This window comes from Trichomycterus rosablanca, chromosome 19, assembly GCF_030014385.1.
Source record: "Trichomycterus rosablanca isolate fTriRos1 chromosome 19, fTriRos1.hap1, whole genome shotgun sequence".
Lineage (NCBI taxonomy): Eukaryota > Metazoa > Chordata > Actinopteri > Siluriformes > Trichomycteridae > Trichomycterus > Trichomycterus rosablanca.
Genome location: NC_086006.1, coordinates 27787912 through 27931469, shown reverse-complemented (window position 1 = coordinate 27931469; position 143558 = coordinate 27787912). Strand labels below are relative to the sequence as shown.

General features: G+C 43.5%; 7 protein-coding genes across 12 annotated transcripts in view; 4 read left to right on the top strand and 3 right to left on the bottom strand.

Annotated features, from left to right (window-relative positions):
• Positions 1-6948, bottom strand: part of si:ch73-181d5.4 (death-inducer obliterator 1) — a 28643-nt gene extending 21695 nt beyond the window's left edge. Inside the window, exons 1-4 of the mRNA XM_063016108.1 lie at positions 6898-6948; positions 3898-4603; positions 2271-2580; positions 1293-1556 (exon numbers count right to left, since the gene is read on the bottom strand). Of these exons, the coding sequence (XP_062872178.1) occupies positions 1293-1556; positions 2271-2580; positions 3898-4586 (1263 nt within the window). The 5' untranslated portion in view covers positions 4587-4603; positions 6898-6948. The remainder of the gene's footprint in view (positions 1-1292; positions 1557-2270; positions 2581-3897; positions 4604-6897) is intronic.
• A 1782-nt stretch (positions 6949-8730) lies between these two features.
• Positions 8731-13604, top strand: LOC134333211 (zinc finger protein 774-like). Of its 2 annotated transcripts, none has more exons than XM_063015087.1 (8): positions 8731-9018; positions 9603-9674; positions 9989-10049; positions 10123-10192; positions 10362-10416; positions 11361-11544; positions 11746-12449; positions 12585-13604. In XM_063015087.1, exons 1-8 carry the CDS (start codon positions 8783-8785, stop codon positions 13351-13353), a joined length of 2151 nt encoding a protein of 716 aa, XP_062871157.1. In that variant the 5' UTR covers positions 8731-8782; the 3' UTR covers positions 13354-13604. The 2 variants fall into 2 exon arrangements, with proteins under 2 accessions (XP_062871157.1, XP_062871156.1); XM_063015086.1 differs by having other exon boundaries at positions 11358-11544.
• A 13596-nt stretch (positions 13605-27200) lies between these two features.
• Positions 27201-45853, top strand: hmga1a (high mobility group AT-hook 1a). Of its 2 annotated transcripts, none has more exons than XM_063015857.1 (5): positions 27201-27278; positions 33042-33140; positions 35470-35556; positions 39417-39476; positions 42836-45853. In XM_063015857.1, the coding sequence occupies exons 2-5, from the start codon at positions 33051-33053 to the stop codon at positions 42899-42901; spliced, it is 303 nt and encodes a 100-aa protein (XP_062871927.1). In that variant the 5' UTR covers positions 27201-27278; positions 33042-33050; the 3' UTR covers positions 42902-45853. The 2 variants fall into 2 exon arrangements, with proteins under 2 accessions (XP_062871927.1, XP_062871925.1); XM_063015855.1 differs by lacking the exon at positions 27201-27278 and adding an exon at positions 28444-28490.
• Positions 45854-48927: 3074 nt separating this feature from the next.
• smim29 (small integral membrane protein 29) lies at positions 48928-53405 on the bottom strand. The gene is made up of 6 exons (XM_063015881.1): positions 53377-53405; positions 53210-53263; positions 51435-51713; positions 51116-51141; positions 49728-49833; positions 48928-49337 (listed from the first exon to the last, which is right to left on the bottom strand). The coding sequence occupies exons 3-6, from the start codon at positions 51540-51542 to the stop codon at positions 49278-49280; spliced, it is 300 nt and encodes a 99-aa protein (XP_062871951.1). The 5' UTR covers positions 51543-51713; positions 53210-53263; positions 53377-53405; the 3' UTR covers positions 48928-49277.
• Positions 53406-61033: 7628 nt separating this feature from the next.
• On the bottom strand, positions 61034-69438 carry LOC134333337 (suppressor of cytokine signaling 2-like). 2 transcript variants are annotated; one of them, XM_063015289.1, is made up of 3 exons: positions 69062-69438; positions 62772-63025; positions 61034-62068 (listed from the first exon to the last, which is right to left on the bottom strand). In XM_063015289.1, exons 2-3 carry the CDS (start codon positions 63016-63018, stop codon positions 61587-61589), a joined length of 729 nt encoding a protein of 242 aa, XP_062871359.1. In that variant the 5' UTR covers positions 63019-63025; positions 69062-69438; the 3' UTR covers positions 61034-61586. The 2 variants fall into 2 exon arrangements, with proteins under 2 accessions (XP_062871359.1, XP_062871360.1); XM_063015290.1 differs by lacking the exon at positions 69062-69438 and adding an exon at positions 63523-63654.
• A 3359-nt stretch (positions 69439-72797) lies between these two features.
• Positions 72798-97261, top strand: LOC134333168 (structural maintenance of chromosomes protein 1A). The gene is made up of 26 exons (XM_063015026.1): positions 72798-73128; positions 74389-74577; positions 75217-75329; positions 75543-75746; positions 76386-76624; positions 78995-79253; positions 79340-79480; positions 79560-79642; positions 82366-82465; positions 82565-82672; positions 83425-83610; positions 85156-85335; positions 88790-88936; positions 89390-89527; positions 90191-90307; positions 90641-90747; positions 91493-91634; positions 92048-92193; positions 92280-92433; positions 93036-93146; positions 93375-93531; positions 93692-93846; positions 95435-95586; positions 95691-95760; positions 95909-96019; positions 96110-97261. Exons 1-26 carry the CDS (start codon positions 73020-73022, stop codon positions 96188-96190), a joined length of 3699 nt encoding a protein of 1232 aa, XP_062871096.1. The 5' UTR covers positions 72798-73019; the 3' UTR covers positions 96191-97261.
• Positions 97262-100121: 2860 nt separating this feature from the next.
• LOC134333997 (6-phosphofructo-2-kinase/fructose-2,6-bisphosphatase 1-like) lies at positions 100122-113557 on the top strand. 3 transcript variants are annotated; one of them, XM_063016183.1, is made up of 15 exons: positions 100122-100192; positions 103577-103702; positions 105936-106032; positions 106129-106195; positions 106756-106830; positions 107005-107061; positions 107926-108047; positions 108137-108344; positions 109186-109332; positions 110195-110299; positions 110385-110514; positions 110950-111012; positions 111644-111708; positions 112635-112766; positions 113249-113557. In XM_063016183.1, the coding sequence occupies exons 1-15, from the start codon at positions 100141-100143 to the stop codon at positions 113306-113308; spliced, it is 1506 nt and encodes a 501-aa protein (XP_062872253.1). In that variant the 5' UTR covers positions 100122-100140; the 3' UTR covers positions 113309-113557. The 3 variants fall into 3 exon arrangements, with proteins under 3 accessions (XP_062872253.1, XP_062872252.1, XP_062872251.1); XM_063016182.1 differs by lacking the exon at positions 100122-100192 and adding an exon at positions 102703-102884 and having other exon boundaries at positions 112638-112766; XM_063016181.1 differs by lacking the exon at positions 100122-100192 and adding an exon at positions 102703-102884.
• The last annotated feature ends 30001 nt before the right edge of the window (positions 113558-143558 follow it).

Genomic DNA, 143558 nt, shown 5'->3' with positions numbered 1-143558 from the left:
GTTTAGGAGTGTGTTTATGGGAATTTTTGACCGTTCTTCCAGAAGCGCATTTGTGAGGCCAGACACTGATGTTGGACGAGAAGGCCCGGCTCACAGTCTCCGCTCTAATTCATCCCAAAGGTGTTCTATCTATCGGGTTGAGGCCAGTCAAGTTCTTCCACATCAGACTGGCTCGTCCACGTCTTTATGGAGCTCGTGCTTCGTGCACTGGTGCGCAGTCATGTTGGAACAGGAAGGGGCCATCCCCAAACTGTTCCCACAAAGTTGGGAGCATGAAATTGTCCAAAATCTCTTGGTACGCTGAAGCATTAAGAGTTCCTTTCACTGGAACTCCTGAAAAACACCCCCACACCATAATCCCCCCTCCACCACACTTTACACTCGGCACAATACAGTCAGACAGGTACCGTTCTCCTGGCAACCGCCAAACCCAGACGGAGAGGCGTGATCCGTCACTCCAGAGAACACGTCTGCACCGCTCTAGAGTCCGGTGGCGGCGTGCTTTACACCACTGCATCCGACGCTTTGCATTGCGCTCGGTGATGTGAGGCTTGGATGCAGCTACTCGACCATGGAAACCCGTTCCATGAAGCTCTACACACTGTTCTTCAGCTCATCTGAAGGCCACATGGAGTTTGGAGGTCTGTAGCGATCGACTCTGCAGGAAGTTGGCATCCGCTGACAGCTGATCTGTTCCGATCGTGAATTCCACGTGCTCAGACACACCAGGTTTATGTTTCACTGTGATGCGTTTGTTTCTTCTCATGATTTTACTGCAGTTTAATTTCTTGCTTTTGGGTAAAAAACAGTGGGTAAACAATGCTACTATGGTAAAGCTTGGAACCCCCACCGGCTGCTTGCACTGGACCTCCCAATCGTCTGCTTGCATCACAGGTTCGCTGGTTTCAGACCAGCAAGATTATGGGACCAGAATGACACCGACCTGTAATTTTTCGGTGTAAAAGCGCCAAACCATTATGGATTTTGGCACTAGCGCCGACATACCAGTGGAAAAGACCCATTCTGTATTGGTGAGCCCAGCCTGGGATTCGAACCCCCGGAACTAAGGCACACAAAGACGGGAAACAAAACTGAAATACTGAATTCTCTCTCTAAAGAGCAGATGAGGCTCTGCTTTAACCTTTATCTAGCACAATTAAAATAACATTCATTTCTAAATCAGCGTCTAACAAGTTCACATTCCTTTATCACTGTACACAGACGTAGCTTTCATCCCCATACCTCTAGGAACAGAGAACGTGTTAAAGTTGAAGCAGCTCATGTTGATTTACCTTAAGCACAGGTTTAGCAGCAGGTCTGGCTTTAATCTCAGGCTGAGGTTTGGGTTCAGACAAAGACTGCATGGCTACGGCGGCGTGGCGGATGATGCACTGATGGCCACAGTAAACCGATTCGGGCAGAGCATCGTTACTGCAGCCCGGACCGATACACTTAGGACCGGCGGCCCTCTCTTTCACCTTCTCCACCGTCACTGCGTCCTCGGTCGGTTTGTGATCCTTCAACCCCAGCTCCACCGCTTCTGATACAACCTCCACCTGAGACAAAACTCAAGAGCTCAGCTCAACACCAGAGAAATAAACAAACATGATGCTATAAGACACAGTATGAGATCTTAATCCTATTGGTCACATATTTAGATTGTGTTTACTAATCTATACTGGTCAATACGGATGATCCAAAGTGCTTCAGGGGGCACAAATATCAGAACCGTTGTCGAAAAGACTTTTGATCGAGCACAAAAGGACAAGGGCACAGTCAAAATCTCTTAAAGAGGCCTGGCATAATCATAATCTCTCTTTTTTATTCTATTTAATTTCCCCTTATCCAAATCTCCAGTTGTTCCAAGTTTCAGCCTGACCTCTTCACCTGCCAGAGTCAGGGTCTCACTGAGAGCAGTATCACGTACAGAGTCATGCACTACTTGTTTATGATTTAACCATCTCTCATGCAGGCATCTAGACCAGCCAGCAGAGGTCGCAATTGCATCAGTAATGAGGGAACACGTTTGACCATCCCCATGCCCCCTCTGACCTCTCGTCAGGGTGTTTTTCTTATATCATTTAAGATCCTTCCCAGTATCATTTAATTTAGCTCCTTATATTTAAAATAATTGTTAAATTTGAATCAGGTCTGATGATAACATCAGCTTACTGGGTGAAACTGAAGGATCTGACCTGGTCGAGCCTCTAAAACAAATTAAGACACATCGATTGAAACCGATGACCCAGACCCAAACAAAGGCGTTTTACCGGCTGGAAGAACTTGATTTTCCTCTTAGAGCTGTGACTGCTGGCCTTCCTGATCTTCCCTTTAATGGCCTCGTCCTCGCTGGGTCTCTCCTCTCCGGCCGAGGAGGAGAACAGGCTCTCGGACGAGGAGCTCAGAGCAGCCTTGCACAGCGCCGGCTGCGTCACGAAGCCGACGGGACTCGGGCAGGGAGAGCACGCGGGACAGATGTAATCCTCTCCGTTCTTCTCCAGGAGAAGTCCACGCGCCTCACTGATCCCCACACAGTCACCGTGGAACCATTCCTGACATCGATCACAGCAGATCATGAACCTACAGAGATAAAAAAAGACCTCATATAGATTTTGAGTAACTGTGAGGGTGTAGAATTCAATATCCTACAAGAACGTTAGTAGTTTTTTGAGGGGGATGGTTTTTCCTATCACTTATTCAATTGATACCAAAATAATGTACATTTACATTTACAGGACTGTGACACTGTATATTGTCTAAGCTACTGAAAGTTAAGGGCCTTGCTCAAGGGCCCAACAGTGGCAACCTGGCAGTGGTGGCAGTGGTCAGTTTTCCATTTTCTATTACAATTATTTTAAATACTCCTCCTATAAGTGTGATACAAAGGTGAAATATGTAATATATTATTAGTATATTAGTTACATGTATATACACCGATCAGCCATAACATTAAAACCACCTCCTTGTTTCTACACTCACTGTCCACTTACCATATAGAAGCACTTTGTAGTTCTACAATTACTGACTGTAGTCCATCTTCAATGCTCCGGACCACCACAGAGCAGGTATTATTTAGGTGGTGGATCATTCTCAGCACCGCAGTGACACCGACATGGTGGTGGTGTGTTAGTGTGTGTTGTGCTGGTATGAGTGGATCGGACACAGCAGCGCTGCTGGAGTTTTTAAACACCGTGTCCACTCACTGTCCACTCTATCAGACACTCCTACCTAGTCGGTCCACCTTGTAGATGTAAAGTCAGAGACGATCGCTCATCTATTGCTGCTGTTTGAGTCGCTCATCTTCTAGACCTTCATCAGCGGGCACGGGACGCTGTCGGCTGGATGTTTTTGGTCGGTGGACGATTCTCAGTCCAGCAGTGACAGTGAGGTGTTTAAAAACTCCAGCAGCGCTGCTGTGTCTGATCCACTCGTACCAGCACAACACACACTAACACACCACCACCATGTCAGTGTCAGTGCAGTGCTGAGAATCATCCACCACCTAAATAATACCTGCTCTGTGAGGGTCCTGAGCATTGAAGATGGACTACAGTCAGTAATTGTAGAACTACAAAGTGCTTCTATATGGTAAGTGGACAGTGAGTGTAGAAACAAGGAGGTGGTTTTAATGTTATGGCTGATCGGTGTATATTAACTGCATTTTTTTGTTGAGTAGCTCTTAAGTCCGTCTCTTTTTTTTACCACCCTTCTCTTGTACTGCTGTAACAAGTAAATTTACCCAAGGGGATCAATAAAGCCTTATTTTATCTTTAAAAAACCAACAACAACAAAGCAGCAACACAATACAGAGCCAGTTCTGACTGAAGCTCTTGTGATCTCAGCATGATTCAGCAATAAAAGCGTTCTGCTTCAGTAACCCGACCTAAATATACTCGCCTCTTATTATGAGCCTGTCTGCAGATGCAGTAGACCGCGTTGGGGTCGCTGTCTTCGCCAAAATCTGAACCTGCATCATCTTCATCTTCCTCCTCCCTCATCTTTCGTGCTGATGTTCGGTCCTTGGTTAGCACCGCTGAACTCTTGCTGGCTGTGTGTGTGGGGTGTGATGAGGACATGGACGCCCCTTCCTGCAGTTTAAGTTCCTCAGAAAGCAGCTCAGCCTCCTGGTTAGCTTTACTTACGACGTCGGGGTTTAAATCTGATGCAGATCTACCCCCCGCACTGTTCGCCTGCAGCCTCCGTTGCTTCCAGACTCGTTCCTGTAGCTCCCTGAGCGTCAGTTCATCGCTGTCGGACGCTTCGACGTCCGATTTGGTTCTCTGCAGCAGGTGAGGCTGAAGTGGAGCACAGAAAACCTCGGAATGAAGCTCCGTGCTCGGACCGGAGTCATCTGGGCCAGCTCTTCTGCGTCCTCGTCCTCTTCTCGAGGCAGCAGGCAGACCCTCGCCGGCCTGTTTGCCCCTCGCTCGTCCTCTACCCCTGCCACGAGGCTGCTGTGCAACTCTGCGCGGCACTAAAGTGTCACGGTCGAGGTTTCCGATTTCCTCCATGAATTCTCGTCTGGCTAGGGTGCTTCTGCGGAAGCCCCACCTTTTGGGGGCTTCGTTTGAGGCGGAATCCTCCATCTCGCTAAATTAGGATGCTGCACGGAAGACAAATGGAAGTAAAAGATTTATATCTATGTTTAACAAATCAGATTTGTATTTGTGCAAAACATGTAGGTGCAGTACAGACAAATAATCATTAAAAATACTTAGTTTACATGTTTACTAATTAAATACAATGCAGAATTCTTAAAAACGTCACTTTTTTATAAATGTGTAAACAGCAACGACTAAAATGAGCAAGTCTGTCTAATGACACATCATATTTGATATGAAACATCTAATCAAAGCACACTTTGGTGGAATCTCAGTGGTGCTATCGGCGCGCCGGGCGTCTACACAGACATGAGCGCTTATGTTTTTGGCTGACCGAAGCCCTGCGATAGATCTGTGATAGATCTGTTTTCTTCTTACCCTTTACATATATCATGGCAATGAATAATATCAATTTAAAGAACAGTGGTAGCTTAGTGGTAAAGGCATTTAACTAATGATCAAAAGGTTGATAGTTCAAGTCCCACCACCACCACCAAAATGCCATTGTTGGCCCCTGTGCAAGGCACTTAAATTAACCCTTAACCGCTTGCATCGTATTAACTCACAACTGTAAGGGCTTTGGATAAAAGCATCCGCTAAATGCCATCATTTATTTATTTATTTATTTATTAGAACTTTAACGTCATGTTTTACACACTTTATTTACATTCATGACAGGAACGGTAGTTAATTAAAAAAAATATCTTGGACTGTGGGAGGAAACCCACACAGACACGGGGAGAGCATGCAAACTCCACACAGAAAGCTGGGAATCGAACCCAGGACCTTCTTGCTGTGAGGTAACAGTGCTACCCATAGGATTTTTTGGCTCCTCCTTGTCTGTTGTTTTCTTCTTACATAGAACATTACCACAGAAAATATCGATTTACAGGTCAGTGAAAGCTTATTGGTTAAGGCACCAAACTAATGATCGAAAGGTTGATGGTTTAAGCCCCACCAACACCACCAAAATGCCATTATTGGCCCAATGAATAAATGAATAAATGAAGGCACTTAACCCTTAATGTAAGGTTTGTTTGTTTTGATTTTAATGGCAGAAAACGTAGTCACTCATTACACAAGGTTCATATATCGAACATGGACAATTTAGTATCTCCAATTAACCTCACTTGCAGGTATTTGGACTGTCGGAGGAAACCGGAGCAGCCGGAGGAAACCCACACAGACACGGGGAGAACATGCAAACTCCACACAGAAAGGACCCGGACCGTCCCACCTGTGGATCGAACCCAGGACCTTCTTGCCGTGAGGCGACAGTGCTACCCACCGAGCCACCGTGCCGCCCTATCAACCCTTTAGAAACACAAGTGTCACATCAAATTGTACCGAATAAACTAATGCTTTTATTTTTATACTGAATTCCCAACTCAATCACCAGGTTTTCTTATCAATGTAGCAGCAATTGTGATGGTTGGCGTGTGTTTAAATCGTGTTGTTACGTCTGTTTTAATGATCTTAAATGTACCAACAGGGGGCTGTATAAGTACTATATACTTTCAACAGTTACTGGTGTAGTTCCATAATTCGATCTAGTGACAGTGTGGAGCAGTTGTCGCCTAGCGGTTCATGTTCTGGACTAATAATCTGAAGGTTGCCGGTTCAAGCCCCACCTCTACCAGGTTGCCACTGTTGGGCCCTTGAGCAAGGCCCTTAACCTTCAATTGCTTAGACTGTATACTATCACAGCACTGTAAGTCGCTTTGGATAAAAGTGTCTGGTGGATGCAGAAAATGCAAATGTAAACAATTGGCAGGCTTGGTGTGTGTGTGTGTGTGTGTGTGTGTGTGTGTGTGTGTGTGTGTGTTGCCATGCAAACTTGGCACCCCGACCAAGAGTCGTCACCTGTCATTTCACACCACCTACCTTAAGTAATTCGGTGTTTCTGTATTTTTAAACATGTTGTTTTTTTTGTACAGCAGTAGATCGTGTATGTGAGTGTTATATAAGTGTAAATAAACTGTCCTTCAGGGCTCAAACACGCACTAATCATCTACTGAGTGATGCACGGAACACTGTGAAGCACTTATAGTGTACAGGAATGTCTGCGTAACATTAAAATCACGTTTAATGTCATTGCAACACGCTGCATAACATGTGCAGACCTATATAACGTGTATATTAGGTGCGCGCGCGCCACTGTGCTCACAGGTAACAGTGCGCGAGCCACAACGCATTAGCACGCGGCCTCATCACGTTAAAAACAACCCGCTCTCTTATCTGTAGAAACGCGCATAATAATAAAAACAACATATAATCACTGCATACATGTACTTACAATAACTCACGTAAACGAGGCTGCAGAACTCCGACACAAACTAACTTAAACACCTTCCATCTTAATACCCGACACAGAGGGGCGTGGCGAACGTAGGGCTTAATGGGCGCCGACACACCGAACATCGCCACCAACTGGCCTGGAGTGAAGCTGCACCATTCTGATAGGAAACTGAGCTCAAGATACCAAGAGAGGGCAGCACACACTCACAGCATTTCAAAAATTTATCAAGTATTCGTCAACTACCTACAAAGGGAGCTTTACTGGTATTTTTATGTGGACAATAACTGGACATTCGTATTGCCAAAGCTTAGTTACAGATTCAGGAAACAGAATAAAAAAGAAAATAATAACATGAATAATAATACAATAAATGAAAATAGTTACACATATATTAAAAAAAAAAAAGCTAGATCAGAATCAGGATCAGCTTAATTTGCCAAGTATGTTTACACACACGAGGAATTCGTTTCCTGCTGTTGGTAGCTCTCTACAATATACAAACATTACTATATACAGACAAAACAACATACAGACGAAACAATATACAGACTAAACAATATACAGACGAAGTATACAGACGAAACAATATACAGACGAAGTATACAGATGAAACAATATACAGACGAAGTATACAGACTAAACAATATACAGACGAAGTATACAGACGAAACAATATACAGACGAAAAATACAGACAAAACAATATACAGACGAAAAATACAGACAAAACAATATACAGACTAAACAATATACAGACAAAATATAGAGGCGAAACAATATACAGACGAAAAATACAGACAAAACAATATACAGACTAAACAATATACAGACAAAATATAGAGGCGAAACAATATACAGACGAAAAATACAGACAAAACAATATACAGACTAAACAATATACAGACGAAGTATACAGACGAAACAATATACAGACGAAAAATACAGACAAAACAATATACAGACAAAATATAGAGGCGAAACAATATACAGACTAAAAAATATACAGACGAAACAATATACAGACGAAACAATATACAGACAAAATATACAGGCGAAACAATATACAGACAAAAAATATAGACAAAACAATATACAGACGAAACAATATACAGACAAAATATACAGATGCAACAATGTTAAGACGAAATACACAGACGAAAAAATATACAGACGAAACAATATACAGATTAAACTATACATCGATTAAACTATATACAGACTAAACAATATTTGGGCTATCAACCGGAAGATTGGCGGTTCAAATCCAGGCTCAGCTTTGCAGCTTCTGTTGGGTCCTTGAGCAAGGCCCTTAACCCTGTCTGCTCCAGACCCCAGCTTCCAAACAAGCTGGGATATGCAAAGAAAAAATGTTATTGTACTGTACACCTGTATATGTGTATATCACAAATAAAGTCTATCTTCTTCTACATACAGAAAAAAACTATATACAGACAAAACAATATAGAAATATGAACAATAAGATTTCAATATAGACAGACAGACAGATAGATAGATAAACAGATAGACAGACAGACAGATAGATAAACAGATAGACAGACAGACAGATAGATAAACAGATAGATGCAGTGCTGGCACTTCTTCAGCCCCAGACTCTCACCCACCATGTGCTTTCTGAAAGCACAGATATGGTCTATAATCTATAAGATTACTTGCATGTAAACACACTTGATTGGAATAAAAAAAATCGGACCGGTGAGCGGATATTTGGACTCTGTTATTTATATTTCTGAGATGAGAATCTGTGTGCTGTAGGATTTAATGAACTTTTATTCTAAAATATTTGACTCCAGTCGCAGTGATGAGAGAGGCGTTACTGGTGCTGGCTTCACACAGATGCAGGTCCTGCACAGACAGCGTGAATAATGGAGAAAACACCAGCACCACCATCACCACCATCACCGGTATCTTCTCCCAGCTCAGCCGAGCAGAGTGTGAGGAAACCCCGCAGCGTGGAGAGTCTGCAGGCCGAGAGACGGAGGGACAGAAGCCGGAGCAAGTCCAGGATTAATCTCGGCCAGGCCTTCACGAGGTGGAGAGAACTGCGCCGATCTAAAGACTTCAAGTCTGATCCTGAGTTCGCTTCATTCTTACTGGACCGGTAAGATCTGCACATTAGACCAAAAGTATATAGACACCTGACCAGAAACTTGCTGCTGGTGTTGTTCCAGAGTTGCACACGGAACCACTGTTCTGGAAAGGCTTCACAAGATTCTGGAGTGTGTGTGTGGGGATTTGTGCCTATCCACACACACACACACACACACACACACACATTCTCTACACACACATACTCTCATTGTTACAGTAATGGTCTTTGATTTAAGCCAAGTGGGTTAAGGTGCTGGACTAGTAATCAAAAGGTTGCTGGTTCAAGCCCCACTACATTTACATTTTCAGCATTTAGTGGACGTTTTTATCCAAAGCGACTTACAGTACTGTGACAGTATATTATCTAAGCAATTCAGGGTTAAGGGCCTTGCTCAAGGGCCCAACAGTGGCAACCTGACAGTGGTAGGGTTTGAACCAGCGAACTTTTGATTACTAGTCCAGTACCTTAACCACTAGGCTACAACTGCCCACTACTGCCAGGTTGCCACTGTTGGGTCCTTAAGCAAGGCCCTTAACATTCAATTGCTTATATAATACAGTCACAGTACTGTAAGTCGTTTTCATGTCTTGTAGCTACCAGGGAATTAAGCACGTCTCAAGAGTCCACAGGAGGACCCGTCTAATGCCCGATGCACCGTCTGATGGGTGAGTAGCAAACAGTAAACACCCCAGTACCAAAAGAGTTGGGACATCCATGTGAAATCCAAATAAGACACAAAAGCAATTATTTGCACGTTTTCTTTGACGTGTATTGTTCCAATACTTCACTTATTTAGTCGCATAAATGCATAAATGTAAATACAGACACTACTGTGATGAACTAATTGTATGTTAACCTTTAACTTGTACTTGTTTACTTAATTAACACGTAAAATCATCATTAGCTGCAGCCCTAATCGTATTCCTAAAGCTTGTAGCTTGATTAACGAGCTTGCGTTCGTCTTCTTGTTCCTTCACAGTGAGATAGATTCGTCCAATGATGCCGACGCAAAGCAGCCAGCAGAGATTGAGATAAATCTGGTAAGTGTGGCTCTTTATTTTAAATAAATAACATTTCATTCAAATTTAATTCCACAGTATCATCTTTATACAGGGATTAACGAGAAGCGTGAGGGAGAAAACGTCTGTGGGTTCACAAGAAAGACGCAAATCATACAGCGAAGGTGAGAAAGCTTCCTGCTCTCATTAGAGACGGACCGATCAGGGCTCTGTAAGGTGGTGCTGTGGTCAATTCTGAAACGTCGGGCATTTGTAAACGTCCGACTACAGTAAAGCTCTGGATTCAGTAATATGTGTGTCAGAAGTGCTTGATGTTCTTTACTGTTTTCTCAGCTGTGCAAAGCAGGCTGTCAGCGTCAGATGAAGAAGAAAGCTGCAGCTTATCAGGGTATGTCAGTGTACGATACAGTCACAAATTTTGAAACTGGACGTCAGTCGGTTCTGGGAGCGGCGTCGAGTTTTAAAGACGTTGAGTTTCGAGATATTTGTCCCTATAAGGATGTTTGGGAAACCTGTTAATGCGTCCATGGTCCCGTGGAGCTGCAGATATTTTATTATTGTGTAAAATAATGAGGTTGTTTTTGACACTTATACACTGAAAATAACACAAATATAATATAAACACACTGAAATACAATTACAAACAGTTACACACTCCATAGGAAACAATCATGTCATGTGAATGCGCCCTAATGCCTACCCATCTGTTTCCGGTTGGCACAGTGGCTCAGTGGATATCACTGTCGCCTCACAGCAAGAAGGTCCTGGTGTCAGTTCCTAGGTGGAGCGTTCCGGGTCCTTTCTGGGTGGAGTTTGCATGTTCTCCCCGTGGCTGTGTGGGTTTCCTCCGGGAGCGCCGGTTTCCTCCCACAGTCCAAAGACATTAAAAACCCGAACTGATGAATCTTGTGTAAGCAGTAACTACCTGTCCTGTCATGAATGTAACCAAAGTGTAAAACATGATGTTAAAATCCTAATGAATAAATAAATGATCCGCATATGAACCCGCCTCGTGCAGGTGCAAGTCTTGCTCACCTCAATCAGAAGTGGGGTTCAGCATCAGTAGAGAGGAAGCATAACACAATCAGGTACTTGGATACAACTAGATTGGGGGGAAAAAAGCAAAAAAAACATGACTCCATGAACATGATCGGCTAATGTCTGAGGAGGGCGCTCTCAGTGCAGGTCCCAAGCCCTGATAGAAACAGGAGGGTTGCATCAGAAGGGGGTCCGGAGTAAACACTGGTATGCAGACCATGTTATGTACTGTTTGCACTTTTCTAGGTTCTGGATAAATGATTGTGTGTGTGTGTTTGTTTTCCTTTACAGCAGTAATCACGTCGTCCTGACCAAGGAGGTCTTGGTGCTGCTGATGTACCGGTGTTTGGAATGCTCCGGTCCGTGCCGTATTTGGGGGTTAGGTAAAGGAGGGAGTCTTTCGTTCGGACAGGAGTGTGTGAAATGTTCTCACTACAGGGTGTGGACCTCCCATCCGGCTGTGCAACCGACGCAGAAGGTGTGTATCTCAAGAGTCCAGATCGTTCTCAGTCTAGTAACTCATTTCTGTTGTTTGGTCTGAGTAATAGTATAGAATTATAGCTGATTATGTTGTTATGCAAATGCTATAAAGTGGCCCTAATGTATGGCGCTGTATAAGTGCACATGGATGGAACGACGGCATCATTTCTGTTTATTTATTTATTTCTCTTTTAATCAGGTGGCAGATAAATCACAGTCACACGACCATGAAAGTCGGAGACGCCGGATCGAAGCTTGTGTGAACACGGACGCTCGGGACGTCTCACGTTTTGCGGTGAAAGAGGAGCCTGATGAAGACGAGAGAACGAAAGAGGAACACGTACCACCTCTCCTGCTGGAGGCACACGAGGATGACGATCCTTCAGCACTCAACGAAAATCGCGACGAGGACGCGGACGGGTCCGATCTCAGAGACGGGCCGCCGAATACACAGGAAGAACCGATTAACGATCAGAACAGAAGCGTAAACGATGACGGAGACGCGCCTTCAGACGAGGAGTACGAGGATCCTAGCTCGTCTTGCGAGGCCACAGAGAATGAAGAATTATCGGAGTCCGAATGCGACCGCAAGCTGAAGCCATTTCAGAACACGATCAAACCCATCATCTGGTGCACAGACTGCCAATGTGTCGCCAAAATGGTGTGTACGATCCGGAGGCACCTGAAGATCTTCGGCTGCCGGGAGTGCGGCGTGGTGGACGACGCTGACCGGGGCACCGGAGACGCTCCTGACGACGACGTCGAGAAAAAGCAAAAACGGATGAATTTCTCGGTTTATTTCGGCGACGTCGTGAGCTTTCATAAGCACGCCATGAGCACGCACGGCGCCAAGGAGAACCCGGTGGAACAGCGGGTCTGCCAGGACTGCAATAAGATCATCAGGTGTGGTGGAGAAATCCTTAATGACATACATGAATTTTGGAATAGAACTACTGGCAATTATGCCTTATGCATATCTACATTTTCTAAGTAGTAATTGATTGTGTTAAAAATTATGAACATTTTTCTCTCACACAGGGTGAAGAAAAAAGTCCACGTGTGTGAGTACAAGATCAAACCCTTCTTCTGCCCCCTCTGTCCCAAACGCTTCTTCACGGAGAACGGCCGGAAGGTGCACGTCCGCCGGCTGCACGGAGACTACACGCACTTCTGCAAGTTCTGCATGACGCCGTTCGCCACCAAGGCCTCCAAGCTGGAGCACGAGCGGCGGCACGGCGACGGCGACCTCCTGCCCTTCTCCTGCCCCGACTGTCCGGAGAAATTCAAAGATTTCATAACGCGCAACCAGCACATGAGAGGCCACACGGGCCAGAACAGGTTCATCTGCGACGCGTGTTACCGCACCCTCCCCACGCTCACCAGCTACGAGAGGCACATGCGCATCCACTCGGGGGAGAAGCCGTACTCCTGCGGGGTCTGCGAGCGCTCCTTCAATCAGGCCGGCCACCTCAAGTCCCACATGCGGCTCCACACGGGCGAGAGGCCGTTCATGTGCGAGCAGTGCGGCGAGTGTTTCAACCACAACGTCAGCCTGAAGAACCACCTGCAGAAGCGCCACGCCGGCCTCGCGGCATCGGGGGAGGACGGTTCCTCCGAGACGCCGAGCACAGGACGCGGGAGGAAGCGAGACAGGACGAGCTCTGACGATCCTGCTGAGAAGATGGAAACGGAGGAGGGATATAGATCGCAGAGTGAACCGTCCGACGATGACGAGTGCCCGAAAAGAGGCAGAAAGACGAAAGTCAGGACCAAAAGACGTGCAAAGAATAATATAGATGAAAAATAATAGAAACGGATGCTTATCTTCGTGAAGCGTTATTTCCTGAGCCTGTGTGGCCTGACACACATATCACACAGTACGGTCATTTTGAGAATTTGGGTTTCTCATGTAACTGTAGTGATTTGATCTCAGATGAATGTGTTTGGCATTTTATCTGCTGCGTCTTCTGTCTGTCAGAGACTAAACGACTTCTGTCTAAGAACTGTAGATTCTGGACTATGTATCAGTAATAACTAATTGAACAACCGGGCCAAAATAAAAGAAAAAATAAGATTCTAATTTATGCAAGAGTTTTATTTTTCCAAATCATTGAAAATTGTAAACTGCTAAAAAATATTTATTGATTGATTTACTTTATTGAATCCTGAAGGGAAATTGCAGTGTTACAGCAGCACTTTACAATTATCACATGCATCACACAACAACATGACCATGTAGTACAGGAAGGAATACAAATTAAAAGTAATGTGATGCAAAAATAAGATATAAAAATCTAAAATATAATAATATATAAAACTCTATAGAGTTGCATTTCCTGAAGAAAATGCGAGTGTGATTGCTGTGCAGCGGGCGGGCGGGTGCGCGTATGCCCATGCTGTATCCAAGTCGGGGTGTCATCAGTGGGCCGAACGAGTTAGAGTTGGAATGGTGTTGATATTTCGAAATATTAAAAAAACGGGCGTGGCAGGCGTGTGTACGCTCATGCTGTATCAAAGTCGGGGTGTCATCAGTGGCCCGAACGAGTTAGAGTTGGAACGGCGTTGATATCTCAAAATATTTAAAAAACGGGTGTGGCTGGGGCTGCGTATCCCCATGCTGGATCCAAGTTGGGGTGTCATTGATGGCTCAAAATTTCCAAAAAATGAATGGAAGTGAATGGGACAAAAAAAATGGGCGTGGCGGGCGAACGGGCAGGTGGATCCAAAAGCTGTAAACAAGCTTTGTTGTCATTAATGGGCCGGACGATTTAGAGTTGGAACTGTGTCGATATGTCGAAAATTGTAGACAAAAAAAGTCTTTTTGGCCAAAAAAGGGTAAACAGCGGGCGAACAGGCGGCCGGATCCTAAAGCTTTCTTCAAGAAGTGGTGTCGTTAACGGGACGGACGATTTAGAGTTGGAACGGCGTCTGGGAATTATTTTTTTTGAAAAACGGGCGTGGCGGGCAAACGGGCGGACGGATCCGAAAGCCTTATTCAAGCAGTCTATTCCCGAATGGGCCGGACGATTTGGCGCTGAAACGGGGTCGATATCTCGAAAACTGCGGACGAAGAAAGCCGGACAAAAAGCGGTGGAATAATAATAATAATATGACTAACGGATAACAATAGTGTGATTGTGCAATAATAAGAATATAAGCCATCTAACACAGAACACAATCTACAGTGGGTGAGCCTACAGGTGCAGTTATAGACATTATGTGTACAATTTACACTGTGCAAGTAAAACAGTACCGTGTGCAAATCTGCCCATCAAATAGCACCTTCTGCCAGATTTATTGTCTTTTGTGGGCACTATGAGCTCTGCGTCCTCTTGCACCAGTGAGAGTCGTTAAAGATCGCCCAGTAATGAATAGATAATATACACCGATCAGCCATTACATTAAAACCACCTCCTTGTTTCTACTCTCACTGTCCATGTTATCAGCTCCACTTACCGTATAGAAACACTTTGTAGTTCTACAATTACTGACTGTAGTCCATCTGTTTCTCTATATGCTCAAAGCTGAATCAAAAATGAATCGGTTCATTAAATCTTTGAATCATTTAAATACACGGTTCTCTTACTCCCCCTGCTGGGAGATCTCATTCAATGAAAATGAGAATAAATGATCTTAATCTTGGTCTTAATCATTGAAAGTGGTTTTAAATTCTTGGTCTTTTGGAATTATTTTATAAAAGTCTTGGTTTTAATCATTTTGTTTGTTTGTTTGTTAGGATTATAACGTCATGTTTTACACTTTGGTTACATTCATGACAGGAACGGTAGTTACTCATTACACACAAGATTCATCATCTCACAAGGTTTTATATCAAACACAGTCATGGACAATTTTGTATCTCCAGTTCACCTCACTTGCACATCTTTGGACTGTGGGAGGAAACCGGAGCTCCCGGAGGAAACCCACACAGATACGGGGAGAACATGCAAACCCCACACAGGAAGGACCCAGACCGCCCCACTTGGGGATCGAACCCAGGACCTGCTTGCTGTGAGGTGACAGTGGTACCCACCGTGCCGCCTGGTTTTAATCATGTAATGTCTTTGTTTTAACCATTGAAAGTCTTGGTCTTGTGGTCGTAACTAATAAAACCCATGGGTCTTGTCTTGGCCTCAACAATAAAAGTTTTGACCTTGACTTTTAATCTTGGTCTCAACCATTGAGTGTCTCTTTATGGTCGTGATGTTGTCTTGGTCTTAACCAATAAAATTCTTTAGAATTTAGAAAGTTTTGATTTAATCGGAGGTCAGGGTGGGTCTGGTCTGGAATGAGTTCCAGCACAGTTTGGTGACGTGAGTCTCGACTTGAACATCACGGCGGCTTCCTCGTGTTTATGGAGGGGTTCACATACTTTTCATCCTGGACTGTAGCTGAGGATGAATGAATGAGTGACTGAATGAGGTGCAGCTTTAATGTGAGCAGCGTGAGATTAATGGATGAGAGTGATGAGAGTGAACTCAGGTACTTTCCACCTCCTTCATCTCCTCATCCATGATGACATGAGTCACCTGCCGCTACATTCCTGCAGCTCCACGGCCGTGAGTCACAGAGAGCAGAGAGGGAGGAGAAGCATGCCTCATCATCCTCATCTATAATCAACATGTGCTATTAATTACCATCCGGATAATCTGGTGGTGTTTACACTGCTCCCTGGGGTCAGGGCTGCAGGGGGTCAGGTGCCACCGGGATGAGACTAGTGGACAGTTTGTACAGGATACCACACACTCCCTCTCTCACTCACTCTCTCATCCATTCACTCCCTCACTCACTCCCTCATCCGTTCACTTATTCACTCACTCATCGTCTCAATCCCTCATTTACTTACTCACTCACCCTCTCAGTTACCCTCTTACTCCCTCTCTCATTCACTCCCTCTCTCATTCACTCCCTCTCTCACTCACTCCCTCATCCATTCACTTATTCACTCACTCATCGTCTCAATCCCTCATTTACCCTCTCACTCCCTTATTTACCCTCTCACTCCCTTATTTACCCTCTCACTCCCTCATTTACCTTCTCACTCCCTTATTTACCCTCTCACTCCCTTATTTACCCTCTCACTCCCTCATTTACCTTCTCACTCCCTTATTTACCCTCTCATTCCCTCATTTACCCTCTCACTTCCTCATTTACCCTCTCACGCCCTCATTTACCCTCTCACTCCCTCGTTTACCCTCTCTCCCTCATTTACTCCCACATTCTCTCATTTACTCCCACATTCCCTCGTTTACCCTCTCACTCCCTTATTTACCCTCTCACTCCCTCATTTACTCACACATTCCCTCATTTACACTCCCACATTCCCTCGTTTACCCTCTCACTCCCTCATTTACTCCCACATTCCCTCATTTACCCTCTCACTCCCTCATTTACTCCCACATTCCCTCATTTACCCTCTCACTCCCTCATTTACTCCCACATTCCCTCGTTTACCCTCTCACTCCCTCATTTACTCCCACATTCCCTCATTTACCCTCTCACTCCCTCATTTACCCTCTCACTCCCTCATTTACTCCCACATTCCCTTATTTACTCCCACATTCTCTCATTTACTCCCACATTCCCTCGTTTACCCTCTCACTCCCTTATTTACCCTCTCACTCCCTTGTTTACCCTCTCACTCCCTCATTTACCCTCTCACTCCCTAATTTACCCTCTCACTCCCTCGTTTACCCTCTCACTCCCTCATTTACCCTCTCACTCCCTCATTTACTCCCACATTCCCTCATTTACCCTCACACTCCCTCATTTACCCTCTCACTCCCTCATTTACTCCCACATTCCCTCATTTACCCTCTCACTTCCTCATTTACCCTCTCACTCCCTCATTTACTCCCACATTCCCTTATTTACTCCCACATTCTCTCATTTACTCCCACATTCCCTCGTTTACCCTCTCACTCCCTTATTTACCCTCTCACTCCCTCATTTACCCTCTCACTCCCTAATTTACCCTCTCACTCCCTCATTTACCCTCTCACTCCCTTATTTACCCTCTCACTCCCTCATTTACTCCCACATTCCCTCGTTTACCCTCTCACTCCCTCATTTACCCTCTCACTCCCTCATTTACTCCCACATTCCCTCATTTACCCTCTCACTCCCTTATTTACCCTCTCCCTCCCTCATTTACTCCCACATTCCCTCATTTACCCTCTCACTCCCTCGTTTACCCTCTCACTCCCTTATTTACCCTCTCACTCCCTCATTTACTCACACATTTGCTCATTTACTCACACATTTGCTCATTTACCCTCTCACTCCCTCATTTACCCTCTCACTCCCTCATTTACCCTCTCACTCCCTCATTTACTCCCACATTCCCTCATTTACCCTCTCACTCCCTTGTTTACCCTCTCACTCCCTAATTTACCCTCTCACTCCCTCGTTTACCCTCTCACTCCCTCATTTACTCCCACATTCCCTCATTTACCCTCTCACTCCCTTATTTACCCTCTCACTCCCTCGTTTACCCTCTCACTCCCTTATTTACCCTCTCACTCCCTCGTTTACCCTCTCACTCCCTTATTTACCCTCTCACTCCCTCATTTACTCACACATTCCCTCATTTACCCTCTCACTCCCTTATGTACCCCCTCACTCCCTCATTTACCCTCTCATTCCCTTATTTACTCTCTCACTCTCTCATTTACTCCCACATTCCCTCGTTTACCCTCTCACTCCCTAATTTACCCTCTGACTCCCTCATTTACCCTCTCATTCCCTTATTTACCCTCTCACTCCCTAATTTACCCTCTCACTTCCTCATTTACTCCCACATTCCCTCATTCACCCTCTCACTCCCTAATTTACCCTCTCACTCCCTTATTTACCCTCTCACTCCCTCATTTACTCCCACATTCCCTCGTTTACCCTCTCACTTCCTTATTTACCCTCTCACTCCCTCATTTACCCTCTCACTCTTTCATTTACCCTCTCACTCCCTTAATTACCCTCTCACTCCCTCATTTACCCTCTCACTCTCTCATTTACCCTCTCACTCCCTCATTTACTCCCACATTCCCTCGTTTACCCTCTCACTCCCTCATTTACCCTCTCACTCCCTCATTTACTCCCACATTCCCTCATTTACCCTCTCACTTCCTCATTTACCCTCTCACTCCCTCATTTACTCCCACATTCCCTCATTTACCCTCTCACTTCCTCATTTACCCTCTCACTCCCTCATTTACTCCCACATTCCCTCATTTACCCTCACACTCCCTCATTTACTCCCACATTCCCTCATTTACCCTCTCACTCCCTCATTTACCCTCTCACTCCCTCATTTACCCTCTCACTCCCTCATTTACTCCCACATTTCTTTTGTTTACCATCTCACTCCCTCATTTACTCCCACATTTCTTTTGTTTACCCTCTCACTCCCTCATTTACTCCCACATTCCCTCATTTACCCTCTCACTTCCTCATTTACCCTCTCACTCCCTCATTTACTCCCACATTCCCTTATTTACTCCCACATTCTCTCATTTACTCCCACATTCCCTCGTTTACCCTCTCACTCCCTTATTTACCCTCTCACTCCCTCATTTACCCTCTCACTCCCTAATTTACCCTCTCACTCCCTCATTTACCCTCTCACTCCCTTATTTACCCTCTCACTCCCTCATTTACTCCCACATTCCCTCGTTTACCCTCTCACTCCCTCATTTACCCTCTCACTCCCTCATTTACTCCCACATTCCCTCATTTACCCTCTCACTCCCTTATTTACCCTCTCCCTCCCTCATTTACTCCCACATTCCCTCATTTACCCTCTCACTCCCTCGTTTACCCTCTCACTCCCTTATTTACCCTCTCACTCCCTCATTTACTCACACATTTGCTCATTTACTCACACATTTGCTCATTTACCCTCTCACTCCCTCATTTACCCTCTCACTCCCTCATTTACCCTCTCACTCCCTCATTTACTCCCACATTCCCTCATTTACCCTCTCACTCCCTTGTTTACCCTCTCACTCCCTAATTTACCCTCTCACTCCCTCGTTTACCCTCTCACTCCCTCATTTACTCCCACATTCCCTCATTTACCCTCTCACTCCCTTATTTACCCTCTCACTCCCTCGTTTACCCTCTCACTCCCTTATTTACCCTCTCACTCCCTCGTTTACCCTCTCACTCCCTTATTTACCCTCTCACTCCCTCATTTACTCACACATTCCCTCATTTACCCTCTCACTCCCTTATGTACCCCCTCACTCCCTCATTTACCCTCTCATTCCCTTATTTACTCTCTCACTCTCTCATTTACTCCCACATTCCCTCGTTTACCCTCTCACTCCCTAATTTACCCTCTGACTCCCTCATTTACCCTCTCATTCCCTTATTTACCCTCTCACTCCCTAATTTACCCTCTCACTTCCTCATTTACTCCCACATTCCCTCATTCACCCTCTCACTCCCTAATTTACCCTCTCACTCCCTTATTTACCCTCTCACTCCCTCATTTACTCCCACATTCCCTCGTTTACCCTCTCACTTCCTTATTTACCCTCTCACTCCCTCATTTACCCTCTCACTCTTTCATTTACCCTCTCACTCCCTTAATTACCCTCTCACTCCCTCATTTACCCTCTCACTCTCTCATTTACCCTCTCACTCTCTCATTTACCCTCTCACTCCCTCATTTACTCCCACATTCCCTCGTTTACCCTCTCACTCCCTCATTTACCCTCTCACTCCCTCATTTACTCCCACATTCCCTCATTTACCCTCTCACTTCCTCATTTACCCTCTCACTCCCTCATTTACTCCCACATTCCCTCATTTACCCTCTCACTTCCTCATTTACCCTCTCACTCCCTCATTTACTCCCACATTCCCTCATTTACCCTCACACTCCCTCATTTACTCCCACATTCCCTCATTTACCCTCTCACTCCCTCATTTACCCTCTCACTCCCTCATTTACCCTCTCACTCCCTCATTTACTCCCACATTTCTTTTGTTTACCATCTCACTCCCTCATTTACTCCCACATTTCTTTTGTTTACCATCTCACTCCCTCATTTACTCCCACATTTCTTTTGTTTACCCTCTCACTCCCTCATTTACTCCCACATTCCCTCGTTTACCCTCTCACTCCCTTATTTACCCTCTCACTCCCTCATTTACCCTCTCACTCCCTCATTTACTCCCACATTTCTTTTGTTTACCCTCTCACTCCCTCATTTACTCCCACATTCCCTCGTTTACCCTCTCACTCCCTCATTTACTCCCACATTCCCTCGTTTACCCTCTCACTCCCTCATTTACTCCTTCATTTACTCCCTTACTCCCTTATTTACCCTCTCACTCACTCACCATTTTACTCACTTACTCTCTAACTCACTCACACTCTTACTCATTTACTCACTCGCTCCCTCACTCACCTTTTTACTCATTCATTCATTCCCTCACTCATACCCTCTCACTCACTCATGCTGTGGACCTGGGTTTGATCCTCACCTCCTCACAATTTCTTCCAACTCTTTAAAAACAGATCATGCAGAAGGTGTATTGAGTGAGAGAATGAATGAATGAATGAATGAATGAATAGGTGAGTGTGAGTTGCCCTGTGATGGACTGGCACCCTGTCATCAGGTATGTACTCCCTGCACTTCTGGGTGACACCGGACACACCACGACACTACCCAGGATAAAGCGGCTAGTGAATGCGAATAAAACAATGAATGAATGACTTTTCTGCTCTGGTGTAAAACCAGACATGACTTGGTTGACTGCCTATATTTGGCGTACGGGGCGTCCTGTGCAGATTTTTGGGCAGGGCACGTGTTTCCTCGGGCCGTGATGCATCAGACAGAAATGAGAGCTCTGATATTTATTTACGTATTTTATTGAAGCATGTGGCTGCTTGTGTGAAGTGTGAGCGGTGCTCACCACTTCCTGTGTCCACTGTTTCCTCTCCGTTTCCTGTGAGTCAGAGTCGACTCACGGCTACTGAGTCAGAGCAGGTCCTCCTCTTCCTCCTCCTCCTCCTCCTCCTCCTCCTACATTTAAACACAGAGAGGAAACGGAGCCCCCGGCTTTCAACCCCCTCACACACGGCATGCTCCACTTCTTCCTTCTGTTGTGTTTATGTGTGTGTGTGTGTGTGTGTGTGTGTGTGTGTGTGGGTGTGAGTGTGTGTCTGAGTCACTTCCAGGTCTCGCACGAGCCAGAAATGCCAGAAACGGCTCGGGGGAAACCCACACTGTGTGTGTGTGTGTGTGTGTGTGTGTGTGTTTGAACAGTCAGTTTGACAGCGCAGCTTTGTGGATTGTACTTGGCCTCATGAAGAGTGTGTGTGTGTGTGTGTGTGTGTGTGTGTGTGTGTGTGTGTGTGTGTGTGTGTGTGTGTGTGTGTGTGTGAATGTGAATGAGTTTGTATGTATTGTGTGTGTGTTAATGTGTAGGTATGTCCACAGTGTGTATGCTGATGGTGTGTATGTAGTGTGTGTGTATGTGTGTGTGCTTATGGTGTGTATGTAGTGTGTGTGTAGTTAGTCTGAACATGGGAGTATGTCCACGATGTGTATGCTGATGGTGTGTATGTAGTGTGTTTGTGTGTGTGTGTGTGTGTGAACGTGTGATTAGGTCCACAATGTGCATGGTGTTTTTATAGTGTGTGTATATCATGGACATAGTATGTCCACAGTGTGTATGTAGCGTGTGTGTGTGTGTGTAGTTTGTCTGAACATGGGAGTTTGTCCACAGTGTGTATGCTCATTGTGTGTGTGTGTGTGTGTGTGTGTGTGTGTGAGAGAGAGAGAGTTTGTATGTATTGTGTGTGTGTGAATGTGTGATAATGTCCACAGTGTGTATGCTCATGGTGTGTATGCAGTTTGTGTGTGTGTGTGTGTGTGTGTGTGTGTTTTTGTGAGTTTGTATGTATATGTGTGAATGTGTATGTCCACAGTGTGTGTATGTGTGCATTTAACACATTGACCTTAGCCTCATCTCATGGTGTGTGTGTGTGTGTGTGTGTGTGTGTGTGTGTGCATGATAAAGCCAGTCTCACAGTCATTGTGAGGTAAATGAGGTGAGGACGACCGTCTCCTCGCTGTGTGGAGATCAGCAGACGAAGCCTCTTCACACTTTGTGACTGAAAACAATGATGATCCAGCCAAACACAGTGTGTGTGTGTGTGTGTGTGTGTGTGTGTGTGTGTGTGTGTTTGTACAGCTTAATACATTTACACATCAACCAAATTAATAACATAAATAAATTTCACTTTATCAACTGCTTCATCCTGACCAGGGTCTCGGTGGCTCCCCGGGAAACACTGAGTGCAGAGCAATAATGGTCTAATGGATTACTCATGTAGGACTTTCCTATTATCATATACACTATATGTACAAAAGTATTGGCACAGCCCTTCTAATAACTGAATTCATTATTCAAGTCTGTAAAGGAACTTTGCAGCAACAGTTTAGGGAAGGCCCTTTCCTTTTGCACAAAGCGAGCTCTATAAAGACATGAAGAGCCCTGACCTCAGTCCCAACCAACAGCTCTGGAATGAACCGGAACACCAACATCAGTGCACAACCATACAAACGCTGCCATCTTTTGACTGAATGGGCACAAATTCCCACAGTCATACCCCAAAGTTTTGTGAGAAGCTTCTCAGAAGAGCTGTGATTGTTCTAGCTAAAAAGATCACACAGAGGGTCACTTTGTTTTAATATCATTTGAAATGAAAAGGAAAAGCTCAGAGGTTAAGATACTTGCCTAGTAATCAGAAGGTTGCCGCTTCAAGCCCCACCGCTGCTGAGTAGCTACTGTTGGGCCCCTGAGCAAGGCCCTTAACCCTCAATTGCTCAAAATGTGTTCAGTCATAACTATAAGTTGCTTTAGATTGATGTTTGCCTCTGTTTAGGAGCTGTGTAATGCTAGACCATATATATACAGTATATATTTATTTATCTATTATTTGTATATAAATAGGAAACACCCGGACATCTCACCAGTCCAACAGGGCGCACACACACACACACACACACACACACACACAGTCAGAGCAATTTCTTATGGGACTTGTGGGAGTAAACTGGAGCTCCCAAAAGAAACTCAGGGACAACACAGGGAGAACATGCAAACACAGAAAGAACCCTGGCCGTGGTAAATCAATACATTTAAAAATCTTTCTTTTGGCTGCTGTATGTAGGGGTCCACATAAATTTTATTCTATTATACATCATTTTTATTCTGCCAAGTGCCCCAACATATCGAGTCATGTCTGTGTAGATGCCTAACTGCTGAGATTCGAACCTGGATCTCCGGATCTCAACGGTAGCCCTTTCACAAATGTAAATAATGCAGATTTATAGATCAGACAGATAAACAATGTAATAATCTCTTAAAGTAAACACCGCTGTACTGCGTAGCTTAATAATGATCACATGTCCATGCAAAATCTGGAATAGTTTTACACTAGATGACAGGAGACGTCCTAAAACGACCCTCTGGAGTAAGTTCTACAGAGCAGAACGGGTGTTGGCTGGCAGCGTGTAATACTTACCTTCCGAAAGGCATGCGAAAGGTGGATTGGTTGCTCTGCACTCTGTGTAGGTTTAATGAGTGAGTTAGTGTATGACTGTGGTTGTGTGAAATGAACTGACACACAAAACAGAATGTATTCCTGCATCTGGAATTCCTGGAAACTCGGAGAACATACAAAACTCCACAAAAACAAAGGTTACCGGGCCCTTGGTCCTGTGCTTTGTTACCACCGAGCCATCCTATTTTGCTAGATTGTTTACTTTAAAATAAAAGCGTACAGAATTAAAGCAGATATATGAATGATGTGTGTGTGTGTGTGTGTGTGTAAGTATGTGTGTGTGTGTGTGTGTGTGTGTTCATGGATTAGATAATCTGCAGGTAATAAAATTAAATAAGCAAACTTTCCACCTTCTCAGCTGATCAGCGACGTTTAAGGTCAGGGGCGAGAAAGCCTCATAATTAAGAAAATAAAAATGCGAGCCTGGCGCTGATTTCCTGCCCTTCAGCGTGACGTGCAGAGTAAAAAGCCTCAGGTGTGACACCCCTCACCTCTCAGTGTGTAAAGTGATGTGCCTGCAGGGGGTGAAGTTCCATCCTCATTTGCAACACAATCCAGAGGTGCGAACTGCGTCTGAGCTGCCGATGGCTCTGAAATGCCACCTTTACCCCCCACTGTGGGCTTCTTTCAAAAGAAACTTCAACAAAAGGAAGAAAGTTGAAACAGCTCAGAGCATTCAGTCTGAAAATGTACATTATATGACCAAAATGTTTTAGCCACACACACTGCAGTGTATAAAATATAAAGCACTTTTTGAGCTGTTTTTAGACCAAATGGGCACAAATTCCCACAGACACCAGCAAAAGTGAAAGCTGTTATAGCTACAACCTTATTTTTCCCAACTGTGCTCAGGTGTCCATGTACTTTTGATAATATAGAGTATGTTTTAATAGCTTTTGCGATTGCAGTTTGATTTTCATGTATTTCAGAATCAGCAGTTGGTGGTTCAGCCTAGCAGTTAAGGTACTGGACTAGTGATCGAAAGGTCGCAGGTTCAAGCCCCACCGCTGCCAGGCTGCCACTGTTGGGCCCTTAAGCAAGGCCCTTAACCTTCAATTGCTTAGACAGTATACTGTCACTGTACCGTAAGTCGCTTTGAATAAAACCGTCTGATAAATGTCGAAAATATAAATGAATCTTTATTTATTTGCCAGGTACCAGGTGTACAAGATGGAGTAACATTTAGATGTAGTAAAATAATATAGAAAGGTTGTATTATATACACATAGACATTTATCTAAGCATAAATACAGTACACTAACAAACTAAGTAACAAAAAAGCAATAAAATGGAAATATAAAAGTAAACTATCAAAACTTTAAGTAGAAAACTGTACGTTGTAGAAATTGAAGTGATTATTTTCAGTAGTAGTGAATTATGGCATGTTTGAATCCAATAATACTTATATATAAATAATTAACTAGTGTTTAAAGCTATATTTGATATATTTCTGTCTTTATAGACTGTAGTTTTCTAGCAACAGTTGAAGCATGGAAATATGGGAACATGCTTCTGTAAGAGCCCTAAAACGTTCCTATTGTGCTGTAAATTCATTTTACTGTGAGTGATTAAACAGCGGTGGTTTAGAGGTTTGAGAACTGCTCGTCCAGCCTTACGGAGCACTGATGGACCCCTGAGCAAGTCTTCCAAACCCTAATTGCTTGAACTGTATCCTAAACCAGTTGTAATTCAATTTAGATGAGCATGTAACTAACGTTCCAGTCTGATCCGGTGGATCATGGAATGATTAAGAATGACAAAAGCTTTAAAAAGACACAGAAATACTAGTTAGATAAACAATTCAATGAAACTAAGTTTATACGTCGTCCCTCTGGGTAATTATGTGCAGACTGATAGATAAAAATGACAAGTATAATCGTAAAAAATTATATCCACGACACAAAAAGTCAATGTGTCTAAACAATATCTAAATACAGTGTATGTTTTCTATATGGCAGTAAGTTGCACAATTATTATTTTATATGAATCCAGGGTTCGAGTCCCCAGCAGTGCTATCGGCTGGTCAGGGTGTCTGTTATGATTCCGAAGAAGCCTGACACACCACAACCCTGACCAGGATAAAGCGAAGGTTAATCTTTCCATTTAATGAAGGTAAACCGAACCTTAACGGTGCAGTAAGTGAATGTAAATAATGCTGAGTTTTGTATTGTAAATTTACACCCCATGGGCAAAAGTATCGGGACGCCCCTTCTAATTTTTGAATTCGTGTGTTTCAGCCCAATCAGTTGCTACCAGGTGGAATAAATGATATACAGGAAATCATATGCATCCAACTTTGCAGCAACAGTTTAGGGAAGGTCTTTTCCTGTTTCGGCATGCATCAAGCTCTATTAAGACATAAAGAAAAGCACCACTTAACAGCTCTGGAATGAACCTGAACACCAAGTGCCAAGTCATACAAACGCTGTCATCTTTTTGACTGAATGGGCACAAATTCCCACAGACACGCTTCAACATTCTAAGTCTTGGAAGAAGCTTCTCAGAAGAGCGACTGTTGTTCTAGCTGAAAAGTGGTCACTCGATTTTAATGTCATTTGTTTTTGTATCTGGGAGGTTAATCAGAAGGTTGTTGGTTTAAGCCCCACCACTACCAAGTAGCTACTTACTAAGTAAGCAAAGCCCTTAACCCACAATTGCTCAAAATGAGTTTAAGTTGCTTTTACATTTGCAGCATTTGGCAGACACCTTTATCCAAAGCAGCTTAGAGTTATGACTGAAAAGATCACATAGAGGGGTCACTCTGGTTTAATACAATTTGGAACAGGACGTCCAATAAGGTCATGGTCAGGTGTCCAAATACTTTTGGCCATAAAGTGTACACAGTGGAACATCTGGGCCAATCCGACTTTATTGTGAATGAAGAATGAATGTGTAGCACCCCCCCCCCCCCCCCCCCCCCCCCAAAAAAAAACCCTACCCCCAAAACAGAAGGTCTGTTTTCTTCTGTTGTTCCTCCTCCCTGTCCCCTCCCTCATACCCTGTTCCCTCCCCTAAAGTGCGCGCTCTCACTCGGAAGCCCTTTAAAGTGGCCCGAAGCGCCTTCACCCCTCATTCACTGCTCCCTGCACCCTGTGCGCGCTTCTACCCAAAACAAGTGCACTGGATTCAGCGCTGCCCGCCGAACACAGGTACTCTCCTTTCTCTATGTCTGATTCTGGGGTTTTGTTTGCTTAGGTTTCGGTGCATGACCATGATTATTTTTAAAAGGCTGGAGGACTCCGTGCGCACATTTTCAGTTTCATTTCTGCGGATCAAGGTTCATTTTCATCTGAGGGATGAAAGAGAAAAATGCGCACGTTAAATGTGCGTCAGGAATCGAGCGTAATTTGCGCAGTAGCTTGTAATTGATGTGAAACCCTGCAGTCGGAAGAGCTTCCCCAGCTTCCTGTGTGTGAGAGAGAGAGAGAGAGTGTGTGTGTGTGTGTTTTGGGGCTATTGTTTGCTGGAGCATGCTGCTGCCACTCGTGTGTTTCCATTATTCTCACCCAACAATCCATTCCAGTTGCGCCTTGTTATTAAAGTTGCTTTAATACTTTTGGGCAACAATTGAGAAGCAAAGCTGATGTAAAGCTTCATTTTCTTTAAAGATTACCAACAAATAGTGGATATGGTAATAGAATAGAATAGAAATGAGAAGAAGTTTCATTGTTCGGATGCTGCTCATTTTGCCCGCATATTTGGAAACGCGTTCTTTTGCATTGTGATTAAACTTTGCTTGAATTTTAAGTCCCAAGTCCAACTTATTATCATGTATTTAGATTCCCCATGTGTGCTGGATGTTTTAAAGTGCATGGTAGAATTAAACTTGGGGTGTTTTTTTTTAAGTAACTGGTGCATTGTGTATTGATTGCGCACAATAATCGGCAATATTTGTGTTCAAAACACACTGTTTCAAATATTTAAGTGTTATAAAATTAAACTTTTTTAATATTTGAAATAGCCAAAGTAAAGTAAATACTGATTAAATATAATATGTATTATTTTTGAGTGATTTAGACTAATGTGTAAGGAATTATCCAGTCCTCAGATGCTCGGATTGTATTTTGCACAAAAACTGCACATTAAAAGTGCTCTTCTATGCTTTTTAATTACTCTTTACATTAGAAATAAATGGTATTTTGGTCTATAAGTCCTATAAATCAGTGGGTGCGGGGTTTTGGGGTGCAGTTGTTGTATTGTTCTTTGTTTGCGCGCCAGTTTTTGTGCGCACATGTTGCGCCCGCTGTGCTCGTATTTCCGTCTCGCGTTTCTCCCCTCTAAGCGTGTGTGTGTGAGATTTGAGCACACGGGGCTTCCGTAGTAACGGTGAGCTACAGCTTTAGCCGAAGCGGAGCTCTGAGGTATTTAACTCTGTATTATTTTGTATTATTTTGTATTATTTGTTTTAATTATCTCCGGGTTGTTGTTTATCTTCGATACAGATGTGCATGTGTTTGTCTTTTGGAAATAATTCGGCCGCTTCGGGAGGTTTTGAACCCTGTGTAAACAAACACTTGCTTATTCAAAACCGGCTAATGCTAAAAGCTAAAGCTAACTTCTCTCATTCGCCTTCGACCGTTCAACCTGTGCTAGTGTGGATCATATACTGTATTATTTATATATATTATTACACCACCAAATTAATCATTAAATCCGCTTAATATGTAGAATAAAGTACCAAAAAGTCTTAAGTTACCACAAGTACAAATGCTTCTGTTGATGTTTCGCTTATTTTAATACAGTGTTGCAGTTGTAGCCTAGTGGTGAAGGTACTGTACTAGTCAGCAGAAGGTTGCTGGTTCAAGCCCCACTACTGCCACGTTGCCACTGTTGGGGGGCCCTTGAGCAAGGACCTTAACCATCAATTGCTTAGACTGTATACTGTAAAGTTTCTTAGACATTTAGAATTTGACCACCTGATTAGAAGCTAGTATAATGTATAAATAAATTGGCGTTATGTTGTTATATTATATTATACATGTGGACCAGCTTCAGGTCTAATTAGGAATTCTTCAAAAGTGGTGCAAAAATGCAATATTGTGCAAAGATGCAAGTAATACAATCACTAAGTAGTTGTATGTGTTGGAGTTGTCAGAGTCCAGGGAACAAGACTGTTTGTGTGTGTGTGTGTGTGTGTGTGCAAGTTTGTGTGTGTGTATGTATGTGTGCAAGTGTGTGTGTGTGTGTGTGCATGTAAGTTTGTGTGTGTGTATGTATGTGTGCAAGTTTGTGTGTGTGTATGTGCATGTAAGTTTGTGTGTGTGTGTATGTGCATGTAAGTTTGTGTGTGTGTGTGTATGTATGTGTGCAAGTTTGTGTGTGTGTATGTGCATGTAAGTTTGTGTGTATATATGTGTGCAAGTGTGTATGTGTGCAAGTTCGTGTGTGTGTGTATGAGCATGTAAGTTTGTGTGTGTGTGCATGTAAGTTTGTGTATGTATGTGTGCAAGTTCGTGTGTGTGCATGTAAGTTTGTGTGTATATACAGTGTATCACAAAAGTGAGTACACCCCTCACATTTCTGCAAATATTTCATTATATCTTTTCATGGGACAACACTATAGACATGAAACTTGGATATAACTTAGAGTAGTCAGTGTACAGCTTGTAAAGCAGTGTAGATTTACTGTCTTCTGAAAATAACTCAACACACAGCCATTAATGTCTAAATAGCTGCAACATAAGTGAGTACACCCCACAGTGAACATGTCCAAATTGTGCCCAAATGTGTCGTTGTCCCTCCCTGGTGTTGTGTGTCAAGGTCCCAGGTGTAAATGGGGAGCAGGGCTGTTAAATTTGGTGTTTTGGGTACAATTCTCTCATACTGGCCACTGGATATTCAACATGGCACCTCATGGCAAATAACTCTCTGAGGATGTGAGAAATAGAATTGTTGCTCTCCACAAAGATGGCCTGGGCTATAAGAAGATTGCTAACACCCTGAAACTGAACTACAGCATGGTGGCCAAGGTCATACAGCGGTTTTCCAGGACAGGTTCCACTCGGAACAGGCTTCGCCAGGGTCGACCAAAGAAGTTGAGTCCACGTGTTCATCGTCATATCCAGAGGTTGGCTTTAAAAAATAGACACATGAGTGCTGCCAGCATTGCTGCAGAGGTTGAAGACGTGGGAGGTCAGCCTGTCAGTGCTCAGACCATACGCCGCACACTGCATCAACTCGGTCTGCATGGTCGTCATCCCAGAAGGAAGCTGACGCACAAGAAAGCCAGCAAACAGTTTGCTGAAGACAAGCAGTCCAAGAACATGGATTACTGGAATGCCCTGTGGTCTGACGAGACCAAGATAAACTTGTTTGGCTCAGATGGTGTCCAGCATGTGTGGCGGCGCCCTGGTGAGAAGTACCAAGACAACTGTATCTTGCCTACAGTCAAGCATGGTGGTGGTAGCATCATGGTCTTGGGCTGCATGAGTGTTGCTGGCACTGGGAAGCTGCAGTTCATTGAGGGAAACATGAATTCCAACATGTACTGTGACATTCTGAAACAGAGCATGATCCCCTCCCTTCGAAAACTGGGCCTCATGGCAGTTTTCCAGCAGGATAACGACCCCAAACACAACCTCCAAGATGACAACTGCCTTGCTGAGGAAGCTGAAGGTAAAGGTGATGGACTAAACCCAATTGAGCACCTGTGGCGCATCCTCAAGTGGAAGGTGGAGGAGTTCAAGGTGTCTAACATCCACTAGCTCCGTGATGTCATCATGGAGGAGTGGAAGAGGATTCCAGTTGCAACCTGTGCAGCTCTGGTGAATTCCATGCCCAGGAGGGTTAAGGCAGTGATAATAATGGTGGTCACACAAAATATTGACACTTTGGGTACAATTTGGACATGTTCACTGTGGGGTGTACTCACTTATGTTGCAGCTATTTAGACATTAATGGCTGTGTGTTGAGTTATTTTCAGAAGACAGTAAATCTACACTGCTATACAAGCTGTACACTGACTACTCTAAGTTATATCCAAGTTTCATGTCTATAGTGTTGTCCCATGAAAAGATATAATAAAATATTTGCAGAAATGTGAGGGGTGTACTCACTTTTGTGATACACTGTATGTGTGCAAGTTTGTGTGTGTGTGTGCAAGTGTGTGTATGTATGCGTGCAAGTTCGTGTGTGTGTGCATGTAAGTTTGTGTGTATATATGTGTGCAAGTTTGTGTGTGTGTGTGTGTGCAAGTGTGTGTATGTATGCGTGCAAGTTCGTGTGTGTGTGCATGTAAGTTTGTGTGTATATATGTGTGCAAGTTTGTGTGTGTGCATGCAAGTGTGTGTATGTATGCGTGCAAGTTCGTGTGTGTGTGCATGTAAGTTTGTGTGTATATATGTGTGCAAGTTTGTGTGTGTGTGTGCATGCAAGTGTGTATGTGTGCAAGTTCGTGTGTGTGTGTATGAGCATGTAAGTTTGTGTGTATGAGCATGTAAGTTTGTGTGTGTGCATGTAAGTTTGTGTGTGTGCATGCAAGTGTGTGTATGTATGTGTGCAAGTTCGTGTGTGTGTGCATGCAAGTGTGTGTGTGTGTGTGTGTATGAGCATGTAAGTTTGTGTGTGTATGTGTGCAAGTTCGTGTGTGTATGAGCATGTAAGTTTGTGTGTGTGTATATGTATATATGTGAGTAATTATGCGTCACAGTGTAGGTATGTGAGTGTATGTGGGTTAGTGTGTGTGTGTGTGTGTGTGTGTGTGTGTGTATGAGCATGTAAGTTTGTGTGTGTATGTGTGCAAGTTCGTGTGTGTATGAGCATGTAAGTTTGTGTGTGTGTATATGTATATATGTGAGTAATTATGCGTCACAGTGTAGGTATGTGAGTGTATGTGGGTTAGTGTGTGTGTGTGTGTGTGTGTGTGTGTGTGTGTGTGTGTGTGTGTGTGTGTGTGTGTGTGTGTGAGTAAGCATAATTGTGTGTTAGTTTGTGTATATGTGCAAGTGTGTGTGGATTTATGTATGTGTCTGCTTGTGAGAGTGTGTGTTAGTGTATGAGCATGTAAGTTTGTGTGTGTGTATATGTATATATGTGAGTAATTATGTGTCACAGTGTAGGTATGTGAGTGTATGTGGGTTAGTGTGTGAGCGTGTGTGTGAGTAAGCATAATTGTGTGTTAGTTTGTGTATATGTGCAAGTGTGTGTGGATTTAGGCGTAGGTAAGAGTTAAGAAATCAAAAAGCAAAAAATGACCCAAGAAGCAGATATTCCTATAGGTCTGTGTGTGTGTGTGTGTGTGTGTGTGTGTGTGTGTGTGTATATATGTGTATGTGTATACTGGTATGATTTTCTATGTCCCCTTAAGGCCAACTCTGGGTCATTTATGTCCAAACCATGACCTGACAGACCCACCACCCGAACCCCATACATAAACCCCATACATAAACCCCATACGTAAATTCTTTACCCCTTCTACACGGACACGGACACAGAATGTCCTGAAACCACTTCTTAGAAAATCTAAATGAGGCAAAGCGACCGGCACGGGTACCGACAAGCAAATATTTCACAGTCAGTGGTTAATCCAGGCTCGGGGTTCAGGGCTGTATAAGGGTTTGAATAAGGGGCGACTGCATCCGCATGCTTGGATGTTTTCCAAGAACCACCACAATCAGAAAAACTGTGGTGTGTTTGACGTTTACATTTGTATAGAGGCTGTTGAGCAAGAAAAGCTCCTGTTTACGCGTGATCGATGCATGTGATCGATGCATGTAATGCTCTGGTTTGTAGAGTCATTATTTTCTATATAACATTTAGCTGATCACTGCATATAAGCCTAAATTAATAGTAACAACAGTAGAGTCATATTCTATTTTCCCTAAGTTCACATCATAAGGGCAGTGATCAAGAATCAATGACTTGCTATTTGTTTATTAATTTCTTATTCTGTGCTGATTTCTGTGCTCTAATAGCAGTACAACATGAGTGACACTGGCAAAGACACCGTCTCTACTAAAGAGAAGGACGGAGCAGAAAAGAGAGGAAGAGGGAGACCCAGGAAACACCCACAGGTATGATTTAGTCTTCCGAGAGCTCCAACACCTTCATATACACAGTCTTAATCTGTAAATACGGAAATAAAATGCTCCCTTAAACACGTGGCCCATTTGCTGCCGCCCGAAAGTGCCGTGTTCCCTTGGGGAGACACGCTAAGCTCCATATGACCCTCCCCACAAACTTGCACAGGCGTCTAGACCAGTTCTATAGATTGCATAGAACCGAGACGGTGTGAAGAGACCCCGAGGGAGGGAAGGGAACGTCCAACCAGGTCGGTGGTTCCGCTGAGACTCGAACCCGAGACTCAGATATGGCTCGGCGGGTAGCACGGTCTCCTCACGGCAAGAAGGTCCCCAGGCGGAGCGGTTCAGGTCCTTTCTGTCTGGAGTTTGCATGTTCTCCCCGTGTCTGTGTGGGTTAATTAAGTGAGGTAAATTAAAGATGCGAAATTGTCCATGACTGACTGTGTTTGATATTAAACTTGAACTGATGAATCTTGTGTAAGCAGTAGCTCCTGTCATGAATGGAACCAAAGTGAGTAAAACATGACGTTAAAATCCCGATAAAATAAAAATAAGCCCAGGTGGCGCAGCGGGATGTTCTGTGTTGCCACCGGTCGGCTGGGCGGCATGTAGCGGGCATAATTGGCAGTGCCTGCCTCTGTGTGCGCGGGTGGATATTCATACGCTGTGTAAGGACCCTGATCGGCGACGGAGACGCCTGTGCGGAATGCAGGGGCGAGAAGAGGAGGGCTGTGCACGTGTCGGAAGAGGAAAAAAAAGATAAATAAATAACCGGGTCCATGCAGATTGGAGTTTTTGGATGGTTGCTGATCTGTTTACTGAGGAAGCTCTTCTGTACGTCACTCGGCTAATCCGGCTGCTTTAAGAAAATGCAGTTTCCCTTTGATTTTTATATTTATGATGTTTTACTGTGACTCAGCACGGCTCTCGACCTGTATCGTGTTAATTAGCCGTGTTAGCGGATAAAAGCGCCCTCCCGAATTCCCTTCTGATTCAGAGTGATTACTCATCACTCATAGCGAGCTCTTCCTGTCTTGTGTGCTCGCCCGCGTGTCGGTGCAAGTTCTCCCGCTTCTGGTATGCATTTAAGTGGCGTGCTGCAGAATGTCTGAACTGTTATTTACACGAGTGTGACGTTTAGCCCGTGCTTGACTTGCTTGACCTGACCTGACCTGACCTGGGCTCAGACTCGTGCAGTAAACGCCCCCCGGCTCGTTCGAGACCCGAATATCGGTCACTTCCCCGAGCGCTCCTTCCTTCCGTCGGTCGGACCCGGCTGACCTCCGCGGGCGTCCGACGCACTCGGTGGAACTCGGCAGCTGGGAGCTCGGCGCCACCTGTCGGTCCTAGAGTAGCCGCCCACGTCAGTTGGCGCCGACCTTGAACACTGCTTACTTTGTGCCTCCGCTTGAGAAGCTGCGTACAGAAATGCAAACACCCGGCTGCCAGGCAAACAACGCTCAGGCCGGATAGGCTCTGCAAGGTCAGGGTTCTGTATTCCAGAGGCTTTATTGTCATTTCAGCTCTATACAGGTACATATCGATGCGAAACCTTCCTCCGGGACCAGGGGGCGAAACGATACGATATACACAGTGCAGATAATAACTGAGGGGGGGTGAGACCAAAGACGGGAGTAGTGTTGGCCTGTACATGGTACCGAGTAGATATTAAAGAGTAAGGTGCATAAATTGCAATACTGTGCAAAGATGCAAGTAATCTAGTCACTAGGTGTAGGTGTATTGACTGACCATTAGAAATGAGATGCTCTGTGTCAAAGAGCCTCCACCCCTAAATATTTAGCAATTTTGTGTTTGATCCTTTTTTTTTTCTAACCCAGGATTGTCAGCATTATTGAGGCCTGATAATCATCTCATCACCGTACGTAAGATCATTATACTGTAGTTCTGTTATGTTTTGGTTGGCTGGTTGTCGCCCGACCTCAGGCGCGTGTCTTTGGGTATTTAAAAATTGCGTGCACCTTGTGAAACTGGAGACATGAAAGCGTGCCACTTTATCGGTGAATCATGAGCCCGGCGGTTTGGTGGCTTGCTCATGCGTGTCACGCTCGTACACACCGGCTTCCTGTTTACTCTGGAATCCTTTATGTATTATCACTCACCGTGCAACAAGTGTAACCATAATAACAGCGTATTTTCGGGCAATGACGAGCTGGTGAGGTGAAATAAACATCATGCTATATCATGGGATGAACCGCGGGTCTTTGACCTGTTCATCGCGTCGCTTTGAAGTCGTTTTTATGGTATGTCTATAATGTTAACGCGGTATAGACTTGAATGACTTGGGGTCTTCCTCCGACAGGAGGCCAGCGGTTCCCCGACACCGAAGAGGCCCAGGGGTCGACCAAAGGGCAGCAAGAACAAGTCGAGCTCCACATCCAAGGGCAAAGTGAGTATTCGTGATCATAACCCGAACTTTCTCGGATTTATTAATATTTAATCAGCGTTTATCTTGGCGATTCTGAGCGCTGTTCATAATGAAGGTGACGCAGCAGGTGTATTAAAGCTCTTCCTGACCTCATTAATGAGCTTATTAGACCATGATGCCAAATATCCACATCGTTTTAGTACCATAACACTAATTTACACTCCGTACTGACAGCATGCAGCAATCGATCAGGATTCTGATGAGGATCTGTTGGGATCTGTAGCTTTGATCTCAGGATCCCATAAGGTTGCTAGTTTAAGCCCCAACATCACCACTGTTTGGGGCCCCTGAGCAAGGCCCTTAAATCTCAGTTGCTTAAACTGTATTCAGTCATAGTTGTAAGTCGCTTTGGATAAAAGCTTCTGCTAAATATCGACATTTATTATAGTTGCATAATTACGTTTTGCTCAGGGGTCCAACAGTGGCAGCTTGTCAGTGATGTGGCTTGAACGATAGACCATAATAATCTACAGAACGTTCCAGACGAGGGTTTAAACCGGTCGGCCGTCCTACTGTCGTGGTGCGTCCCGTCTCTTTTTTTTTTTTTTGGGGCCCGATCTGCAGCACCGCCGTGAAGCCGAAAACATCGAAGCGAAACCAGGACGGTCCCCACTTCCTGTCTCACCGTGGCTTCCTGTGGCATTTTGCATGATGCAGGTGCACGAGATAGAGGCGCCGTCGCCACGGCAACGTCCTCCACCTCGAACCCGAACGCACGCACATGGAGTTTACGCTCGTCCATGCGTGTTGGCATGACGACGGCCCCCCAATACTCTGCACGTTCACATACATGTACACCCTCGCTCTCGTGTGTGTGTGTGTGTGTGTGTGTGTGTGTGTGTGTGTGTGTGTTGGTCCTGCCAGCTGTCTCAGAGCTTCAGACCAGGTGGCCAGTGAACTAGACTGACCTTCATGTCCATTTCTAATATAGTGGACGGTGAACCTGTTGCCCTCTGGATGTGTGCCCACATTCAGGAACCCCCTCTAGTGGTCAGACTTTCTCTTTCTCTCATTCTCACACACACACACACACACACACACACACACACACACAGCCTGCACTACTGTGCATACAGCCTTGCTTTCAGTTCTGTGGGAAGGACTTTCGATGGCCTGAAGCCAGGTCTTATTCATCACCAAATATCCTGAATAAGTGCCGGTGGGTAGCATTGTCGCCTCACAGCAAAAAGGTCCTGGGTCCTCTCTGCCCGTGTCTGTGTGGGTTTTCATCCGGGAGCTCCGGTTTCCTCCTACAGTACAAAGACGTGCAAGTGAGGTGAAGTGGAGATACAAAATAGTGTAAGCAGTAACTAACCAGTAAACTGTCCTGTCATGTATTGAACCAAAGTGTAAAACATGACGTTAAAACCCTAATAAAAGAAATAAGACTACATATGGCCTATACATTCAAGGAAATACAGAAATAATCCTCCTTAATGGTATAAGACCCCTAAAATGTCAGTCAATTTATTTATAAAGCACGTTTAAAACAACAACTGTTGTACAAAGTGCTGTACAATCTACAGTAAAATAACCATTACAGGCAACAAAGAACAGTAAAACAATAAATAATATACAATGAGACCACATTGATACAAACACACACTCTCATACTGTGTTAAAAGCCAAAGAATAAAGACTTATAAACGGTGAGCGTAGGGGCCGTCTTAACATGTAAAGGAAGTTCATTCCAGAGTTTGGGGGCAAAAGTACAAAAAGCACGATCGCCCCTACATTTCAATCTGGATTTTGGTACGATCAGCAGAAACTGGTCAGCTGATCTAAGTGACCTAGATGGAATATATGGTCGCAGGAGGTCTGAAATATATGCAGGGGCAGAGCCATTCAGTGCTTTAAAGGTAAACGAGGATTTTGAGAGGCAAGGATTGGAGTGATGTGTTCACGCTTACGAGACTTGGGTCAAAAGATGCGCAGCGGCATTCTGGACCGCCTGAAGACGTGAGAAAGGACCAGCCTGACTAACACCAACATACGGAGCATTGCAATAATCGAGTCTGGAAGAGATGAATGCATGTATAACCCTCTCAAAGTCCGTGTTAGATAAAAATGGCTTCACCTAAAACTAACACAGATTTCTGCCATGAATATCACAGGTGATAATATAGCATCATAAAAAACAAACAACCCATCACCAATGCTCACACACCCTGGTCTGAAGCGTTTAGACACCTGACCATGGGCATTGTTGGACATCCAAAGCTAATGCTATTAAAATAGAGTGAATTATGTGATTTATACTTCGAAGTATGACTGTGAGAATTTGTGCTCATTCAGCCAAAAGATGACAACATGCATTTGTACGGCTGGGCGCTGATGTTAACGTTCCGGTTCATTCCAGAGATGTTGAGTGAGGCTGAGGTCAGGGCTCTGTGCAGGACACTGGAGCTTCTTGTTTTTTAAACCGAGCTTTTCTTCATGTTTCATGCTGGAACAGGACAGGGCCTTCCCTAAACCTTTGCTGCAACGTCGGAAGCATATTGTTTTCTTCTTAAACCCCCCCCAACATGTGAAAGATGCCAAACACGGCTCACAATAAAGCATGTTCTGATCGAATGCCCCAAATACACCAGAGAGAGAAAAGCTACACACACTAAGTGGGTAGCACTGTCGCCTCACGGCAAGAAGGTCTCGGGTTCGACCCCCAGGTGGGGCGCTCCGGGTCCTTTCTGTGTAGAGTTTGCATGTTCTCCCCGTGTCCGTGTGGGTTTACTCCGGGTGCTCCGGTTTCCTCCTACAGTACAAAAACGTGCAAGTGAGGTGAACTGGAGATACAAAATTGTCCAAGACCGTGTCCTTGTGAACCGATGAACCGTGTGTGTGTGAGTAACTAACGTTCCTGTCATGAATGTAGCCAAAAGTGTAAAACATGACTTTAAAATCCTAATAAACAAACAAACACACACCTGAACTGTTCAAGAAACCCTCAACCAAGAAAACACAAGAGCGACCCTAAACTTCCTGGCAGGAACAAATGAAAAGAAAAATATAAACGGACAAATGAGGACAAGTAACATATCGCGGATCATGCTATAAAATACAGAAGCATGTGTATGAAGCGGTAAAGTACGCTAGCGCACCGGAGTCGGGGTCTCGAACACATCGTATCGAATCTCAGCTCTGCCTTTCCGACTGGTCCGGGCGGCAGCATGAACAACGATCGGCTCTCGTTCAGGTTTAGAGGCTAAAAAGTCGGATCATAGGTCCTCATAACTGGTGCGACTGCGACCCCCTGCACAGGGCTGAGGAATAATGCTGATGGGGGTGTGGCCCTCCGTACACAGTGCCCGACTGAAGGTGCGCATGTCAGTCGAGAGGCGTCCTCAGTCGGCGGTGAAGGGTCGAATCAGTATAGAGGACGCAATCAGGGTAATTAGACACGACTAGATTAGGGGAGAAAATTTGGGGGGGGGGAAGTGGAATTATTAAAATAAAAAATATAAAAATAAATAAATACAGTTTTCTTTATATCATTTATTTATTACACCTGTTTGCAACTGATGTGGCTGAAATCCATGATTTTTTATGATGTGTGTATGTATGAGCGTCTCTTCCATTGGCTGCACACCCAGTCTGGTCCAGCAGCTTCTTAATCTAATTTTATTGCTTCCCTGACCTGTAACCACTTACAATTCTACCTAACGCACCAAAAAAAGCTTGACCAGGTGAACAACGGTGGTTTTGCAGATCATCACTGATTATATTTGCTGTGCGGATAGCGAGCGAAACACAGACCGAAACGGATCGTGTCTATTTTACCACGTTTTCAGTTTTTTTTTTCCCTTCTTCTGTTTTGTTTTCAGAAAGCAGCTGCTGCGTCAGCATCTGCAGGGACCAAGCGCAGAGGAAGACCCAAGAAAGCGGTTAGTACTGGTTTATCGATGTGAACTTCCTCCTCTGTCTGCAGTGTCGGAAACCACACGTCTGTTTACGTTTCACTCGGGGCGGTTAGGTGTCGTGGGTGATCTGCAGTGCGTGTTGGAGAATCTGGCCACCCTTGGGGGTTATTTTTATTTTAATTAGTTACCTGGACGGACTGGCGTCAGGTAACGATGGTCCAAGCCCACCTGGACCTGGACCTGGACCTGAACCTGGGCTTGTTATGTTCAGTTCCAAACCCTTGGACCATGTCTGTGGGGAATTAGTGCACAGCCACTCTTTGTAAGGTCAGGGCAGGTGTACCCTAGTGGTTAAGGTACTGGACTAGTCATCGAATGGTCGCTGGTTCAAGCCCCACCACTACCAGGTTGTCACTGTTGGGCCCTTGAGCAAGGCCCTTAACCCTCATATGCTCAAACAGTATCCTGTCACAGTACTGTAAGTCCTTTTGCACTGATGTTAGACAAGGAGCCTTGGCTCACAGTCAACCTTCCAATTCATCCGAGGTGTTGAGTGCAGTGCACATGGGTCATACAAGGGCAGTTGTAGCCTAGCAGTTAAGGTACTGGACTAGTAATCAGACGTCCTGATTTATGCTCCTTGATGCCGTCTGGCACCATTTTTAGAAAGGGCAGCGACTAAGAGCTCGTCACGTTAGCTCGCTTCCTTTACGATCCGGGGTCCGAATCCTCAGTTTTGCTGTCGGCACCTGTTTATAGACATGATTGGCTGTGTTTGAGAGGGTGGCCAAGGCCAAGGTGTGTCCACATCCACCATGAGTGCATTAGGTGTCCCTTCTCTTTTCGGCGTTTAGCAGACGCCTTTATCCAAAGCGACTTGCAGAACTGTGACAGTATACTGTCTAAGCAATTGAGGGTTAAGGGCCTTGCTCAAGGGCCCAACAGTGGCAACCTGGCAGTGATGCGGCTTGAACCAGCGACCTTTTGGTTACTAGTCCGGTACCCTAACCACTCGGCTACACGTTTAAATGAGTCGATTTGGAACGGGGCCTGAACTCTTAACTTTTGCTGCATTTCCAAATTGGTGATTTTTATTTTCTCCTCCGTGTCGGGTCTGTTACTCCTCGTCTCACACTCGATGGGTGTCTGATCCGTCGGGACAGAATGTTCTCAACCTGTGAGAGGATCTTGTTCTAAATTTCAGGCCCCATTAAGACTCTCTCTCTCTCTCTCTCTTTCTCTCTCTCTCTCTCTCTCTCTCTCTCTCTCTCTCTCTCTCAGCAGTGTGGTTTCTCCACCATTTATTTAGTAACTGTCATCTCACCCCACCTCCTCCTCCAGCTCACCCTTTTGTCACTGCTTCCCTTTTCTTCTCCGTACATTCCTCTCGCATGAGGAATCGCCCCGGCTGGCACGGCGGTTCGGGCCCCGTTCCAGGTCGACTCATTTAAAACGTGGCCCCAGAAGTCCACACGTCTGAGTCACGCACGGCTATTTAGATCTGGAGTCGGACGGCTCTAATTAACCGACGTCTCCCCTCGAACGCCCGGCTGCTGATTCACAAACTCTGTTGAGTAACGACTGCACGCTGGATGGATTCCATTTTCATTAACGGCTTCATCCTGGTCCCTCGGACAGGGTTTTTCATCCATGGCAGGACAAGGCGTGCTCACAATCTGTTTTATTTTAAGGATGTAGCAGGGAACCGACGTGCCTGAGGAAAGCCCACACAAATAGGAGCTTGCGCATTTCTATGAGTGTATAAGATTCTATTCTTACTGCTTACAGCTGTGTCAGTTTGGAATCGGATGCAGTTGCATGCTCTTATGACTGATTTAGGGTCTGTCCGAAAACCTAGCGCTCTCTCTACACTCCCGAGAAGAGGACGTGTCTAAATTCTTAGATCCTTTAAAATGGTCCTACTGAGGCGCCTTAATTCTGAGTGAAATATGAACCTGACTGAATGAATGACGAGGGAGCGTCCCCTAATTTTCTCCCCTAATCTAGCCTCTCAACTGACATATGCCACGTACAGTCAGTACAGACTGTTTTTCACCCGCACGAGTCGAGATCATACCCTGACGGGCACCGTGTACGGAGGACCACACCCCCATCAGCATTATTCCTCAGCCCTGTGCAGGCGCCATCAGTCGGCCAGCAGGGGCCGCAGTCGCACCAGTTATGAGGACCTATGATCCGACTTTCTTACCCTCTAACCCTGAACGAGAGCCGATCGTTGTTCATGCAGCCGCCCGGCCCAGTCGGAAGGCAGAGCTGAGATTCGATACGATGTGTTCGAGACCCCAACTCTGGTGTGCTAGCGTACTTTACCGCTGCGCCACCTGAGCGACCCTGATTTTTTTTTAAACAAAAGGAAATTGAAGACACATTATGACACTTTTCTTTTATTATTTCTCTTAATAATATAATAAAATGCTGTATTTGTTCATCTTTTATTTATCTAAATAATGAATGTCCTTTTATTTTTGAGACAGGTACAAACTATGCAAAACAATGCTGCACATTTCCCTTTTTATGTTAAAAAAAAACAAACAAAAAAACCTGAAATTCAATTTTAAAATAAATAAAGGAATAATACAAATAAAGAATCCTCACATAAAGAAAATTTGACTGGAAAATTCCGAACCTGGCAACCCTGTAGTGCCGTCGACCAGGCGTGGTGAATAGCGCTGGCGCCCTCTGCTGTTTAAAGTGAACATCGATTCATTGTACATGTACAGGAGGTCCTCGACTTACGTCGGAGAGCCGTTCCTACGGACACGACGTAACGCGATTTTCGGCGTAAGTCGGAGCACGCCTACATAAGCACCTACGTGACTCACATGGAGCACATACAACGCCGTCTTCCTCGTATAGCGCCGCGTGACGACGTATTCGTCCGCTCCGCTGGCCAACTAGTTCCCGTGCGAACTTTGTTTTTATGTCGCAAACGCCGTACGTCGGAATGACGGAACAAGACTTTCTTAATAAATGTATGGGAGATGGCGACGTAACCACGAAACGCCGTATGTCAAGTTTGCCGTAACCCGAGGACTTACTGTAAACCGATTTGAATCGTTACACGTGTGAATCGATTTTTAACTGGCTTGGGTGCATCGTTACATCCCTATTTATTTGTAAATGGGGGCGTCAGGGACAGTTTAAGCATTTTCGGTACACAGAGGGAGACGTTAGCTGGTGTGACGCAATCGGTGTAATCTCTGTAAAGTAGAGCGTCTAAATAATCTGCCTTATGAGCTCCATGTCTTATTTAGAGGCAGCTGATCAGGTAGAACGTAGGGAGCAGGGCGGGTCACCAGGTTTACAGACAGACCCCTAGTATCAGGAATGATTATTCATTCCGATTCTTTTTATGCTTCCAGGAGAAAGAGGAGCAGGCATCCAAGTCTTCCGAGGAGGAGGAGGAGGAGGAAGAGGAGGAACAGTAGATCTGCAATCAGTGCTACCTCGCTACTCGTTATCATCACTTCCCGTTCAACCAGAGCTGGACTAAAACCTGCAAAACAAACAAATCGACAAAGCGTGCCACTCTCGCTCTCATCCTCCGTCAGCTCAGCACACTACAACAGTGTCTGTTCTCTGTTCTGTCTTTACCACCACTGGAAATGGACTGACTCTCGAATACTGTACGTGTGTGTGTGTGTGTGTGTGTGTGTGAGACTGTGTGTGTGTGTGTGTTTGCTTGCCTGTACATCAAACGCTCCGTGCATATTTCGTTTTGGTTTTGCATTATACTGGACAAAGATTTGCTCTGATGGTCGTCTTAAAGTCTTCATGCAGTTTCAGACGTTTTAAAGAATCCGATTCGAGGTCGTGTGCTGGACAAAGGTGAATCAACCGACTTTTATCGTTTCTGTGTGGGTAGGAGGGGGCAACCGGGCTTTTCCTTCATTATTATTTTATTTTTTTATTTTTTAGCCGTGGTGGTGGAAAGGTTGGGGGGTTAAACGTGTGTGTTTTGTGTGTCGATGGAACGGATACCAGATTAAACTCGTCTTCACCTCGTTTACTGTTGAATCGCCCCGGTGTGTTTCCTGATCGCCTGATCTGGAGACGTTCCAGGTTCACGTTGGGATTTTTTCATCTGTTGTTGAGGAGCAGGAGGAGGAGGTTTGACTCGGTTCTCCTGCTGCAACCATTGACATGTAATAAAGTTTTTTATGGAAGTCCAAAAGGCCGTGCATTTCATTTCTTCTGTCCCGTTCAGATATTCAGGCCTGCATCATCACACTGAGGAACTAGTGGGCATTTTCTAGCTGTTTAATCGAACTGGTTTTGCTATCAGCTTGAAAAGATGGCACATAGAGAAACCATGGATAGGCAGATCACTTCAAAACTCCAAGTTGCCATCAACTGAGGGCGTACCGGTCCCTTTTGTAAATGAATATCATACATTTTAGAGCTGGATGTTGCCTGAAACTAGATACAGAGACCACGAGTCCTTCTGGATACCTTCAACATGTTGGTTTTGGTCAGATTTTTGCCTCTCACGGCATGTGGGACTTAATTACTGTCCTTAATTAATCAGGTTTCGGCATTTAGCGGACGCTTTTATCCAAAGCAACTTGCAGTACAGTGACGGTCTGAGCAATTGAGGGTTAAGGACCTTGCTCACGGGCCCAACAGGGCTTGAACCACCAACCTTTAGATTACTAGTATAGTACCTTAATCGCTGGGCCACAACTGTCGTATATTAATGTGAGTGTAGACAGTCTAAGCAACCCAGGGTTTAAGGACCTTGCTTAAGGGCCCAGCAGTGGCAACCTGGCAGTTGTCGGGCTTAAACCAGTGACCTTCTGATTACTAGTCCAGTACCTTAAGGAGTTAATGAGTATTATTTCCCTCATAAGGTCATAGACGTAAAAATCATTCATTTCGTTTCATCATCATAGCCAGTCAGGTCTGTGTAGACGCCCAGCCAGGTGATAGCACCGCCGGGATTTGAACCTGGGTCCCGGTGGTGGTGGTGGGCTCCATCCGAACCCCTGTACTAATAACCAAGAGGAGAAATGTACCTACATGATCTTTTGGGTTTTCATGCATCAAACGTTCCACCTCGAGCTCTTTTGGACTTCCATGCAGCCCCGACGCGGTCAGTCCGCTGTTGCTCTACGTTCAGCGTTCTGGTGGGTCCCAGGGGGGTCGTGCTTTTTGTGTTTTGGTCGAATCGGTCCGTCGAGTGTCTCGGATCTTTTATTGCTGCTACGAACACAGAAACCCGGAATACTGCAACGTCACACTCGTACCTCACTTTGTGGCAGTGTGGGACGGCTCACCGGTGGTCAGACCACAGTGTGTGTGAGCAAACGTCTTCTTTTTATTGTGTCCAGTACGATCTGGTTTTTTTGTTTGTTTGTGTGACTAACAGTAGGATTTTTTAAATCAGCGTCGTTCAGAACTGTGTGAACGTCAGTGCGCCGCGTTATGTGGGATTTTCTCTCTCTCATTGGTAAATATTTACCAACACGTGAAGTGCAGACGTGTTATCAGCTATAGTCTCAAACAGGTCCTCACATTGCTGCTGGAGTTATTCAGACTTAGAATAATTATTATAGGTTTATTATGGTATAATAATAATAATGTAGTACAGTACAACTTTAGCGCTCTGTCTGAACATGAGGTTCAGTTCCTTAGTAATAAATCACCAGTGTGCTGTGAGGGAGACTATGATGAGGGCATTTATGACCTAAATTCGATGATCAGTGACAGGATGGTTAGCACAGTGGGTGCAGTATGTATCATCTGGGTATTTGGGGTATTTTTTGTACACCTCTTCATCAGAAATATGCAGAAGTGCTTGTGACTGGGGTGTGATTACTTGTGAGGATTAATCCACTGCAAAACAGCGCCACCTATACGGAAAAATAAGCATACTGCACCATCTGTGCTACAAACTGCAGGTTCGAATCCCATCCCTCGTCACAATCAGTGATTAAACTAATATGAATGCATTAGATTGTAATCGTGACTGATCGCAGGTTTATCGATGTGACTGGGTTTTAATTCTGTGTAAGTCTTGGTACGAAATCGCTTCCATCAACCGCTTAATCCTGGTCAGGGTCGCTGCAGGTCTGGGAGCCCTTCGGCCACCCGACCTTCCTTCACACGCCAGCTGAGATTCAAACCCCGGATCCCGTCGGTGGTCCCAAAGCCTGCTGCTCCACCCGAGCACCCTAAATCCGTTTCAGTTTTGGAAATTCGACCCCCTCCTTCCTTCCTTCCTTCCTTCCCCCCGATCTGTGGATGTTCTGGATGTTAGTGTGCGCCTGCACCCCGATGGAAACGTTTGGGATCAGTCTTTACGATGTACAAACTGTCTTTTTTATTGTGGCCTGCGAGACTTTGTATTCAGACTGGTAATAAAGTTAATGATTCCTACACTTCCGCTCTGGTCTCGTGGTTTTTCTCGGCTTTAGTGTATTTATTTTGAGTCTGATCAGGGTTGCAGGGTTGCAGGTGATCCTGGGCACCAGGCAGAAATACACCTCGGATAGGGTGCCAGGTTATTTCAGCAACGTCACACACACACACAGCTAGGGAAAATTAACAGCAGCCAATCCACCTTTTGCATGTTTTTGGTGGGAGGATAAAACTCAAGAGACACAGAAGAACATGCAAAACTCATTACAGATAGATACTAAAGGTAAGACTTCAACCCAGAGCCTCTCTTCATATATACACTGACCAGGCATAACATTCTGAGCACTGACAGGTGAAGTGAATAACACTGATTATCTCTTCATCATGGCACCTGTTAGTGGGGGGGTATATCAGGCAGCAAGTGAACATTTTATCCTCAAAGTTGATGTTAGAAGCAGGAAAAATGGGCGAGCGTGAGGATCTGAGGGCCAAATTATGATGGCTAGACGACCGGGTCAGAGCATCTCCAAAACTGCAGCTCTTGTGGGGTGTTCCCGGTCTGCAGTGGTCAGTATCTATCAAAAGTGGTCCAAGGAAGGAACTGTGGTAAACCGGTGACAGGGTCATGGGCGGCCGAGGCTCATTGATGCACGTGTGGAGCGAAGGCTGGATCTAACAGACGAGCTCCTGTAGCTCAAACTGCTGAAGAAGTTCATGCTGGTTCTGATAGAAAGGTGTCAGAATACACAGAGCAGCACAGTTTGTTGTGTTTGGGGCTGCAGAGCCACAGATCGGTCAGGGTGCCCGTGCTGACCCCTGTCCACCGCCGAAAGCGCCAACAATGGGCACGTGAGAATCGGAACTGGACCACGGAGCAACGGAAGAAGGCGGCCTGGTCTGATGAATCACGTTTTCTTTTAGATCATGTGGACGGCCGGGTGCGTGTTCGTCGCTTACCTGGGGAACACACAGCACCAGGATGCACTATGGGAAAAAGGATCTGCTGCTAACCCGTATAGCACACCTTCAGGGGTCTAGTGGAGTCCATGCCTCGACGGGTCAGGGCTGTTTTGGCAGCAAAAGGGGGACCAACACTATAAGAAAGGTGGGCATAATGTTATGCCTGATCGGTATATATATACATATATACAGTGTATCACAAAAGTGAGTACACCCCTCACATTTCTGCAGATATTTAAGTATATCTTTTCATGGGACAACACTGACAAAATGACACTTTGACACAATGAAAAGTAGTCTGTGTGCAGCTTATATAACAGTGTAAATTTATTCTTCCATCAAAATAACTCAATATACAGCCATTAATGTCTAAACCACCGGCAACAAAAGTGAGTACACCCCTAAGAGACTACACCCCTAAATGTCCAAATTGAGCACTGCTTGTCATTTTCCCTCCAAAATGTCATGTGACTCGTTAGTGTTACTAGGTCTCAGGTGTGCATAGGGAGCAGGTGTGTTCAATTTAGTAGTACAGCTCTCACACTCTCTCATACTGGTCACTTAAAGTTCCAACATGGCACCTCATGGCAAATAACTCTCTGAGGATCTTAAAAGACGAATTGTTGCGCTACATGAAGATTGCCAACACCCTGAAACTGAGCTGCAGCACAGTGGCCAAGGTCATCCAGCGTTTTAAAAGAGCAGGGTCCACTCAGAACAGACCTCGCATTGGTCATCCAAAGAAGCTGAGTGCACGTGCTTAGCGTCACATCCAACTGCTGTCTTTGAAAGGTAGGCGCAGGAGTGCTGTCAGCATTGCTGCAGAGATTGAAAAGGTGGGGGGTCAGCCTGTCAGTGCTCAGACCATACGCCGCACACTACATCAAACTGGTCTGCATGGCTGTCACCCCAGAAGGAAGCCTCTTCTGAAGTCTCTACACAAGAAAGCCCGCAAACAGTTTGCTGAAGACATATCAACAAAGGACATGGATTACTGGAACCATGTCCTATGGTCTGATGAGACCAAGATTAATTTGTTTGGTTCAGATGGTCTCAAGCATGTGTGGCGGCAATCAGGTGAGGAGTACAAAGATAAGTGTGTCATGCCTACAGTCAAGCATGGTGGTGGGAATGCCATGGTCTGGGGCTGCATGAGTGCAGCAGGTGTTGGGGAGTTACATTTCATTGAGGGACACATGAACTCCAATATGTACTGTGAAATACTGAAGCAGAGCATGATCCCCTCCCTCCGGAAACTGGGTCGCAGGGCAGTGTTCCAGCATGATAATGACCCCAAACACACCTCTAACACGACCACTGCTTTATTGAAGAGGCTGAGGGTAAAGGTGATGGACTGGCCAAGCATGTCTCCAGACCTAAACCCAATAGAACATCTTTGGGGCATCCTCAAGCGGAAGGTGGAGGAGCGCAAAGTCTCGAATATCCGCCGGCTCCGTGATGTCGTCATGGAGGAGTGGAAAAGCATTCCAGTGGCAACCTGTGAAGCTCTGGTAAACTCCATGCCCAGGAGAGTTAAGGCAGTTCTGGGAAATAATGGTGGCCACACAAAATATTGACACTTCAGGAACTTTCACTAAGGGGTGTACTCACTTTTGTTGCCGGTGGTTTAGACATTAATGGCTGTATATTGAGTTATTTTGAGGGAAGAATAAATGTACACTGTTATATAAGCTGCACACAGAGTACTTTTCATTGTGTCAAAGTGTCATTTTGTCAGTGTTGTCCCATGAAAAGATATACTTAAATATCTGCAGAAATGTGAGGGGTGTACTCACTTTTGTGATACACTGTATATATATATATATATATATATATATATACTATACTGTATATATATACTGTATATATACTGTATATATATGAGTAAATATTGGCTAAATTGGGGGGGGGGGCTTTAGGATGATATATAAACACTAACACTTGCAAACAAGCCCTCGTTATGTGCAGTGCATCTATAACTGTGTTCAGGAGGACGTTACACAACCATTTAAAAGGTGCATTTGAATCCGTATTTGGGCAAAAAGCCACGCCCGTCTGTGTGGAGTCAGAATGACCATCTATAGATAAAAATGAGTGTAGTCCCGACATGAACAGACTCCGCTTCTTCGTGAGTTCATTCAGTTTAATCGCAAGATGACAGAAAGGCTTCATACGGTACAGGTCTTCATACGCCCACGATCGGAAGGTCTTAAGGTTTAAACCCATCAGGTCCTTGTATGTGAAATTCCACAAATGAAACTAAAATTACATTCAGTGAGTTAGCTTAGCTTAGCTTGGAGTGCACAAGCGTACAAAAACCGCAGTGGCAGAGCATGTAACTGACCACGGGCGCTTCACGAAGAGGCGTGAACGGACAGCGGTGTGACCGGGTCGGTCAGTGTGTGTGAAACAGAAAGTGAAGCTCTCGAGTCCGTCAGTGAAACAGATCTGACCGTCTGAGTGGCTCCAGTCCACAGTTCTTGGTTAAATGTTTGGATCTTTGGGAAGAAGAGGCCACCACTGCTGGTACGTCGTCCTCCAGCCCTGCAACAGGCCAGAAATAACAAGATTCAGATGTGGATTCATTTCCAGATTTAGTCATTTCCAATTCCCCGATTGTAAATAAACGGCCGCTTGCATAAAGAGAGCCGGATCACCACACGCCCCTCCAACTCGTGTCCAATCTGCGGTCACTTCTAATCACCTAAGCAACCAAACGACCTGTTACTAGGTTTTAAAATGCACCTAAAACCCCTCATACAATTAAAATCTACTGAAACTATTTAACGTTGTGGAAATATCTGCACAGACATGCTATAAAAAATGTGTACACGTGCTGATTAAGAGATTCTGAAGGTATCAGATCTTCTAAACGCTCCTCAAGTCTTAAATCAACATTCCACTACTCGACATGACAGTAAAATCTGCGTGAACCTTGTTGCCGTCCTCTCTCCACAGCGTCTCCTGTTCCGCTTCATTCAGCTCCTCAGACGGGTCGTACGTGTAAACCGGGAGCAGTTGATGCCGCAGCCGGTCGATCCTAAAAATACAGGAAAACGATGTGAAGTCCGTGGCCAGGACTTTCCTGTAATCGCTATATAATCATTTACAATTATTTAAAATGAATCAACAGATTCCACAAACCTGCTATTTCATGAACAAGCCAACATGAGGTTCCACATCAAGGTCTTTATTTATTATTATTTATTAAATTTTCTTTGCCCTTTTCCTTCTAATCTAGTGATATAGTAACTTCCTCTGCTGCTGAAGACAATCCCCTGCTAGAGACGGGAGTCTGACAGAGAGCAGTATCTTGTATGGATAGCCATGCTCTACTTTGCGTGAGGAACCTCTTCAACCTGTTTCTCCCTCTCTCCCTCAGGCACAGCCTAGCCTAGTGTGTAGAGCTTTGTGAGGTCAATCGGAAGATTGTCGGTTCAAATCCAGGCTATGCTATGCAGCCACTGTTGGGTCCTTGAGCGAGGCCCTTAACCCTGACTGCTCCAAGGGCGTCGTACGATGACCCCAGCATTGCGGAAAAATAATATAATTGTACTGTACTTGTGTATGTGAATATATGAGAAATAAAGGCATTCTTCTTCTTCTTATTATTACATTTACATTTACAAAGCGACTTACAGTAGTGTGACAGTATACAGTGTGAGCAATTTAGGGTTAAGGGTCTTGCTCAAGGGCCCAACAGCAGCAACCTGGCAGTGGTGGGGCTTGAACCAGCGACCTTCTGATTACTAGTCCAGTACCTTAACCGCTAGGCTACAACTGCCCTACTTATTATTGTGTCTGTGTGGGCGCCTGGCCGGCCAATAGCATATATGAGATTCAACCCGGACCTCATCAGATGGCTGGGCCACCCAAACGCTTCTGCACAAATAATATTTTTGAATTCATGTGTTTCAGCCACAGCAGTCGCTAAAAGATGTAATAAATCAATTATATGAGGGTAATGATATGCTTCCCACTTTGCAGCAACAGTTTAGGGAAGGTCCTTTCCTGTTCCAGCATGAGCGAGCTCTATAAAGACATTGAAGAAAAGCTCCAGTGTCCTGCACAGAACCCTGATCATCTGTGGGATGAACCGGAACGCCAACATCAGCACCCAGCCATACAAATGCTGCCATATTTTGACTGAACGGGCACAAATTCCCACAGTATTGTGAAAAGCTCTCTCAGGAGCTGAAAATATCACAGAGAGGTCACTATTCTAATAGACTGTGTTTTTTTTAAATGGGACGTCCCATTTGATGAGTAAAAGTACAGAAGAGTTTCGCTCTTGTGAACGGTGGTGTGTGTTGTACATTTACCTTTGCTTTCTCCTCACGTACATCACCTGCAAAACAGGACAATCACATCTTAACCTCAGTAAAATCTCACACGTATTTTACACATTTTAAATAAATGAACCTAAAACTTGGAGCACTCGTTTATCCATCCCACACAACTCGGCTCAGCAGGCAAGGCAAGAAATATTCAGTAAATAAAAGCGTCTTTCTCTTCTAATTATTTAGCTTCCTGATTTAATATGAGTTTGGTGATCATGTGATGATGCGCTCTTCAGTTTAACCCCTCCACCCCTCCAAACACTGAAACAATCAGAATCATAGAAGCACCACACAAACCTACCACTGCCACAACGATCCCGGCCAGGGTGACGATGAAGAAAGGGAGCAGGACGTACGTCAGGGCCGCGTCTCCTCCGGGCGGCCGGGGTGGAGCGGTGGTCGTATTCATGTCTCAACACCGGGACGAATCAGGTACCCTGTGCTCTGTTTAGTGCCGGGACTCCTCCGCCAGCTGGGTTTCCTTCAGGACGTGTCCGCACCTCATGTTCGGTGTTCATATGACTCCCACATGGTCGCCCTGCTCCCAGTCATCAGCAGGAGGGCTGGTCTGATGGAAAATCTGTCAGGAGGGAAACAAAAGCGTTCTACGACACTTCAGGGATTCAGGGATTTTAGTCATTTCTGCAACTGTGCTTTTACTGTGACTGAACGACTGGAATACACACTTTTGTGTCTAAAATTTTACATATAATATCCACACAGTATCTCAGATGATTCCTTGTATGAGGGCCACTACAGCTGGTGACTTCTCAGTGGCCATATAAATAAGACTAGTTTGACTGCACCTATTATAGAGCACACATAACAACAACGAGACAAACCATCATCCTAATGAGTCCGGACGGTTGAACGGTTTTGGGTACTTTCTGTGTTGAGTTGGCATGTTCTTCCTGGTCAGGGTCGCTGTTGGTCTAATCAATTCGGCAGGAAGCACCTCGGGCAGGTCACCAGTCCATCACAAGACACACACACACATTTAAGGCAATTTTAAGAAGCTCCAATTATCCTGACTGCATGTCTTTGGACTTGGGCTGCTGAAGCCTATCCCAGCTTTGCAGTGGGCGCAAGGCACACAGTAACACCCTGGACGGGGTGCCAGTCCATCACAGGGCACACACACACCCATTCACCTATAGGGCAATCCAGTGTCTCCAATGAACCTGACTGCATATTTTTGTACTGTGGGAGGAAACCGGAGCTCCTGGAGGAAACCCACGCAGACACGGGGAGAACATGCAAACTCCACACAGAAAGGACCCGGACCGCCCGGCCTGGGAATCGAACCCAGGACCTTCTTGCTGTGAGGCGACAGTGCTCCCCACCGAGCCACTGTGCCACCCAACTAATAAATAAATAATTTAAATATCCATGTGGGCACAGAGTATTCACATTTACATTTTGCCATTTAGCAGACGCTTATTATCGAAAGCAACTTACAGTACTGTGACAGTATACTGTCTAAGCAATGGAGGGTTAAGGGCCTTGCTCAAGGGCCCAACAGTGGCAACCTGGCAGCGGTGGGGCTTGAACCAGTGACCTTTCGAGTTACTAGTCCAGTACCTTAACCACTAGGGTACAACTGCACAAACTAAAGTGAATCATAAACATGAATAAGCAGATTAAGTCCTATCAGGATTTATAGAACATCAACAACAAACAAATACACAGAATTCAGTCACAGCAACAGAACTGCTGCAGAAATCACTGAAATGCAAAGACTTCAATGACATGTGCATGTAGAACTTTCCTAATTTGGGTTTTGATGTAAACACTGATGCTCATGATGAAATAAAGGAAACAGAATAAAAATAACGTGAATTAAAGCTAAACAACAGCGATGAATTAAAACTGAAAGTATTTAGACAAGCTAAAACACCCCAAATAAACAAAACATACAATAATTTTAAATACAATAAACATAATAATTCAGATTTTAAAAGAGATCCTCTTATACATGTACTTTTTAGATTTCAATTTCTAATAAAATGCCTTGATTTGATCAGCTTTGTGTAAAATAGCAAAAATAAATAGATGACATGAGATCATGTGACTTACATGAGCCTCGCAGTAAAAGCAGACAGATGCACGATAATCCCTCCTCCTATCTTACTGATCATAAAACACAAATAAAATAAACATTTTTATAAACTATTGATTAAAACAGTACATAAAATCACAAAGATTATAAACGTTCAGACTGCTGCTGCAGATACTGTATTTACATCAGTACATCACGGAAGCGCTGCCGGGTTGCCAGTTCGAGAAAATTCGGACTCCTTTGAAGGTGATCATTATCATAATAGGATTTTGAATCCTCAATCTGGCAACCCTATACAAGACGGTTTGCAGTGTGTATATACAGTACGTACTGTATATACTGTAGTTATAAAATCAATTTCACTTTATAGAAATGTAAAGTAGATGTTTATTTTAATACATAATTTATATATGATTTATTTTTACCATCCTCTTCATCCTGGTCCAAAGTAGAAATACACTCAGCACATCACCTTGTCTTGTCTAGAGGCTGTTCAGAGCAGCCAATCCACCTTTTGCATTCTTATGGCAAAAAAACTGCATTCCCCAAAAAAACCCCACACAGACACGGGGAGAACGTGCCAAACTTCGAACCCAGGTTCCCAGCACTTGCTGTGTCACACCCACTCTACGAGCTGTAGCATCTTGCAGCCGGACTATAATTAATGGCATACTTTATATTATTATGGTATCAGTGGCTTTATAATCTAAATGCTTTATTCTGGTCAGGGTCGCAGTCAGACCAGTAGGTTGCCCACAGTCACTGTAGGTGTGGAGTCTGGCATGTTCTCTTTTCTGATAGCAATAAAGAAGCCAGGTTGGCTGAGAAGCCAGGGTCCTTTCTGTGTGGAGTTGGCATATTCTCCTTGTGGGTATTCTGGTTTCTTCCAAATGTCCAAAGACTGGGGCTACTAAACCTGCCTTAAATGTGTATGTGTGTGCTATGATAGACTGGTGACCTGTCCGAGGTGTTTACTGCCCTTTTGCTTGAAGAATCAGACCCACAGCGACCCTGACCAGGATTAAACTGTGTTAAAACAGACTTGAATGTATAACAAGTCATACAGTTCCAAGTAATGACGCCCCAAGAGTCCAACGATGCAGTCAGGATAACTGGAGCTTCTTCAAATGGCCTTAAATGTCCTGTGATGGACTGGTGACCTGTCCGACGTGTTTCCTGCCCTCTTGCTTGCAGAATTAGACCCACAGCGACCATGACCAGGATGAATATCAGGTATAATGAATAACACTAGATGGCGCACGAAGAGTGTAACATTGAACGGAAATGCACTGTGGCGTTCTAAATGACTCTTGATTGTATTTAATCCACTGTACTGTAGAATGAATCATTTTCTGTTATTAAAACGTCCCTTAAAACTCTATTTTTTAAATTTAATGTCACACTACACGTCTTCATCTAATAAAATGAAGTAGAAATGGGTTCGACGCTTCTCCTGGTGATGTAGAACTTCGAGTGTCGAGCAACAGGTAAGATAATGATCATTTTTACCATGTTTACCATGAGATGACTTTATAAATAAACTATGTGCATGAGTATGAAGTATTTAGGTTGTTTTTTGTTTGCTTTTGTTTGTGAGGCCACTCAGTATAAAGTATCTACCTACCCTGCATGTTTTAGATGCCCACCTGTACCAACACACCTCATTCAACCGATCAGCATGTTTCCAAGCAGCTGAAGCAGGAAATACCCTGTTGATCAGATGAATCAGGTGTGTTGGAGTGGGTATGGTGGGTCCACAGGACCGGAATTGAGAAGCTTATAGAAGATTTTGTATTATGTCTGTGGGAATCTGTACCCATAATGTTTCATGAGAAGGTCTGGCACAAACGACACTCCTGTTAAGGTGTGCAATAAGCTTGAAGTCAGGGTTCTGTGCAGGCCACTGGACTTTCATTATTATCATTATTTTTCATTATTATCATTATTAAGCAGACACCTGGCATTGTGCATGTTGATCTTAGGCTTGTGTGCAGCGGCTAAGCTAATAAAACCGGGTTCATGAAGCTCCTACTGAATTGTTCTTGTGCAGATCTTGCTTCCAGGGGCAGAATGGAACTCATTAATGGCTTTCTAACAAGGACGAAGGAATTTCAAACATGTTCTGTTAGCTGTTAGCTTGTGTGGCGTGTGAGCTGTTGTTGCTTCTAGACATTTTATGTGTGTGTGAGAGATCTTAGAGAGTCTGAAGTGTTAGTGAAGATAAAGGTAGGAGAGACACTAAGAATTGTCCTTCTAAGAAACATACATTTGTTGAAACGTCTGAGAAAACGTACGCACATGCATGTGCACACACACACATGCATACATACACACACATAAACGCCTCTAGTCACTGTTTTTGAGGGCTCATGTTCTTGCTGTGTTTGCGTTTCTTCTTAGTTGGAGGTTTGTACACCTACCAAATTATACACCAGGTAGATTAACAGTCCCTAGGTGAGTGTGTGAGTGATTTTGTGAGTGTGTGTTTCCACCCTCCCAGTGTTTCTGTTACGCCAGCCCACAACCTCTGGGATCCAGGGTTCGAATCCCGAATTGGTCGTCAGGCGTCTACATACAGACATTATTGGACGGGGCAGGGGGTGACCGTCCCTAGTGATGGCTTAATGTCCCATACGGGGTGTGTTACTGCACTGCGCCCGGTGATTCCAGGGAAATCAGTCACACTAGAAAATAAAAGACCTTCCTCAAATATTGGAGGTTTATAAACCTATTAGCCGTGGATGTGGCTAAATCAGCAATCAGGAACCGTGTCCTCATACTTTTGGCCATATAGTGAATAATAAAATATGAAGTATTAAAAAACAGTGAGTCCTGCTTGTTTCCCTCTCGGTGTATTTATCATAAACAGTACAGAGGAGACGTGGTTTATCATGAACCAGCTTCCAGAATTAGAGCCGATAATGTGGTGGCCGAGTGTCCTGCAGGTGTGTGAGGGTTAAACTGAGAATCCACTCCGTCATTATTCCTGGAAACACACACACACACACACATACATACGCACACACACCCTCCTACATGGTTTTCCTAGAAAAAGCTTGGAGGCATCATGGAACAGTGAGTAATAAAAGGCTCTATTAAGGAAACATAAGCGGCGTGATTATGTGGTGGTGACGAGAGATGTTTCTTTTCTCTCCCGTCGACGGTCCGTTTAATCCTTAAATAAAGTCAGAATGTTCAGGATTCTCTGCCTGAAACATAAGATCTTTTATTTATTAACTGTGGGCGCTCGGGTCCACATACTCTAGCCCATTACTGCCGAGAGTCAGGAGAATAAATAAGGATCTAGGGTTTGAATCTTAGCCATGCTTTTAAATGGTCGGGCATCTGCATAGACAAGATTGGCTGATGTCCTAGGGGGCAGGCGGTGACCGAGACAGCCTAGCCATTATGAGGTTCACTTGTCAGTGCAGGTCCCAAGCCCGGATAGAAATAACAGGTTTACGTCAGGAAGGGCAGCCCACTTAAAAACTGTGGATCAGAACAGCCCAAAGAAAGAAAGAAAGAAAGAAATGTTTAATAATCGTCAATTAACAAATGAAAATGGCTTCATTTCTTCTCCCAGTTATTCCATGCTGAAGATTGAAGATGAGAAGATTACACGCAACAGTACAATAGTTTTTACTGAAGGTCACAAACACAGCTTGTTGGACACACATTCACACTGGATGTTGAAAGATCTGGAGTTGTGATTGATTGACAGAAAGCTTCACCTTATAGTTACGTTACTGAATAATGTGTAGAAATATAAAACGTTTCTCTGTTATGTTCCTGTGTAGACTAAAAAATTCCTTGTATTTCTAGTAGGTTGCTAGATTGTTGATATAAGATTGTTGATATGGTGTTTCAGGTGGTTGCTAGATTGTTGATATGAGATTGTTGATATGGTGTTTCAGGTGGTTGCTAGATTGTTGATATGAGATTGTTGATATGGTGTTTCAGGTGGTTGCTAGATTGTTGATATGAGATTGTTGATATGGTGTTTCAGGTGGTTGCTCGATTGTTGATATAAGATTGTTGATATGGTATTTCAGGTGGTTACTAGGTTGTTGATATAAGATTGTTGATATGGTGTTTCAGGTGGTTGCTAGATTGTTGATATAAGATTGTTGATCTGGTATTTCAGGTGGTTGCTCGATTGTTGATATGAGATTGTTGATATGGTGTTTCAGGTGGTTGCTCGATTGTTGATATAAGATTGTTGATATGGTATTTCAGGTGGTTGCTAGATTGTTGATATAAGATTGTTGATATGGTGTTTCAGGTGGTTGCTAGATTGTTGATATAAGATTGTTGATCTGGTATTTCAGGTGGTTGCTAGATTGTTGATATGAGATTGTTGATATGGTGTTTCAGGTGGTTGCTCGATTGTTGATATAAGATTGTTGATATGGTATTTCAGGTGGTTACTAGGTTGTTGATATAAGATTGTTGATATGGTGTTTCAGGTGGTTACTAGGTTGTTGATATAAGATTGTTGATATGGTGTTTCAGGTGGTTGCTAGATTGTTGATATGAGATTGTTGATATGGTGTTTCAGGTGGTTGCTCGATTGTTGATATAAGATTGTTGATATGGTATTTCAGGTGGTTGCTAGATTGTTGATATAAGATTGTTGATATGGTGTTTCAGGTGGTTGCTAGATTGTTGATATAAGATTGTTGATCTGGTATTTCAGGTGGTTGCTAGATTGTTGATATGAGATTGTTGATATGGTGTTTCAGGTGGTTGCTCGATTGTTGATATAAGATTGTTGATATGGTATTTCAGGTGGTTACTAGGTTGTTGATATAAGATTGTTGATATGGTGTTTCAGGTGGTTACTAGGTTGTTGATATAAGATTGTTGATATGGTGTTTCAGGTGGTTGCTAGATTGTTGATATGAGATTGTTGATATGGTGTTTCAGGTGGTTGCTCGATTGTTGATATAAGATTGTTGATATGGTATTTCAGGTGGTTGCTAGATTGTTGATATAAGATTGTTGATATGGTGTTTCAGGTGGTTGCTAGATTGTTGATATAAGATTGTTGATCTGGTATTTCAGGTGGTTGCTAGATTGTTGATATGAGATTGTTGATATGGTGTTTCAGGTGGTTGCTCGATTGTTGATATAAGATTGTTGATATGGTATTTCAGGTGGTTACTAGGTTGTTGATATAAGATTGTTGATATGGTGTTTCAGGTGGTTACTAGGTTGTTGATATAAGATTGTTGATATGGTGTTTCAGGTGGTTGCTAGATTGTTGATATAAGATTGTTGATATGGTGTTTCAGGTGGTTGCTAGATTGTTGATATGAGATTGTTGATATGGTGTTTCAGGTGGTTGCTCGATTGTTGATATAAGATTGTTGATATGGTATTTCAGGTGGTTGCTAGATTGTTGATATAAGATTGTTGATATGGTGTTTCAGGTGGTTGCTAGATTGTTGATATAAGATTGTTGATCTGGTATTTCAGGTGGTTGCTAGATTGTTAATATGAGATTGTTGATATGGTATTTCAGGTGGTTGCTAGATTGTTGATATAAGATTGTTGATATGGTATTTCAGGTGGTTACTAGGTTGTTGATATAAGATTGTTGATATGGTGTTTCAGGTGGTTGCTAGATTGTTGATATAAGATTGTTGATATGGTATTTCAGGTGGTTGCTAGATTGTTGATATAAGATTGTTGATATGGTGTTTCAGGTGGTTGCTAGATTGTTGATATAAGATTGTTGATATGGTATTTCAGGTGGTTGCTAGATTGTTGATATAAGATTGTTGATATGGTATTTCAGGTGGTTGCTAGATTGTTGATATAAGATTGTTGATATGGTGTTTCAGGTGGTTGCTAGATTGTTGATATAAGATTGTTGATCTGGTATTTCAGGTGGTTGCTAGATTGTTAATATGAGATTGTTGATATGGTATTTCAGGTGGTTGCTAGATTGTTGATATAAGATTGTTGATATGGTATTTCAGGTGGTTGCTAGATTGTTGATATAAGATTGTTGATCTGGTATTTAAGGTGGTTGCTAGATTGTTAATATGAGATTGTTGATATGGTGTTTCAGGTGGTTGCTAGATTGTTGATATGAGATTGTTGATATGGTGTTTCAGGTGGTTACTAGGTTGTTGCCAAACGGTTGCTATGGTATAGACTGGCACAGTGTCTGAGCTTCATTCCCGCCCTGTGCTCGCTGCGTTTGTGTGGCACCAAATCCCCACAACCCTTTAAAAAAAGCTTTGCAGTATACATTTTTTTTTTTTATGTTTCCCATCGAGTCTTGAAATGAACAAACAACTGAGGTACTTAAAATACCACAATTTGGAATCAAAGACCACGGCTGCCCCCCTGAGCTGGTTTGAGTCGTCCATGGCTGTTCTGGTTCCTGTTCAGAAGTTTTACTGCAGCAGTTCATGGATCCATGACGCAGATCTTTCTTTTTCGTTAAATTGAGCTATTTGAGGATAAAAAGGAAATGAAAGAATCTTTATAAAATACGGCGCCGTGGAGAAACTCCTACGTATTTTATATTATTTTATATTACAATATACTTCTGGGTCTGAATGGATCAGAGTGGATCACAGAGTCCTGATGAATTCACAGAACCGAAGTACAAGTCTTAAGTCTAAATTGGTGGAAGCACACAATGTCTCTTTATAGCAGGATTTTAATAATGGAGACAGATTGAATGAATCCTGTATGATCTCAGCTCAGCCCGTGTCCTCTAAGTCAGGGTTTTTCCAATAAAAAATGGATCGCAGACAAAAATACAGAAACACCCCAACAATATATTCCCTTCCCAGAGTCAGACTGGTGCAATGTCATATTTCATCATCAAAAAGACCCAAACCAAAGCTTAAACCAAAGCTTATTCTTAAACCTGATAAAACATGTGTGATGAGACCTGAAGATGACCATGACGGTAGGGATAAACTGCCCAAATCTGAGTCTTCTACTGATTAGAGGGTCTGAAAGCTTCCTCCTTGTTTCTACACTCACTGTCCATTTTATCAGCTCCACTTACCATATAGAAGCACTTTGTAGTTCTACAATTACTGACTGTAGTCCATGTAGTCCTGTTTCTCTGCATGCTTTGTTACCCCCTTTCACCCTGTTCTTCAATGGTCAGGACCACCACAGGACCACCACAGAGCAGGTATTATTTAGGTGGTGGATGATTCTCAGCACTGCAGTGACACTGACATGGTGGTGGTGTGTTAGTGTGTGTTGTGCTGGTATGAGTAGATCGGACAAAGCAGTGCTGCTGGAGTTTTTAAATACCGTGTCCACTCACTGTCCACTCTATCAGACACTCCTACCTAGTCGGTCCGCCTTGTAGATGTAAAGTCAGAGACGATCGCTCATCTATTGCTGCTGTTTGAATCGGTCATCTTCTAGACCTTCATCAGTGGTCACATGACGCTGCTCACGGGGCGCTGTTGGCTGGATATTTTTGGTTGGTGGACTATTCTCAGTCCAGCAGTGACAGTGAGGTGTTTAAAGACTCCAGCAGCGCTGCTGTGTCTGATCCACTCATACCAGCACAACACACACTAACACACCACCACCATGTCAGTGTCACTGCAGTGCTGAGAATCATCCACCACCTAAATAATACCTGCTCTGTGGTGGTCCTGTGGGGGTCCTGACTACTGAAGAACAGGGTGAAAGGGGGGTAACAAAGCATGCAGAGAAACAGATGGACTACAGTCAGTAATTGTAGAACTACAAAGTGCTTCTATATGGTAAGTGGAGCTGATAAAATGGACAGTACAAATACTTTTGACTGGTGTTGTGTGTGTACCAGTATTTTCAATACAGACTCAGAATAATCATTTATGAAGGAATTCTTTATTTTTTATTAATCCTGTAATTAAATAGATGTTCATGTTCTGATTGGTCATGGATATGACAAAGGGCGGGGTTAATTATGGCAGCTTTATTTACAGTAGCCTCCCTTCTTATTGGTGGATTCACTTTCTGATAATATGGAATAAAATGACCTGAAAGAAACAATTCATAGGTTTTAATTTGCACTCCGTTCTGAGTCCTAAAATAACTTGTTTTCCATAATTTGGCCCCAAAGTGCAAAATTAATGATGCTGGAAGCCGGCAAAACCAAAGAGAAGCCGTGAAGAGCTTCAGCGAAGTGAAAACAAAAAACGGGTTTGGTAGTAAACACGATTTCTGGCATCCGCGGGGGGTCTTAGAACACATTTACCCTGGATAAGTGGGCGCTATTGTACATTTATTAATCACTAATCCAATACGACGACAGGTTGGGATTCCTATGAATATTATATGAGAGTATTGACGCTTGTTACTAGGAACACACAGGGAAGCCCGAATTACAATACAAAACAATACTGGACATGAAGAAGCAGTCTATAGGATGAATGGGTACTCCCACAGGAAGTCCTTCAGCCTCTGAGGTAAAGGTAAATCTCTGTGGTTCTGTGAGTGTTGGTTTATGACCACGCGGCAGAGGTGCTGTAAACTGCACGCTGTTTTGTGCAGCGGTTTACTCAGTTGCAGTTGGAGAGTGTTCTCTCCCGTGTGTAGGGCGTCGTGGTTCACGCCTGCTTCTTTCTGGGTGGCCTGTCTGCGATACGCCAGGGTGTAATACTGCACCAGGTCCAGCACGCCCTTGAACTGGCGGAGGTGAGGCCGAGCCATCACCACCGAGTCGAAGCCGAAGTGGCCGTTGGAGTACTCGAGGCGGAGGTGAGTCGGACCCAGCACTGTTTTCACGGACAGGGTGAGGAGGTAGCCCGGGTTCGAACTGTCTCTCACTAGGAAGGAACCGTCCAGAGCCTCGATCAGAACCTCTTTAGCTTCGGCCGCTGTCATCGAGCCCCAGTACCAGCCTGCAGCAGGGACAAAACACAGTACCAAGGTTAGATCAGAACTGTGCGTTATTTCACTTTTATCCTATCTTTGCTTCATCCTGATCAGGGCTGTGGTGGGTCGGGTGTCCCCAAAATCACAGGGTACGATGTAGTAACACATTTTTATTCAAGGTGATGATTAACCCCCCCCCCCCCCCCCCCTCAAGACGCAGCCAATCATGTCTGTATGTTGGCGCCCAACCAGACGAAAGAATAAAAACAACCAAATGTTTATTTATCGTTAATAAAATAAAGATGAAGCAAATTATTGAATAATAGAGCAGCTTCTAAATAACAGCTGGAATATAAGTGTCTATTTTATTATATTAAATGATTATACATAATTATTAAAGTAATTAATTGATAAAAAGCAAACACATGCAAAGAAAAATTAATATATTTCCAAATGAATAAACAAATTAATTATTTAATAAATGAGAAGTTTAAGACAAAATAAAAAGTACAATAAATAAGTACAAAACTTAAATATTGCAGAAATGAAGTAAATTGTGTTTGCTGTGTACGTTTTTAAAAGTACTCATGTACTCTGACATTCAGTGTCTTTTCTTGCCCCAACAGCCCCCACTTTACCCCCCCTGTGGCCCCCACACGAGCCCCACTCCAGTATTTCTAAAGCGGCCGATGCAGTGACGTCGGGAGAATAAATACCGAAGCTCCTCACCCGACTCGTGCAGGTGCGTCATTGCATCCTTTAATCTCTGAGCTTCCTCGTCCGAATCCCCTCGGTTCGGCTCCAGCCTGCGCTCCTTTCCTCGAATGCCAGGGGCGAATTTTTGGGGACGGCAGTCCAGGCGGATCATAAGAGTCCCAGGCGTCTCGGCGTGGAGCTCATGGAGCTGGCAGCTTCGTCTCTCGAGCACACACACGTTCGGTTCTGCTGAGCTGGAGATGCAGTGTGTGCGCCCCATCCAAAATCTGAAGCAACGCAGACACAGAGGCGAACAAAACAGACAAAACTGAACAACAATGCTGCAACAAACATCAAAATATTAAAGCTGCACATGTCACCAACAGCTTCGTACTAATAGTATAATTCAGTGGCGTCTAAAAAAAGGTGGGTTCATGTAGAGATCCGTATCGCGCACAGAGAGTCACACACTCCTCTCCATTATCCCCTGTCTCTGTGCAGCACCATGGATCAACCAGCAGAGGTCATGATTGCAGCAGTTGACCCTCCCTCCCTCGGACCAGCCAATCATCGCCCGTATAGGCGCCCAGCCTGCTGGTAGCAGAGTTGAGATTTTACCGCTGTGCCAGGAATTCATTGGGATGAATTAAACCTGGATTGTGAGCCAGGCTTTCTTTTCCAACATTAGCACCTGACCGCAATGACTTTATCGACCGAACAAGCACAAATTCCCACAGATACACTCCAAAGTCTTGTAAAAAGGCTTCCCAGAACACTTACTCACTCATTCACTGTCTTAACCGCTTATCCAATTAGGGTCGCGAGGAAGGGGCCCATCCCAGCTCTTCAATGGGCGCAAGGCACACAGCAACACCCTGGACGGGGCACCAGTCCATCGCAGGGCAGACACACACACACACACACACACATAAACCTACAGGGCAATTCAGTGTCTCCAATTAACCTGACTGCATGTTTTTGGACTGTGGGAGGAAACCGGAGCTCCTAGGGGAAACCCACGCAGACACAGGGAGAACATGCAAACTTCGCACAGAAAGGACCCGGACCTCTCCACCTGGGGATCGAACCCAGGACCTTCTTGCTGTGAGGCGACTGTGCTACCCACCGAGCCACCATGCCGCCCGCTTCCCAGAACAGTGGGATGCAATTCAGTATAATTCTTTATACTGATTCGACCCTTCACCGCCGACTGAGGACGCCTCTTAACTGACATACGCCCCCTCCGGCACGTACAGTCAGTACAGACTGCATTTTTCACCTGCACGAGTCGAGTTCATACACCGACGGGCCACACCCCCATCAGCATTATTCCTCAGCCCTGTGCAGGCGCCATCAGTCAGCCAGCAGGGGCCGCAGTCGCACCCGTAATGAGGACCTATGATCCGACTTTCTTACCCCTAACCCTGAACAACAGCCAATCGTTGTTCATGCAGCCGCCCGGCCCAGTCGGAAGGCAGAGCTGAGATTCGATACGATGTATTAGAAACCCCAACTCTAATGAGCTAGCGTACTTTACCGCTGCGCCACCTGAGCGGCTTGATTTTATATTTTTATACTGCATTAAATGTCCGTTTGCTGATAATTGTGCATTTTTATTTTATTATTTTTATTATTTTATTTTATTATTGTATTTTTCTCTTAATTTTTTAATCATTTCTTACTGCCGAGCTCACAGTCGAGAGGCGCGAAGCCGGCCGCAAACGAATCAAACACCTTTTGTTTTATTTTGCTGATTCGTGCGTGAACGTGCATGCCGCGTTCAGTCCGTGCCAGAGCCGTCGCTGAAACGTCATCTAGAGATTCTACATCAGATATGAGAGGAAAAAATGCAAACATGGGTGTGGTGCGAGAGATAAAAGCCGCTTACAGCTTCGTGGAAGGGGTTAGGTTGGGCTTTTCCTGAGAGTGTAAATCTGTCAGCGTTTCTACACCTCCATAAATTATTTCACTAAGTGCTTCAGACCTACAGCGGAGTCTGAATTTAACACTTTATTATGATTATCAGCTTTAATATTCAGGATTTATCTAAATAAGGTTTAAATTAATTATAAAACAGAGCGGTTTTAGGGTGAAACAGAGAGTCACAAAATACGAGTCGGAGTCAAGTCACGAGTCTTTAGGCTGGAGTCCGAGTCAAGTGACGAGTCATTAGTCTAGAGTCCGAGTCAAGTCACGAGTCTTTAGGCTGGAGTCCGAGTCAAGTGACGAGTCATTAGTCTAGAGTCCGAGTCAAGTCACGAGTCTTTAGGCTGGAGTCCGAGTCAAGTCACGAGTCTTTAGTCTAGAGTCCGAGTCAAGTCACGAGTCTTTAGGCTGGAACTGAAACATCGGCTAATCAATCAGTGCCCAGCCATGCAAATTCTCTTTACCTAGTGAATTGACACAAATTCCCACAGACATACTCCAAAGTCTTGTCAGAAGACGAGTGTTGTTCTAGCTGAAAATAACACACAGGTCACTATATTTTAATAGCACTTGTTTTTGAAATTGGACATCAAAACAAGCTCATGATCCAGTGTCCAAATACTTTTGGCTGTATAATGTAATAAACAAACATATTTGTCCCAGTTTGAAGAAAAACAAACAAAACAATAAAATAATAAACGTTCGCTTGATTGGTACAGAAGTGACACCCTGAAGATTCGTTTGTACCCTTGGCAGAGTTGGACACAAGACTTGAAACTATTTATGGAAATGCTGGTTATTGCCTAATGTTACTCGCAGGGGCGGCTCAGGGGGGTCCGGGGTACGAAATAGAAGAGACACACGGTGACAAAAATAACTTGATGCTAAACTGATGAATAAAATACGGAGCAAGTTTAAGATTTCTTGGGAAAATCAGATTCAATTTATTTTAATGAGCCTAAAAATAAACACATTTAATCACATAATCCAGCTGAAAGTGTTTAAACGCCTCCTGTTTACTCACATCTGATGTCCCAGCCACATCCATGACTAACAGTTAATAGATATCAATTATTATAAATTAGGTAGATGTTTTTAACTTAGTGGCAACAGTTTGGGGAAGGTCCTTTCTTGTTTTTGTGTTAGTAAAACTGAGGCCCATAATACAGTAATTTAGTTTGTTAATGATCTAGATTTTGAAATGATGAGTAAAACTAGAAAAGATCATTTAATAAATATAATAAAGTACAGTAAGTATCAGTAAGTATTTTGTTTGTAGTGTAAGTGTGTCTGTGCTCGTGAACAGGCGCCTCTAGACTCTCCGACATTACATTCCTCCTTTCCGTTACCATTTTAACCCCAAATATGATCAAATATCCGTATTCTGATCATCCTGACTGTTAATATGTCCTTTATTGTAAAGCTGCACATGAAAGTGAAGGAAATATAGAAATATAATTCTTTTATACATTTTTGTGGCAGAATGTTCAGCCGGTTAAATATAATTTATACAGAATAATCAGGATTAAGGTCTGTATTATTATTATTACTGTTATTATTATTATATATTAATATTATATATACTTTTATTATATATTATTATTATTATATATTATTGTTGTTATCATTATTAGTATTACTGTTATTATCATTATAATTACTTTTTTACTATTTTGGTTTTATTATTATAATAACTGTTATATTATCATTATTGCTGTTGTTATATTATTATTTCTATTATTGTTATTGCTTTTTATTATATATATATATATTACTTTTACTATTATTATCATTATTATTACTTATATTATAATTTGATTACTATTATATTATTATTATTATATAGTTTTTATTACTATTATTATTTCTACTATTTTATTGTTATTATCATTATAATTGCTTATATAATATTATAGTTTTATTATTATAATTATTTTATATTATTATCATTATTGTTGTTCTTAATTCATACTATTATTATTCCTGTTTATTATCAATAATATATATATATTATTATTACTTTTACTATTATCATTGTTATTACTTGTATTATTATAGTATTATTATCATTATATAATTGTTGTTATTACTATTATTATTTCTACTATTCTTGTTGCTATTTTTAATATTATTATTGTTATTATTATGAATATTATTTTTATTACTATTTTATTGTTATCATTATTAGTATTATTGTTATCATTGTTATTATTATTATTACTACTTTTTAATACATTATAATTGCTTATATATTATTTTAGTTTTATTATAATTACTTTTATATTATTATCATTATTGTTGTTATTAGTACTATTTATATTATTGTTATTGCTGTTTATTGTTATAAGTAATATCTATACATCATAAATCATTATTCTTACTTTCTTTACTATTATTATTATTATTACTCAAATTATTATAGTATTAATATTATTACTATTTTATTATTGTTGTTATATTATTGTTGTTATTACTATTATTATTTCTACTATTGTTGTTGCTCTTATCATTATTATAATTATAATAATAATTATTATTATTTAGTGTCTTTCACACACCTTATATCGCTGTACAAATCTCTCAACACAGAGAAAAAGCTCTTCAGTATGTAAAAAGGTTTTAGAGCCTTTAGGGATAAAGAACCACAAAAAACAGCTCTGCTATGAGTGAGAAGCAGTCTGAACATGAACGACACTATTCACAGTCAGACAAGCTTTATGTTTCCACCAGCAGCATGCAGAAAAAAAGCATCGACAAATAAAACGCAGGAGCTTCTGAGGCCAGTGATCTAACTCTGGTTTTACTGGGATTTCATTCTGAACGCTGAAATGCCTCCAGTGTTTGATACAGGAAATGGTTGTGGGTGGTGGCAGGGTGGAGGTACTTTATTTGCTAACATAAATCTGGGGATCTTCAGCATAACAATAAAATGATGGATAAACTGGCAAATGATCAGACCAAAGGGCAGCGTGGATTTAATAAAAGAGGAGTGATTATTGTGTAGCAGCGTCTGTTATTATTATTATTAGAATAGCATTGTTTTTACTATCTGACACATCCCATAAATCTAAGAAAAGGTGAATCCTGAGGGCATGAGAGCACAATGATTTATTTAATGCATAATTATTACACACCTACTTCTAACTCGAGAGCTCTGATATTATTGATCTAAAGCCATGTGCTGTTTTAAAGCCTGCGAGGACCCGATGAAGTCTGGCTCGACAAGATTTTGCATTTTCTTCTCCAAAATGTAGTAATTTCCAGTTTCTTATTACAAATCCTCTGCTGCTGGCACCATCTTCCAAAGCCCTTAACCCTCAATAGCTTGCATTGCATTTAGTCACAGTTGTAAGGTTCTTTGGATAAAAGCATCTAGTAAATGCTGTAAACTATTTAGAAAAACCTGCAGCCATGGTGGCTCTTTACAGGTTTTTTTTTTTTTTTAATCTAAAAATACATTTAAAATGGGCCTTTAAAATCCAGATAATAAGGCTGCATGATATATGTGCATATATGAGCAGAAATCAGGGTTCAGTTTCACCATCCTACACAAAATGCTTTGGTATTTCTGTAAGTTTTAATGTCACAGAACTGTGCAGGCCTGCACAAATTCCTTCTGCCATATTACAATCGACCTTTTTTGTGCTTCTTGTTCAAGAAAGCTGTACGTTGTAGAACAGCCATGAAATCCTTGCTTTTTGAGTGATCTTATTGATCCCAGAGGGAAATTGCAGTCATTTGCCACAGCCTTTATCAGGTCATCCTGTAAGTCTTTTACAGTCCTGGAGAGCTTGCTTAGGCATCTGGACAAAATATTGGGCTTTTTTATTTTCATGGTCAGGCAGATTTGCTGCTGCGCCATGAGTCTGGAACTTCAGAACAATAGTCCCAGTGGTGTCTGTAGGAATGTTTAAAATCTTGTACTTATGTATACAATCATACAGACTAGTAGTAGGTAAGAAAAGCAGTATTCTATAAGGGTTGGATAGTTATAAACATAATATCCTGCTACTGTAAAATATAGCATCATTTGCTTTCTTTGTTTATTTGATACAAATTGGTTGCATAAATATAGTTTATTGATAATGTGGAAGGATGCAAATTAATGCTTTGGAATAAATCACAATTACTATAAATTATAAACTGCTATAGAATGTGTTTTAATACAATAAAAGGTTAAACAAGTACATTTTACTCTGGATTTAGGATTATAAGATATTATTGTGATATACTGCATTTGTTTTAAAGCTATATTTTACATTTGCAAAACGTTCTATTTCTTTTATAAAGTAAAACCCTGAATGTATACTTGTATAAGAAAAAATATAAATATAAAAATAAATTATTTTACACACGTTTTAATGTTTAAACAATTATAGATATAAATAGAAAATTACCTCTCCAGTCCAGACGCACAGCTCTATTAACCGAAGCGCTGCCAAGTTCCAGGATCCAGTAGAATTTCTTTCAGATGTAATAAAAATCTTTTAGCTCAAGTCCGAGTCCGACAATCAGAGGTTTAGAATGAAATCTAAACCATGTTTAATCCAAACAGCAGGCAGTCAGGTTCACAAACCTCGTGTTGGTCCGACCTGATCAGCAGCAGCAGCAGCAGCAGCATTGCGCATGTTTCCAGAGACAATCCTCCAGGTTATTTTGAGGTGTGTGTGGTGTGTGTATATATATAAATATAATATGTATAATATTAAAGCAGACTAGAATCGTGTTGTGATGTTCTGAAGTCGCTGGTTCTGAGTGCTGGATCTGGTCTGAATGTGTATTTTTCTGACGGCGTTTCCTCCGTATTGAAGCAGCAGCGCACCGCTTTCCAGGAACATTCCCAGAAAGCCTGATCACGTGTGCATGCGTGTGTGTGTGTGTGTGTGTGTGTGTGTTTGTGTGTGTGTGTGTGTGTGTGTTTGTGTGTGTGTTTGTGTGTGTGTGTGTGTGATCTGATCTGATCCCGCATCTCCAATCCGTGCCAGCAGATATTTCATCAGACAGATTTAGCTTGTTACGTAATCACACCGTATACATTTATATTAGCGTCTATGTAAACTAGAGTAAACATTATGACATCATAAGTCGCATGTATGGCACTTGATGCGCATGCGTCGCGTTAATGCGCTGCAACTTAAAACCAGGAATTTTGTTCAGGGATTTAATCTTGCAGGATGAACGACACCACACACACACACACACACACAATGTGGCTTTCCAGGAAGACTGGCGCTGAGCAGCGACACCAGAGTTTCTTGGTAGGTGGGTTATTGCGTCATTACCGAGACCGGATGTGAACTCGCACCGCAGTTAATGAATGAGCATGGCTCCACTTTAACTTACTGTTTACTTAGTTTGACTTCGACGAAATAAACACCTTATAAATAAGGTGTTACTTCTCATTCATTTAACAGGCAGACCTGTTCCTGGTGCTCCATAGATTACGTCTGTTTACCCTGACACATTTCCCTTCAACATAAGGTAACAGGATTCTCCTCTTAACCTTGGAAAGAGATCACTGTTCCATGCATTCTTCATGGAACTCATTTTAACTGGTCCAGTCAAACAAGCCCTATCTGATATAAGCATAGAGGCGTCACCTGCTAAGGTCAGCAGTCAACACGAGGAATTCTAATTACACGAGCTCTCTACACCACCAACTGCATCATCTACGTGGATTCTGAGAACCTGGGTTTTAATCCTCACTGTCTGAGTTTCACAGTGTTTCCTTCACCTGGGAGCACGCCAGTCTCCCCAGGTCTTGCAAATAATGCAAACAGTGGATTGGCTTACATTAACTGCATCTACATGTGACCATGTGATGATTTGGCCCCTAAACGGAATGAATTCCCAGGTTTTGCCTGCTGTTTCTGGGTTGTACTGGACCCAGAACAACCCTAACCAGGGTGAAAGCAGTCAGCAGAAATAAATGATAAAAAAAATAAATAAGGGAAGATGATCATGGGTTCGAGCGTGCAGGGTTCTTTCTGTGTGGAGTTTGCATGTTCTCCCCGTGTACCTGTGGGTTTTCTTTGGGAGCTCTGGTTTCCTACCACAGTCCAGAGACATGTATTTAGGTCAATTGGAGATACTAAAATTGCCTTTAGGTGTGTGTGTGTGTGTGTGTGTTAGGGTGTAAATGTGTTTGTGTGTATGCCCTGCAATGGACTGGCGCCCTGTCCAGGATGTTTCTGTGTGCCTTGTGCCCATTGAGAGTTGGGAGAGGCTCCAGCAACCAAACGACCATGCCCCGCGACCCTGCTTAGGATAAGCTGCTCAGAAAGTAAGAGTGAGTGATTAATTAAATGACTATTTAGTGAGTGATTAATTAAATGACTATTTAGTGAGTGATTAATTAAATGATTGTTTAGTGAGTGATTAATTAAATGACTGTTTAGTGAGTGATTAATAAGCCAAAACATGGACTGCTTCTCTTCTAAAACTGTTCATCATGTCAAGAAAGGAAATGCGTGCACTGTTTTACTAAATGACTGATTAATTTATTTATTCATTCATTTATTTACATTCATTTTAAAAGCATTTAACAGGTTCTCGTACTCAGAGCAATTTGCAGAAGTGCTTCCCTTAGTGAACTTTTCCTTACTCTAGTACAAGAACACAAACCTGCTAAACCTGCTTTTTTAACTACGGAGATCTTGTAGGTTTCAATTTTGCAGTTGAAGTATTTAGTGAAAAGGTGAAGAAGGCTTTTGGTCGTCTTTTAAAAATGAGCCTCAATGAGAAGTTTATTCCTCCACCTGGGTGCTAGTGCAGAGAAAAGCCTTGATGCTTGATTTTCTTGAGTCCTGGGCGGTGGATCAAGATGAGCCAGGCATGTGGCTCGAAGGGAACGAGGTGCAGAATGGGGTTTGATGCGTGCTTTAGAAGTCATTCGAAGCTGGTCCATTTTTTGGCTTTGTAGGCTAGCATCACTTTTGGGAATTAAATGTGGGCAACAACAGGAAGTTAGTAGTGTAAAAAAGCATTGATATGGCATTACTTTGGAAGATACATTTATTTTCTAATTAACTTATTCATTCTTTTACTTGTTTGGGTCATTTATGTCGTGTAAAATGCAAAAAACTTGAGTTTATTAGTTATACACCGATCAGCCATAACATTAAAACCACCTCCTTGTTTCTACACTCACTGTCCATGTTATCAGCTCCACTTACCATATAGAAACACTTTGTAGTTCTACAATTACTGACTGTCGTCCATCTGTTTTTCTACATACCCCCAGGAGTAGGTCAGGACCCCCACAGGATCACCACAGAGCAGGTATTATCTAGGTGGTGGATCATTCTCAGCACTGCAGTGACACTGACATGGTGGTGGTGTGTTAGTGTGTGTTGTGCTGGTATGAGTGGATCAGACACAGCAGCGCTGCTGGAGTTTTTAAACACCGTGTCCACTCACTGTCCACTCTATTAGACACTCCTACCTAGTCGGTCCACCTTGTAGATGTAAAGTCAGAGACGATCGCTCATCTATTGCTGCTGTTTGAGTCGGTCATCTTCTAGACCTTCATCAGTGGTCACAGGATGCTGCCCACGGGGCGCTGTTGGCTGGATATTTTTTTGGTCGGTGGACTATTCACAGTCTAGCAGTGACAGTGAGGTGTTTAAAAACTCTGATCCACTCATACCAGCACAACACACACTAACACACCACCACCATGTCAGTGTCACTGCAGTGCTGAGAATAATCCACCACCTAAATAATACCTGCTCTGTGGTGGTCCTGTGGGGGTCCTGACCAACAGAGTGAAATGAGCTAACAAAGCATGTAGAGAAACAGATGGAGTACAGTCAGTAATTGTAGAACTACAAAGTGCTTCTATATGGTAAGTGGAGCTGATAAAATGGACAGTGAGTGTGGAAACCAGGAGGTGGTTTTAATGTTATGGCTGATCGGTGTATACTTTATTATTCTTCATTATTCTTTTTAAGTTTTACATGAGTCTTCGTGGAGAGTCGGCTCCCTATTTTCACTCAAAAGAGTCGACTCAAAGATCCGGCACATGACGGTGGTTGATCCTCAAATCTCGCGAGAATCTGCGATAGCGGGTTTTCAGTAGGCGCGCAGTTGTTGTTATTTTTCTGGCCGCTGCACAAATTGCAGCCGGGCTATTAATTAAAGTAATATTTACCATTAATTTATTGTTAAGAATAAACAACGTTGCAGTTTGTGTTGAATAAGGACACATTTGGTCCTTTTATAAACTGGATTTGTATGCAGACTGTTGCGCTAGTTGGGAGTGTTAGCGCTGGAGCTAACAGGCTAAGCTAACAAGCTAGCTGCATACCGAATCGTTATTTTTGTTTTGAATTCGTGCAACATAGGTGATCTAAAATGGGCTATCTTAAGTTAATCGAGATCGAAAACTTTAAATCGTATAAAGGAAAACAGATTATCGGACCCTTTCAGAAGTTTACTGCTATTATCGGACCGAATGGATCAGGTGAGTGGCCCTGATGCTGGATAACGTAGTAACAGTATTCCGTACACTTTTGGACTCATATTTACTATCACAAGGCAGCACCAGGACACATAAAAAGTGGTCTAAATCGATGTGGTACATTTTACCAGCCTTGTAAGGCCTGCTTTGTCTTATTTCGATCAGCCAAATTGAAAATAATAGCCGATATTAACATTCGTGCTTGATGTCTGGAACGTTGAAAGTTATAACAGTAATCCGTGCACATGTCAGATTTCACTCTGTATAAACTCTAATACAAATTCCTCCCACACTGCAGTTTCATTTCCGTTTCTTCTGTATTTTCACATACGTACTTGCCATTCTATTAAAACAAACAAGAAGAAGCATATTTTCTGTATTGCCTTGCAAATAAGTAACATTACATTTAAACAGTAAAGGTCAGTTATATAGAGCATTGGTACTCAACAGTAGGATCTACAGTTTTGATTATTATGTGCACTATTATTCCACCCCTAACTTCAGTATCTGGTATCTGGAACATGCTTTTAATAAGAAATTTCTGTAACTCAATAAGTTACTGAGTCTTCACCCAGTCTTCTCCTACACAAACTTCCAGCTCGTTGAGGTTTGATGGCTTTCATGCTGCATCTGCTTTCTTTAAGTTCCACTAAATATTTTCTATGGGATTTAAATCTGGAGAATGAGAAGCCACAGATGAAGGCTGGTTATTGAGTCTCTATAGTCTAGATTTTAAGATCATCACTGTTCTGTAGGGGTTGAATAATTGTGATTTTGCGGTATTAAGAAAATATCCTGCTGCTCAAAAGTACATCATTTTGTTTCTTCATTTGCTGCATCATTTAACTGAACAAAACGTAGATAAATCAAACTCTGCAGAAAAGTTTGGAGCTGTAAAAAGGGCATTTTTTGGGAGGGTGGGTAAAATTTTCGATTTTGCACTTGTAAATAGTTACTGTTCTATTTCTCAGCATTTCTTTAAATGTTTAGAAAAGTTCATCAGTTAAGATTTTAAATGACTTGGTGAGTAGTTTGAAGAATAATACTCCTGTCTGAAAAACATTAGTGCGGAATACAGTACATTGGAATTGTGCTCACAGCCCTGTTCCTGCGGCCGGACTTTTACCTGCTAAACATTTGTGACTCCCGGATGGTTTGCGAGCTGTAAGCTTGTAATGTGCTTTACGTTAAAAAACACATCTATGCATTATATTCTAACACGGCCTCACTGGTACACTTGTGCGCTTGTGTTTTTCACTTCAGGCAAGTCGAACCTCATGGACGCCATCAGCTTTGTCCTGGCTGAGAAGACCAGTAACCTGCGTGTGAAAACACTGAAGGACCTCATTCATGGTGCACCTGTGGGTAAACCAGCAGCTAACCGGGCCTACGTCAGCATGGTGTACCAAGAGGACACCGGAGTAGAGCGCTCCTTCACCCGAGTCATTATAGGTATGAACACACGCTAAGTCCGAGCTACAGTATTATCAGACATACAGGGGATCTTCCTGTGATCTTCAGTATATAAAAAAATTTACATTTCTGTTCAGAATGGGGCTCGTATTTTTCCACATTTCCACATTTTTCAGAAGGATGAATATGTGAGGATAACAGGACTGAGTGAAAACCTGGAGACGTGATTAAAACATGGATTTTAACCACATCATTATACATTTCTTACGGAAAATAAATATTAAAAACATAGATGGGATCTGGAGTCACCAAACACTGCAGGAAAAAAGGATTTCTGACAGATTTTACATGTTATATTTTATTGTAGTGTCGTGTTAGAGCGTGGGGACATAAAAAAATACAATTATTTTATTGCTATAGAGTTTTTATGAACGTTTTAAATTATATATCCTAAATTTGCAATTAGATCAATGTCCGTGACACTTTGCTCAATTAAAAAAATGCATTTTAAAGTTAATTTTTATATACATTTACACACTGTCCCAGGGACGGAAATAGCACAGATCCGGCGGAATGGCCCAGATACCGTTTGCTCTGTAGTATATCATGGCTGTATATGAAGTTCAGCTGTATGTTGTTACCTGTTGTTGATTGTTTCTCTCTCTCTGTATGCGTCAGGTGCGTCGTCGGAATATCGCATCAATAACAAAGTGGTGGGGCTGCCGGAGTACAGCGAGGAGCTGGAGAAACTGGGCATTCTCATCAAGGCCAGGAACTTCCTGGTGTTCCAGGTTAGTTCAAAACATTAAAAATAAATTTCGACAAAAAAACCAACATTTTTTAGAAGCATTAAACGTTGCATTTAGCCTAAATGTCTCTCTCATTAATCCTAGGTCATGATAACCTTTCTGGGCCCATAATCTCAGACATTAAGGCGTCTTTGAGCGATAAGGGACTCGATTCATAACATGTTTCATCTCCCCCATCCCACTTCGCTCCTGTAGGGCGCGGTCGAGTCCATCGCCATGAAGAACCCCAAGGAACGAACGGCCCTGTTCGAGGAGATCTCCCGCTCCGGCGAGCTGGCTCAGGAGTACGACCGGCGTAAGAAGGAGATGGTGAAGGCCGAGGAGGACACGCAGTTCAACTACCATCGCAAGAAGAACATCGCCGCTGAGCGCAAAGAGGCCAAGCAGGAGAAAGAAGAGGTAATCTTACACCATGATACGATGCCGTGACGTTGTAGATCCTCATGAATCATTGTAAATTGTTTGTTAGGGATTTAGCTGCTGTTTTAGTTGTGATTGTGTGACGGTAGGTGTGTTTAGCCGCTTCATAAATGCCATTTAAAGCTCCCACATTAGGCTGAAGGACAATTTTACAGTAGTGTGCGACTTATTATTTGGGACACAGCCCACTTCAGCGGCTTTCATTACCTTTGAGCACGTATGACAACACCACACTCTAGCAACACTTGGCTCATGAGGTGGTACCCTGTCTGGCCTTCCCTCTCTCGGACACAGCCTCGGAGACTTCTGTGTTTAGTCCTGTACTTGATGTACTGACTGTAATCTATTCAGTCTTGGAGATAATACTAATTCCCAGTCACTGCTGGCTCCTCTTAGAACCCAAAGCACAGTGAAAAGCACTAACGATTAATAAAAGTAAAGAGAAAAAGCTGCAGTATATCACTTACTGCATCTAATGCTTAAAATCATCCAAGGTTCTTCTGCTCCTACACATCGTTCAGTTTAATAGATTTCATTGATGTAGTACTTTTACGCCCAGGTTGTTCAGCCTTCATTCTTCATTCCTAACGCATCAGCGTCTCTTTCGTTCACGCCCAGGCCGAGCGCTACCAGAGACTGAAGGACGAAGTGGTGCGGGCCAACGTGCAGATGCAGCTCTTCAAGCTCTACCACAACGAGTGCGATATCGACAGGCTGAACCGCGAGCTGGCGCAGCGCAACAAGGAGATCGACAAGGACCGCAAACGCATGGACCGCGTGGAGGAGGAGCTGAAGGACAAGAAAAAAGAGCTGGGCAGGATGATGAGAGAGCAGCAGACCATCGAGAAGGAGATCAAGTGAGTGGGTTAGGAGGCAGCAGAACACTGCGGGGATCTGAGGAGCCACATGTAAACGATCTTACAGGAACACGCGCACACACACACACACACACTGCACACACTCGAACGCCTTTTTCTTTTGGAAGGCTTGTGATTAGTGTAATTAATTTCTCGGATGATGTTGCAGTGCATTCTGGGACTTGTAGTATCGACGGTGTGCGTGCTCTATCTTGTATCTGTACAGCCGCTCGCGCCCCCCCGGGTTGAAGACCCCTGCGTTAAGTAACGCCCACCGATGATGACGCAGCTCGGTTCTCAAAAACTGGTGGAAACGCGCGTCGGTTCTCTACAGAACACCAAGGTTCAGAGAAACCCGAACAGAACCGGTTCAAGAACCAGGTTTTTTTTGGTGGAAAAGGGGTAACGGTGAACAGCTAGTAAACCATTCTGCTACTGTAGCATCAAACTCCGAGGTCCAAGTCTCCAACCCCGTGTGAGGTAGATACACGATTCTCTTCCTCCCTGATTACGGGTCTCGCACCCTACAAAAAAAGCCTCGCGCTTTATGTATCTCGGCCTACTTTCGATTTCATTTACATAATATGCAGAATCGCACGCAAACGTGGTGTCAAAATAACCTTGAGAGCTTGTTGGAATTTCTATACAGTATCGTTATCAGGTGCCAACCCTAAAGCACAAATCTACACTGATCTAGAGAGCTACTCGGAGCATTGCACTGATTGTCATCAAAAAATTTAAAGGCAGAGAGCGCAGGAGGTTTGTAGGCTGTGGCAAAAATGGTGCAACTGCAGTGCTAGGTGGTGCTGAAACTCCTCGGTTCGAAACTCGGCATTGCCACCGCTTGGCTGGGTGCCATCTAGCCGGCATAATTGGCAGGGATGACCGGAACATGTGGGCGGGTTCTTCAAACGCCGTGTAGGGACCCTGATTGGTGGATAAGGGGCGCTTAGGATAGAAAGCGGTTTCGGTAAGGGCTGCGCGCTGGTCGGAGGAGGCGTGAGCAACGATATACCCACCTCAACGGCAATCAGGGATCCCCCAGCAGCAGAAGACAAATTGACTACACTAAATTGGGAGGAAAATGCATAAAATATATTTATAGATATTGCCGTAGTGATTCTCCGTAGTGACCCTCGAAATTGCCGCTTGCAGCCATATCTGATTATTATATTTGACTCCCTCGTGTTTCTGTAGAGAGTTTTAACCTTATTAATGCCACAACGATTAAGTTCAGGGCTTTCATCGGAGTCACAAAGTAAAATACACTAGTTAACTACTGCTGCGATCTAGGGTTAAAATCCCAAGTGGTGCTGTTGGCTGGTCATGGCATCGCCATACAGATGTTATTGTTTAAGAGGGGTTGGGATGGCACCCAGTGATTCCAGGCATCATCAAGCTTTGGTAAAACATGAAATAAAATGAATAATTGGGTATGTTTATAAATGTGAACCAGAAAGATCAATTTGGTGACTGTTGTGTACAAGTTCCAGAATTAAGCAACAAACTAAGCTGTGAAATCGTTGCAACTAGAACAGGCGAGTTATGCCAAGTTCACACTACACGACTTTCTGATTTGTCGGGTCGCTGTACAGTTCACACTACACGACTGAATCTCTTGCACTCGGGAGTCTTTTCAGTGGGTGTGGCTTTTACACTACACGACTGATCGGCGATAGAGGGTTTCACACTACACCATCTATCACCAACTGGAATCGCAGACGAGCTTCTCTGCTCTCCCAAACTATGTTTTTTTTTTTTTTTTTTTTTACAAAAACACACGTGAGAAGTGACGAGGGGTTTAATGACACCACGTCCAAAAATGCACGTCAACAAGTAGCGAGCGATCAAAGTTTGTGCGCTGACGTGATGAAATCAAGGAGGAAAAATAAATGAATCTGAGTGGATTTGGCAACACGAGCAGCACGGATCGTTCTGTAGTGAGTTGGAGGTTAATAAATATTTTTGCAATGTCGAACGATCAGGTCAGAAATACTGTAAAGCTCGTGTGTGTGTGCCGATGTATTCTGATATAAACTATATTATCCCCCCGTCCCACCTGTTTACACTCCTCTCCTGCGTTTCCCCTCGCACCGTATCCTGCGTTCTCATTGGCTGTTCGACATAGCACTCACTGCCAGTCGCACATCTCAGATCAGATATCTGACGTGTTAGAAATCTCGATCCGGTCGCCGAGCGGTCGCCGAGCCGGTCGGATCGAGTTGTTGGATGGTTCACACTTAGCGATCGAGAGCCGAGTTTTGATCGCCGAGCGACCGCCGAGCGAAAATCAGGGCAAAAATCGTGTAGTGTGAACCAGGCATTAAAAATCCTAGTTGAGAATGTAACGTGCGTCACCTCCACCCTCAGGGAGAAGGACGCCGAGCTGAACCAGAAGAGGCCGCAGTACATCAAGGCGAAGGAGAACACCGCTCACAAAATCAAGAAGCTGGAAGCTGCCCGGAAATCCCTGCAGAACGCCCAGAAGTGCTACAAGAAGCGCAAGGCGGACATGGACGAGCTGGAGCGTGAGCAGAAAGCCGTGGCGCTGGCCAGGCAGGAGTTTGAGGAGCGCATGGAAGAGGAGGCGCAGAGCCAGGGCCAGGATCTCCAGCTTGAGGAGAATCAGGTATACCCAAAAGTGGTTCCGATGACCCGGCTGATCGTATTGAGACGGACGTGTGTTTAAAATGATTCTACTCGCTCTCCTCTCAGGTCAAAGCGTATCACCGGCTGAAGGAGGAGGCCAGCAAGCGAGCGGCTACTCTGGCCCAGGAGGCCGAGAAGTTCAACCGCGACCAGAAGGCGGATCAGGATCGGCTGGACCTGGAGGAGAGGAAGAAAGTGGAGACCGAGGTACTGAGAAGGAAGCGCAGGAAGGGTTTGTGTTGAAGTTAATGCGGCGTGTCTCATCCTGGACGTTGTGGGTCTGCAGGCCAAGATCAAGCAGAAGATCAGAGAGATCGAGGAGAACCAGAAGCGCATTGAGAAGCTGGAGGACTACATCACCACCAGCAGGTAAACACTCAACCTTCTTCAGCGAGGATCATATTCATATAACGTATGTTTCTTATTTTCAATAGCTACTGCATACCGATCAGGGTCTAAGTGGGTAGAGCTTTGGGTTGATCAATCCGGATGTTTTGGTACCATACAGTGGCTGACTGTGCACTCTAACTGTACTGTGCACATGCCCTGGTTTAATGATTAATGGCAGTTGTAGCCTAGCATTTAAGGTACTGGACTAGTAATCTAAAGGTTGCTGGTTCAAGCCCCACCACTGCCAGGTTGTCACTGTTGGGCCCTTGAGCAAGGCCCTTAACCCTCAATTGCTTAGACAGAATACTGTCACAGTGTTGTAAGTTGCTGCAAAAATGTCAAAGTATTGTTATTGTTAATACTATTACTATTATTAATATTGTTATTACTATTATAATTGCTATTTTGATATTACTATACTTATATTTTCTACTATTATTGGTAATATTATTACGTTTAGTGCAGTTATTATTAGGGATGTAACGATGCACCAATACACAGTTAAAAATCGATGCATTTTTGCCACGATTTAAATCGATAATTGAAGTAAAATGAATCGAGATTCACTTTAAACAGCGAAGGCCACGTGCGCCAGCCACCTCGCCTGGTTGCCAAATCCAGCTTTATCCAAAATGGGTGAAAATTCAAAGGTTGCGGCGGTGATTTATGCCCAACTTGGCAACCCTAGACCTACACAGTTCTTGAAAAAAGGCGACCGCAGGTGAAGATGTGGAACTTGAGGATGCCCCCTTCTTTCCCAAATCGGAAGTGTGGTTTCCTCAAGACCGAAAATGAAAAAAGATAATGGACAAAACGACAGGATACTGAACTACACACACAGCGCAACGAACATGATAAACATATAAACCGGCACCACAGTGAGAAGCTCCGGTCACCCCGCGTCAACGAGAATCATTCATAAAAGGGCAAAACCACGTTTACACGAGGTGCGCTGGTATTTTCGTGGCAAAAGATATGAGGCCATGTTCAGTAGTTGACAATGAGAGATTTCGATTGCTGGTTAACACACTGGAGCCTAAATACTGCGTTCCATCACGCCTGCACTTTAGCCATACTGTAATGCCAGGACTTTACTTTACAGCGCTTTACTTTACAGCGCTTTACTTTACAGCGCTTTACTTTACAGCGCTTTACTTTACAGCGCTTTACTTTACAGCACTTTACTTTACAGCACTTTACTTTACAGCACTTTACCAAGCTTGGAAGGAGCACAGGCAAAACCTTAGTTTATTTATTTGAGGTTACTTTCTTTGTTTGTATTATTTATTTATTTATTATATAATGTGGGATTTGTTTTGAAATTTCATTTGTTTTTTACACAAAATGTGAAATGTGAGGGGAAATGTGCAGCATTGTTTTTGGTTTTGTTTTTTATTTAGATAAATAAAAGCTAAGCATACATTATTCTATTTTATTATTATTATTATTATTATTTTTTACCCCTTTTTCTCCCCTTTTAGCGCATCCAATTGTTCAATTAGCATCGTGCTTCCTCTCTGTCTATGCCGAACCCTGCCCTGACGGAGGTGATTGAAGCTAACCCGTATCCCCTCCAAAACACGAGCAGCAGCCAGATGCATCTTTGCCACTTACACATCGACGAGTTTGGCGCCACCTAGCGTTGCATGCGGAGAGACACACCCTAAGGGCACCCTCTCCCATCTCTGTGTAAGCGCCTCCAATCAGCCGACAGAGAGCGCGACCGCATTCTGACAGAGAGAGACCCACATCCGGTTCTTTGTCCCACCCCCCCACATGAGCGACCGGCCAATCGTTGCTCATATAGCCACTCGGCTTCGAACCGGTAAAGCAAGGCTGGATTCGATACCACGCTTCTCAGAATCCAGCCCTGGTTGCAGCGCGTTTCTTTTTACCGCTGCGCCACCTGAGCGGCTTCTATTTTATTTTTTAAAGAGAAATAATAAAAGGAAACTTTGTCATTTGTCTTTAATTTCATTTTGTTTAAAAAAAAATCGGGAAAAAATCGTATCGTGAACTCAGTATCGTGTATCGTATCGTGGGTAGAGTGTATCGTTACATCCCTAGTTATTACTGTAATTGTTGTTATTGTTATCATTACTTGTAATTCTATTATTACTGTTGCTGCTGTTACTATTATCACTATTATCATCCTTAATACATTGCCATAATGTATTGTTTTATTAATGTTACTATTATTATTATTATTATTTTGATTATCACAATTGTTTTTATTATTAGAAGTACTATATCATATCGGTGCCCAGGTAGCACTGCGGGATATTCTGCTAGCACACCAACGCCGAGATTCTGAACTCCCCGCTTCAAAACTCGGCGTTGCCACCGGTGGGTGGGTGGGATCTTCATACGCTGTGTATGGACCCTGATCGGCGGGAGAGACGCCTGTGCAGGATGCGGGGGCGAGAAGAGGAGGGCTGTGCACGTGTCGGAAGAGGCGTGTACAGCGACGTTCTCTCCTCGGATGCAGTCGGGTATCCCTCAGCAGCGGAAGACAAATTACTGAGTCACTTGTTTGCTGTGCAAGTTAAAAAAAAAACCTGTTAGCTCAAACCCTGGAGATCGATCTGCCAACTATTTTGCATTTCTTCGTGCAAATCAAGATTAGAATCTCGGCTGGTTCAATCATACGTCTGCAAACACTGTTTACCTGACCGCCAAACGTTCCCTCCTTCTCTGTACAGGCAGTCTCTGGATGAGCAGAAGAAGCTGGAAGAGGAGCTCACAGAGGAGGTGGAGCAGGCCAAGAGAAGGATTGATGAGATCAACACGGAGCTCAACCAGGTCCTGAACTCTCTCCTGCACGTTCTCAAACGTTCTTATCAGAAATCAGAAGCGTCTTATATCAGATCTTGATGATTTCTTTTTGCTTTTCCGTGGTAGGTGATGGAGCAGTTGGGCGACGCTCGTATCGACCGGCAGGAGAACAGCAGGCAGCAGCGGAAAGCCGAGATCATGGAGAGCATCAAGAGGCTCTACCCTGGTTCAGTGGTGAGACTCCAGGCTGACCAGTTCGACCAGTTGAATTAACCATATAGACAAAAGTATCGGGACACCTGATCACAAGCTTGTCATTACACCCTGTTCCAAAACCACTTGCATTTATATTGAATTGCTCCCTCGTGTCTTTGTAGCTTTGGGTTCATCCACTGTTCTGTGAAGCCTTTTTATAAGATTTTGGAGTATGTCTGTGGGAATGTGTGCGCATTCAGGTGTTGGACAAAAAGACCAAGTTTAATTCATCCCAAAAAGTGTTGAGCTGAAAGAGAAAGGGGACTTCCCCATGCTGTTGGCACAATGTTAAAAGCATATCATTCACCTTATATCTTTTGTATACACTTGTTAGGGACAGTGGGAGCCTAGTGGGTAGAGCATTGGGCTATCGATCGAAAGGTTGAGAGTTCGAATCCCGGCTCTGCCGTGCTGCCACTCTTGGGCCCTTGAGCGAGGCCCTTAACCCTCAATTGCAACTGTAAGTCATTTAAAATAAAAGCATCTGCTAGATGCTGAAACGTTAATGTAAATAACGGATGTGGCAGAAACAACCACAATCAATCGATAGCAGGGGTGTCCACATACTTTTGGCCGTATAGTGTATCAGTATGTATAGATCGTACATGAGACACAGAAATGCCTAAAATGATTTGGGTTTGCCTGTCGGTACTTCAGGTGACCAGTATTTCCATCAGGAATGCACTGCTGGGCGATTTTCATGCGGGTCGAATGTTCTCGTCTCTGTGCAGTACGGCAGGCTCATCGATCTGTGCCAGCCCACTCAGAAGAAGTACCAGATCGCCGTGACCAAAGTACTGGGTAAGAACATGGACGCCATCATCGTGGACTCGGAGAAGACCGGGCGCGACTGCATCCAGTACATCAAAGAGCAGAGAGGAGAACCCGAGACCTTCTTACCCCTCGACTATCTGGAGGTACTTTCCTCAGTTTCGCTCGTTTGCACACACTAGTGAACCTCTACTCACCACATTTCCCAGCCTCCCCTGCACTGCTTTGTTAATACTGTAACTGTTAATACTGTAACTGTTAATACTGTAACTGTTAATACTGTCATTTCATTCACAATATTCACGTTTTCAACAGTTTTGTTTGCCTGTAATTAAAATTGTGGGAATTAATTGTGAAATATAAGGTGGCTGCATTTCCTGTGATGTTTATTCTCTTTCTCTCTTCTCCTTCCCTTCTCCTTCCTTTTCTTTCTCTTCTTCCCCTTCTCTTTCTCATCTTTCTTTCCTTTCTCTTCTTCTTCTCTTTCTCTTCTTTCTTTCCTTTCTCTTCTTCTTCTCTTTCTCTTCTTTCTCGTCTTTCTTTCTCTTCTCTTTTCTTTCTCTTTTTTCTGTCCTTCTCTTTCTCTTCTCCTTCCCTTCTCATTCCTTTTCTTTCTCTTCTTCCCCTTCTCTTTCTCGTCTCTTTCTTTCCTTTCTCTTCTTTTTTTCTTTTTCTTCTCTTTCTCTTCTTTCTCGTCTCTTTCTCTTCTTTTCTTCTCTTTTTGTTCTCTTTCTCTTTTCTTCTCCTTCTGGTTTTTCTCTTCTCTTTTTCTTTCTCTTTTCTTCTCCTTCTCTTTCTCTTTTTTTTCTTTCCTGCTCTTTTCTTTCCTTCTCTTTTTCTTCTTTCTCTTCTCTTTCTCGTCTCTTTCTCTTCTTTTTCCTTCTCTGTCTCTTTTTTGTCTTTCCTTCTCTGTCCTTCTCTCTTCTTTCTCTTTTCTTTCCTTCTCTTCTATTTCCCGTTTCTTTCTTCTCGTTCTCTTTCTCTTCTTTTTTTTCTTTTCTCTTCTCTTTCCTTCTCTTTCTCTTCTTTTTCTTTTTCTTTTCTTTCTCGTCTCTTTCTCTTTCCTTCTCTTTCTGTTCTCTCCACCAAAGGCTGCAAATATATAAGAAATGTGTAACTACGTTAGTGACATTTTCTCTACCCTGGTTCAGTGGCGAGACCGGCACGGTGGCTCGGTGGGTAGCACTGTCGCCTCAAGAGAAGGTCCCGGATTCAATCCCCAGGCGTAGTGCTCCGGGTCCTTTCTGTGTGGAGTTTGCATGTTCTCCCCGTGTCTGTGTGGGTTTCCTTCAGGTGCTCCGGTTTCCTCCCACAGTTTGAAAACGTGCAAGTGAGGTGAACTGGAAAATTGTCCATGACGAATAACTACCGTTTCTGTGAATGTAATCAAGTGACATTAAAATCCTAATAAATATATAAAATAAAACACCACATAGACAAAAGTATTGGGACACCTGATCATGAGCATGTCTTTACACCCTGTTCCAAAACCAGACATTTATATTGAATTGTTTTCTCATTTCTTTGTAGCTTTAGTTTCATCCACTGTTCTGTTTCTGACTTTGGAGTATAATCTGGGTTGCAGAAACATCAGCATATCAGGACTGTTTCTGTATGTTTTGCTCAGCGAAAATAAAATCCATACCGTGATGCCAGGCTAATCTCTTCTCACCCACCGTCTCACCCTGCAGGTTAAACCCACGGACGAGAAGCTGCGCGAGCTACGCGGTGCCAAGCTGGTGATCGACGTGATTCGCTACGAGCCTCCGCATATCAAGAAAGCTCTGCAGTACGCCTGTGGAAACGCCCTCGTGTGCGATAACGTGGAGGACGCGCGCAGGATCGCTTTCGGAGGCCCGTACAGACACAAGGTACCAGACTGTGTGTGTTAGATAGATGGAGCACTAGTCTAGTCCGGCTAAATGCACAGATCAGAATTGTCCAGTCTGTCTTTTGTGGATTTAAAAACGTGGGGTAGAAAGATGATCCATGCCTGTGAACTCTAGTGCTGGCGAAAAAGACAAACAGATCCTTGACCAAATCAAACTAAACCTCTCACTGAAAGCCCAAGTAACCCAACTGAACCTTGATTAGATTAGATTAGATTAGATTCAACTTTATTGTCATTGTGCAGAGTACAAGAACAGAGCCAACGAAATGCAGTAGCATCTAACCAGAAGTGCAAGATAGAGATTATTTACATATAATACAGGTAAAGTGACCAGATAAGTGAAATGAAGACACAAGTTAAAGAATATTAAACAGATAATGCTGTTTGTACTGTGTTTAGGTGAATAAAAGTGGCTAAAAAATGGGTAATGAATGAGAATAAAGAAAGTACAGTATAAAGTATAGCAAATATATACAATATACAGTACAGGCCAAAAGTTTGGACACACCTTCTCATTCCTGTGGTTTTTCTTAATTTTTTTAAATTTTCTACATTGTAGATTAATACTAAAGACGTCCAAACTATGAAGGAACACATATGGAATTATGTAGTAAACAAAAAAGTGTTAAACAAACCAGAATATGTTTTATATTTTAGATTCTTCAAAGTAGCCATCTTTTGCTTTAATGACAGATTTGCACACTCTTTGAAATTTTCTCAACCAGCTTTATTAGGTTTCCACCTGGAATGGTTTTCAATGAATGTTTGTGCCTCGTCTAGAGTGAATTTTTGGAATTTGTTGCTTTTTTAATGTGTTTGAGACCATCAGTTGGGTTGTGCAGAGGTAGAGTTGGTAAAATATAAAACATATTCTGGTTTGTTTAACACTTTTTGGTTCACTACATAATTCTTCATAGTTTGGATGTCTTCAGTATTAATCTACAATGTAGAAAATAAAAATAATCAAGAAAAAACATTGAAGAGAAGGTGTGTCCAAACTTTTGACTGCTGTGTCCAAACTTTTGGCCTGTACTGTAGGTAAGGCAAGTTTATTTGTATAGCACCTTTCAAACACAGTGGCAATTCAAAGTGCTTTACATAAGGAAAAATTAAAAGCATTAAAACATTCCTGAGATCTAGAACCTCAGAAAGACTTCTTGCAAACATTTAGTTACAATTAAGAACATGAAATTCAAACGAGAGAGAAAAAATTAAGAACATGAAAAATAAAGGAAATATAGTAAAATATACCCTACAGTTTAGAGCAGCGATTCTCAACTGGTGGGTACACGTTCTGAGCTTGTAAAAAATAAATACATTAAAAAAAAATTTAACAGAGAGAGGCACGCATCAGACGCGCACAGCATTCTCGTTGCCATGGTAACCACCATACCGGTTACCCTTCTCTTTAAATTTGTGATGATGTTCGGAGGCAAGACGGCGAAACGCAAATACGACCCGGAGTATTTGAAATGTGGATTTTCGTTCGTTGAGGACAAACACGGACAGAAACCCCAGTGTGTTATTTGTAATGAAGTGCTGGCACATGAGAGCATGAAACCATCCAAACTAATGCGACGTTTACAAACGCAACATCCCGCACGTAAAGACAAGCCGGTGGAGTTTTTTCAAAGACGACTTCATGAGCTGAAGGTATCACAGAAGTGTCTGACAGCATCTTGCTCCAAACAAGAACATGCGCTCCGGGCGTCTTACCTATCCTTGTGAAAGTGGCTTTTCTACCTTGGTCCAGCTCAAGTCAAAGCAGAGAAACAGGTTGAACACTGAGCATGATCTGAGAGTAACTCTGTCTACTGTCACCCCAGACTTTGAAACTCTGATCAGAAGTAAAGTACATGCCCAACTGTCTCACTGACTTCCACAGAAGACAGGTTAGGTGAAAGCATCTTGTTTTGTAGCCTTATTTATTTTATGCAGTTTTGATATTTAAATTTATTGTAGTAACTTTTATACATGCAGTTGGCATGGTCCTCCTCAGTTTCTTAAAAAAATTGCTCTTAAATTCACTTTGCATGCATATGTATGTTTAAATGTGTTTTTGAAGGCTATTTTTCAAAAATAAATTTGTTTGGTTTGTATTCTATAAAAGTGGGTCGCGACTTAATGACCATGAGAAAATGTGGGTCCCGGGCTGAGACCAGTTGAGAACCCCTGGTTTAGAGAATATAAAATTAAAACAAGAGAGATACACGTTATTATAAGTGATTAATTATACATATTAACAGGAAATTACAGGACTAAATACTAAGACTATCCCACAGACAAAGTAACTTATACTACCGGTCGTCACCAATAGTACAGTGTTCCAGTTCTACTGCGATTTCGTCCATGGTGATATCTCTGTTTTACATAGACAGGCGTCCCAGACGTCTTTACTGTTTATCCTTACACTACGGGTCGGGTGGAATATATACATTATTGCTTGTGCTGGTGTAAATAGTGCAATAGTACCATGTGCAAATTTGCAAATACTGATTTTACACTTGTACCATTTTATCTGTATATACTGTACAATCTAATTATTTTGGACACATGATAAGAACCAATTCGTTAGAAAAATGATGCTTGGAAGGGTTAAAATTAAAAGAGGAAGAGGACAGCCAGCAACAAGAAGCCTGTATAACTAAACAGTAGACAGGATAGTCTGGAGAAACACTATTCACATGATTTGGGATTCAAATGGGACTGGACAGCTGGCCGACTGAATTGTTTACTCAGTAGTCCTATTAAATGTGGGAAGTCTTGCGGTACGTACGGCCAAAACACAGCACAGACGACAGACGACACACTTCCTCTTGTGTTCTGCTGCTCATTTACACTGTGGAGTCACATTATTATGACCACGTCGTACTTTTAACAGCTGCAGTGTGTATCTCATGAAGGAAGTCACTTCCGTGAGCTGGCTTGGTGGGTATATTAGGTGTGGCAGGCACTCTCAACCGATCCATCCTTGCAGATCACGTACGCCCATACATGGGATCTTCCAGCAAGGCGATGTGACACGTCACACGACTAGAAATGTCCCGCATTGGTTGGAAGGGCTTTACCGAGTACTACCCTGACTTGAACCCATCTGACTTGAGCATCTGTGGGAGCACCTTGATTGTAGTGTTGGCTCTATGGATCCTTTTGTGGGTTGCACTGCAGTCTGCATGGCTCCAGATACCTGTGACGACCTACCAGGACCTTATTGAGTCCCTCCCAGCCTGTCTAGCTGTTAGTAGCTATTAGTTAGCTGCTCGTGATCATGTGACTCGACAGTGTATATTACATACATACATCACAGACTCATTTAACACCAAGGGCACAAATTCCCACATGATTCCTGGGCAGCTTTCTTACATTGTTCAGCCACAGTATTTATGATGGGAATTTGTAATGATTCGTTTATTGCTTTTGTTTGTGCCGCTCAGACGGTGGCTCTAGACGGAACACTTTTCCAGAAGTCCGGTGTGATCTCTGGAGGTGCCAGCGATCTGAAGGCCAAAGCCCGGCGCTGGGACGAAAAAGCCGTGGACAAGCTGAAGGACAGGAAAGAAAAACTCACAGACGAGCTGAAGGTGAAACAACATTATTTCCTCGTTTTTGTTTAACTATTTCTAAGCAAAGGAGGAAACCAGACCTGTGACATTCACTGTGCACGAAGAGAACGGTGTCTGACAGTAAAGTGGCATTTTGTGGGCACTTGGGTGGCACAGCGCTAAAACACCACGAGTGCCGAGACCTCGGGCTCTCGAGTTTAAATCTCAGCTGTGCTATCAGTGACTGAAACTGGGTTCCTTGTTGCTGGGGCAATTGCGGCCTCTGCTGACCGGTCTAATTATGGCAGGGCGTGGCCCTTTGCACATGATAATGTGGGGGGGAAAAGAAGCAATCTGCGTGCGTGTCTGAGTGGGGGTGACGGCCTCGGCCCTCCTCGATCGGGGAACGTGACTGCCCCCCCCTTTTATGTCCCCAGAAGTGCTTCGATGATCCACGTCGTCTTCACTAATCGTTCGTTCTTTCATTTCCAGGAGCAAATGAAGGCGAAACGGAAGGAGGCCGAGCTGCGTCAGGTGCAGTCTCAGGCTCACGGGCTCCAGATGAGGCTGAAGTACTCTCAGAGTGACCTGGAACAGACCAAAACTCGCCACCTGTCCTTAAACATGCAGGTAAAGCTCACAAACGTCAGGGGTATCCAAGCTGTTCTGGGCAAAATGACAGCAGAGCCATAGAAACATCATAGCCCACCAGAGATATCGTCTTAAACTAGCCAGTTTTGAATCTCAGCTCTGTTACCGGCATATATGGACAATGATTGTGTGGATTCCTCATGACGTGCAATTACGACCTCTGCTGGCCGATCGATGGAGCTGCGCAGAAACGGGCGATAATGGAGATCGATGTGTGACTCTTTGTGCATGATACGGATCTTTATATGAACCTGCCTGGTGCAGGTGAAGAGAAGTGGTCCTTACTGCACACGTCCTCAGTCTGCAGCAGTATGTAGTCACGTTGTGTCTAACTACACTATTAAAAGTGCACAATATTATGGTGTGGTTTGGGACACAGCCCATTTTAGTCACATTTCCTTGAGCTTTGCTAAAGGATGCAAACGCTGGTTGATAAAATTCGATTTCAGCTCGTTCTAGCTCTAAATAATTCTGTTCCTACTCATCAAGTCGTTATAGTTTGGTCCAGTGATGCCAGTGTCCATTATGATAAATCTACTAACGCAAGTCCTTTTAATATAGCTCGTGCAGGTCATACAGAGGGGGGGGAAGTTTCCTGAGTCACCCGAGCTAATGGATAAAACCCCTTTTTTTTTATTTTAGGAAAAGTCCAAGTTGGAAAGTGAGCTGGCAAACTTTGGCCCACGTATCAACGACATCAAGAGGATCGTTCAGTCACGCGAGAGAGAAATGAAAGAGCTCAAGGACCGCATGAACCTGGTAAGAGAGATGCATCCGTAACTCTATTACATCAATTTTTAACAGTGAACAGATTAAAGATACACGACTAATGACGCACACGGACAATTATGCCTGAAAGAGTTGAAGGTAAAAGTGGAAGAGAACGGCCAGCAATCAGATGGATGGATACAATTAAACGACAGTGATAATGATAATCCAGGGCTGATTATGACAAGAGCTGGAGACGAGGGGGTTAAGGGCCTTCCTCAAGGGCCTACTAGACGTTCTTTTGAACATCCCAGTAGGAAGCCTGAGGATCCGAACGCTGTTCAAACGAGTCACTTAATAATAATGGTTTGTTTGACGTTCCAGGTGGAGGACGAGGTGTTTTTGGATTTCTGTAAGGAAATCGGAGTCAGAAACATCCGAGAGTTCGAGGAGGAAAAAGTAAAAAGGCAGAACGAGATCGCCAAGAAGCGGTAAGTTTCCTGCGTCGTGCGGTCCAGATTATTATGCCTATGCTGGGCGTGCGGGGCATCATGCCAATGTTAGACATAGGGCCCTAATTATAATTGAACTGGTTCTCGATCAGGTGTCCAGTGTTTTTTGGTCCATAATATCGTAATGCAGTTTATTTCAGAGAAATGAATGGAATAAATTAAAGCAATAAGCCACGAGAGGCCGTGCGACGCGAAGCGGAGTGCCTAAAACTTCTTTCCCCGTGCTAAAATCGTAACAGTAACGCACGATCTCTCGTGGCTTATTGCTTTAATTTATTCCATTCATTTCTGGAATAAATTAAAGCAATAAGTGGAATAAATTAAAGCAATCGAGTGGCTTATTGCTTTTATAAAACGGCGGTCAACATAAAATATAATAAATACAACAATGTTTAATTCATAAATGTATTTATTGTGTATAAACTTACGATAAAGCGTTCTTCCGCGACGCAAAATAGTTCGATTAGGGCGAAAATAACATTAACTTTTTCTATTCAGTGGCGTATTAATATGGAATGATGTGAGGCGGTCATAGGTGTGCGTTTATCGGGGATTTTACAACGGCTTCGACCGCGGCTCAGCCAATCAGATTTGAGGACCGGAACTATCCGTTTTATAAATATAGCTTACCGATAGTCAATGTGAAGATCAAAGCGAAGTTACATATAAATGATGTCATTACCGTCAGGCCCAACCGAACTTTGCTCACTTTCTCCTTCCTCAGTTTGGAGTTTGAAACCCAAAAGACTCGCCTGGCGATCCAGTTGGACTACGAGAGGAACCAGCTGAAGGAGGACCAGGATAAAGTCGCCACGTGGGAGCAGACGGTCAAGAAGGACGACAATGAGATCGAAAAGCTGAAGAAGGTAAAGGACTGTGCTCCAGAGCAAACACCCATGTTGCGGATTACACGGATCTGGACACTTGACCATGAATGTTAAAACGGAGCGAGCGGCCTCTGTGTGATCTTTTGGGAAGGCTGACGGGGGTGTCTGTGGGAATTTGTGCTCATTCGGTCCAGAAAGCGTTTGTAAGGCTGGGCACTGATGTCGGCCGAGAAAGCTTCAGTCGGTGTTCCGGGTTTATGCCAGAGCTCAAAATGTCTTTATAGAGCTCGCTCATGCTGGAACAGGAAAGGGCCTTCCCTAAACTGTTGCCGCAAAGTCAGAAGCACATTATTTACTTCATGTAATTCGTTTATTACACCGGATATAAATCTTCCGATATCAGTGCCTGACCTTACTGACCCTTACTGTTTATTTCTCTTTATTTTTAACAGGAGGAACAAAGGCACATGAAGATCATTGATGAAACCATGGCTCAGCTTCAGGATCTGAAGAACCAGCACCTCACCAAGAAGTCAGAGGTCAACGACAAAAACCACGAAATGGAAGAGATCCGCAAGAAGCTCGGCGGCGCCAACAAGTGGGTTTTATTTCTTCGTGCTCCTTTTTGTGTTGTGTTTTCATCCAGGGTTGAATGAATGCATTGATTGAACGTTCGGCTTTCAGGGAGCTGACGCAGCTTCAGAAGGAGGTGACGGCCATCGAGACCAAGCTGGAGCAGAGGCGCAGTGACAGACACAACCTGCTGCAGGCCTGCAAGATGCAGGATATCAAACTCCCTTTCCGGTCAGGAACCATGGACGACATCAGCCAGGAGGAGGTAGGTTTCAGCCTCGGCGCACGAACCTGCATCGGTGTGGAATAAGCGTCAGATCCAGGGTTACAGCTCCACGTGTATCTGTGTTCATCTGGATTCTCCTCCCTGTTTCACTTTTAAACTTGTGTTACAGCTCCAGCTTCTGAGAAATGCTGAGAATCAGAATCAGCTTCTCCCAGAGTCTAAAATAAAGCTTAACGTGGTTTAATGTAGTAAAAGAAGGAGACAGGAGCACTAAACTTCTCTTCATTATTACTGCTCATAAGTTCCTCCACTAATCACATTCCTCACTCGCTGTTTTACTACAGTAAGTCACGTTGGGTTTGTTCGTACGGCCTGGGTCGCTTTTACCGCCTCATATCAAACAGTTCGTCTCATTGGAGGAGCTTTGAAAAACAGCAAACTGGGTCAAAGTTCAAAATAGCCTTTTGTCAGGTTCTGTAATGCCGTCTTACTGTGTGGCGTGCGGCGTGACCTCCTGATTGATCAGACGTGATTGTTGGTTCGACTGCGTCCTCGTTCCTAGCAGTTCTGACCGTGTGCCTAAGTTTTGGTTCCCTTTCTGAATGTAGATGTGAATTATTAATACGTATTTATCCTCGCAGGGGAACTCGCAGGAGGAGAGCATGAGCAGCAGCCAGAAAACGTCCAGCACCGTTTCAGCTAAAGAAGCTCTTATCGAGCTCGACTACAGTTGCCTGTCTGAAGATCTCAAGGTGATTATTTACCTCTACACCAGGTCCTAGACAACATTGTTCCTGTGTGTTACCAATGTATTATTGGTTTGTTGTTAAATGGCAGCATTTAGAGGCATTTACTGACCTCCCCTCCCTCAGACACACCCAACTGTGTATGTGTGGACACCCGGCCAGGTCGGTGGCTCTGCTCTGATCCAGTTATTTTTACCGCTAACGTGTGACTTCAATCTTCTCTGTGTAACGCAGGACGCTCTGTCGGAGGAGGAGATAAAGGCCGAGATGAACAGCCTTCAGCAGAAGCTGAACGAGCAGCAGAGCATCCTTCAGAGGATCAGCGCCCCCAACATGAAAGCCATGGAGAAGCTGGAGAGCGTCAGAGACAAATTCCAGGAGACCAGCGACGGTACGAGCTCCATAAATAACATCTAATAAATACATGCATACATTAGCCTTGTGTGTGTGTGTGTGTGTGTGTGTGTGTGTGTGTGTGTGTGTTAGTCGCTTTATTGTACAGATTATGAATACAGTGAATGTAATTAACGTCTGTTCGTCCGCGTGTGCAGAATTCGAGGCCGCTAGGAAAAGGGCGAAGAAAGCCAAGCAAGCGTTCGAGCAGATCAAGAAGGAGAGGTACGATCGGTTCAACGCCTGCTTCGAATCCGTCGCCACCAACATCGACGAGATCTACAAAGCCCTGTCACGCAACAGCAGCGCTCAGGTGAACACAGCACGCATTCTGGGGTCTGTCTGAAAACCTGGTGACCCGACCCCGACCTGCCTCAGTGGAGAGGATTCTAATAAGACATGGAACTCATTGGCAGATTATTTAGACGCTAGGGTTGGGCGATATTGCCGATTTTCATACCGTCTTCAAAAAATACCACGGTATTGGTGCGTAGGGGGAGGGGGCGTGTCTGTCTGGTAGTGATGGGGCGTTCACGAACGATCCGATTCTATTGAACGGCTCTTTGAAATGAACTAAAGGAACCCGAGTCGCGCCTCTGGGAGCTGTTATATAGGGTGTGTTCGAAAAGCTAGGGAGCTCTCTACATATATTTTTATTTTATAATGACTGATTAATTCCGTCTACTGATGCGAAGCGGAGCGAGTGAAATACAGCCGATTAGAAGTGCGCAGTTATCACGGGGAGCGACACACACACACACACACACACACACACACACACAGATAAAGAGAGCGCTAGTAGTATTATGACAAATAATTGAGAAAAAACTCGTTTAATGATGTTAAATCTGATTGGTTCATGGCGTGTATGTTTTAAAGCAGAAACAAACACAGGCACAAACACATCTCTGCACAAGAGAGGATTTTTATGAAACTTAATGCAATGCAACCAGTCTGTCTCTTTCCTGTAGTTTCCTTTTAAAATCAATCTTTTTTCTCATTGAAGTGTTGTTTGAATTATGTCTACATTTAAGGCAAGGTAGCGAAATGTTCATGATCGTTCATCATCGATATTAATATCGGGGCTGTCTTATACTAAGCTAACAGTTAGCATTTTGCCATTCAAACCAATGGGATGGGATAGCACAGTGCGCCAGCATGTCAACTCTCAAGCTCGATTTTGCAAATAAAAACACGTGCAAGTTTATACGAGTTCAATAATCATCAATAATCATTTATTTACGTTTGAAAATAATTCCGTTTCTCCGCACCGTCAGCCATGTTTTAAGCCGAGGACGCTTCCGATGCTCACTCGTTCTTGAAATGTTAAGATACGGAACTACAGCTTATTAAGGCGTCTAAGGTTTCAAACAGCCTCCTTCTCGGGAGCGCGCGTAGGATGTCGCTAGTTTTTGTGTTATCACCTCGGTGATCACCTCCACAACCAATCAGCGAGCTCCAACCGCCTACCCCTCCCACACTGTGGATGCGCGCATGTCCTAAAGTCTCAGTTTTTAAGGTAAACCCGAAGCAGAAATTTGGCGCTTCATCATTTTTAAATACCGCGGTACACCGTAATACCGTCATACCGCCCAACCCTATTAGACGCTCTACTTAGACAGAGATTACGCTGATTATGTCAAACCTCTAGAACTGTCCCTGACGAGCCCCAATTTACAGATAAACGACACTTGTGCACCTTTATACAGATTAAACATCAGTAAGAATTTATGGGTCGGTAGGGTTCCTGATGCTTTGCTGTCTGATTGAGGTGGATACATGAGTGGATGATGATGATGATCACATGAGGCAGAGGGGGTTGCTAGGCTGCACTAGAATTGGGTGACGGATGATCCAACTGTAAGAACGTGAGTTAAATCTGCTCCGTTATCTGATGGCAGGCTTTTCTGGGACCGGAGAACCCCGAGGAACCGTACCTGGATGGCATCAACTATAACTGTGTGGCCCCGGGGAAACGTTTCAGGCCCATGGATAATTTATCCGGAGGGGAGAAAACCGTAGCCGCTCTCGCTCTGCTCTTCGCCATCCACAGGTGAGAGAACAGGTTCAGGTAAACGCACGCGCACAGGTGTATTTCCTAACGAGTACTGTGATGCCCTAACGTCCGGCGCTGGTTTCCTGTCTTCGGTTTTCCAGCTACAAACCTGCTCCGTTCTTCGTCCTTGATGAGATCGATGCAGCCTTGGACAACACCAACATTGGGAAGGTGGGTACAAAATGAGGTCCATCCTTATAGTGTATAGTGACAATAACTATGCAAATTAGGAGTGAAGCCAAGTGGTCAACACCAATAGATCGTAGCAGCGACGTTGGTGTGAACGCAGGGTGATGGATGAACGTTCTCTGTTCTCTAGGTGGCCAACTACATCAAGGATCAGTCGGTCCAGAACTTCCAGGCCATCGTCATCTCTCTGAAAGAAGAGTTCTACACCAAGGCCGACTCGCTCATCGGAGTTTATCCCGAGGTAAACCTTAGTTTCCCAATTTCGTCCTGTCAGAATGTTTGAATATTGAAGCGTCGGTCATTTAATTGTTGTTTTTTAATCTGCTTGCAGCAAGGAGACTGTGTTATCAGTAAAGTCCTGACCTTCGACCTGTCTCAGTATCCAGACGCGAATCCCAACCCTAACGAGTGATTCCGACCCCCACGTGTCCGAATCGTCCGGCGTTTCTGGTTGTTGTTTTTTTATTCCACGTCGGCTCGTTGTGTTTAGACTGTATTTGATATGTCGTGTAGGATCGTTTCACAGCTCTTCTGCTTTTATCGAGTTTTCTTTTCTTCTTTTTTTTTTAAAAATCTATAAAGAATTGTGTTTTTTCACCTTTCCACCTCTCGATGGAGGAGAGCAGAGGCTGCCCAGACCCCAAGAAACCCACTGAACCCACTTTTTCTTTCCCCATATATCAGGGGCATTCATGACTCCCTCCAGCTACAGACACACAGCCTGTCTGGCTGATATCAGAGCTGAGATTCAAACTCGAGACCTCGAGACCTCAGCACTGGTGGAAGAGTTGTCGTTATGCTTCCTCTCTACTGGTGCCGACCCCCTTTCCTCGATTGAGGCGTGGCGAACTGACACGCCCCCTCCGACGCGTGTGCGGTACCCGACTGCATCTTTTCACCCGGACGAAGCGAGCTCATACGCGGATCAGCTTCGTGTACGGAGAGCCACACCCTGATCCAATGCATCATCCAGCAGAGGTCGCTATTGCATCGGTCATGAGCTCCCTATTCAGCTCCCACCCTGTACGAACAACAGCCAATCATTGTCCGTGTAGCTGCCCAGCCCAGCCGGACGGCAGAGCCGAGATCCGAACCGACGAGTTCGATATGTGCCAGCGTCAGCGTGTTTTGCCGCTCGAGCCGCCGCTTATTCTGTAGACGTTTTCCATTTCAGCGGGTTTATCTCCGTTTTGGTTTTGTATTCGGGTCCAACACCCCCCCCCCCCGTCCCCCTCTCAGTTCTGCCATCACGTGTGATCATGTGAACATTGTACTGGATTTAAAGCTCTGTGCTGAATTATGTGTAACGTTTTAAATCAGGACGGGTTTTTTTATTTTTTATTTCCAGTCCAGAATTTTTGGTTTTTAGGTTTGTGGCCTCATCAGAATTTTGCTTCATTCCAAAATCTCAGCAATTATTGTTTCCTGTTACACTAAAATGTACGATTATGATGTTTTATGAACAATAAAGTGTTTTCTAGTATTGTGTGTTTATTACATTTTTTTACAATCAGTCGACAGTTTGCTTACGCACTCACTGACCAAAAGTATTTGGACGCCTGACTGTGAGCTTGCTGGACGTCCCATTTCAAAACAAATGGTATTAACATAGAGTGACCTCTCTCAAGACTTCTCACAAGACTTTAATTCATGTCCATGGGAATTTGTGCCCATTTATCTCATTCTATTCCTTTAGTTTCATAACTGGAACAAACTTGTGCTTTAAAACGAATGATTTTTTTTTACTTCCTTCCAATTTAGTCGTATCCAATTTCCTCTACCACCACAGACGCGCGATCTGACCAAGGAGAGACGCAGACTGTCGCACATATACTCACTGGCCCACTTCAAATATACATTTAACCTGGTTGTCGTGTGGCACAGCGGTTAAACACACTTAGCCCATCACCTTATATATCTTAATCTTTCAAGATTGAATCTCACGATTGAATCTTATTGTGCTGTCGACCTGATCGGGTGTCCAACAGGCACAGTTAGATGAATTACGGAGGTCTCTTCATTGCTGCTGCCCTCTGCTGGCTGGTCGGTGCAACTAAATTGGGAGGAAAAGATGAAAATGTGGGTGGCTCGGTGGGTAGCACTGTCGCCTCACGGCAAGAAGGTCCTGGGTTCGATCCCCAGGCGGGGCGGTCCGGGTCTTTTCTGTGTGGAGTTTGCATGTTCTCCCCGTGTCTGCGTGGGTTTCCTCCATGCAGTCAGGTTAACTGGAGACACTGAATTGCCCTATAGGTGAATGTGTGTGTGTGTTCTGCGATGGACTGGCACCCGTCCAGGGTGTTGCTGTGTGCCTTGCGCCCATTGGAAAGCTGGGGTAGGCTAATGACTGCTAGGTTAAATGACTGCATTTAACCTTATTGAAACCCTTGTTTGCTGTGTAGTCTCTTATGCAGCCTTTTTTATGTGTGTTCATTATTTTGGGTTATACAGTATGTGCTATTAATATTTTCTATCAACATTTTCATCTATCTGACAGATACGGGAATATTAATACTGCCTGTAGTGTATTAACTTCTCTCAATCACACACACACACACACACACAGCTGATGCTCCAGCCAGAATGTGCCGTGCCAAGAACATTATTCACAGAAAGTCTTGGCTTTTCACAGTACGCTGCATTAGCATCTCTAGGAATAGCCATGAAACGTACGATTAGCTGCTGTCGCGTGAAAACAGGTCATCATTTACGCCTCCGAGTGAGCCACATGGTGATGTATAAAACGTCCAGTAATGATTTAAACGTGGTCTTTTACATCACGGTGAAGGAATTTTAGCTCCACTCTTCTTTGTGGAATCAAGAGATCGTGCGCTGCTCAGGGTTCAAATCAGGACACGACTCGGCTAAGAAAGCTAGAAATCTATAAGTAGTTACTTATAAAAAATACCCAGTCATTGGCTTTCATGCCACCCTGGCCCAGTCATGCAGGTTCTCCTTTATTTAAAGGATCATTTTCTCCATACTGAAGCCTTTCAGGTCCTCCTTGTCCAGACCATTTTTACAGCTCATTTTATGCGGACCATCAGGCCCCTGCAGCTGATTTAATGCAGTTGTTGAAGGGCTGCCCAAGTTTTGTTCTAGTACATTCACCCCAATTTTTCTCCCAACCTTCGGGTGGCTCGGTGGGTAGCACTGTCGCCTCACAGCAAGCAGGTCCTGGGTTCGATCCCCGGGTAGAGTGGTCCGGGTCCTTTCCGTGTGGAGTTCACATGTTCCGTTATGAATGGAACCAAAGAGTGTAAAACATGACGTTAAAATCCTAATAGATAAATAAATAAATCACTCTGACCGAGGAGGGTCGTGTGCAGCCTACCAGAGAGAGAGATTATCCCCTGTCTCTGTGCAGCACCATCAATCAGCCAGCAGAGGTCGTAATTGCAGCAGTTATGAGTGAAATGTAAAAACGTGACCAAATACAATCTAAGCTAGTGGGGCCGTTTGGCTGTTTAATCCGGCCCGCTGAGTATTTACAAAATTGTCGTAAAACCGCATTAATTTCACTTTTTTCCTGCAATACGCTGCGTTTCAATTGATTCCACTAGATGGCGCACGCCAAACACTACCGACCTATGCTAAAGCCGAGACTATCTGGTCTACACACAGATATTCATTCGTCACATTTGCCATCGCACTGAGCCCTACCTACTACCCCTCTGGAGTCGCCTATTAAACCAGCATGATCTAACCACTTGGCTGGTTTAAATTGTCACACATAAACCATTAACTTATGTTGAAAGTGCTGCTTTAAATGCTAAATTGTAATGTAATTGTGTAATGTAAATGTAATGTGGCGTTTCATTTATATTCAAAAAATAATCCTTTAATCACAAAAATAAAGGTTTGAATGGTAATTTATGTTAGTTCCAAACCCCCACCCCCGCACCAACCCGGCCCGTCTGTCAATTTTTAAAACCCAGTGTGGCCCTTGAGCCGAAAAGTTTGCCCACCCCTGATCTAAGCGATTAAGGCAGCGTTGGGGGACATCTTTTCTCAGTAGGTCACACTTCTTGTCACAGATGTGTAATATGCCACTCGAGTGCCTGTTGTCCTCAAATGCTAAAGCAGTAGGACTGTGAGACTTTGCTGTCCGGCACTTATTTGAGCCCCTTACTGAACACAGCAGCTCTATATTCTAATACAGCTGGATTAACATAATGATTTTCAGTAGATGATCAAATCCTGTTGAATTTGAGTTCACTTTAGTCCAATCTGGCAACCTAGACGGTCTGATATTGCAGTGGGCTCCTGTGGATAATTATACACACACACGTGTGTGGATCTGTCAGCAGTTCTGTAGCTCCTCTTCACCTCCACACAGCAGCACTACGCTCAGGACTGAAGCACATGGAGCCGAGGAGAGGCCAGCAGAGGAAGCGGGCACGCTGTGAGAGCACAGGTCAGCATTCAGGGGTCACACCGGTAGATCTTCTGCTCTGGGTTTTGACCTGGAGGACTTTCAGGATCTGCAGGATCTGAACCGGTTTTGTGATTAGTGGGTTTGGGAGGCTGTGGGTCACTGGTGTTGGTTGAAGTGGTTTCACTGTTCACTGATGTGACAATACAGCTGGTACCAACAATGTGATTCACTATTTATTATTATTATTATGATTATTATTATGATTATTATTATTATTATGATTATTATGATTATTAGTATTATTATTATTAGTAGTAGTAGTATTAGTATTATTATCGTTGTTGTTGTATTATCACTATTATTGTTGTTATTATTATTATAACATTATTATTATACGGTGACTTAGTGGCTAGCACTGTCGCCTCACAACATAAACGTCCTGGGTTTGATCCAGGTGGGGCGGTCCAGGTCCTTTCTGTGTGGAGTTTGCATGTTCTCCCCGTGTCTGTGTGGGTTTCCTCCGGGGCCTTAAGGGCCTTGCTCAAGGACCCAACAGTGGCTGCATGGCAGAGCTGGGATTTGAACTCTCAACCTTTCGATTGATAGCCCAATGCTCTACCCATTAGGTTACCACTATCATATTACACCGGATTCCCTTCCTGACACAACTCTTCTTACTGTATCCGGGCCTGGGACCTGCACTTGTTTGTTTGTTTATTAGGATTATAACGTCATGTTTTACACTTTGGTTACATTCATGACAGGAACGGTAGTTACTCATTACACAAGATTCATCAGTACACAAGTTTATATCGAACACAGTCATGGACAGTTTAGTACCTCCAGTTCACCTCACTTGCACGTCTTTGGACTGTGGGAGGAAACCGGAGCGCCCGGAGCAAACTCCACACAGAAAGGACCTGAACCGCCCCACCTGCGGATCGAACCCAGGACCTTCTTGCTGTGAGGCGACAGTGCTACCCACTTAGCCGCCGTGCCACCCCACTGACAAGTAAAGTGCACCTCCCAACATCCAGGCTGATCAGCCATCCTCTTTAGAGAGAAAGATTATGTCTGTGTAGATGCCTGTCCAGGTCGATAGTGCCACCCGGATCCCACCGGTAGTGGGCTAGTGTATTTTACTGATGCGTCACATGAGCACCAAGTCTTAATAATACATTAGTATTATTAATTGAACAACCATTTGTAGTGCAGTACAAGTGCTGTAAAGGCGATTTTGACTTCTGGTGACATGAGGCTTTCTCATGGCTCATAATAATAATAATAATAATAATAATCTTTTAGGTGACACTTAAAATGCTTTTTTATAAACACATTTGGCAAATAATTTGAGTATTTCTTCACTTTGGTATTATGATTTAATTACTTATTTAGATCACTGATTACTTTCAATCATTTATTAGTAAATGACTAAAAAAAGTGGTGTACAATTGTGCCACATTACTTTTTAGGTATAAAACCACTTCATATTAGGTTTTTTGGTGATGCTTGGCCCCTCAATATTATGATTTTGTCAGCATTATGCATCTTAAAAAAATGTAGAGCCAAGAATGTTACTGTAAAGAATTTCAGATTATATTGATGTAACCACTGGTGCTGAGAGCAGTTCTGCTATAAATGTGTGTAAGTGTGCAAGATGAATTAATAGATTAATTATATAATTATTATTCTGCTGTTTAAAATACCTGCAGTCCCAGAGTCACTTGTGCACGATGAGCTGAAGTTTGTCTTTCACTGACCTAAATTTCCATCAGCGGAGGTGCCAGGACCACCGTGATCAGTGCCAGTTTATGTAATGCGTGTCGGTTTACAGAGTTGTTCCCTGTCTGCCAGAAAGGCGACCGGGAAAGGAACAGGGGTGTAGATGTCTGACACAGGATCAGCCCTCATGTCTGATTTGGTGATTGATTTAATTGCACTCATGTACACTAGGGTGAGGAGGACACGCAGACTACAAAGGCTGAATCACGGACATTTTTGGTGATTTAGAAATCCTGCCGGGTGCGACATGTCCGGGAAAAAGAGGACGTATGGTCACCATATGTTTGATCATCAGTTGTAGCTCAGTGGTTATGGTTCTGTTATCAGAAGTTATCAGGCCTGGGACCTGCGCTGAGAACGCATTGACAAGTGCACCTCCCAATAGCAAGGCTGTTTCAGCCACACCTCCTAAGACATTAACCGATCCTGTCCATGCAGACACCTGACCGGCTGATAGCACCACTAAGTGTGGCACCATTCGAACCCGGAATCCCCAGATTTCAGCTATAATGGGCTAGAGTACTTCACTGATGCGCCATCCAAGCACCCAACAAAGAAACTTTAATGTATATAATATAATGTGAGATCCCCCCAGGTATAAGCTCCAGTTATCTGTCAGCCGTGTGTGTGTTTATGTGTGTGTGTGTGTGTGTGTGTGAGGTGAAAGGTAACCCGAGCGAATGACCTGACACATCAAGTCCAGCCCTCAAATTTAAGTCCACTCCTGACTGGTTTAGATATTAGGACGGGCCCCTGTCCCCTCTTCTGGTGCACTATCAGTCTGCTGAACGTCTCATCCAGTCGGCCGCTCCTGATTCTGCACCTACCACGGACGATACGCAGCAAGGCTCGGTAGAAATGGCTCACCTGAGAAGTGAACTTACCCAGAATCCACTGGAAAAGATCTGGGTGCCACCCATGAGCAGCAGACTGGGTCGGAGACGAGGCTGTAAGTGATGGTGTGGGGGGGGGGGGGATCGTGTCTCTTCTGTACGTCTGTAGATCTTAGGGTTTGGACTCGCTGATGTTGCCAAGGATGCAATAATATCCGCATTAATGTTGATTATTTATTCTGTTATGTTTGTTGATGTTGAAGTTGAGCTCGTTAGTAAAATGAAGGAGACGTGACGTGTTCCTCGTGGTGACCTCGGTGTCGTTTACCTCTGCAGATGTTCCAGAAGTTCATGGTCCATTTGTGTATGAAGTACACATAGCTAGATCAGTATGAGTGGGTGTTGGATGACGAATATTTATTAATACATATGCTGTACTTTATACAGTCAAAAGTATGTGGACACCTGACCATGAGCTCTTCCAAAACCACTGGACAGAGTTGCCCCCTTCCTGTTGCATCTATAACAGCCTTTACTCTTTTAGAGAGGCTTTTCTCCAGGTTTGGTATCTATGGGACTGTGTTGGGTCAGGTACTGACAACAGCACCCCGCTAACTGTCCGCCTACACCCAGCGCTAACAGGGTACGTGTTCCTAATATAGAGGCCAAATCCCAACAACACTGCTGCACCTGCTGCACTCTTACCTAATGTCATGACCATGTTAGTATCAGTGCAGTGCCAAACATCATGCGGTCAGTACAGGGATCTTATATGGGTCCTATTTGATTTGTTTTTTGTTTGTTCCAGCGTCTGTACCACAGTTCACAAACTCGCCGACCATGATCGTGATGGTCGGCCTGCCTGCCAGAGGAAAGACCTACATCTCCAAAAAGTTAACCCGCTACCTCAACTGGATCGGGGTTCCTACCAAAGGTAAATTAAACATAAACATTATTTATTTTATAATATTATTATACATCACAATATACATCAACCACACTTGCAAATAGATTAGTAGTACTAAGTGTATTGAGTTACGTTAATGTTGCTGGGAGGGGTTGCCAGGTCACCAATAATCCTGATAAACTGACTTACTTTGTACAAACAAGCGTAATTTTTTGCTTCCAAATTATGTAACAAGCTCTGCAAAATATTAAATATACATAGGCTTCAATTAAATCTATAAAACTACCCAAAAAGATGCAAAGACCAAGTATTACATTCTAGATGCCACATTGGACGCACCCATCTTACCCTCTTCGTCACCCTGTGTTCACACCGGCAGCTTCATCATTGTTGGGGTTTGGATGCCATGGTTTACCTGATACCCAACAAAAAAAAACAAAGCCATGGTGGTACAGTGTAATTTACTGGCTCGTATCTACAGAGCGTCTAAAACACACACAATCTGATCACAAATCAGTCGTGTTCCTGCTAAAAATAAAAATCCTGGAAGAAAATCGCTTGTCTGTAAATTTCCTCCCTGTATAGTCCATCACTGACTGTGCATCAACGTGACAGGAAAACTGCGTCTGTTTGAGGAAGTTTGACACCACGATAGTGAGTTTTTCTTCCATCTCTAGTAGGAATCAAAAACAGAGCACATCAGTTCACGATGGCAGAGATGAAGTGCGTACCGCTCTGCTCAACTCTCAATTCCTGATGATAATTGCCGCATCGCTTTGCTTCTACTTTGCATAAAGTTAAGCTTTGCTCAACTTTTTGTGCCGCTGACTCCGCCCACCTCGCATTTAAAGCCTGTGATTAGAATTGCTCCGCTTCCTGTCGCCGGAAATCGCAGCTGTAATTAAAAATTAATGACAGAGACGCATCACTGCTGATCAACTGATAAAGAGGGAGGAGACATCAGTCTGCGATTCCCGCCACATTCTAATCACCCTCAAACATGTACTAACTGTACGTCTTAAATAAACAAAAAACAACGCAACAATGACAGTCATAAATCAAAACAATGAAATATGAGGGGTCTTCAAAAAGTTTCAGCACTTTTTAAACTCTATTTATTAAGAATTTTAAAAACAAACTCCATCACTTTTCTACATCGTCACCGTCCGATGCATTTTTCCAGCGTCGTACCGACTTTTTAATGCCGTCAACAAAAAATGTTTTTGGTTAAGCTTGTAGCCGCTGATGCGCCGCTGCTTTCACATCATCATCACATGAAAATCTTCTACCTCTTAAAGCTTCTTTAAGCGTCCAAAAAGGTGGAGATCAGATGGAGCTAAAAATTAAGGAAACATGTGAAACCAAAAGTCATGAGTTAAGAATGCTCACAAAGCTTAACTCAATTATCAACAACAATTCACACCCACTTCACTCCCTGGAGGTGTTTCGACAGAGCACCTTCAGTCACAGATTGATTCCTCCTAAATGCAGGACTGAACGCTACAGAAAGTCCTGTTTAACAGTTCACAATAATTCAAATAAATCATTTATAAGAAATACTTACTTCTGTATGCTATGCATGCACCATAAAAGTTTACATGTATATAGTACCATACTGTACATTTTTATCTTATTGCTTGTTTTTGCACTGTAAGTTAATGTTGTATGTATAAAAGAAGTTGTTGTTGACTGTTGTCTGAGCTGCTGTAACAAAGAAATTTCCTGCAAAGGATCAATAAAGAATCTATCTATCTATCTATCAAACATAACTGAAGAACTCAAACACAAACATATTCTGCCCTGGATGTAACTCATAAGTGTAAACATAATGTTAAATAAATAAATAAATAAAAGCTTAGCAGAGGTTATGTGACACCTATCACATGGCAACCCTGATCGTGGTGGCACGCACAGGCTTTAAAGATGAGAGAGAAACTGGAGCCACATTTTACCACAAAAATGCAAAACGTTTTGTTTCACTTAACTTTTCTTCAGGCTAAAATCGTTTAGCTTCGTTAATGGTTTATTGCTGATTGTTTTATTTTATGTAAACATTAGTGCAGCACAAACCAATCTTCATACATTTAATGCGGCTTACAATTTTTCATATGCAAACCTACAGTGGCGCCACCTTGTGGAGAAACTTTCACCAGCTAAATTCAATGTCAATCTATTTAATCGTATAAAAAGTTGTAGAAATGAAACGTCATATTCGAAACACATTTAGTTCCTTTCTTAATGTTTCTTTCTTGTTTCTTAGTGTTTAATGTCGGACAGTATCGCAGAGAAGCCGTTCAGTCCTACAAGAGCTTCGAGTTCTTCCGTCCGGACAACGAAGAGGCGATGAAGATCCGCAAGTAAGAAACACTGAGGATCTGAACCCTGGACCGCAGTGATAGTGGGCTGTGTAATAAACCGTTATGTGTTTAATAAAAGTGTGTGTTTGTGTTTAGAGCTTGTGCGCTCGCTGCACTGAAGGACGTCGCTGCTTATTTTACTCAGGAACAAGGACAGGTGGCGGTAAGTGGAGGTTAATCACAGCCCAGCTCATCCTCAAGGCCAAAATTCTGAATTAAACTTTACTTTAATATATAATGAAATATTTACTTTAATAATAAACGTATCCCAAACGAGTCAAGTTTATTTACTTTATCTCCTAATGTTTCATTCCGGAGCTACAAAGACATACAAGCATATGGATTCAAATTTCTTTAAATGCATTTAGTCATAGCTAATTCCCTGATTGTATTTCACCTCCACTGCTGTGGACCTCCACTCCTGACCGAGGAGAATTGTGACTAACACACACGCTCTGACACTTATGCCGTATCATCCGCTTTTTACATCCTGCACCAGGCGGCTTCATATGGAGATCCGTATAGCGCACAGAGAGTCACAGACCAGTCCCCATTGTCCTCCATCATTGTCCTCCATATACGTAGGTGCCCTCTGTGCTGAGATTCAAACTCACATGATCGAGATGTTTACCGCTGTGCCACTCAAGCGCCCATACACATGCTAATTCTAATTAGCTCACAATGTTTATGTTAAATTAAGTATTACAATTTATTTGGCTGCAGGTTTTTGACGCCACCAACACAACACGTGAGAGGAGAGAGAACATTCTGTCTTTCGCCAAAGAGAACGGCTACAAGGTGAGTCCCAACACACTACCTGAGCGCTTGCTTGACGCTAGCTTTCAAGCTATGCTTTGCAAAGTGCGTGGTCAGGTGGACACAGGGATGTTTGAACTGGGAATGTTCTGGGTTTGTGGTTTCTCAGTGATAGTGGAGCTAAAAAAATTCTGATTCTATCACTTCATCTTCTAGGTGTTTTTTGTCGAGTCGATTTGTGACGATCCTGAGATCATCGCTGAAAATATTAAGGTAAAGAAAAACAACGACCCTCTTTCACCAAGATTTAACAGATCATTATCTGGTTCCTAAACGGGGAATGGGGGTTGGGGGGGTCGTAGTCAGGCCACTAGAAGGTGCACTTTATATACACCCATCAGCCATAACATTATGACCACCTTCCTAATATTGTGTTGATTCCCCTTTTGCTGCCAAAACAGCCCTGACCCATTCATCAGACCAGACCACCTACTTCTGTTGCTCCGTGGTCCAGTTCCGATGCTCACGTGCCCATTATTGGCACTTTCGGTGGTGGCAGGGGTCAGCATGGGCACCCTGACTGGTCTGTGGCTATGCAGCCCCAAACACAACAAACTGCGCTGCTCTGTGTATTCTGACACCTTTCTATCAGAACCTGCATGAACTTCTTCAGCAGTTTGAGCTACAGGAGCTCGTCTGTTGGATCAGACCACACGTGCATCGATGAGCCTTGGCCGCCCATGACCCTGTCGCCGGTTTACCACGCTTCCTTCCTTTGACCACTTTTGATAGATACTGACCACTGCAGACCGGGACACACCCCACAATAGCTGCAGTTTTGGAGATGCTCTGACCCAGTCGTCTAGCCATCATAATTTGGCCCTCAGATCCTCACGCTCGCCCATTTTTCCTGCATCTAACATCAAGTTTGAGGATAAAATGTTCACTTGCTGCCTGATATACCCCCCCCCCCCCCCCCCCCACTAACAGGTGCCGATAATCAGTGTTATTCACTTCACCTGTCAGTGCTCAGAATGTTCTACCTGGTTGTTGTATATTATAAACAAATTATGACAACAAATAATTCTTAGGATTTTTAAGTCTCTGTGATTACGATGCTGTCGTTTTTTTCCCCAGCAAGTGAAGCTGAGCGGCCCTGATTATATCGGCTGTGATGAAGAAGAAGCTGTTCAAGACTTCCTGAAGAGAATCGAGTGCTATCAGTTTACCTACGTCCCTCTGGATGATGCCAAGGACAGGTCAGACAGGTCACCACAGCCATAACAGGACCTGAAATTATATTTTATTTGTATTTAAGCTTAAACGGTTGTGTCTGTTCTCCCTGCAGAAATCTTTCGTACATTAAGATCTTTAATGTAGGCAGCAGGTACCTGGTGAACCGCGTGCAGGATCACATCCAGAGCCGGATCGTTTACTACCTGATGAACATCCACGTCACACAGCGCACCATCTACCTGTGCCGGCACGGAGAGAGCGAACTCAACCTGCAGGGGCGCATCGGAGGCGATTCGGGACTCTCGCAACGTGGAGCCAAGGTGGTCAGAACTACACTGTATAGCCAAAGGTGTTTGGACAGCTGACCATTTGTGGGTTGGATGTCCCAGTTGAGTGACCTTTTTAGCTATAAGGCCTCCTAGGAGACTATGAGGTATGTATGTATGGGAATTTGTGCCCATTCAGTCAAAAGGGCATTTGTATAGCGAGACACTGATGTAAAAGTATTAGGACACCACGTCTAATTATTGAATTCACGTGTTTCAGCCACATATATTGCTAACAGGTATAAAAATTAAGGAAGTCATATGCTTCCAACTTTGGAGCAACAGTTTAGGGAAGGACCTTAGCTGTTCCAGCATGTGAAAGCTCTATAAAGACATTGGTTAGAAGACCACTCCAGTGTCCTCAACAGTGCTGGAATAAACCGGAACATCAACGTCAGTGCCCAGTCATACAAATGCTGCCATCTTTTGACTGAATAGGCACAAATTCCCACACACAGACACACTCCAAAGTCTTGTGAGAAGCCTTATATCTGAAAAGATCACACAAAGATCACACACAGTTAAGGTACTGTAGCAGTAATCGAAAGGTCGCTACTGTTGGGCCCTTGAGCAAGGCCCTTAACCCTCAATTGCTTAGATAGTATACTGTCTCAGTACTGTAAGGTGCTTTGGATAAAAAGCGTCTGCTAAATGCTGACAAATGTAAATGTGAATGAATTTTAATACAGTTTGTTTTGAAATGGGACTTCCAACAAGCTCATGGTCAGGTGTCCAAATACTTTTAGCCATATAGTGTGTAACTTTTTTTTTCTTGGAGGTTTAGTTTATTTATTTTTAGCTGTGTAAAAGTTCTGGTGTGTTTCGTTGCCCCCAGTTCGCCGCCGCGCTGGGTAAGTACATCAGGAGTCAGTGCATTTTGGATCTGAAGATCTGGACGAGTCACATGAAGAGAACCATCCAGACGGCAGAAGCGGTCGGAGTCCCGTACGAGCAGTGGAAAGCTCTCAACGAGATCGACGCCGTGAGTACTCGCTCGTTCCTTTTCATTTTTGGGAAGGTTTTAGGTATTACCTAAATGTGGGGTCCAGTTATTGCCACCCCTGGTAAAGGTTGGTGAAAGTTTATGAGGAGTTTACTGGGTAATTATCTCAAACACACACGACTGGAACCATAAACAATTCTTACAGACAACACAGGAACAGTTTTAACCTACATTGCGTCCATAAAATATTGGGTCTGTCTGAAACCCTAGCTCTCTCTCAACACAGACGCATTTTATATCATCCTACACTCCCGAGAAGAGGGCATGTCTAAATTCTTAGATTCCTTAAAGTGCTCCTACCGCCTGCCTTCATCATAAGTGAAATATGAATCTGACTGAATGATTGATGAGGGAGCATCCGACACTTCCTCAGTGCTTATTGACTCGATTACCTGTGTCTGGGGGGTGAGGCCGAGTCTTCATGATGGATTGGCATCCTGTCGTGAAGGTTTGTGTGTGTGTAGGGGGTTACTGCATTACACTCAGTGATTCCGGAGAAGTCGGACCCACCACGACCCTGATCAGGACTCACAACAAAACGGATGTGAAATATTACAATGAATTAAAATGTGGTTATTATTATTACACGGTGGCACAGTGGGTAGCGCTGTTACCTTACAGCAAGAAGAACCTGGGTTTGATTCCACAGCTGAGTGGTCAGGATCCTTTCTGTGTGGAGTTTGCATGTTCTCCTTGTGTCTGTGAGGGTTTCCTCCAGGTGCTCCGGTTTCCTCCCACAGTCCAAAGACAAGCAGTCATGAGCTACTAGAATTACCCTAAATATCAGTGTGTGTGTGTGTGTGTGTGTGTGTGTGTGTGTGCTGTGGTGTTGTGTGTGTAGGGTGTGTGTGAAGAACTGACTTACGACGAGATTCAGGAACACTACCCTGACGAGTTCGCTCTGAGAGACCAGGATAAATATCGTTATCGGTACCCGAAAGGCGAGGTAACGATCATATTCTCATTATATTTGTCATCTGGTTCTGAATCTGGTGCTCACGTTTTATTGGTCGTCTCTGTTTATTGGACAGTCGTACGAGGATCTGGTTCACAGACTGGAGCCGGTGATCATGGAGCTGGAGAGGCAGGAGAACGTTCTGGTGGTCTGTCACCAGGCCGTCATGCGCTGTCTGCTAGCTTACTTCCTGGACAAAAGTGCAGGTGAGGCTCATTTTTTTGGTTCCTGTAGCAGCAGGGGGTCGATTGTGGAGTTTTTTCCATCAGAGTCTAACCACACGCCAGCCAGATCAAATGGGAACAGAAAACAGTTCTGAATGCTATCTAACACGCAGACGTGATTGGCTAATGTCTGCCGAGTGGGCGGGCTAAATGGATTCCTCATTGCTGCTGCAGTAGCGACCTCTGCTGGCTGGTCGAATTGCCGCACAATACGGTAAATAATGAGCAGTGTGTGACCGTGTACTTTGTACTGATCCCTGTGTGCACCCGCCTCTTATAATTTTCTCCATTCTTCAATTTATTTTTGTTTAATGGAATAAAAATTATATTTTAATATTGCCACATTTACTCTAAATTAGAGTTTGATGATAATATTAATATTTTACATTAGAAATGATTAATTTTACTCTTCTGTAGATGAGCTGCCGTATCTGAAGTGTCCTCTACACACCGTACTGAAACTCACGCCTGTAGCTTATGGTGAGTGAACCTGTGCTCATTTATTCTGTCCAGTATTTAATAAGAGAAGCTCAGATACACAGTTAAAGTTAAAGTAAAGTTTATATTATATAAAGAATAAACATATGTCCAGGGTTTACATGCATACATTTTTTATCAATCACATTATTTAAATTTCATTAGATTTCAGTGTCTGATTAATTAATAAGCAGATTTTTCATTTTCATGCTGGTTAGAAGTAAAGGATTGCTCTTATTTTGGACACATGATGAGAAGAACCAGTTCATTGTAAAATAAACATTCATGCTTGGACGAGCTGAAGGTAAAAGAGAAAGAGGACAGGCAGCAACAAAATGTGTAGATATAATTAGAGGAACAATGAACAAAGCCTGAAGACGCAAAAAGACGAGATACTCCAGAGAAACGCCGTCCACATGGTCACCAGGAGTCAAAATCCCCCTAATGCTTCTTAATAATAATATAATACAAATTGACAATAATAATAATGATATTAAAAGTGGAAGAAACGGGACGAACGTGGGTGTGAGGATTCCTCACAGAGAGAAGAAGGATTGATGGGTAATTATATAGGCAGTCAGTTAGGATGATTATCTTTTCTCTCACACTGTTTTATCTCGTTTTGTCCTCACAGGCTGTAAGGTTGAATCGGTGTATCTGAACGTTGAGGCGGTGAACACACACAGAGACAGGCCGGTGGTGAGTCCACACTCGTTAAAATTTATTTTACAAGAGAACCAGAGAAGCACAGAGCTGAAGAGACACTCTGGTCCCAGTTCCGCCCGGTTGCGTTAACGTTAATTATTCCACAGCACCACAAATTCAGTGCCACAATATTCTAATAATTAGCACAGTGATGTGCTGGTACCATAACAGCCGCCGTCAAAGAGAACTGAGATTGATAGATAGACCAACAGACAGACAGACAGATAAATAAATAAATAAATTATAGACAGACAGACAGACAGACAGACAGACAGACAGACAGACAGACAGATAGATAGAGAGAGATAAATTATAGACAGATAGATAGACAAATAGACAGACAGAGAGACAGAGATAGATAGACAGACAGACAGACAGATAAATTATAGACAGACAGACAGACAGACAGATAGATAGATTATGTACAGCAAGACAGACAGACAGACAGATGGACAGACAGACAGACAGATACTTTATTTATCCCAAAGGAAGATACTTTATGTTTTCACACTAAACAATCTTTAGTTTAACTGAGGTTATTTAATTACTGAACAGTGCACCAACAGAAATCACTTAAAGCTGCAACAAACACAAATAATCCTAAACAAACTCTTTCAACATCACAAAAATATAATAATAAAATAAAAAAGTCCTGATAGATGGAACAGTATGGGTCGCGTCTCACCACTGAAGCGTGAGGTGAAGCCCTGCACCTCCAAGAATAAAAATGAGCCCAAGTGCAGGATTCTTGACCAGGGTAGAGCGATACAGTGGTTAAAAAACCCACACAAAAATGAAAGCAGTGTCCAAAATAACAGAAGCAAAAAAACGGAGCAGAACTGAGAACCGGACTCACACGTTTGTTTAACTGTGGAACCAAAATGGAAAGAATTCATTTAAAAGTTAAACTCCCTGTTTAGCAGAGCGAGGAGGACGAGCGCTGTCACACACCACCACATCATCGTCACACTCGTGTTCAGCCCATGGCCAGTCCAGCTCCGACTAAAGCCCCCCGTCTACCTGAGCTGGACGTCGCCGAGCTTAGCTTACAGGTATTATCATGGGAGGATTAATTCATCCTGATTCCGCTCTCTCATCCTAAATCTCATCATTATAATCAATACTAAAATAGATCAAAACTAAAAACTAACTGCAGTAATCATACAATCATCGTTCACATCATGGTGAAAATTATAGCTCGGTGGTTAAAGTACTGGGTGTGTAGAAGAGCTGTCGAGTTGTCACTGTTGGGCCCTTGAGCAAGGCCCTTAACCCTTGGTTAGACTGTCACAATTCGGGTATCCAACCTGCAGTGCTCAGTTTGGCCTGGCGGTTTGAGGGGGCGCTGTTGGACAGAAACTGCCAAGTGCTTTGACAACTTGGCAACTTTTAAACTACTAACATCAATCGTGATTCTAATATTTACACCACGACTACTGTTAATAATAATAATAATTCACGATCTTTACGACACTGTGTGTAATTCTATCCTGTGAATAAAATATTTTATTAATATTGAACCGTGATGTTCCAGAATGTGTGTGTAGGCCGAGAGGATGAAGACGCTCTCATGACGGCTCCTGGTCACGCCTAGAGCTCCAGAAATTACCACAAACAGAGGAAACAAACCGAGTTTTTGGTTCATTTGGTGATTTATGATTACAGTATTGATCAGGTTATGAAGAGCAGGATGTATGAATGGTGTGTGCGCACATAAAAATATCACTGTGACTGTTTATACACGATCAGCAGTTACAAACGTGAGACTTGATGTCAGATTCCTTCATGTATCCTGGAAGTTTAGTTTGAATGTTTTAATAAATGAATCACTGGTTCAAAAACACATTGTAATAAAGTGTGTGTGTGTGTGTGTGTGTGTGTGTGTGTGTGTGTGTGTTTTTAAATGGAATGGAAATAAATCTGTGTGAATGATTACCACCATGTTTACAGCATGAGAATAGAATTACATGAACGAGGGTGCATTTACACAGCTCTGACCCACCGAGACCTGGACCCCACATCAGAAGACATCAGAAGGTGTTCTGTGGTGTCTGGTACCAGAACGCCACCAGCAGGTCCTTCAGGGCTTGTGTATGTTGTGAGGTTGATCGTCCTACAGGTAAACGATACACACGTTCCCGGACGTCCTCATGACCTTGTAGAAAACAGGATTAGGTGGAGAAGTCAACTTTAGTTTTATTGCTCAGGGGTCCAGTTCTGATACCTTCCTGACCATTGTAGATGCTCACTGTCGACTGTGGACCTGTGACTAGCCCCGTAGCCTAGTAGCACTTCTGTAGGTCAGTGAGTTGTGGCTTGTCCCTCCTCGGACTGGCGGCGGTCCTAATGATGTGGCTCACTACATGAACCTTATCATTTTTAAATTCATGTTTTAGCCACAACTGTTACTAACAAGTGTAATAAATCTATGATATAAAGCAGCAACAATTTAGGGAAGACCCTTTCCTGTTCCAGCATTCACAAAGCAAACTCTATAATCTGAATCAGCTCTATTCGCCAGGTATGTTTGCACGTACAAGGAATGTCTCCGGCTGTTGGTAGCTCTCTACAATATACAAACAATGTACACATTTAACATGCTAGGGAGAATTTTAAATATATACAAAACATAGAAAAATAGCATATGTGGCATGTAAACAACAGGTCAGTTGGGGCATGTAAACCCTGGTGACTCTCATCTCAGCGGAGACCGAGAATAAAAGCCTTAAAGACTCGGACCAACCGCCACCTTCACAGCTTCTTTCCCCAGGCCATCAGCATACTTAACAAGGACTACTCTCACATCCCTCCGTTTTAACTAATGCACATGGGTTTTCACACATGCCTCCCACATTTCCCTTGCAGTAAATGCACATACGCACCTTATTTACTGTAAATAATCTTTATTGCACAATCTTTATTGCACAATTTTCTTTGAAATTACTTGAAGTCTGTCAGTGGATGGACTGCACACATTCACTGTACATTTGATGCTGTTTCATGTTGCTGCTAAATTATTCTTATTCTATGTCTATATATATAATATACAATTTCTATTTAATACTTAGGTCTGTCAGTGTACTGTCAGTGTACCATACTTTACATCTCCATTGCACAATGCCTGTTGCTGTTCATGTCACTTCCACATTTTTTTTATTTCATTCTATGCTTATATATAGTATTCCTTTTGTGTTATTTCTATTTTATTTTATGTAGGTTTGTTGACACCTGCACCAAGAGAAATTCTATGTACATCTGGTACTTGGCGAACAATAAAGATTCTGATTCTAGTTATTTATAAGTTTAACGGCGTTTGGGGGAAAAACTATTACTATGTCTGTTAGATTGCTTGGCATTTGTTTTTAAAATAGGACGTCCAGTAAGCTCATGGTCAGGTGTCCAAATACTTTTGACCTTACAGCGTTTATAACATATGCAGGATCAATGGTAAATGTATAAAGGTGTCATTTATTAGAACTACCACCAGAGGGCGCCAATGCCCTTTGACAGACAGACGACAGTCTCGTTCAGAACAACAGACCGGCAGCCTCTCACCATGAACCACGCGGTCAAAAGTAAGAGGACAATTAAGATTAAACAATTAAGATTAAACTTTTAATTTCACTTCATTTCATTGTCATTAACCCACTTTATCCTGGTCAGGATCACGGCAGATCAGGTTTCTCCAGTAAACACTGGGTGCAAGGCATGAACACTGAACAGGGTGCCAAACCATCACAGTAAATTATATAATAAACAAATTCTAAGCTTTTAAACTTTGTCGTAGGAGTTTGGGGAAGGGCTTTGGGCGAAGTAATGCCTATTTAGTAACAGCAGTGCATGTGAAGGTGAGGGATCTATTAAACCTCGACCTGATGGAGGTTCCCTCGACCCGGGGGACTTTGATAAGGACCAAAACCATCAGATTAGATGATCAGCATCTGTGAACTGCAATTTTCAGGTTTCCTCAGGTTTTTGATTGGTTTATTGGAAGTCTGGACTTTGGCTGAGCCACTTATGGACATTCAGGGACTTGTGTCGTCTCCAAGTGTTGTTCAGTGTTGTTTTGGCTGTATGCTTGGGGTCACTGTCAGTGAAATTTTCTTTGCAACTCCTTGGAAAGAAGAAACAAGAAACATACGCTGTCACACACACTAAACGGTGAAAAATATACAACAATTAAGTCCTTAAATATTAAGGTCTAAACGTATAAAAAGAAAAAGTATATAAAATATATATTAAAATGTACAGTATATAAAGAAGTGTAGCAGCATTGTATGAGCTCTGACATGCATTACTGTGCTTATCCGCTGAAAAGTTCCCCCATGGCATGATGCTGCCACCATCACGTTTCGCTGTAGGGATGGTATCATCCAGGTGATCCAATTTTCGTCTCATGCCTTTATGAAGTGCTGCAAAGATGGTTGTCCATCCAACATGTCGGATCAGCATTTTGGGGCCATATTAAAGCAGCTATTAGGATCTTGCCAGGATGCCCAGTTTGGCTAAACTGTGGTCTAGTGAACACTCTAAGCCCACGGTACTGGTTTATATCTACGGCAGAGACCCAGAGACGGTTCCATGAACCTCATGGTTCGATTTCTGTCTCTTGTAGGACCGGGCGTGCCTTTCCGAAACATGTCCGATCAGTTCAGAAGCAGCAAACGACTCCAGGTGAGTTCTAGACTCGTCTCAGGGATCATTAGAGCAAACAGGATGCACCTGAGCGCAATTTGGAGCACCGCAGCGAGGGGGTCTGAATACTTTCTTAATCCACAGTGTGTGTTTATACACATTAAACATAATTTACTATTAAATGTATGCTGTTTTATCCTGATCTGGATCACAGTGGGTCCTGATTAACGTGAAAACCTCTGGCGCAAGGCAGGAATATCCAGGCCAGAGTGCCAATCCATGACACCCCACCTTCCCAGACATAGCCAGACATGTGGTCATACAGTATGACCAAAAGTATGTAGACACCCCTCCCAATGATTGAATTAGTTTTTGTCTGCATTATCCATGACTAACAGGTCTATGAGAAATGATATAAGGTGAATGACATGCTTCTAACTTTGTGCTAACAGTTTGGGAAGTCACCTTTCTCATCCAGCACAAAGCGAGCCCTGGTGAACACTCAACCCAACTCCTGCCTGACTGACTGGGCACAGGTTCCCACAGTCACACTCCAGTCCAGAGCCTTTTAGAAAGGCATCCCAGACCAGTGGATGATTTATACCTACACTTGCCTCATATCATATGTACATGTATGACAGTTTGGGACGGATTCATGAGTAAATCCAACAGATTTCGGGATCTTGACGGATCTAAATTGTGATTTCACTCATCAGCAGTGTATTAAAAACGCATTTAAACGTTTAAAAAGCGCATTTCGGTTCACGGTGTCTCTCTCCCAGATGTGTGTTCCTGTCAGAGATGACGTCCAGCCCCGAGAATCTGGTCCAGCTGAAACCCTGAGAAAGGAAGCGGAACGTTTCAGTCGCCATGTTGCTCTGATTCAGCAGAGAGCCTCCTGTCAGACTTGTATACATTCTTCTACCCTGTTGCATTCGGCATGTGTCTCCCTCCCACACACACACACACACACACACACACACACACATTTGCTCTAACACTTGTACACTTTTGGCTGGGACCATAGAGGCCAACTGCCTGCCAGTATTTTTATAATCTTCATCCACGCTGACCTGTTGCTCCTTTACTGGCGCCAGTCGTCTCCGACACACACACACACACACACACACACACACACACACACACACACACACACACACACACTGACCTGGCCCTGGGGTGGCTAATTGAGACCAGCTGTTGCAAGGTGCCTAGTCCACCCCCCTCTCGCACACACACACACACACACACTGGTGCACTTGCCTTTTTGGCCAGATTGCTCACTTTAACGTGCCCCGGAGCAGCGTGTGCAAACTTTTACAAAGAGGGACAAGATTTTTGAGGTTTGCCCTCGCCAGGGGTCAGTCGCTCTTCTGCCAAATAAAATAAGGCAAAAAAAGTTTGTATAAATGTGTAAAAGACGTGTATGTTATGAGTCTTAGTAGTTTAGATTAAAGATTTCTGTTACTGTTCTTCTGCTGTGATTGAATGACTTAAAAGCAGCTTCATCCAAAACAAGGTAAAAATCAGTGTGTCAAAAATATTCATTCATTGTTTGTTTTACCACTGCTTCCTGGTCAGGGTCGCAGTGGGTATGATTCATTGGGCAAAAGGCACCCTCACCGTTTATAACCGCAATATAATAGTGAGGAAACTTTTTGAAGATCCCTCCTACATAGTAATATACACCGATCAGCCATAACATTAAAACCACCTCCTTGTTTCTACACTCACTGTCCATTTTATCAGCTCCACTTACCATATAGAAGCACTTTGTAGTTCTACAATTACTGACTGTAGTCAATCTGTTTCTCTACATGCTTTGTTACCCCCTTTCATGCTGTTCTTCAATGGTCAGGACCCCCACAGGACCACCACAGAGCAGGTATTATTTAGGTAGTGGATCATTCTCAGCACTGCAGTGACACTGACATGGTGGTGGTGTGTTAGTGTGTGTTGTGCTGGTATGAGTGGATCAGACACAGCAGCGCTGCTGCAGTTTTTAAACACCTCACTGTCACTGCTGGACTGAGAATCATCCACCAACCAAAAATATCCAGCCGACAGCGCCCCGTGGGCAGCGTCCCGTGACCTCTGATGAAGGTCTAGAAGATGAGCGACTCAAACAGCAGCAATAGATGAGCGATCGTCTCTGACTTTACATCTACAAGGTGGATCAACTAGGTAGGAGTGTCTAATAGAGAAAAAAAACTCCAGCAGCACTGCTGTGTCTGATCCACTCATACCAGCACAACACACACTAACACACCACCACCACGTCAGTGTCACTGCAGTGCTGAGAATCATCCACCACCTAAATAATAGCTGCTCTGTGGTGGTCCTGTGGGGGTCCTGACCATTGAAGAACAGGGTGAAAGCAGGTTAAAAAGGCATGTAGAGAAACAGATGGACTACAGTCAGTAATTGTAGAACTACAAAGTGCTTCTGTGTGGTAAGTGGAGCTGATAAAATGGACAGTGAGTGTAGAAACAAGAAGGTGGTTTTAATGTTATGGCTGATCAGTGTATACATAATAATAAGCATAGGAATGAGAATAAATAATAAAAGCGTCTGCTTAGTACCGTTAATATAAACAGGTCGGACTTCTGCTCTGATCAGTAACTCACATGATTTGTGGCATCATTACAATATTCAGTAACATCCTCGCATGTTGATTGTTTACGTTTTTTACAACACAGCGACCCCCATGAGGCTCCGTTCAGCTCTTAAAGCTCTGACTGGTTCCAGCACGAGTTTGGTCTCACAGTGATTTTATCAGCAGCTTATTTCAGGAAAACGTTTGTGTTCCTCGACGTTCCTGCGCTGGTTTAGAGCTTACGGTCGCTCTGCACACTGCAGCTGAGGCCATAACAGTTCTGTGCAGCGAGACAGCGAGTATTAACATGTTTTTGAGACTTCCCCAAACTGTTGGTACAATGTTAAAAGCATTTTTATTGAACTTTTATCATTTTTATACATCTGTTAGTAAAAGATGTGGCAGAAACATCAGTTATTAATTCAATCATTAGGAGAGGTGTCCACATACTTTTGGCCTGTATATCCTACCTGGTCTAAAGGTTCCTCACTGTCTCGTCTGTACTCGCCCTCCTTCAGTCTGTATTTTAATCGGTTCTATTATCTCGGTTCTTTTCTCCCTCTGTATTCTAACGAAACGTTTATCTTCAGCTGATCTTCTCTCAGCTGAACATAAATAACGATATTAATGTCAATGTCAATTTATTTATAAAGCACATTTAAAACAACAACTGTTGTACAAAGTGCTGTACAATCTACAGTAAAATAACCATTACAGGCAACAAAGAACAGTAAAACAATAAATAATATACAATGAGACCACATTGATACAGACAAACACTCTCATACTGTGTTAAAAGCCAAAGAATAAAAATAGGTTTTTAACCAAGACTTAAAAACGGTGAGCGTAGGGGCCGGGCCGGGCCGTCTTAACATGTAAAGGAAGTTCATTTCAGAGTTTGGGGGCAAAAGTACAAAAAGCACGATCGCCCCTACATTTCAATCTGGATTTTGGTACGATCAGCAGAAACTGGTCAGCTGATCTAAGTGACCTAGATGGAATATATGGTCGCAGGAGGTCTGAAATATATGCTGGGGCAGAGCCATTCAGTGCTTTAAAGGTAAACAAGAGGATTTTACGCTATAGAGCCGAAAGTATTCGGACGCCTGGTCGCGAGCTTGTCAGACGTCCCGTTTCAACAACAAATAGTATTACAACACGTCGTGACGTCTGTGTGATCTTTTCAGCTAGAAAAACAACCGCGCTTATAAGAAGGCTTCCCAGAAGACTCTGAAGGGTGTCTGTGTGTGGGAATTTGTGCCCATTTGGTCAAAAAAGACAGCATTTGTGTGGCTGGGAACTCATGTTGGTCAAGAAAGGGCAGCTATAGGGCAGTTGTAGCTTAGTGGTTAAAGTACCGGACTAGTAATCGAAAGGTCACTGGTTCAAGCCCCATTACTGCCAGGTCGCCACTGTTGGGCCCCTCAGCAAGGTCCTTAACACTCAATTGCTTAGACAAGCTACTGTCACAGTACTGTAAGTCGCTTTGGATGAAAGCGTCTGCTGAAAATGTAAATGTAAGAGAGCTTCACTTCATGTCTTTATAGAGCTTGCTCATGCTGGAACAGGAAAGGACCTTCCCTAAACTGTTGTTCCTTTATATACCTGCTTTATTACACCTGTTAGCAACCGTTCTGGCTGAAACACACAAATTCTAATGTTTGAAGGCAAGTTCTGATAGTTATTTGTACAAAATACGACCAAAAGTATGTGGACACCAGACCGTACCAGGTGGAATTTGTGCTTATTCACCTCTGTGTGATCTTTTCAGGTAGAATAACAGCGGCTCTTCTGTCATTCCGGAACATAAAAGGACCTTCCCTAAACTGTTCTTCCTTCATGTACCTGCTTTATTACACCTGTTAGCAACAGTTCTGGCCGAAACACACAAATGTAAAAGTTAGAATGCAAGTTCCGATAGTTATTTGTACAAAATATGACCAAAAATATGTGGACTCCAGGTCGTGCAGTGTGGAATTTGTGCTTAATCATGACTGGATTCGAACCCACACGCCACGAGTCATCAGATCTGGCGCACATCACCCCCCGCGGACTCAGCGCTGAGCACCAGGCCTCGGGGTTCCGGGACGGCGCTCGGCTGGGTGTCATGATGAATCACTGGAAACACACGGTTCAGTTTTCCAGCCCGGGGAGACCCGGCGGGTAGAAGGTGCACGTGGTACCGAGTCCACATGGCTCCGGTCACCCCGGGCACGTCTCGCCGTAGGGGGGCATTTATGAGAATAATGCCCCTCAGTGTTTCCTGTGCCTGGGGGATTGAGACGGAGCCAGGCTGGGTGTCCTCAGAATGACATCATGGGGTGAAGATGATGAGGGTAATTTTCCAGCACAACTGGGAACATGTGGGGTAGAAGGTGAGCGTCTGGAGGGGACGTGTGAGTCGGTGGGGTGGATGGAGTGTGCATGTGAGTAATACCCCCCACCACCACCAGCTTCACACACACACACACACACACAGCTCATTCCAGCCTGGTCCATTTATGGTCAAAAGTATTGGGACGCCCCTTATAATGCTTGAATTAATGTCTTTCAGCCACTACAGTTGCTAACAGGTGTAATAAATCAATCATATAAAGGATATCACATGCTTCCAACTTTGCAGCGACAGTTTAGGGAAGGCCCTTTCCTGTTCTATCATAATCAAGCTCTATAAATATTTAAAGAAAAGCTCATGTTTAAAATAATGAAACTCCAGAGTCCTGCATATATAACAGCTTTGGGATAAACTGGAACATCATCTTTTGACTGAATGGGCACAAATTCCCATACACATACATACTCCAGAGTCCTGTGGCTGTTGTTCTAGCTGAAAAGATCACACAGAGGTCAGGAAACAAGATGTCCAACAAGCTCACTGTCAGGCGTCCAAATACTTTTGGCCGTATAGTGTTTCCGTCGCCTCCCACTGGTACACTGGACAGGTGAAATGCGTGGCTGTAATTAGGAGGTTTGTGCAGCAGGTGTTTCGCTCTGCTCTTCTCATGCATGAATCCGATATGGTCGAAAGTATGTGGACACCTGATCCACCTGATCGTGAGCTTGTCGGACGTCTCATTTCGGCACCATCAGCGTTCGTATGAAGTTCGTGGATTCCCAGCAACCCTGATCATGATCAAGCGGTTATTCACTTATTCATTTATTCACTGTCTATTTTACCACTACTTCATCCTGGTCAGGGTCGCTGTGGGTCTGATTCATTGGGCAAAATGCAGGAAACACTTCAGACCCCCCCCCCACACACATACAAACTATATATATACACACACACACTATACATACAGTTCATATACACATTAAACACACACTATACACTTACTATACACACACTACTGTATAATATACACACACTATACACACACTATACACACACTACACACACACACTTTGTACACACACTATATACACACATACTATACATACACACGTACTATACACACATACACGTTATATACACACAACACACACACTATACACACACATACACATTACACACAATACACACACACACACACTATATACACACCTACTATACATACACACAATACACACACAACACACACACTATACACACACATACACATTATATACACACAATACACACACACACACTTTGCACACACACTATATACACACATACTATACATACACACAATACACACACTATACACACACACTATACACACACATACACATTATATACACACACACACACACACACACACACATACACTTTGAGGACGATTCTAGTAGCTCCAATTAACCTGACTGCATGTCATTGTACTGTGGGAGGAAACCCACACAGAGAACATGCAAAACTCCACACAGGAAGGACCCTGACCGCCCTTCTTGCTGTGAACAGAATATAATTCTTGCCACGACCTGTGTGTATGTGTGTGTGTGTGTGCACACGTGTGTGTGGGTGCATCTTTAATTGCTCATACTTGACCATGTGGGATGTGTGTGTTTAAGTCGCCCATTAGGGGGTAAGCCGCTCTGGCTCCAGACCCCATTGATAGTCCTGAGGATGAGGTGTGTGTGTGTGTGTGTGTGTGTGTGTGTGTGTGTGTGTTAGGGGGTAATCCTGTCACTTTGGTCACTTTGATGCTCCCACCTGCAGAGGGGTTAATAAGAGTCAAGAGTGGAATCGACTGAGGGCTTCCTCACACCTTCTACCCCCTCCAACACACACACACACACACACACACACTGACATTTGATAGTGTGTGTGTGTGTTTGACAAACGTGTATTCAATGTTAATTACGTCACCTGACGCTGTCATCACAAGATTCTAAAACACACGTGTGTCCCGACAGACTCAGAATTTGGTCAAAAGTATTCGGACACCTGAGCATGAGCCTGTTGGACGTCCCGTTGCCTGACCTCTGTGTAATCTTTTCTTCGATTATCTTTTAAGTATGTCTGTGGGAATTTGTGCCCATTCAGCCAAACGTTCACAGCATTTGTACGGCTGGGCGCTGATTGATCAGTGGATGTTCCGGTTCATCTTAAGGTCGTTCAGTGATGCTGAGGTCGCTTTTCTTCACGTCTTTATAGAGCTTGATTGTGCTGGAACAGGACAGGTCCTTCCCTAAACTGTTGCAGCTAAGTGTGAAGCATATTATTTCCTCTATATGATTGATTTACTACACCATTAGCAGCTGTACTGGCTAAAATAAAAGATTATAAATATTACAAGCGTCATTCTTCACCTTTCTGGAAATGCTCTTATGATTTAGCAGTATGTCTGAGGGAATTTAGCCCACTGAGGAAAAGGCCTGGCTTGCAGTTGATGTTCTGATTCATCCCAAAGGTCTGTGAGGTCACGAAACTGTCTGATCTGCATGTGTGTACGTGCTCACTGGATACAAACTACAGTTAGCGGAGTCGTGCGTTACCAAACCAATCAGTCTTGGACAAACGTACACACACACACACACACACACACACACACAATCTAGCTGTGTACACACTCGTCCTGCTGACCTCATCTTCTTTGTTTTGTTCTTTTTGACTCCTCGGCGAGATATGAGCTGAGACAGGGGTGTAAAGTACAACTAATCAAACTGGCTCTGTATTCCACACCATCAGCGGCGCTAATCTCGTTAGCACTAACGCGTGTTTGTTTGCTTTGTTACGTTTCGCTTCTCTTCTTTATCAACACCGAGTCTCTATTGGAATGAACCTTCTGAAATCCCGACCCCAAACCCCCATCCATATAGAAATGTTGCACTCAAACTGCTTTAAAAAAGTCGGACTCGGAACTCAGAGGAAAACCAAACACCAAAATCTCACAAACGGATTGAATTTATCCGTTATATATTCGATTAGCTGCTGGATCTATTTGTTGATTGGTCTAAAGCCAATCGTGTGAGTAACTTAGCAGGAACTCCAAACTGACCAATTCTGGGTGGTGAACTTTGCTCCAACGCGTCAATACGGACCTGATTTTCCCAACCAGATTCCACTAATATCTCATTAGCTGTGGCTTTAATCATAGCTGAGCCTGGGAGCCACATTTTGTGCCCATTCGATCATAAGATGACCACAGTTGTGCTTGGTACGGCAGCACATATACAGCGGTACCTCGAAACTGGACGTCAGTCGGTTCTGGGAGTGGTGTCGAGTTTTAAAGACGTTGAGTTTCAAGGTATTGTTTGGAAAACCTGTTAATGCGTCCATGGTACCGTGGAGCTGCAGATATTTTTGTCTCATGTAAAATAATGAGGTTGTTTTTGACACTTAAACACTGAAAATAACACAAATATAATATAAACACACTGAAATACAATTACAAACAGTTAAACATCAATAAAAATACAATAAAAGCTGCACTTTAGTTTTACTTCTTTATTGTTTCCTGACGCTTCTTAATGGTGGAGATGCTCGATGTTGGAATACCGTATTCCGTTCAGCACCGGCGCATTCACATGAGAAGCTGATGTGCCGTTATTTCCTATGAAGTGTGACGGCGGTGCACAAACCTAACGTGACTTATTGTAGTAAAACAGCGAGTGAGGAATGTGATTAGTGGAGGAACTTATGAGCAGTAATAATGAAGAGGAGTTTAGTGCTCCTGTCTCCTTCTTTTACTACATTAAACCACGTTAAGCTTTATTTTCAACCAGAAGCGTTTTAGACTCTGGGAGAAGCTGATTCTGATTCTCACCATTTCTCAGAAGCTGGAGCTGTAACACAAGTTTAAAAGTGAAACAGGGAGGAGAATCCAGATAAACACAGATACACGTGGAGCTGTAACCCTGGATCTGACGCTTATTCCACACTGATGCAGATTCAGCCTTTTATTCCAAAGCTGTTGAGTTAAACCGAGCTTTGTGCACGGGGGGCGCGGTGATGCTGGAACAGAAGAGGGCCTTCCCTAAACTGTTGCTTCAAAGTTGGAAGCATATGATTTCCTTTATATGATTGATTTATTACACTGTTGTGGCTGTAGCGCAGTTGTAGCCTAGTGCTTAAGGTACTGGACTAGTAATCAGAAGGTCGCTGGTTCAAGCCCCACCACTGCCAGGTTGTTACTGTTGGGCCCTTCAGCAAGGCCCTTAACCCTCCATTGTTCAGACTGTATACTGTCACGGTACTGTAAGTCACTTTGGATAAAAAGCCCCCCCCCCACAGTAACAATCCCACGACCCCGGGTTGTAAAACTGGGCTCCGCTACCCGATGAGGTGCTCAGATGTGGGAGGTTCTACAGCAGGTGTTACCTCGGCTTTCAACCCCTCTCATCTACTCACACCTGTTGTGGTATGAGGGTCCTGCGGGGGCGAGAGAGGGGGGCGCTTAATAGCTCCTTTAATTCAAGCGTCCTGTTGTCTTTCCCTCTCTCTCACACACTCACACACTCTCAGACTCTCTTTGATCCGGGTAGGTGTCCGTGGACGAGGTAATTAGCCGCACTGCTCATTTAGCACCTGGGTGGAAAGCGGCTCTGTGATGGAATTAGCTTGCTAGTGCTAAAGTGCGGCGATTTTACCAGAGGAAGGAGCTAAACACCACAGACGAACACTAATAAACCCGCTATGGTTAACACACTCGCCCATGAGGATCAAAGAGGAGCAGAACTGTAAGATCTGAGGAGATAAAACCAGTATCCCCATTTAAAACCAGTACAGTACTTTCATGATTCAGCAGTGTGTCTGTGGGAATTTAGCCCACGAGGCGCTGATTCTTTTCAGTTCTGCATCTCTGAGGCCTGGCTCACAGTCAGAGTTCCAGTTCAGACGACTGGTGTTCCATGTCTCTGGTATTCTGAGTCTCTGCTATTCCGAGTCTCTGGTGTTCCGAGTCTCTGGTATTCCAAGTCTCTGGTGTTCCATGTCTCTGGTATTCCGAGTCTCTGGTGTTCCGATTCTCTGGTGTTCCGAGTCTCTGGTGTTCCGAGTCTCTGGTGTTCCATGTCTCTGGTGTTCCATGTCTCTGGTATTCCGAGTCTCTGGTGTTCCAAGTCTCTGGCGTTCCATGTCTCTGGTGTTCCATGTCTCTGGTATTCCGAGTCTCTGGTGTTCCGAGTCTCTGGTGTTCCATGTCTCTGGTATTCCGAGTCTCTGGTGTTCCAAGTCTCTGGCGTTCCATGTCTCTGGTGTTCCATGTCTCTGGTATTCCGAGTCTCTGGTGTTCCGAGTCTCTGGTGTTCCGAGTCTCTGGCGTTCCATGTCTCTGGTGTTCCATGTCTCTGGTATTCCGAGTCTCTGGTGTTCCGAGTCTCTGGTGTTCCGAGTCTCTGGTGTTCCATGTCTCTGGTGTTCCATGTCTCTGGTGTTCCGAGTCTCTGGTGTTCCGATTCTCTGGTGTTACGAGTCTCTGGTATTCCGATTCTCTGGTGTTCCGAGTCTCTGGTGTTCCATGTCTCTGGTGTTCCATGTCTCTGGTATTCCGAGTCTCTGGTATTCCGAGTCTATGGTGTTACGAGTCTCTGGTGTTCCATGTTTTTGGTGTTTCATGTCTCTGGTATTCTGAGTCTCTGGTATTCCGAGTCTATGGTGTTATGAGTCTCTGGTGTTCCATGTTTTTGGTGTTTCATGTCTCTGGTATTCCGAGTCTCTGGTATTCTGTGTCTCTGGTATTCCGAGTCTATGGTGTTACGAGTCTCTGGTGTTCCATGTTTTTGGTGTTTTATGTCTCTGGTATTCTGAGTCTCTGGTATTCCGAGTCTATGGTGTTATGAGTCTCTGGTGTTCCATGTTTTTGGTGTTTCATGTCTCTGGTATTCCGAGTCTCTGGTATTCCGTGTCTCTGGTATTCCGAGTCTATGGTGTTACGAGTCTCTGGTGTTCCATGTTTTTGGTGTTTCATGTCTCTGGTATTCAGAGTCTCTGGTGTTCTGAGTGTCTGGAGTACTGAGTCTCTATGGTTCTCACTTTGTGTTCAGTCATGATGGAACAGAACGGGGCCTTCCCTAAACTTTTGTCACAGAAAGTTAAAAAGCATGTTATGTATTTTCATCAGTGATTTTGTACACCTGTGAGCAGCAAATGTGGCAAAAATTATGTGGACGTCCCCATGATCTCTAAGTTCAGGTGTTTTGTCACACCTGTTTCCGACATTCCAGCTTTTAATCTTTAAGCTCCACAGTTTTAGTTCCTGTTCCCTGTAGTTTCCTCTCACAATATAAAACATGCAGAAGGTGGATTGGCTGCTTTTAATGTCTACTTAGTATGAATGAGTGAATGAATATGATAGATGGCATATAACAGTATCACTTTCGGCTTGTCTGTACACTTTTCACTCTTTATCACACCTGTTCACACACACACACACACACACGCACACACACTCACACACACACACACACACACACACACTTGTTTTCCCGAGCCTGTCTCCACCCAAATGTTTTCCTCCTGTTTGTTCCTCCGCGGCCCATTACAGCCTTTATGTCGATGTTGCCACAGAACTGTTAAGTACCTCTGTCTTCACACACACAAACACACACACACACACACACACACTCACACCTCGTCTCCCCCGACGTCTCGCAGCGGCCTGTTGCCATCACAGCTCCATTTGGTCTACGTAACTGTGAACTCACATTTATGACTTCCTGCATGCGCATTGTGTGAAAGTATGTGTGTGTGTGTGTGTGTGTGTCTGTGTGTGTGTGTGTAGGATGGGAATTATACAGCAAAGCTGTTTCCTCTCTATCCCAGTAATGAGGAAGGCTAATCCTAACCCCAGTGATGAGGATGTTCACGCACCACGTTTAATCTTCGGCTTTATCCTCGAACCCAGAACTCCAGAGTCGTGACCTCACGTTCCACGTTCCATGTTAAAGCTTCACAGAACAACAGAGCTTCGTTTATAGGCTCATGATGATATAAAGCTTGACTGACTGTGGACACAGAATCCAGAATTCCAAATGTACTGAATTGTGCACTGTATGGAGGAGTCTAAGAGCAGTGTCAGCTCAGTGTCAGCTCAGTGCTCAGGGCTCTAGTCTGTAAATCAGAAGATTGATTGATGGTTCGAGCGGTCATTCTTGGGCACTTAAATGAGGCCTCTCGGCTTCAGGGCGTCATCTAAACGTCGACCCAGCGCTCCAACAGGCCTCCAAACAAGTCGGGATACGTGAAGTAAAGAGTTTGGTTGTAAGGTACTCATGTTTACAGTGGATTCCAAAAGTATTCAGACCCCTAGACTATCAGCAGGCCACTATCTCCAGGCCACGAAGGAGGATGGAGGTCCCTGCTGAGTCTGGTTCCTCTCAAGGTTCCTTCCTGTAATTTTAAGAGAGTTTTTCCTTGCCACTGTCGCCCTGGTTTTGTTCAGCAAGGGTTTTTGGTCTGTCGGCCTTATGTTTAAGTATGCAATTTTGGACGCAGCCCATGTCTTGTAAAAAGCACCATACAAATAAATTTTACTTAACTTGACAAAAGTATTCAGACCCTTGAGAACTGAACGTCCGGGCAGTGGCGTAACTAGGAGCTAATGGGCCCCAGTGCAAAAAAAATGTTGGGTACATGTATTCTGATATTTTATTGTCTTTTAGTTATTTTAATATTTTACTTAACGAAAATATTGTCGTGTTTTTACTTTCGTTATCGCCGCACTTTACCGCTAGCATTAGCCACTTGCTATAGTAGAGGGTCGGCTCACCTAGCCGCTGCAAGTGCTGCTCGTCCGGCGGGGATGCTACGGGTCTTTTGCTGCATGCGGTGGTGGAGGTGTGAGAATAAAAGCACACGACAAGGTAGAGTCACTTTAACTGTTTAGTCAGGACTTCAATAAGCGTTACAACGCTTTAGACTGCCTAGCTCCAGCACCCGAACTACCTACTGGGTTCAATGCTGGGGCCATACAGCGAGTCTCATATACAAAACTAACTGCCGGTCTCTGAGGAAACTATTGGTTATTATTTCTGCTTTCTGCACAGGTGTCCAGAAGAAGCTTTTTGGTTGAGCGTGTAGCCACTGATGCGCCGCTGCTTTCACATCATCATCACATGAAAATCTTCTTCCCCTTAAAGCTTCTTTGAGCATCCAAGAAGGTGGAAATCAGATGGAGCTAAATCCGGACTATAAGCGTCTCTCAGACTCTACCGATTCCTCCTCCACCCTCACCGCTTATAACCACAATATACATGTGAGGAAACTTTTTGAAGATCCCTTGTATATAGAAAGATCGTGCATTATAACAGATCTTTCGTTAGTACTTAGTTTCTTTAAAACAACACACACGCACACACACACACACACACACACACACACACACACACACACACACTGAGAGAATAGATGCATTGTTAACATGACACTGTCAGTATTATGACAGATTACCCTCTAAGTAAGCACATGTGTGGGGGGATTTTTGCTGTGTGTGTGTGTGTGTGTGTGTGTGTGGTGGCATCTCTCTGCACAGGGACGGATGTAAGCACATCTGGAAAGTCTTATGTAGTGGCGGCAGGGGTCTGTGGAGCCGGTTCCACACTGTGTGTGTTTGTGTATGTGTTCTTGTGTGTGTGTGTGTGTGTGCACGCTGAAGTGTGTGGGAATTCTCTCAGTTGCCTCTGCAGGAGGGCCGTTTTTCCTGGAGGTTTGAAATGCTAAGAAAACAAGCTGCAGCGTAATGACTTCAGTGTGTCTGTAACTCGCAGAGAAAAAGAAAAGCTCAGACGCTCGGAGCCAGTTGGCATCTCAGCTATGTAGATTCGGAACGAGTTTTTCTTTTTTATGAACCACCTCATCCTGGTCAGGGCCACGGTGGCTCCGGTGCCACACAGAGACACGGCGAGCGAGGCCCGGGCGCCAGTGCTTCTCAGGAGGTAAAATACCTACAATTACCTGCAATTACTCGCTCACCCACTTGTTGTTGTTTTTTTGGGAAGGGGGTGGGCAGAAAGTACAAAGCATCCTGACAAAACTCATGCAAACTCCAGGAGAACATACCAAACTTGCAGAGCTTTGCAGCGCCTATACTGTCGGTTGCGCCACTTTCCCACGTTGTTATTATTACTATAATTAAAACAACAAAGCAATCTGATTGGTTAAACAATTCTAAATAAAGACCTATAATCATTGCTTTCTGTTTTTATTTACATTTTACCGATGTCCCATGTTTTTTGGACAGAAGGGCCTCATAGGAAGTTTGCATGTTCTCCCTGTGTCTGTGTGGGTTTCCTACGGGTGCTCCGGCTTCCTCCCAAGTCCAAAGACATGCAGTCAGGCTAATTAAAGCTTCTACGAATTGTACTGTGTGTGTGTGTGTTTGTGTTCTCTGAGATGGACTGGCAACCTGACTGGGGTGTTTCCTGCCTTTCGCCCTATGAATCAGACCCACCGTGATCCTGACCAGGACAAAAAATAACTGTGGTAAAACAGACCAAGAATGAATGGATGAATTTGTACAGTACATGAAACAGTGGTTTCTTTGCTAAAGGTCAAAATGAAACACCAAACTGCGACCCTGTGCTGGAAGAACATTACTCAGGATGGTTAAACGTCATTTACGAACCACCAAACACCTCCAAAAAAACACCAAAACCAGGTCATCTATGAATCAGAAGCTCCTGAGATGTATCACGTACCAGGACCACACATTTCACCCACGTATTCAGCATCTCTGTGCGGCGGGTGATACAGTAGGGGGTGGATTTGGATGGTGAAATATGTTCCTACAGCCTGAACTAACACTCATAAAATTCTGCACAGGAATCATTTAAAGGCAGAGCATGACGTAATGGTCTGGCTCCCAACGCGGGGGAAACACAGACCAGTTCTTCAAACCCTCACTGTACCAGAAACCAGGACTGTGCTGGAGAGAAGGTTAAACACGTCTCCTCCACACCAGACCAGTTCTTCAAACCCTCACTGTACCAGAAACCAGAACTGTGCTGGAGAGGATGTAAAGGTATGTATGTAAAGGTCCTGTAAATGAGACCTTCTTGGAACGCTCTCACCCCTTCATTTTCCCCTCTCAAGTTCTGGTCTTAGTTCTGGAGCTACACCCTTGGTTAACAAATGTATAAAAAATCTATTACATGCTTCCAACATTCTGGCAACACTTTGTGGAAGGTCCTTTCCAGTCCCACCATGAGCTCAACCCAATTAAACAATTCATGTTTGTTGAGCTGTATGAGTGTATCATGGTGGTGTTTGTGGAGCTGTATGAGTGTATCATGAGTGTATGATGGTGGTGTTTGTGGAGCTGTATGAGTGTATCATGAGTGTATGATGGTGGTGTTTGTGGAGCTGTATGAGTGTATCATGAGTGTATGATGGTGGTGTTTGTGGAGCTGTATGAGTGTATCATGAGTGTATGATGGTGGTGTTTGTTGAGCTGTGTGAGTGTATTATTGTGGTGTTTGTGGAGCTGTATGAGTGTATCATGAGTGTATCATGGTGGTGTTTGTTGAGCTGTATGAGTGTATTATTGTGGTGTTTGTTGAGCTGTATAAGTGTTGCAAGCTCAGCAGATACAAAAAAAGACAGACGTGTGTTATTGTTTTGTCTCTACACACTCAGGTGGGCATCAGATAGAGTTACACACTGACAGCTGTACACACACACGCCAAGCTGCTCACCCTGTCACAGCTCACTGACCTGTGTGTGTGTGTGTGTGTGTGTGTGTGATTGTGTGTGTGATTGTGTGTGTGAGTGTGTGTTTCCACCTGAGTCTGCCCTTAGGGCAAAGCCACCTTCTGTCTTCATTCGCTCCACCTGGTTCTACCTTCTGCACAGGTACACACACACACACACACACACACACACACAGTGTACCATCAGACTTCCAGCCACCCCTTCATACACTTTCACACTTTTATTCAATATTAATTCTGTTTATCTTTATTTATTCCTTTTCACTAACTGCTTCATTCTGGTCAGATCAGGTGTGGGTCTGGTGCCAACCAGACAGCGGGCACAAGGCAGGAATACTGACAGGCTACTAGTCCATAGCAGGTCATTACATACATACACATTTACTCAATCACTTGAACCTATGAGCCACAGTTTATCTTCTTCGTGTTTTGGGAGGAAACTGAGGGAAAGGAAAACCACACAGACAAATGGAGAACATGTGAAACTCCACACAGACCGTGACCGAAGGCAAGAATCAAAGCAAGGTCACCAGGAGCCATGTTGATATGCTGTACCCGCCTCAGGCACGCTTTTCGTGGGCAGAAATGTGAAGGAAATTGTGTGGAAATATAACAAAACATTTTTATTTCACTTGTTTTAATTTTAAATTCATTTAAGTTCTTTCTGAAACAGTTTGGATCACTTTAATACACCAGTGCAATTTTCTAACACACAGGGATCTGATGCCAGCCACACTGGCACCAGTTTGACTAGCCACATTCAGTTCAAGTGCCAAAAAGCTACTGAACTGAACCCCTGTGTTGTTTTTCCTCATCATTCTGTCACACTTGTAAAGTTTAAAGTTATTTACATGATTTAGTGTGTGAAAATATTCATGAAAATGAACATTTAAATGTTTCACTATAATCGGGATTTTCCAGGCTAACTGGGTTAGCACAACACGAATCACATGACGTCATTACGATTCGAAACTTTATAAGTCAGAATCATGAATCAGAATCACAATTTGAATCAGTAGAGTTTGCAGTTTTAATCCAAATCACAATCGCAATATTAATGGAATAGAGTCAAGATCTCAGTTTAATAAAAATTAATAAATATATAAATAATATAAAATCCCGATTTAAATTAGAATAAGAGCTATAATTCAAATCAACCGAACAATTCGAATCAGAATCAAAGTAACAAATTGGATCTGAATCAGAATCTAAGTCGAATCACAATTTGAATCAAAGTCGGAAAACAATTTAAATTAGTATTTTTTAGAAAACACACAATATATTTTTAAAGGTTTATTTTGGACGAAGTAGTTTGTGTTCCAATCAGAAGATGAACACTGAATTCCCAGAAGTGACACAACATACATGTTCTTTACAAGTGTTTTGATTTGAACCGAAAGGCTTGTTCTTTAATAAACAGACTGGGATTGAAATATAAAACAAAAAGTGTAGAATTAAATATCTTTAATAATTAGACTGTGATTAAAATATAAAACAAAAAGTGTAGAATTAAACATCTTCAATAATTAGACTGGGATTAAAATATAAAATGGGACACCTGAGTAAACTAGAAGTGTAGGATTAAACAAACACGATATCAGTGTGGAACAGAAAGAACTGAGGACAGCATGAGCTGAGATTGGAACCCAAGCTGTGGATCAGGTGCAACACTAATCAGAGGAAGTGCTCAGGGTCGAGCTGGTGCAGGAGGAAGACATGAAGCAGGAACAGTGAAAACCAGGATATAGAAAACAAAACATGGAGCAGGAAGTGAGGCGGGAGGTAAACAGGAGACAGTAAGTGATAAGTTGTGGGGTATTGGTCTGATGTATATTATCGGTAAACATGTCGTAAAGAAGCAAAAGTTCCCACATAATGGTAGAGGCAGAAAATATCGGAAAAGATGCCACATTAACACTTGTATACAGTCTCACTTTCATTACAAAATAATTAAATAGCATTAAAATAACCAGGGTTTTTGTTCGGGTGGTGCAGCTGAGATCTTGAATGTGATTTGGCTGTGTCTGAGGGTGGGATGGTCGAACGGTTTCCTCGTTGCCGCTGCAATGCGATTTCTGCTGGCTGGTTGAAGCACCTGCACTACAGAGGGTTGATTCATGCATAGCAATGTGTGACTCTCCATACGCAATACTGCTCTCTGTGAGACTCCATCTCTGGTAGGTAAAAAGAAGTGATATTCTTGACCAAGCTTTTAATTAAGCGTATATATTGTTGTGAAATGTAAAAATATAGATAAATACTTTATTCATCCCGAGAAAAATTATTAAATTATTAAAATATAAAAAAATTACCCAGACTGCACTGGGGTTGACCGGGCAGTAAAAATGGATAAATGTGTCCCACTCATGATGAGACTTTCGATTAAAATCATTTGATGTATTATATATGCTGTAACATTACAATGTTCCTTTAATGTCTTGGCATGTTGGGCACTTGTGAAATACTGTATTAGTAATCAGAAGGGTTCTGGGTCAAGCCCCACCACCAAGTTGCCATTGTTGTGCCCCTAGGCAAGGTCCTTAATCCTAGGATTGCTTGCTAAATGCTGTGACGATCAGATTTTTCTCACTGACCAGACTGACCCAACAATACATACATACAGTGCTGTGTGTGTGTGTGTGTGTGTGTGTGTGTGTGATATCAGTTATATCAAAGCTCGGGGGTGCGGGTTTTAAGAAAAGGAATGTGATATACTGACATGAGTCATGGTAAGGAGACACGTCATCCATTTGTGCACACACACACACACACACACACACACACACACAGGGCATTTGATGAGGAGATAAGAGCCCGGCCCGAGGATATACATTTCAAGCAGGTGCAATCACACATCACGAGGGACAAGACGGAACAAGGCAGGGGACAAGTGTGTATGTGTGTGTGTGTGTGTGTGTGTGTGTGCACGTGCACGGGGTGCAATCTGTGCTCCTTATGCTGGCAGATTTCCAAACCCCAGCACCCTGCCTCTCCTGTAACTCCCTGTTTCACGCTTTTGGAGGTTGTTCCGCTAGACTCTGGGGCGTGATGGGCCTTGTTGTGTCCTGAATCGGTGCCTGATGTCGTGATGCTCGGAATAAAAGTCGATTCCGGCTGATTCTTTTACAGTTTAATGTGTTTTTTTACCTCCATTAAACTGAACAGCTGTCGTTATGTTTTTGTCTGGCTCTTACAGACTGTCAGATACTGAAACGTGATTCATCGCTGCTCCAGAGTCTAATAGTAGTGTGCTTTTCACCTCTCCAGGCAATGCTATAAAAACACTAATACTATTAAAACAGAGCGACCTTTACATGATCCGTTCTTCTGGGAAGCTCCTCACAAAACACTAAAGTATGGCTGTGTATGGGAATTTGTGCCATTTAGTCAAAATATTGACATCATTCCAGAGTGGGACTGAGGTCAGGGTTTTGTGCAGGACACTGGAGTTTCTTGGTTCTTTAAATCGAGCTTTTCTTCATGTTATATAGAGCTTGCTTTGTGCACAGGAACAGGAAAGGGCCTTCCCTAAACTGTTGCTGCAAAGTCGTAAGCGCTTGGGTCTCTCTCTCTTGGGTCGCTCACTACTGCTGAGATCTGGGGATCCAGGGTTTGAATCTCAGCCGTGCTATCGACCACTTAGGCGTCTGCATGGACATGATTGGTCGAAACAGTTTAGTCATTGTGAGGTGCACTTGTCGGTGCGCTCTGAGTGCAGGTCCCAAGCCCGGATAGAAACGGGGAGGGCCAAGTCTGTTATGAGGACCAGATCCTAAACACGGGAGCAGCAGAAAGAAAGAAATCAGTGCGTGGTCCTCCTCCTGTCCAGTTTAAATCTGAGTTTGATGGATCGTTTGTCTTATAATTGTTATAAAATGAAGATTAAATGAGAAGAAATATTAAAGTCATTTTGGTTACGATGTGAAGATGTTCCGTCTTCCACCCGTACAGAAGTCCTCGCTCTCACCCTCCTCTGTCTCACCGAAAAGGAATGCGGGGGAACAATAGATGTTTGGGAGCAGCTTTAGGTCTCAGCAAGTCCTGACAGGAGAACAAAAGTGCACCTTGCACTTAGCAGAACATCCAGAAGCTCTCGAGGGCCCGAATACCTGAGAGAAAGAGGGGAGGGGGGTCAGGCGGGGTAGAGCGAGAGCACAGCGCAGGCAGGTGATCCCTCGTTTTTTTCGGCAGGTGCACCACACACAGAGTGAACACACCCTAAACTTCAGAGATCCTGAGAAAACAACAATTATCCCCCCCACCACCACCACCTCCTCGCCTCCAATTGCACCTCTCTGAGCGAGAGCGAGGGGGGAGGATGGAGGAGGGTATGGCGCCAAATCTCTTTTATCCTCATTAACCTGCCTAATTACCACCCTGCTCACTTCTCACCGCTGGTCTTTTTTTCTCCGGCTGCGTTCTGACACGCTCTCCGGCAGCTTGGGAACCGCCGGGCTGAACCACGTCTCGGATGAGCGAGAACATTCGGGGCCGCTCCTATATGTTCGGGGTCTACATACCAGACTTGGTGCCACACTTGGTTTTGCCCTTCCTGACGCAACCCTATTTCTATCCAGACTTGGAGTTGCAATGGCTAGGCTGATTCCACCAACCCACATCATCGGACATTGGCCAGTCATGTCTGTGTAGACGCTGGACTGGCTGATAGCACAGTGATTCATTTACATTTACATTTTCAGCATTTAGCAGATGCTTTGTCATCCAAAGCGACTTTCAATACTGTCACAGTCTGAGAAGTTGAGGGTTAAGGACCATGCTCAAGGACCCAACAGTGACAACCTGACCGATGTGGGGCTTGCACAAGCAACCTTTTTTTTGATTACTCACTAAGCTAGAACTGCCCTAAAAGCTGACCTGTTTACATTTGTGCTATTAAGCCGACGCTTCTATCAGAAGCGACTAAATACAGTTTAAGCAATTGAGGGTTAAGGGCCTTGCTCAGGGGCCCAACAGTAACAACTTTCTGATTACTAGTCCACTGTCAGTGGTTTAGGATTCGAACCCTGGATCCCCAGATCTCAGCCGTAGTGCACTAGCACTTTTAGGAAGGCATCTCACAAGACTTTAAAATATGTCTGTGTATGGGAATTTGTGCCCGTTCTGTCAAAAGATGGCAGCTTGGCACTGAGGTTGACGTTCCAATTCGTTCCAGAGTTGTTCATTGCGGTCAGGGCTGGAACTGGTAAGGCCTTCCCTAAACTGTTGCAGCATATACAGTATGTAACTGATTGGTGTTCCAGTGGTGTTCCGCGTTCCAGAGAAGAACAGGGCTTACTTCAGATTAATGCTCACCGTTTGGGGATGTCTAACAAACTTACGATTACGTGTCCACATACTTTTGGCCAACGGAGCTTTTCTTTATGTTTCCCGCGGGAACCGGACCCGCTGCGGCCCTGACCAGGATGAAACGATTAATACAAATGGAACGAATGAAAACCTCCAGTGTTCGACTGTATGTGCAGTGAATCATTTTGAAAACGAATCGCTGAGTCGGTGAATTTGAATCGTCATTCCTGTAGGAAATGGTGCAACCTGGTACATTACAGCGTGAGGCAGAAGCACAGGGAGGTCTCCAAAAGTATGTGGACACCCCTGCTAATGATTGAATTTACACATGAATGAATGAATATCAGGAGAAATCACTTCTTCAACACCTCTGTGTGGCTCTTTTTACTTTTTTCTGATTTAATGCCCCCCACATGGTGAAACACAAACCCATCATTACAGTGCAGAACAAAAGCCACAAGTATGACGCTGGTTCTTCCACCCCCCCCCCCCCCCCCTTTTTTTTTACCCTCGTCTTTTTACCCCCTCCTTCCAATTTCTTCCTCTACTGTGTGTTTCATCATTCCTCTCTCCGGTTCCAAACAGCTCGAGGACATCATGCACAAGCTATTAGCTCATGGAGGATCCAGACACACTCAGACACACACTTACAGATGGACTCGCTGTTAGGTAACTGATAAAAACCCTGTTTGTTCAAAAGTAATCGGACGCCTGACTGTGAGCTTGTTTGACGTTAAAACACATTTAGTCACATTTAGATTAGAACGAGAGCTGCACTTCTGAGAAGCTCCTCACTGACTTTGAAGTATGTCCGTGTATGGGAATTTGTGCCCGTTCAGCATTTGTTTGGCTCGCCACTGAGGTTGATGTTCCGATTCATTCCAAAGCTCTGTTTCAGTAGAGCTTGCTTTGTGTTGAAACAGGAAAAGGCCTTCCCTAAACTGTTGCTGCATTAATATAATTGATTGGTGTCCCAGTGGTGTTCCCCTTTCCAGAGAAGAACAGGGCCCACTCCAGATTAATGCTCACGCTTTGGGGATGTCTAACAACCTTGATGATGATCGCGTGTCCACTAGAGATGGAACGATCGATCGGCTATGAATCGGTATCGGCCGATTTTTAATCAAAATATGCTATCGGCGATCGGCCGATATTTCCTAAAAGTAGCCGATCCGATCGTGTGATATATAAAAGATCACGTTAAGTTAACAGCTCAGTGGATTGATCCAGACTTTGAGCTACGAAGCACCAACCATCACATCAAAATTCGTCAACAATCGTACAGAAACCATCGTGAAAGCTCTTCATGACCTAAAATAACATCATTAACGTTGTGCATCATACATACGATGTAATTTTGCTGATTGAAATATTTACTTTAAAAAGATAATTCAACCCGGTCACATCTGAGTCGATTCTATCAGCACGTTATATAAACTCCTGGTTCACTTTGGTAAATCGTAAGTGGTTCTTGCTTGTGATGTAGATGAGAACAGAAAACGTTACAGAGCCAATCAGAGGCAAAAGTTTATTCATTACCAAATTCGTTAGTTCAGGATCATCTGCTGAACTTTTAGGATCATCAGAAAACTTTTAGCTGCTTAGACGGAACGAGTCTGACTCGGTTACAGATCTGTGGTAATAACAGTTTAATGAAGCTTTATAATGTAAGAGAGTCACACAGAATGTTCTGTAGTAGTTGCTGTTTATTTAAAACCACGACATTAATTAATAACAGTAAACACGGAGAGATAACTGAGAAGAGAAACTAACGCTTCGCGAAAAATGAATCGACTCGTGAATCACTTTAAGCGATACAGTGAACAGATCATTTCTCTTAAAGGCACAACACACACACACACACACACACACACACACACACACACACACACACACAGCTCCAGTTTATCTTCACTGTGAGGCTCTTTTTAAGTTTTTTTCAGACTGAACTGGATAACATTAAACCTGCGTGTGTGTGTGGTCAGTTAGACTAATGAAATATGTCTCCTGTGGGTAAAAAAAATAATTGTTTGATGTACTTCATTTACTGCTAAATTTGCAACAACACCGCCCCCCCCCCCCCCCTCCGAATCGGCTATCGGCCGATATCCCTGAAAGGAGATCGGAGATCGGAATCGGTGCCAAAAACCCCGATCGGTACATCTCTAGTGTCCACATACTTTTAGCCATGTGCTGTATGTGGTGATTTAAAGCTTGATCGACTGTAGACAGTGACCCCTGAGACGGCAGAGCTTTTTTTTACCGTCCTTTCCGACCCTTGCAGAGAGACCACTGTTCCGTCCACTCTGTTTACATTAAATCACGTCTCGTGTGAGCGAATCGTGGCTCAGGTATCCGAACCAAACCCCTCCTGGCTCAGTCTGGATCTGTCGGTGACTCAGCTCCCTAAACCACAGCTCCAGACAAAAGATGAAGAACGGCGGCCCTCGATCCACGATCGTCTAGGGTTACGCGCCGCCTGGAAGCGCCGTGGATCAGCTAACGCTTTTACCCCACAGCAGCAGAAACTCCACGACTCCGAAAACACGGACGAATTGTTGTTATGTAACTCCTGAATCCTATACGAACACTACATGCTCAAAAGTATTGGGACGCCTTTTCTAATGTTTGAATTCAGGTGTTTCAGCCACAGCGATTACTAACAAGTGCATGAACAAACAGGATATACTTCCATCTTTGCAGCAACAGTCTAGGGAAGGACCTTTCCTATTTCAGCATGTTGGAGGCAGATCATCACCTTCATATCACCGATTTATTACACCTGTTAACAATTGTTTTGGCTAAGGGGCGTCCCGATACTTTTGTCCGTATGGTGTGTGTCATGTTTTGCTTTGTAAGACAGTAATGAGGTGCGTCTAGGTAACCTGAAGGGGAGCAACTACTTTTTTAGGACGCTGTGTTGCAAGCATGGGCGCTTGTGTGGCACAGGGTTCGAATCTTTCAGCTGGTCAGGCCTCTACTTAGTCATGATTGGGTGTGTCTGGGGCGGGGGTTTGTATGGAGACCTGGGATGGATAGGCGCCCTGTTTGGGGTGTTCCTGTTTCACATACAGTGTTTCCCAATGGAATCAGGGTACTTATAGTGTGTGTAGTATGTATAGCATGTATAGTATGTGTAGTATATATAGTATTTGTAGTGTTTCCCAATGGAACCAGGCTACTTATAGGATGTGTAGTATGTGTAGTGTGTATAGTGTTTTCTGATGGATCCAGGCTTTTTATAGTGTGTGTAGTGGGCACAGTTGTGGCCTAGTGGTTAAGGTACTGGACTAGTAATCCAAAGGTCGCTGGTTCATGCCCCACCACTGCCAGGTTGCCACTGGTGGGCCCTTGAGCAAGGCCCTTAACCCTCAATTGCTTGGAATATATACTGTCATTGTACTGCAAGTCGCTTTTGGATAAAAGCATCTGCTAAATGCCAAAAATGTAAATGTAAATGTAGTGTTTCCTAATGGATCCAGGCGTCTTATAGTCTGTATAGTATATTCTTATAGTCTGTATAGTATATTCTTATAGTCTGTATAGTATATTCTTATAGTCTGTATAGTATATTCTTATAGTCTGTATAGTATATTCTTATAGTCTGTATAGTATATTCTTATAGTCTGTATAGTATATTCTTATAGGATGTATAGAATGTGTAGTGTTTCCCAATGGTACCAGACTTCTTATAGTATGTGTAGTATGTATAGTATGTACAAGTGTTTCCTAATGGATCCAGGCATTTTATAGTATGTATAGTAGGTTCTTATAGGATGTATAGTATGTGTAGTGTTTCCTGATGGATCCAGGCTATTTATAGTATAGTATGTGTAGTATGTGTATTGTTTTCTAATAGAACCAGGCTTCATATAGCTACTTGTAGTTTGTGTAGTATGTGTAGTGTGTATAGTGTTTTCTGATGGATCCAGGCTTCTTAAATTGTGTGTAGTATGTATAGTATGTGTAGTGTTTCCTAATGGATCCAGACATTTTATAGTATGTATAGTATGTTCTTATAGGATGTGTAGTATGTGTAATGTGTAAAGTGTTTTTTGATGAAATCAGGCTTCTTATAGTATGTGTAGTATGTACAGTGTTTTTCCAATGGAACAAGGCTTCTTATGTATAGTATGTGTAGTATGTATAATATGTGTTGTATGTATAGTGTGTAGTGTTTCCTAATTGATCCAGGCTTCTTATAGTATGTTTCGTATATATAGTATGTGTAGTGTGTAGTGTTTCTCAATGGATCCAGGCTGGTATAGTATGTATAGGATGTTCTTATAGTATGTTAACAAACAGGTTGTTAGCGTGACCCGCTGTTCCACCCACACTGTGTTCTACTTTCTCTCAAATGATACAGCACGAATCCCCGCCCTTCCTTTAAAGCAGCTAAATGAATAGCCGGCTATGCTAATCTATACGTCGCCTACACTTAAGTCCTGTCGAAGTGGGATGAGAGTCGGATCGGGATGAACGGCGGCCTACGTTTCTCTCTCCGCGTCGACCGAGCCGCTCCCGCTCCACCCAGATGCTTTTTATCAGCGCTGCAAAATGGCTCCTGTTTATACGCGCCTGACAAGCCATTTCCTGTGTCCCAAGGTCTCGGGGCTCGGGGTTTTTATGGAGCTGAGGAGGCAGAGAGGAAAAGAGAGAGCGCGAGAGACAATCGGAACGGGGGGGGGGGCTGAGAAAAGCCAAAAGCAACCCCTCACCCCCACTCCCGTCCCGTTTCGTTTCAAACTAGGTCAGCACAAACTCCCTCAGCGTCCTTTTTGGCCCACGAGACCAAACATGGTGCGACGCAAAGCGCGGCTCCGGGACGGAGCACCGGGTCCAGGGCGTGATGAAGAATCCAGGTCGGAGGCGGGAGAGGGACCTGATGTGTCAGCGCTGTCACGTAATGTGAAATACAGACGGCGTAATTTTGGATGCAGATTCGTGCGCTCGCTCTCGCTCTCGATCCCACAGTCAGCGGAAAAATGCTTCTAATTTTAGCTGCGACTTTTTCCTTTTCCTTTTTTTTGCCTTTTCTCTCTCGTCCGACTCACTTTCGAACAGCAAGCACAGACACTTCTGCTGTAGTCCAGAGTTTTAATGCTCTTCTAACTAGCCATTTTACATGTTTGCTGCTCTTCACACTGGTGTTAAATCACTTGTATGAAATTAAAGTTCATGCTTTTAAGTTTTGCTAAGGCTCCTTCCTGTTCTTGCGTAAAACCGGCGTCCGTAAAGACGTGGATTGACTAGTTTGCTGTGAAGGAACAACATTTACATTCCTGCAGCGTCCTGTAAACACTAAACCGAGCTTTAAACTCCAGCTTTTACCATGAAATGCTTTTATTCCATTGTTTTTACAACTCTGAGTATGAGGCAGGAACACCCTGGAGTCTGGTCACCTGACGCCCGGTTACCTGACAGCACCGCTGAGATTTGAACCTGGATTCGAACCCGAATCTCCGCAGTGGTGGTCCACTGCACCACCCAAGCGCCTCACATCCCAGATTAGTTTCAGCCAGGTTCAGATGTTGTTCCTCTAACTGAAGGAAGCTCAGTGGTGGGATTGATCTAAACATGTCGGTCTGGTGTGTGTGTGTGTGTGTGTGTGTGTCACATGTGTTCCTTGACTAATGTGGTATTTCAGCTCCATTAGTGACAGATACACAATACACACCACTAACAGACTCACACACACGATGGTCACCAGAGCCGTTCCTTCTCTTAACTCAAACAGGAGATCTAGAGCACATTTAGTCTGGTTTAAATCAGGTTTAGGTCTAGTTTAAGTCTGGTATAGATCTGGTTTAAGTCAGGTTTAAGTATGATGGTTTAAGTATTATTTAAGACTTGTTCAGTTCTGGTATAAGTCAGGTTTAAGTAGGATTTTAGTCTGGTTTAGGTGTGTTATAAGTCTAGTTTAAGTATGATTTAAGTCTGGTGTAAGTCAGGATTAAGTATGATGGCTTAAGTCTGGTATAAGTCAGGTTTAAGTATGATGGTTTAAGTCTTTTATGAGTCTGGTTTAAATCAGGTTTAGGTCGGGTTTAAGTCTGATATAAGTCTGGTTTAAGTCTGGTATAAGTCAGGTTTAGGTGTAATTTAAGTCTGGTTTAAATATGATGGTTCAAGTCTGATTTAAGTATAATGGTTCAAGTCTGGTTTAAGTATGAATTAGGTCTGGTATAAGTCAGGTTTATGTCAGGTTTAAGTATAATGGTTTAAGTCTGGCATAAGT

What these genes read in the sequence shown, in the direction of transcription:
- LOC134333211 (XM_063015086.1), top strand. Translation starts at nt 8,783, where the DNA reads ATGGAGAAAACACCAGCACCACCATCACCACCATCACCGGTATCTTCT. An exon ending in CAGAGATTGAGATAAATCTG is followed by an intron (nt 10,050 to 10,122) that starts GTAAGTGTGGCT and finishes ATCTTTATACAG; the next exon opens with GGATTAACGAGAAGCGTGAG. An exon ending in CTGTGCAACCGACGCAGAAG is followed by an intron (nt 11,545 to 11,745) that starts GTGTGTATCTCA and finishes TCTTTTAATCAG; the next exon opens with GTGGCAGATAAATCACAGTC.
- hmga1a (XM_063015857.1), top strand. Translation starts at nt 33,051, where the DNA reads ATGAGTGACACTGGCAAAGACACCGTCTCTACTAAAGAGAAGGACGGA. An exon ending in GACCCAGGAAACACCCACAG is followed by an intron (nt 33,141 to 35,469) that starts GTATGATTTAGT and finishes TTCCTCCGACAG; the next exon opens with GAGGCCAGCGGTTCCCCGAC. An exon ending in GCTCCACATCCAAGGGCAAA is followed by an intron (nt 35,557 to 39,416) that starts GTGAGTATTCGT and finishes TTTTGTTTTCAG; the next exon opens with AAAGCAGCTGCTGCGTCAGC.
- smim29 (XM_063015881.1), bottom strand. Translation starts at nt 51,542, where the DNA reads ATGAATACGACCACCGCTCCACCCCGGCCGCCCGGAGGAGACGCGGCC. An exon ending in CCGGGATCGTTGTGGCAGTG is followed by an intron (nt 51,142 to 51,434) that starts GTAGGTTTGTGT and finishes CCTGTTTTGCAG; the next exon opens with GTGATGTACGTGAGGAGAAA. An exon ending in GGAGAGAGGACGGCAACAAG is followed by an intron (nt 49,338 to 49,727) that starts GTTCACGCAGAT and finishes GGCCTGTTGCAG; the next exon opens with GGCTGGAGGACGACGTACCA.
- LOC134333337 (XM_063015289.1), bottom strand. Translation starts at nt 63,018, where the DNA reads ATGGGGCGCACACACTGCATCTCCAGCTCAGCAGAACCGAACGTGTGT. An exon ending in GACGCACCTGCACGAGTCGG is followed by an intron (nt 62,069 to 62,771) that starts GTGAGGAGCTTC and finishes TCCCTGCTGCAG; the next exon opens with GCTGGTACTGGGGCTCGATG.
- LOC134333168 (XM_063015026.1), top strand. Translation starts at nt 73,020, where the DNA reads ATGGGCTATCTTAAGTTAATCGAGATCGAAAACTTTAAATCGTATAAA. An exon ending in GGAACTTCCTGGTGTTCCAG is followed by an intron (nt 75,330 to 75,542) that starts GTTAGTTCAAAA and finishes TCGCTCCTGTAG; the next exon opens with GGCGCGGTCGAGTCCATCGC. An exon ending in ACAACACCAACATTGGGAAG is followed by an intron (nt 95,761 to 95,908) that starts GTGGGTACAAAA and finishes TCTGTTCTCTAG; the next exon opens with GTGGCCAACTACATCAAGGA.
- LOC134333997 (XM_063016181.1), top strand. Translation starts at nt 102,794, where the DNA reads ATGGCTCACCTGAGAAGTGAACTTACCCAGAATCCACTGGAAAAGATC. An exon ending in ACTGGGTCGGAGACGAGGCT is followed by an intron (nt 102,885 to 103,576) that starts GTAAGTGATGGT and finishes TGTTTGTTCCAG; the next exon opens with CGTCTGTACCACAGTTCACA. An exon ending in CTTCCTGGACAAAAGTGCAG is followed by an intron (nt 110,515 to 110,949) that starts GTGAGGCTCATT and finishes ACTCTTCTGTAG; the next exon opens with ATGAGCTGCCGTATCTGAAG.